At 43.7% G+C, this 144179-nt stretch overlaps 6 protein-coding genes and 1 pseudogene across 19 annotated transcripts; 5 read left to right on the forward strand and 2 right to left on the reverse strand.

Annotated features, from left to right (window-relative positions):
• Positions 1-1857: 1857 nt before the first annotated feature.
• Positions 1858-2826, reverse strand: LOC125079218 (olfactory receptor 52B2). The gene has a single exon (XM_047692684.1). It carries the CDS (start codon positions 2824-2826, stop codon positions 1858-1860), a length of 969 nt encoding a protein of 322 aa, XP_047548640.1.
• A 9044-nt stretch (positions 2827-11870) lies between these two features.
• On the forward strand, positions 11871-11956 carry LOC125080190 (uncharacterized; annotated as a pseudogene).
• Positions 11957-30840: 18884 nt separating this feature from the next.
• On the forward strand, positions 30841-31806 carry LOC125110338 (olfactory receptor 52W1). Its single transcript, XM_047747516.1, has one exon. It carries the CDS (start codon positions 30844-30846, stop codon positions 31804-31806), a length of 963 nt encoding a protein of 320 aa, XP_047603472.1. The 5' UTR covers positions 30841-30843.
• A 1607-nt stretch (positions 31807-33413) lies between these two features.
• On the reverse strand, positions 33414-65562 carry FHIP1B (FHF complex subunit HOOK interacting protein 1B). 13 transcript variants are annotated; one of them, XM_047691024.1, is made up of 12 exons: positions 65468-65562; positions 54595-54923; positions 53824-54483; positions 53297-53455; positions 53021-53107; positions 52613-52813; positions 49081-49160; positions 48683-48888; positions 47506-48285; positions 44900-45078; positions 44580-44742; positions 33414-42148 (listed from the first exon to the last, which is right to left on the reverse strand). In XM_047691024.1, exons 2-12 carry the CDS (start codon positions 54730-54732, stop codon positions 41787-41789), a joined length of 3015 nt encoding a protein of 1004 aa, XP_047546980.1. In that variant the 5' UTR covers positions 54733-54923; positions 65468-65562; the 3' UTR covers positions 33414-41786. The 13 variants fall into 13 exon arrangements, with proteins under 13 accessions (XP_047546980.1, XP_047546987.1, XP_047546991.1 ...); XM_047691031.1 differs by having other exon boundaries at positions 48725-48888; positions 52646-52813; positions 53824-54462; positions 65453-65562; XM_047691035.1 differs by having other exon boundaries at positions 48088-48285; positions 52646-52813; positions 53824-54462; positions 65453-65562.
• C10H11orf42 (chromosome 10 C11orf42 homolog) lies at positions 36696-41307 on the forward strand. Its single transcript, XM_047691036.1, has 3 exons — positions 36696-36776; positions 40105-40903; positions 41177-41307. Exons 1-3 carry the CDS (start codon positions 36705-36707, stop codon positions 41305-41307), a joined length of 1002 nt encoding a protein of 333 aa, XP_047546992.1. The 5' UTR covers positions 36696-36704.
• A 4608-nt stretch (positions 65563-70170) lies between the features above and the next one.
• Positions 70171-75021, forward strand: CNGA4 (cyclic nucleotide gated channel subunit alpha 4). The gene is made up of 6 exons (XM_047693444.1): positions 70171-70232; positions 70374-70475; positions 70686-70792; positions 71107-71752; positions 72502-72851; positions 74573-75021. The coding sequence occupies exons 1-6, from the start codon at positions 70171-70173 to the stop codon at positions 75019-75021; spliced, it is 1716 nt and encodes a 571-aa protein (XP_047549400.1).
• Positions 75022-89261: 14240 nt separating this feature from the next.
• Positions 89262-100536, forward strand: CCKBR (cholecystokinin B receptor). 2 transcript variants are annotated; one of them, XM_047691293.1, is made up of 5 exons: positions 89265-89648; positions 98109-98360; positions 98505-98757; positions 99028-99200; positions 99407-100536. In XM_047691293.1, exons 1-5 carry the CDS (start codon positions 89498-89500, stop codon positions 99943-99945), a joined length of 1368 nt encoding a protein of 455 aa, XP_047547249.1. In that variant the 5' UTR covers positions 89265-89497; the 3' UTR covers positions 99946-100536. The 2 variants fall into 2 exon arrangements, with proteins under 2 accessions (XP_047547250.1, XP_047547249.1); XM_047691294.1 differs by lacking the exon at positions 98109-98360 and having other exon boundaries at positions 89262-89648.
• Positions 100537-144179: the final 43643 nt, after the last annotated feature.

Here is a 144179-nt window from a genome sequence, read left to right on the forward strand (position 1 = left end):
AATAACCCTATGAGGTATTACTGCTATCCCCATTTTATAGATGAAAAAAAATGAGGACTAAAAATATTATATATGTTTCATACATTCACACAGCTAGAAAATAATAGTGTAGTGATGCTTTAATCCTGACAGCACTGCAAATATTAGCCACATAATTATTTAGTGGTACAATTGGTATTGGTAATAATCATTAACTTCTTGAGGAACAGGACAGAGAGGAAGAAGATGAGAAACTCCCGAGGGTTTCCAGCTCAGTGAAGCTGATTGAATCATCATAATCTAGGTCCTAAGAAAAGGGCTGGAATAGGAAGAAAAGCTAGCCTTAATGGGAGCTCTACATCCTGGAGGAGAAGGTATATTTATGCATCTAAAACTCAAAAAAGATTTCTAGGGTGGAGAAAGGAATGTCGGACTCATTTGTGTCAATGGTGGTTGAAGAAATGAGTGTATATGATCTCTTCTGAAAAAGCATGAAAGAATGAGGGGCAAGACTTTAAACTCCAAAAGACTACCCCAAACTGCTAACCTGGCCAGGAACAATGTGCTATAATTCCTAACACTGAGAAGGGTCGGGGACCAGGTTAGAAGAGAAAATCAAGAGAGCCCTGTTTCTTCCTACTCTAGTCTATTCCCTGGTTTCTGTGTTGCAGCAAAAGTGTAAGAAGTAAGAAGCTCTGCACTCTACAGCTTCTTTGCCTCCCTGACGCCAAGCTGCCTTTGTGAGGAACTGGTTTACTCATCACTGGTTTGTGGACTAAATTAGCTGATCATTTGAGTGCATAATAGAAATGAATGCTCTAACATCAGGAGGTGATTGTGCTCTCATTCATTTTTCAAACATTTGTTAAGTGCCTGGCATTTTATAATGCACTGGAGTACAAATATGAATGACACACATTCTTCTGATTTCAAGGAGTTTAAAGTTAATTCAGATACAAATAAAGAAACAACCCATTACAATTCACTAAATACATTTTGAGATTTGTACAAGATACAATCAATATACAAAGATAGCTGTCTTGGATTGCTTGGAAAAGTGAGGGAAGAGTTTTCAGAAAAGGTAGTTCTTTATCTGAAATTTGAAGAATGATTTATAGATGGCTGAAGGGCATGCATGACTGTTTTTCATAAACACCTTCCAGGAGCACCTGGGTGACTCAGTCATTAGGCAGCTGTCTTTGTCTCGCATCATGATCCCAGGATCCTGGGATCGAGCCCCACATCAGGCTCTCTGCTTAGTGGTGAGCTTGCTTCTCCTTCTCCCACTCCCCCTGTTTGTGTTCCCTGTCTCACTGTCTCTCTACCTCTCTGTCAAATACATAAATAAAAATCTTAAAAAAATAAAAATAAATAAATTTTAGAATAGATAAATAAATAATACCTGCTACTGTAAAAATTAGGAGACAGAGCTTCTTGAGTCTGTACAAACAATCAGTGCACATTTGGAGACTAAAAAAAAAAAAACCTGGAACCCCTTCAGATGTTAAATATAAAATTATTTTCATCCATGTGCTTATAACCCACTTCATGTTGTGTTCAATTCTCTGTGTTTCTGGAGTATGTCTGGTCTACTGAAGATACCAAATGTTCACATGAGAGTCGTGTACATTTAGTTATTATCTCTGGGATGTGGAGAAGGGATATGAGAAGAGAAGATAAAGCAAACAAAGAAACAGGAGAGGAGGCAAAGATGAAGAACCAGAAGAGAAAAAAAAAGAAAAGTTGGAAGGGACTGATGACAACAAAAAAGAAAGAGAAAGCGGAAGAGAAGTAAAAGCCCTCTTAGTCCAAAAAAATCTCTGTATTTTATGCTTAGTTTCCTTGATAGAACTTGGAGTGCAGATTCATGGGGAGCCATTAGCCCAGAGGGGAAGCATAGCACCAAGTCTTGATGTCAAAGAACCGGTGGGCTACACCCTCCCAGATTTGCTTAGTCTTCACACCATAGACGATGGGGTTGAGCATTGGTGGCACCACCACATAAAGATTGGCCAGCAGGATATGGACATGTCGAGGAATGTTATGTCCAAAGCGGTGGGTCAATAATGTAAAGAAGGATGGAACATAAAACATGAGGATGACACAGAGGTGAGAGCCACAAGTGCTGAGGGCCTTGTGCCGGGCATCCTGGGAGGGCAAACGAAACACCGCTCGGAGGATCAGTGAGTAAGACACAGCAATGAGGATCACATCCAAGATGACCATGACAATGGGCACTGAGAAGCCATACCAGATGTTAATGGTGATGTCAGCACAAGCCAAGCGAGCCACTCCAATATGCTCACAGTAGGAATGGGGGACGATGTTGGTCCGGCAGAAGGGCAGCCGCTTCAATAAGAAGATCACTGGAAAGATGATGCAGAAGCTTCGGGTGACAATGGCCAGAGCAATCCTTCCCACAACATGCCATGTTAGCACTGTTGTATAATGCAAGGGGGCACAGATGGCCACAAAGCGATCAAAGGCCATGGCTAATAGAATGGCTGACTCCCCCACAAACATCACATGGACAAAAAAAACTTGGGTGACACAGGCATCAAAGGCAATGTCATGGGCATGGAGCCAAAAGATGGCTAGAGCTTTGGGTACAGTAGTGGTGGATAGCAGGATGTCTGTGATGGCCAACATAGAGAGGAAGAAGTACATGGGCTCATGAAGATTACGTTCTGTGATGATGACCACTATCAGGATGGTGTTCCCCAGGACAGCAGTGATATACATGAGGCAGAGGGGTACTGATAGCCAAATGTGGTAAGCCTCCCACCCAGGGATGCCCAGTAGGACAAAAACTGCAGGATGGAAGATGGTAAAGTTGGTGTGAGTCATGATGCACTTTAGGGTCCTCTCTGTAACACCCCAGAAGCCGAAGAGTCTGCTGAAAGTGACAGGAACAGAAAGGACCCCTGAGTGTGTGCAGATACAATAAAAGATAGCACTGGGTTCTAAACTGTGGGACTCTCTAGACAAGTTCTCCCAGAGAATGCTCATTTGGGTGTAGGAATGACTTCTGATCCATGGTGCCTCATTAGCATGAACAGCTTCTATGTCAATCATGCTTCAAGAACTAACAGAGGTTTCCCCTGCCTCCAGTCACCCTACTCCCAAAGTTTGGCCCCCCTATCCTTTTCTGACCTCATTCTACCATTTCTACACAAGTGGCATTTGCACCCTTAACTGTTTTATACTTATCCCTCCCCCCAAGATTTTGCTCCTTCTCTGTTTATTTAAATTTCCCTTCCCTTCCTCTTCTACTTACACAAATTTTAACCTTAAAATACGTCCTTAAAATATACCAATTTGTAGTGGTCTATGTTCATAGCAATGTATCTCCTTCCTGAAGACCTATTAGCTAAACTATATTCAAACCTGATTATATTTAATCACATTAAATTTATCTGGCTATTACTTTGAACATTTCACATGATATTAGCCTAATACCTTGGCACTTGTGCCTTCCTGTGCATGAAAACAGAGCATCAAGCAGATATCCAGAAGGAGCCTAAAGCATGTATTTCTCCACTCTGGCCCAAATTCAAATCTTCCCTAAAGGCAGGAAGGAATGGAGCAACCAATGAAACTGAGAGGGACCATATTCATTGCCTGCTCCTCGTGACTTCTCATGCTCCTCCCCAAACGGTTCCATAAATGTGTGTCTAGCCTAGATCACCTTATCCTTAAGAGCCTCATCCTGCCCCCAGAAAAGGAAAACTATTCTGAGTACAAGGAATCAATACACTTCCCTGTGGCTCCTTCAATATAGCCCTCCTCCTGCCCCACTTGTTTCTTACCTTCAGAAAGATTCAGATCTCCCTTCTGCTAAGAAGGGCTAAGCATAAAGTCCTCTCTCTTTAGCTTTTCCCAACCCTCAGGTATGACTGGTTTCTTACTGAAGCTCTGGACCACCTGTTAGCTATCAGGACTGGAGAAAATATGATTGAATCTCTGAAAGGGAACATGGACAAAGGGGATCATAGAAAGACTAAGGAGAGAATCAGGAGTATAAAATTACCAAATAAATACTAGATGTATCTACTGATAAACAGAGGGCCCCAGGGAGGAGGGCATCCAAAGGAATGAAAGCCCCCATTTATAAGTCTATCCCCCTGGCCCCTATGCAGATGCACTTGCTCAGAGCATGAAGGGCTGTGTGGAGGGAGCAATGGGACTACAGGTGGGTACCGAAAAGGGAACAGGGCCAGATTCAAAGAAGCATGGTCCCCAGGGAGGCTAATAATATGATGTCTTTCAAGGCAGTATATTTTAAATATCCCTTCAACTTCTATTTAGAGGAAAAGCTGAGCTTTGCTGGGATAAGCACAGAGAAAGACCACTGATAGCATTGCTCTGCCTCTATTCGAAAACAGGCCCCAAATTTATATAAACAAAAGACCCACCAGAAAACAAATTTACTGAAAATTTTCCTCATCACTTCTCTCAATCCCTTTAGTTATTAATTAGTTATTAATGCATCCCTTCTCAATGAAAAGTACCTGATATAAGTCCTCAGAAAAATAACTCTGGCTCTCTGTTATAATTCTAATGATGTTTTAAAACCTCAAGAGTGAGGCAGCAAAAGCAGAGCAGGGAGAAGGACAGTGAGACCTGAATGGCTATTAATGAGGTTCCAGAAAGGAGGTTACTGTGTGTGAAGAAGGATTTTCATTTCATTCAATGGCTTCTGAGTGCCCCATCTTAGCCCTGCTGAAGGTTCTCAGCAGGAAGGTTCTAGGTTCATTTAGGAAGTGGTATGAGGAGAGAGGAAAGTCACAGCACAAGGAGGCACATCCAAAGTTTCACAGAAATTACCTCCCAGAACTCCAAGAGAATATCTAGACGAGTGAGAAAAAAGGATTCAGAATGGTAAGGAAGGGGCAGGGAGACATACTGAGTGGGAAGGAACGGGTATAGTAGGTGAGGACAACAAGGTCTACAGCCAGACTTCCCAGTTAATTTCCCAGTTCTCCCCTGACTAGCTGCATAATCCTGGGCAAGTTACTTTACTACTCTACACCTCCATTTTCTCATTTATAACGTGCGTAACGATGAACTTCAAGAGATAATCGGGAGGATTAAATGAGTTAGTTCAGATAAAGTGCTCCAAAAACAAGGTTATTATTCTGTTATTAGTATTTATAAGTCTCTTTGGCTATCATCCCATTGTCTTTTTTCAACAGGCAAAACACCTTAATGTATATTCAGGAATATTAAAGTCTTATTCTTCACCCAAATACCAGAGGAAATTCCTTTTCCAGGAAAAAGAAGAGTGAAAAGGATGAGAAAAGTGCCCCAGGAGAAGAAAACTGCCTGAGATCAGATCTGTCAGAAGGACCTGGTGTCTCAGAACCAAGACTGGAAGGCTGGGTGGTGCACTGAGCAGGCCCACCACTGACGGACTTAGCTGCGGTCACAGCTACCTGGCAGGCTTCCCTTGAGTGCTTTGAAAAACACCCATCTGTCTCAGCAGATACAGACTGTCTCCATCATTTATAGAATGCTGGGGGCAAGGCAGAGTGATGGAGTCAGAGCTCCAGCTCCAGAACCAAGGAGAGCCAGGAGAGAGCATCGGGGGAAGATCCAATTCAGGCTAAGGAAAAATGGAGCCATTTTTTCCTTGCAGTCCCTGAGCAGACTTTGCTGTCTCCTTTTCTCCCAGGGTCTTCTTTTCTTCCCGTGAGTCCCAACCAGCTCTATTTTTTGGTTATGCCCCTTCTCTGTTTAGAGGGTTATGTAAAAGCCTTTTATATCTTCATGTAGTCTTAACATTGGAAGACTCCCCTGACGTAAGAACAACGTATTAAAATGCATACTCACAAACTGCATTAAGTACAATTGTTAGACAACTATATAGCAGTGGAGCCCATTACTTTTTTGCCTAGTTGTATTATGTAGATATTTATTTATTTAAACAAATAGTAATTTTATATTGCCATTTTCTTTGTACACAGGCTTCAGAACGGAAATGTTTTTCACCACTCTTAGGTTCTTTAAAAAGTACCAGATCTCCACACTGAAGCCATGTCCCTAATGGATAAAACAGCTTGCCCCTCACCCAAGGTTATAAGGGTTGCCTCTGTTTGCAGCACAATATATTGGAAAGACTAGTTATGAGATATGTCACAAGGAATTCTTTTCAATACAGAAGGTATAAAAACTTGTGAATGTTTATCTTTTTAATAAATTGGAGCAAATGCAGCTTTGTATCTCCAATAACCTCACTCTTGCTCACATGTACTTAAAGCCAGCATGTAAAATATTTTCATAATCTAAAGCCAGTGTTGTCTATACTGCAGAGGGACTGATATGCCCTTAATTCACTGACATAGTAACTCACGCTTTTAAATAAATAAACATCTCAAGAAAAATTTCCACCTACCCATTTGTTTCACTCCTAATAAGGATTTTGAAGATTTTGTAAAACTCCAAGTAAGCATATGGTGGTGTATCATGTATAAACATCATCCACCATATTCTTATGTTGTGATGGCATAAACATAGAGAACCCAGCTCCAAGGCGCAATCTCTGGTCCCAATCTCTGTACCTGTTCTTCAAAGGACAAGACTTTCCTGGTTTATGCACACCTGACACCCAGATTACCAAGAAAACTTTCCTCAAGAGTCCTCCTCAGTTTGGGACAGGGAGTTCACAGCACTACGCAGAGTCTGGCACATCATCGGTACTTAGGAAATATGTGAAGAAATGAACCACGGAATTAGTGATTAATCTTTCACCTGTAGCTTTCCCTGTCTCACCAATGTATTGATCAAAATCTGAGCCATTTTCTTGAATAGCCCCCACTGATAAACCCTGTCTTGGCATAGTCTGGTTCTGACAGCTCTGTGAACTGCCCCTGAGCTTATCAGGGTCACCTGACTGGCTCAGTGGGTAAAGCATGTGACCTGACCCCAGAGTTGTGAGTTTTTAAAAATTAAAAACTTTTAAAAATCTGCTGAAAATAATGCTCCCTGTGCCTTTATCCCAGTGAAAATGAAAACTTGGGTTCACAAAGAAAACTTTGAGACAGACATTAATGTTCACTGTACTCGTAAGAGCAAAAACCTGGAAACAACTGACATATCCTCCAAGGGGTGAATGGTTAATCAGTGGACTACCAGTTAGGAATAAAAATTAAGAAACTATTGTGTGTACAACAATTTAGATGAATCTCCATAGAATTATGCTGAGTGAAGAAAAAGCTAGTATCAAAGTGATACATACGATATGATTTCACTTACATACTATTCTTGAAATTAAAGGAAAATAGAAATGGGGAATGGATCAGTGTGATTAGCAGTTGCCAGAGGTGAAGGATGGGAGAAGAGAGGATTGTGTGGCTAGTAAAGGATAAAAGGAGGCTTCCTGTGGTGATGGAGTTGTTTTGTATCCTGATTTCATCAAATCAGTATCCTGGTAAATATTATATTATAATATTGTAAGATGTTACCACTTGAGGAACTGGATAAAGGGTAAATGAATCTCTGCATTATTTCTTACAATGGCATGTGACTCTATCTATCCATCATCTATCTATTTTTAATTCAATTAAAAATATGTGTAGTTAGAAAAAAAATTTTTTTAATTAAAAAAATTTTTAATCAAGGAAAGTCTCTTTCCCCACATACTCCAGTGCTTTTCCTGGCCCCATTCTGCATTCCCATTCCTAACCAGGGCCACCTCCTTATCAAATGGACATATCCCCCTGTGCCCACCCACCCACCCTGTGCTCTGCCAGCACCCTGTGCAATCCCTCTCTCATCCTTTCTCTCATTCCCACATCTCTACTTTCTCTCTCCCAGCTCTAGTCTCTCCTTTACAGATACTCCTAAGTACACAAACACTCACCCTCCTGCCAATCCCTCCCCCTACCACCCTCGATGCTCTTAAACTCACCTACTGTATCACAGTATCAGCTGAAGGACCGAGAAAGTGGGAGAGCAGAGCTCAAAACATTGCTTGTTCTGAGAGAAGAGGAATGAGAAGAAAAGAGAAAGATGGAGACTGATCATGTTGGCCTGAGGGGTTGTCACTATCCCTGCTCTGTTCGGGGTGCTTATATTTTGAGTAAAAAGACACATGCTTCCTTCTGGAGGCAGGTGTCACAGTCACCCCTGGGATCATAAGCATGGGGCCAATGAACTAAAGGAGAGAACAAAACTCTGGCCCTAATACCAACAGGGAACACTAACTCTAGGGATAATTACTCATCCAGACAGAATGCACAGAAAATACTTGAAGACACAGCATAAGAGCAGTGACAGAAATCCCAGCAATAAAATAATAACATAATAACAGTTAACATCTGATGAGCCCTTACTATATCCTTGTCACTGTGTTAGGGCCAAACACAAATAATCTTACTTAATTCTCAAAGAAATCCAATAAGATAAGGACTATTATTATATCCATTTGGCAGATAAAATGATAGAGGTTTAGAGAGACCAAGTAGCTGATAAGAAGAGAAAACAAAAGCCCCAGGTGAGCATGTCCAAGTGTTCAGACTCAATCCAGAAACTCTGATTGAGAGAGCTAAGAGATAGGTGCCTGGGTGGCTCAGTGGGTTAAAGCCTCTGCCTTGGGCTCAGGACATGATCCCAGGGTCCTGGGATGGAGCCACGCATCGGTCTCTCTGCTCAGCGGGGAGCCTGCTTCCCCCTTTCTCTGTGCCTGTCTCTCTGCCTACTTGTGATCTCTGCCTGTCAAATAAATAAATAAAATCTTTTAAAAAAGAAAAAGAAAAAAGCTAAGAGAGGGGTGCCTGGGTGGCTCAGTGGGTTAAGCTTCTGCCTTCAGCTCAGGTCATGATCTCAGGGTCCTAGGATCAAGCCCTGCATTGGGCTCTCTGCTTGGTGGGGAGCCTGCTTTCCCCTCTCTGTCTCTTCCTGCTGCTCTGCCTACTTGTGATCTCTATCTCTCTGTTAAATAAATAAATAAAATCTTTAAAAAAGAGAGAGAGGGTGGTGGGGTTATGGACATTGGGGAGGGTATGGGCTATGGTGAGTGCTGTGAAGTGTAAACCTGGCGATTCACAGACCTGTACCCCTGGGGCTAATAACACATTATATGTTTATTTAAAAAATTTAAAAATAATAAATAAATAAAACTAAAAAAAGAGAGAGAGAGAGAGCTAAGAGAGATAATTTTGAAGCTACCCTACAAGATCAATCACTCAAGGTAAATTCAAGAAAAAAGAAACAGAATAAATTAAAGATTGATTAAATGTTTATACCACTAAAAGTAAAATTTATTTTGTGTGAGTACTTAATTAAAGTTGGGAGGAGAGTAATTCTTCCCAACTCATCTTGTAACTTTTGGAGCAAAAAGTTGCTAGGAACCAGTGAGGAAAAAAGAAAATGACATCGACCCAGCAATCCCACTTTCAGGTATTTACCCAAGAGAAATAAATCATAAGCCCACAAAAGCCTTATAAATGTTCATAGCAGTTTTATTCGTAACAGCCAAAAATTAGAAACAACTCAAATGTCCATCAACAGAAGAATGGATAAACAAATTGTGATATATTTATACAATGGAATCTGTTCAGCAATTAAATGAACAAACTACTAAAACAAGCATCAACACAAATTAAACTCAAGATCATTATGTTGAGTGAAAGAAGCCAGAGGTTCTACAATAGACAACAACTAATCTGTGGTGACCTATCAGAATGATTGCCTCTGGCGTAGGAGGAAGTAGAGGGAGTTTCTTTGATGAAAATATGCTACATATGGAAACGTGTGAGTTTCATGTGTGTCTGTATTTGTCAAAAGAAGGATTTTTTGAAGCATCAGAAACAACTAACGGTGAAAGGAGCGGAAATATGGATAAATTCTTCTTCTCATGAGTTTTTCATTTCACATACAACGGTTAAAACAAAAATTATAATACCAGCTGATACTCAAGATAATGACATCTAAAAGTGGAAAGAGCAAAGGGACAGCTAAATGGCATTGGTTTTCACATTGTACTAAAAGTGGTAAAAAGTTGATACCAGTGGACTATGAGTCACATATATACATTTTAATGAAACAACCCCAGAGAAAACCATGCAAAACCACACACTCAAAACCCTCTAAATAAAGAAGGAATTCTAAAAATGTTCAAATAATCCACAGAATGACAAGGAAACAGAAACAGAAGAAAGAGACATAGAAGAAACAAACAGAAAACAGTGAGAGGGCAGACATAGCCCTTAACATATTAACGTCATCTTAACTGTAAATAGTTTCAATATACCAATTAAAAAACAGAGACTGAACTAAAAAACACACACACACAAATCAACTACATGCCAAAAATAAAAGGATAGAAAAATATATATCATGTAAACATCAAAAAAAGTAGGAGTAGCTATATTAATATCAGATAAAATGGACTTCAAAGCAAAGAAAATTAATAGTACCAAAGAGACACATTACATAGTGATAGAAGGATCAATTCACCAGGAAGATAAATTGATCCTAAATATTTACACACCACACATCAGGCCCTCAAAATACATGAAGCAAAACCAGATAGAACTGAACAGAAAAATAAACAACTCACCATTATAATTTAGAACTTCAACAGCCTTCTCAGTGTTAGGGTCTGTCTCAGCAATTGATGGAACTACTAGACAGAATATCAACAAGGAGAAAGGAAACTGACCAACACAATCCATCAGGATCTGATAAATATATAGAACACTCCACCCAACAATAATTGAACAAGCATTTTTTAAGTACCCCTGGACTTTTATTAAGATAGACCTTATCCCGAGCCATAAAACTAACCTCAGCAAATTTTTTTGAGTCAGATATGTAATATATCTAATATATTGGGTCAGATGTCTAATATTTATCATTATCATTCATCATACATTTATCATTTCAGATATGTATATAATTATATATATATAAGGTTAGGACAAATGCTGGGAAAAAAAAAACCAAAGTGTATAGTTTATACACATATATATATACATATATATATATTTGTTTATACCAAAGTGTATAGTTTATACATATTTTATATATATATATTTATGTATATATACATATACATATATTTATACATATATAAAATATACATATATAAAATATATGTATAAATATATGTATATGTATATGTATGTATACATATATGTATATGTATGTATACATATATGTATATGTATATATACATAGTTTATAAAAAACCAAAGTGTATAGTTTTTACATATATATACATATATATTTGACATATATGTATACCAAATATTAACAATGAGTAAGTGCTTTAAAAGGTAACATTAGGAGTGCTGGTTTTTTTTAAGATTTTATTTATTTATATGACAGACAGAGATCACAAGTAGGCAGAGGCAAGCAGAGAAAGAAGGGGAGAAGCAGGCTTCTTGCCGAGCAGAGAGCCTGATGTGGGGCTCAATCCCAGGACCCTGAGATCATGACCTGAGCCGAAGGCAGAGGCTTAACCCACTGAGCCACCCAGGCACCCCTATTTTGCTTTTTTGCTTATTCTTACATTCTAATTTTTCTACAAGAGTACCTGAATTGCATTATAAAAATTTTGAAGTTTATTATTTTAGAAACATATGTATATTCAACTGAATTTTAGTGTTAATCCAGGCAATTTTTTAAAAGTTCTCTTTAGTGTGTGATAAGCCATTTGTTAAGTCAAAGAATGTGTGACAGCACTGTAATATTGACTACTGACTTGTTCGCATTACTTGAGTTGTTTCCATCACTCATTTGGTTAAGTATCTGCCTTTTCTGCTTGAGTCCTGAGTTGGAGTTCTACATTCCATCAGGCTCCCTGAGCAGGGAACCTTCTTGTGCTCTCTCTCACCTTCTCCGACAGATAAATAAATAAAATCTTTTAAAAATGAAAAATAAAATAAAGCTTTGCGCAGTGGCAGTATCATAGCCAATGAGGTTTATCCGAGGTGCGATTATTGCTAATTGAAAAATGAAAAATAGAAAAATAAAGGATATCTACAAAAACTGACAACTAACATCATATCAGTGATAAAAGACTGAACGCTTGTCCTGTAGGTCAGGAATATGGCAAAGATATCCACACTCACCAATTTTATTTACCCTATACTTGAAGTTCCAGCCACTGTAATAAAACCAAAATAATAATAATAATAATAATAATAACAACAACAACAACAACAATAATAATAATCCAGATGAGAAAGGAAGAAATAAAACCATCCCTATTTGCAGATGGCATTTATTGTACACATACAAAATCCCAAGGAATCTGCAAAAATATGTAAACTCCTAGAAGAATAAGTGAATTCAACAAAGTTTTAAAATACAGTATCAACACACAAAAATCAATCACATTATCCTAACAAAAAACATGTGAAAACCAAAATTAAAGATACAGTACCACTGAGATGCTAGAATAGCAGATTTCAACCCTCAAACCCCCATAGAAACACCAATTTTAACATCCACCCATAGATAAAAATACCTTTGTGGGAGTCCAGGAATCCAGCTGAAAGGTTCCAGTACCCTGCTGGAGAAAAACAAAAAGAGAAAGAATAAAGCCATTAAAGACGGTAAGAAGAGGGGCGCCTGGGTGGCTCAGTGGGTTAGAGCCTCTGCCTTCAGCTCAGGTCGTGATCCCAGGGTCCTGGGATCGAGCCCCATGTCGGGCTTTCTGCTCTGCAGAGAGCCTGCTTCCTCCTCTCTCTGCCTGCCTCCCTGCCTACTTGTGATCTCTGTCAAATAAATAAATAAAATCTTTAAAAAAAAAGAGGGTAAGAAGAATAGTTTCACTTTAACTACATCACTCCTTCCCCCAGACAGTACAGCTCAGTGCCAAGAGAGACCCCCTCAGTTCACAATCTCTCCCACAAGAAAAGAGAGAGTTGAGGTCAGCATCCAGTTTCCCTAGCCTGGTAGGACACTGCCCAAGAGGTCCACTTCTGCCTTGCTCCACCCAGAACATAAGGATGAATAGTCTGGGGACAGCTATGAGCAGGGGAAAGGGAAAGGGACTCTTTTAATCACCAATCCAAAAATCCCAGCCAAAATTCCTACTAACCAGCTTGCAGTCTCTACCGATAGCCCATCCATGAACGCTAAAGGACATGTCACCTGTGGACACCCCTACGGTAGCCAGTGTATGCCCCAGCATTTCACGAGTCCCCCCATTGCCAACGCCCTGTGCTCTTCTGCAGATGGTATGTATGAGCCTCCACAGACAGCACACAGATATAAGCAGTCAACAGATTCTCCTGGCATGGAAGAAGGTACACAATACTTCAGGGTACCACCCTAAGAAAAGTAAATAGGAGACTCTCAGCAGCCAGCCTGGCTTGGCAGGATCAAAAGAAGACACACAACCCTAAGGATCTTTCCTCAAGAGAAAACAAGAAAAATGGAACAGACACATCCTTAGAAAAGTTCTTAGAGAGCTTTAAAATCTCCAGCCAGGCCTACTGGTGAAGATTTTCTCTCCTGGCAGCCAGTCAGAAGCCAAGCAGCAAAGACTAAAGGAGGTGACTGCTTCTTCAATATGAAGACAGAAACTCAAGGCATAGGACAAATTAGATGAAAACACAACATAGCAATCTTTATGGGATGCAGCAAGAAGAGTTCAAAGAGGGAATTTTATAGGAATAAATCCCTACATCAAGAAAAAAATCTCAACCTAAATTTATACCTCAAAGAACTAGAAAAAGAACTAAGTCCAAAGTTAGCAGAAATAATAAAGATTAGAGCAAAAATTAATGAAATAAAGACCAGAAAACCTATAAAAAAAGATCAACAAAACCAAAAGTTTATCTTCTGAAAAGATGAACAAAACTGACAAACCCTTAGGTACATTAAGAAAAAAAAAAAAAAAGAACAAGGGGAGATGGAAAGGAGAAGGGAGTTGAGGGAAATTGGAAGTGGAGGTGAACCATGAAAGACTATGGACTCTGAAAAACAATCTGAGGGTTTTGAAGGGGTGGGGGGTGGGAGGTTGGGGGAACCAGGTGGTGGGTATTAGAGAGGGCACGGATTGCATGGAGGACTGGGTGTGGTGCAAAAACAATGAATACTGTTACACTGACAAGAAATTAAAAAAAAAAAGAGGGAAAACTCAATAATAAAATCATAAATGAAAGAGGAACCTACAAAATAAGGAAAAGAAGAGGATCTATTACAACTGATACCACAGAAATACAAAGGGTGATGAATATTATATGAATATTACATGAATATTACAACAAATTGGATAATCTATAAGAAATGGATAAATTCCTACAAACACTCAACCTAGCAAGATTGAATCATGAAGAAATAGAAAATCTGAACAGACCAATGATGATTAAAGAGGTTAAAATAGTAATCAAAAACTTCCTAACAAAGAAAAGCCCAGGATTGGATAGCTTCACAGGTGAATTCTACCAAACATTTATAGAAGAATACCAATCTTCTCAAATTCTTCCAAAAAACTGAAGAGAATGGAATACTTCCAAACTCATGAAAATGAGTTTATAAAGCCTAGCATTATACTTACACCAAAACCACATAAGGACATTATAAGAAAAAAGTACAGGCCAATATCCTTGATGAAGATAGATACCAAAACTCCTCAACAAAGTACTAGCAAACTGAATTCAACAGCACATTAAAAGAATGATACACTATGATGAAGTGGGATCTATTGCTAGGATGCAAGGATGTTTCAACATATGCAAATCAATAAATGTGATATACCACATGAACAGAATGAAGGATAAAAATCATGATCATCTCAATAAATGCAGAAAAACCATTTGACAAAATTCAACATCCATTCATGATTTCTTAAAACGTCTCAATAAATTACACATATAGATAGAATGTATCTCAACATAATAAAAGCCATATATGTTGGGCACAGGTAACATCATGATCAACAGTGAAAAGCTGAAACAGGAAAAAGACAAGGTGAACACTGTGATCACTTCTAACCAACATAGTACTGAAAATCCTCATGGGAGCAATCAGGCAGGAAAGATTAAAAGGCATCCAAATCAGAAAGGAAGAAGTAAAATGATCTGTTTGCAGAAGACATGATATTACAGATAAAAATTTTAAAGACTCCACCAAAAAAATGATTAAAATGATATGATATGATAAAAATGATAAAAATAATAAAGGGATTCAGTAAAGTTTCAGGATACAAAATTGACATAAAAAATCAGTTGCATTTGTATGTACTAATAGTGAACTATGCAGAAAAGAAACTAAGAAAAAAATACTATTTTATAGTTGCATCAAAAAGAATTAACTACTTAATAGTAAATTTAACTAAGGAGGTAAAAAGATCTATATACTAAAAACCAGTAAACACGGATTTTAAAAAATGAAGAAGATAAATAAATGGAAAGATATCCCATCTTCATGGATTGGAAGAATTAATATTTTAAAATACCCATACTACCATAAAGAGCCAAAGCAATCCTGAGAAGAACAATGCTGGAGGTATTCCAATTGCTTCAAATTATATTACAAAGCTATTATAATCAAAAAGTATGGTACTGACATAAAAACAGACCCATATACCAATGGAACAGAATAGAGACCCTAGAAATAAACCCATACTTATACAGTCAACTAATCTACCACAAGGATGCCAAGAATCCAAATTGAGAAAAGAACTTCAGTGACTGGTATTGGGAAAACTGGATAGCCAGATGCAAAGAATGAACTTGGATTTTTATCTTACATAATACACAAAATCAAGTCAATGCAGATTAAAGATTTAAATGTAAGACTTGAAACCACAAGCTCCTAGAAGAAAACATAGGGAAATATCTCCTTGGTATTGGTCTTAGAAATGATTTTTTGTATATGACACCAAAAACACAGTCAATAAATGCAAAAAATAATAAATTGAATTACATCAAACTTAAAAGCTTCTGTACAGCAAAGGAAACAATCAAAACAATGAAAAAGCAATCTATGGAATGGGAGAAAATATTTGCAAACCATATAACTGATAAAAGGTTATATATACTCAAAATATATAAGGAACGCGTACAGTCGACAGCAAGAAAAGAATCAGCTTAAATAACAAATGGGCAATGGACCTGAATAGACATGTCTCTAAAAAAGACACACACAGAGGAACCTGGGTGGCTCTGTCGGTTGAGCATCTGCCTTTAGCTCAGGCCACAATCTCCGGATTTTGGAATAGAGCCCCGCATCAGACTCCTTGCTCAGCAGGGCATCTGCTTCTCCGTCTTCCCTGCCCCTCCCCTGCACTCCTGATTTCCCTCTCTCTCTCTCTTTCTCTCTCTCTCTCTCAGATAAATAAATAATAAAATCTTTAAAAAAGAAAGACACACACATATACACAAAGCACAAAAGAAGACACATAAATAGCCAACAGGTATGTGAAAAGGTTTTCAACATCACTAATCATCAGAGAAATGCAAATCAAAATCACACTGAGATATTACTTCACACCTGTTAAGAAGGACAGCATTTAAAAAACAATAGATAACTAGTATGGCAATAATGTGAAGAGAATCATGGTATACCGTTGGTCAGAATATAAGTTGGTGTAACCAATATGAGAACTATATGAAGGCTCCAAATAAAATAAAAAATAGAACTACCACGTAATCCAGCAATCCCACTTCTAGATACTTATCCAAACCAGAATCTTGAAGAGATAGCTATACTCCCATATTTATTACAATATTATTCACAATAGCCAAGATGTGGATATAACCTAAATGTTCATCCATGGATAAATGGATAAAGAAAATATAGTATAAATATACAGTAGAATACTATTCAGCCTTAAAAAGGAAGGAAATCCTGCTGTTGCAACAACATGAATGGACATTATACTGTGTGAAATAAGCCAGATACAGAAAGACAAACACTGTACACTGTCACTTATATGTGGAATCTAGAGTAGTCAAACTCATAGATTCAGTGTATAAAATGGTGGTTGCGAAAGCTGGGGTGGGGGAAATGGGGAGGTAATGGTCAAAGAGTACAAAGTTTCAGTCATGCAGATAAATAATTTCTACATATCTACTGTTCGGCATAGTGCCTATAGCTAATAATCCTGTCCTATATACCTCAAATTTGCTAAGAGTGTAAATCTTATGTTAAGTATTATTACCACACACACACACACACACACACAAATAATAATAATAAAAGGGACAAGAGAACACTATGGAAGGAAACTGATATGTCTATAATCTTGATGGTGGTGACAGCTTCATGGGTGTATACTTATACCCAAACTCATCAGGTTGTATACATTAAATATGTACCACTTTTTATATGTCAACCATACCTCAAAAAAACGGTTTAAAAAATACAGGGGCACTTGGGTGGCTCAGTGGGTTAAGCCTCTGCCTTCGGCTCAGGTCATGATCCCAGGGTCCTAGGATCGAGCCCCACATCAGGCTCTCTGCTCAGCAGGGAGCCTGCTTCTTCCTTTCTCTGCCTGCCTCTCTGCCTACTTGTAATCTCTGTCTGTCAAAGTAAATAAAAGATTTTAAATAAATAAATAAATAATAAATAAAATAAAAAATACAATTTACAATCACTCCAAAGAAAATGAAATAGGTAAACTTAAAGCATGTGTAAGATCTATATGCAGAATATTACAAAATACTTTTAAAAAAAGAAGAAAATGTAAATAAATGGAGATACATACTGTGTTCATGGATTGGAAAATACATTAAAGCTGACAATTCTCCCCAAATTGGTCTATAAATTTTAATGAAATTCCTATCAAAATCTTATCCAGGATTTCTTTGTAGACATAAAAAATTATTCTAAATTTACACAGAAAGATACAGAATCTAGAATAGTTAAAACAGTCTTGGCAAAAAGGAGAAATAAAGTAGGAAAAATTACTCTAGCCATTATTAAGTTCTACTATAATATAGTAGTAATCAAACAGGGTGGTAACTGGCAGAGGAATAGACACATAGATCAAAAGACCAGAAGAATGAACCCAGAAACAGACCCACACAAATATGCCCAACTGTGTTTTCACAAAAGTGAAAAAGCAATTCAATACAATAGCCTTTTCACCAAATGATGCTGAAGCAAATATATATCCATATGCAAAAAAAAAAGTAACTCCACCTAAATTTCATACCTTATACAAAATTTAACTCAAAATGAATCATAGGCAAGTAAAAAAACATTAAAAAATATAACAACTTCTAGGGGAAAATATGGGGGGAAATCTTAGGGATCTAGATCAAAGCAGAGTTCTTAGAGTTGACATCAAAAGCTCAGTCCATAAAGGGGAAAAAGTAAGTTGGCCTTGTCAAAAATTTAAAATTTGCTCTTCAAAAGACCATATGAAAAGACAAGCTACAGACTGGGAGAAAAATATCTGCAACCACATGTTTAACAAAAGACTGGTATCTAGAATATATGAAGAACTCTCAAAACTCAACATTAAAAATAACAATCCAATTCAAAATTGGCAAAAGACAGGAAGAGACATTTCACTGAAAAGGATATACAGATGGCACACAAGCACAAAAAACGTGTCTAACATCAGTAGCCATAAAGGAAATACAATTTAAGACCATGATGAGATATTCAATACCCACCTCTTAGAACAGCTAAAAATACAAAATAGTGACAACACCAAATGCTGACAAAAATGAGAAAAACTGAATCACTCATGTATCGTTGGTAGGAATATAAATGGAACATCCTCGCTGGGAAACAGTCTGGCAGTTTCTTATAGAATTATCCAGTTACCATATGACCCAGCAATTGAACTCTTGGGCATTATCCCAGACAAATAAAAATTTATGTTTACACAAAAACTCATACATGATTATCATAGAAACCTTATCAGTAATGGCCAAAAACTGGAAACATCCCAGATGTCCTTCAACAATGATTGGTTCAACAAACATTGGTACATCCATACCATGAAATATCATTCAGCAAAAAACAGGAATGGACTACTGATTCATACAACAATATCAAGGGAATTATGCTAAGTCAAAAATCAATCCCAAAAGGTTATATATTGTAGGATGCCATTTATATAACGTTGTTTAGATGACAAAGCATAGAAATGGAGATGAGGTAATCAGTTGCTAGGAGTTATAGAAGGGGATGTAGGAAGGAGGGAAGGAAGTAGGTGTGATTGTAAAAGGGCAAAAAAAGGGATCTTAGTGGTAATGAAATTGTTACGTATCTTGACTATATTATTGTCAACTTCCTTATTGTGATATTGCATTATAGTTTTGCAATTTTGTTGCTACTGAGGGAAACTGAATAAATGTTACACAGGATTTCTCAGTATAGTTTCTTACACCTGCTTATGAATGCATAATTATCTGAAAATTTAAAAATGTGTTCTGTGTTTGTCTGTGCATATACAGCTATTTAAAAGGATACATTAGTGCTATACATATTGACCTGAAAAACATACAATATTTTACTAGTAATAATAACATAGTAATAATAATAATATATTACTATTAATAGTACCTAAAGATAGTACTTGATAGAAGTAAATGTTCCAACAAACATCTGTCAAATGAACAAAAGAAAATTATACAAAATATACATATTTGTGTATTATAAAAAATACAATAAACAAAACATACATAAAATATACTATTTGATCTGAAAACTATAAAAATTAAAAACTAAAAATCTAAAAGTTTATTTAAGTACCTATGAGCATGGAGAAAACTATAAAAGAATGCAGGATGTTTACAAAAATTATTTAGGAGTAGATCAGGGGTTGCAAAGAGGATAAGATGAAGAGAGATTGTTTAATTTTTTTCTTTATACATCTTTATAATTCTGATTAGAGTAAGCACCTGTGAAATTTGAGGATTTAAGAAAGAGGCAATTAAGAAAAGATATTTTTAAAATATTTTTAGATTTTTGGAAAAAGGCAAACCCAATACAATGAAAGTCAAAGATATGAATGTATAAATATGACTGTAGGATGCTTTTAGCTCACTGATATTCAAATGGTAAGTTTGCAAAATGAGACAAATGCACCTCTTATGTGCAAGGAAGTGGTAGCAAGATCCAAAGGTGAGAAGAAAGCCGGGGGTTCAGTGATGACAGACTAAGCACAAGAAGCAATGAGAATGAGGAAGAGAACTCTGTGACAACATATTCACCAGACTCAAGAGACAGTCCATACGCAGACTCACTAGACTACAAGACAAGTCTATGGCATTTCTCCCTCCACACAGAAAGGGAGAAAGATGGGCTAGGAACACAAACACAAAATGACTGTCAAATACAGAAAGTGGTACTAGTACTGTTCACACAGAGGAGGCAGATTTGAGTGATGTGAAAACTGAGACAAAACTGACATTTGCAATGAATCCTCAGCCCAGACCAGTGACACACTTCCAGTGTAGCAACTTCTACGGGGTGTTTTACATGCTTTCAGTGCACAAGAGAAGGAAGACAAGAAGGGATGCTGGCCAGGGAGTTAGGGAACATTGATTGCGTCTTTAGGGAAGCTGGAGGGTCCAGCCACAGAAATTTGGGGAAAGAGCTGTGTGACATAAAATGCACAATGGCAACAACTACAGAGGAGGGGCAGAAAGAGCATGCACGGAAGCTGTAATGAAGAAAAGAGGGCACTGATTTGGGTGGATGCAAGAAGATTCAAGTAAACTTAAAGGTTAGGAGAAAAGCTCTCTTCTTTACCTACAGATTTTAGGCAAACCAAGGTAGCTGGTCCTTCAACTTGAACTGGTGCATTGGTCTAGGCAAGGAAGGAGAAATGCAGGCTAAGGAGAAATGAAATTACCTATTATAAAAAGATGGAAGCCAGACTGATGTAGTTGTATGAAGCCAACATAACCCTGATACTATATACTCACTAAAGGAATCCATTTTGGACTCACACTGAGCTGGATCCAAATCCAGACTCGTTTGATGTTTTGTGATCAGAAGTCAACTATCCACGTCTCAGTTAGTTCATTTGTTAAATGGAAGTAATGATAGTACCTACCTCAAAGGTACATTATATTGAGTGAGATGATACATGCAGAGTACTCAGCCCAGTGCCTGACTCACACTGAGTGTTCAATAAGTCACAACCTGGGAGACAATACCAAAAGTTGGCAAGGGTGTAGAATAACCAGAAATCTCGTACAAGCTTGTTGGGAGTGCAAAATGGTACAACTACTTTGGAAAATCATTTCTTAGCTTCTTATAAAGTTAAACATACACTTATCACATGATGAATCAATACCATTCCTAAGGGTTTATCCAAGAGAAATGAAAATATGTCTACACAAAGATTTGTAGGCAAATGTTCACTATATTATATTGTTATTATCATTTTATCATTATATCAATAACAGTTAAAAATGAAGACAATTGAAATGTCTGTCAAAGTAATAATGGATAAATAATTGCGGAATATTCATAGAACTATTCACCTATAAAAGGAATTCACCTATTCACCTATAAAAAGGAATGAGCTAATGATAACTGCAACAAAATGGATGACTCCCAAAAACATGTTAAGTGACAGGAACCACAAAAAAAGTATTAAATAGTATATACTATATAATTCCATTTATATAAAATTCTATTAAAAGTAAAATTAAATTATAAGAACAGAAAGTTAGCTGCCTGAGGCTGGGGCCGGGACCAGGTGTATAGGGAATCAACTGCAAAGAGTAGCAAGGGAACATTTGAGGATGATAAAACTGTTATATTTCTTGATTGGGATGGTGCTTATATGAGTGTATACATTTGTCTAAACTCATCAAATTAAACACTTAATATGGGGCATTTACCCCAATAAATTGGTTTTTAAAACTATAAGAAACAGAATAGATGTTCAAATAATGCATTATTATAATGGAGAAATCTTTAAATTTTATTGAATAAAATACAAGGAGATTTGAATAAATGATAAGATATAATATATTATGAATGAAAATATTCCATATTAGAAGGATATTAATGCTCCTAAATTAATCTATAAACTAAATTCATTCCCAATTAAGATCCCATAGGATTTTTCATGGAACTCAGGAAAGTTATTCTAATAATCATGTAAAAGAATAAAGGCACAAAAAAAGCCAAGATGTTTCTGGAAACACACACACAGAGAAAAACAAGAAAGAGTGACTTGCCTGACAGATATAAAGATAATTACAGTAGTTAATATTGGTGAGGAATTAGCAAATAACATTAATGGAATAAAGACCTAGCCTAGATCAAATCTATTATACATAGGAATTTAGTGTGTAATAATTGTATATCATTGCAGAAAAGTATTGGAAGAACCAAGTTTCCTTTTAAGAAAAACAAAGAAATAAAACTAGATCCTGGTCTCATGTCATACACACAAAAATAAATTTCAGATGGATTAAAAGAACTAAACATTAAAAAATCTAAACACCATAAAATTTATAATATCTTTATAATCTCAGGGTAGGAAAGAACTTACTAAATAATACACAAAAGTATATGGCCTATATGTGCTTTTTATTAAAATTAAAATTTGGGGTGCCTGGGTGGCTCAGTGGGTTGGGCCTCTGCCTTCAGCTCTGGTCATGATCTCGGGGTCCTGGGAGCAAGCCCTGCATTGGGCTCTCTGCTTGGCGGGGAGCCTGCTTCCCTCCCCTGCTGCCTGCCTCTCTGCCTACTTGTGATCTTTCTCTGTCAAAAAGTTTAAAAAGAAAAAATCTTAAAAAAAAAAATTCAGGGGCACCTGAGTGGCTCAATGGGTTAAGCCTCTGCCTTCTGCCCAGGTCATGATCTCAGGGTCCTGGAATTGAGCCCCACATCAAGCTCTCTGCTCAGCAGGGAGCCTGCTCTCCCCCCACCACCGCCTGCCGCTCTGCCTACCTGTGATCTCTTTCTCTCTGTCCAATGAATAAATAAAATCTTTAAAAAAAATAAAATAAAATAATTCAAATTTTCTGTACAGAGAAGTGACACCATAAACAAAATTAAAAGTTAATTAACAGACTAGAAGGCTATATTTCCAATGTAAAACAAAGGATTAATATCTAGACTATACAGAGAAAGTATACAAAATAATATAGGGGGAGAGACAACTGAAGAGAAAAATGGGCAAAAGAAATAATCAGACAATTTATAGAAGAAGAAATACAAATGACCAATAAATATATTAAAAATATAAACTAAAATGATGAGCTAAGATTTCTAATTAGCCAGATTCACAAAAAGGTTAAGAGTCTGATAATATAAAATGTCAAGGATGTTAAAAAACAGGACCTTTCATAAACTGCTAGTGGGAATACAAGTTGGAACAACTATTTTGAAGAACAATTTGATAAAATCTGCTAAAGAGGAAAATATGCATATCTCGTGACCCAGAAATTCCACTTCTAGATGTATAGTCTAGAGAAATTTTTATACATGTGAAAGAGGAGGCATGTACAAAAATATTAAATAGCAGTATACATAGCAAAATAGCCGGAAACAGTAAGTCCACCAGTAAATAAATATTTGGCATAATCACAAGCTGTAAAACTATGTATAAATATAAAGGAATGATAAAGATCTAGATAGCTGCACAAACAGAACTCAAAACATAATTTCCTCTATACAGTAGGAAATAATTTTTGTCAAGGTCTAAAAGCACCAACTAGCAAAAGCAGTAAAAATTGAATTAGAAAAATACACAAAATTCATGGTAATTACTGCCTCTAAGGTAGAATGAAACACTATAGGAGATAAAAGAGACTCTAATTTTATCTTTAACTTCTATTGTCTTGATTTAAAAAAAAAGAAAAAAAAAGAATATTCTCAAGTAGCCAATAAACATTTGAAAAAAAAAAAAAAAACAGGCTCAGTAGGTTAAAGCCTCTGCCTTCAGCTCAGGATGTGATCCCAGGGTCCTAGAATCGAGCCCCACATCAGGCTCTCTACTCATCAGAGAGTCTGCTTCCCTTCTTCCTCTCTCTCTGCCTACCTGTGATCATTGTCAAATAAATAAATAAAATCTTTAAAAAAAAAAAAAAAGGAACTGAAAGCAAGTGGGACAAAATGGTGATAATGATCAGTTCTGGATGTCTTGATAACATGTGCATTTGTTATTCTTTGTACTTGTATATATATTACCCACTTTTCAAATAAAAGTGTAACGAAAAAAAGAAAACACAATGAAGTTTCTTAGAAACAAGTGCATCTGTTGTGAGACTGCTGCAATATTCTAGGATAAGTTTGTGGGGTATACAGTGGGACATAAGCCAGTTAGGATGAAAGGAAACAGATACATAAGCTCTCAAGGAAGTGGGCCTCTGTGGCTGTGTGAACGTAATGATAAGAGAGGCTGTTTCCCCATTCACAATACTGTGTTTGGCATGTAATGAGTTCTTAATAATGTTTGCTGGATTGCATGGATGACATTAGTACTTTCTTGGTTGTAAGAGTTTCAGCCATGCAATATGAGCTTAGAGGAAATGAGGTAATGGTGGAAAAGATAAAGGTGCTACCTATTACCTCAGAATTGAACTTTAGGGAATTAATTTCTTGAACGATGGCCCCAACAAACACAGTCAGTTCCAAAGTCCCCTTCTAAATGCTAGAGAATCTTTAAAGGGAACTACTCATCTTCTGTGAGGAAAGTCTTTGGAAGAATACCCAGCACTGGTCTCCTTAACCAATACTGGTCAGAGAGACTTTAAAAATGTCTCTTCCATGCCTCATATTGAAGGAAAAGAATGACTGGACAAATTAAAGCATGGGGTAGGGGGTGTTCAGCATCATAACCCAATTTTCCTGTCTTACAGTGTCACCTGGGAGACAAGGACAGGAACTGTGACCTCAGCATGCAAGAGAACACTAGAGTCACCACTATCTATGGTCAAAGATAGAGTTAATCCAAAGGACTGACCCCACTGCAGAGGAAGGGAAAATGGATAAGGACAGCAGACAATATTACAGGACAATTGATAAAAACTAGATCTGAGCTATTACATACCCCTACCAGAACCTGATTTCTACCAGATCCATTATAATAGGGAGAACAGTTCCCTTCACAAGTTTACAACCTTAGTGCCAGAATATCCACTATCCTAGGTATTGGGGTCCCCAAGTACCCCCAGAGCTTCATGGATTATCAAAGATATTCTCATGGAAGGACTGGATGAAGGAAGGAAGTGAAGCTAGAAGATCTAGAAAACAGAGTGGTGTGGTGGTTTCATGTCATCCACATCTCCACAGATATGGAGTGCCAGCATCTTACCTTGGGCTTATAGAGTCTATCTCTCCAGAAACTGAGGGAAAGTGAAGCCTGCACTATTGTGGTACTAGTGGTCAGAGAGGGGTCTCATATTCACCAGGGAATTGAGACTTGACCAACTGAGAGTTTGCCTTAAGAGGTTTCTAGAAGAGGATCCAGTGTTGAGTGGCATCACTAGGCCCCAAGATTTTCTGATCTGTAACCTATTGTATAAATGGGTAACTTACTGCTACATGTTGTTGCTCACTGGTCAATCGTAAGCAGAAAATCAGAACAGGCCTACACAAGCTGATCTCAAAACCCTATTCTATAGTAAATGTTGGTGGTAGCTGCATTCATTAGTCAAAGAAGTAAATTCAGGAACAATTCCCAGAGCCCTTTTATCCTCTTATACCAGTCAACTGAGAGGCCCAATGAGCCACTCTTCCTCCTCCCACTCTATCATTACCCCCCTACAGGGCTGGCATCCACCCCTGGGGAGCAGACTCTGGCATACAGCCCCATAAGGTCACAGGTATAATGTCAGATCCACTCCTCCAATGGCCAACGTCTCAGGGAAAGACCAGCCAGGTGACCCCAAATGTAATCAGAAAGCTGCTCTAATGTTGGACTGAGGCCTAAGGGATCAACAAAGGAACTTTTCTAGAGACAAAATCAACAATATGCCCCAATACATCCTGGATTAATAGCTAGTGAGCAACACAGAATATAGAAAATTTGTGGGAACTTAACGACTTCAATTGTGTTGGGCTTAAAGGATCTGTGATTTATCTTATGAACAATCTTTTGTACAGTTAGTGCCCAGGACAGGCATAAGTCCCATTAGCGTTCTCTTGAGGCTGTTTGAATGTAATGTCACTCAAGGGCATTATCCCCTTCACGGTTCTCCACCCACTGCCCTCAGCTCCAAGTGCTCCTTTCCTTCTTCAACAATCCTAGGACAACCTGAACTTCTCTTACCAGGTACAGATCCTTCTGGCCCAAATACCCTAGAAAACTCCTATTCGTGTGCTAAATCTCAGCAGAAATGTTTAAAGCAGTGGCTAAGAGCAAGCATGCTAGGGCCAGATCCACTTAGTATCTAACTGCTATTTACTATCTGACCTTGGACAAGTTTGTGCCTTAGTTCTTTATCTGTAAAATGGGAGAAATCATTGTACCTACTGAAATTCATGTGGTAAGAACAGGACTTAGAGCAGTACCTGCATATGTAGCCATTACTACAATTCAGAGAATTCCCTAAAACCCCAAGAAGAGGGAAACCTCCTTTCTCTGTGCTCCCTCCATATTGGTACTAACCTGAATTAATGCAATTACTTAAGTAGCTTTCCAATAACTGTTTGCATCACTGTGTCCACTAGACAGTGAGCTCCTTGAGGGCAGCTTGTTGTTGCCATTGTATCTGCACCATATGGTACAGGGCCAGGTACAACCAAGATTCAATTAGATCGCTATAAAGTTGGTTTTGAAAGGCCAAATTTGTTCCAACGAATTGACACACTGGAGTACTGAGTATAATGAGAATTTCATGTTCTCTTATGTACGATTCCCTCTGCCAGGAATTAGGTGAATGCACAAAAGAGCATTCAAAACTGCTGAACACAGCAGCAAAGGATAATCCAGCATGCATACACACCTGAAACATCTATCACCACACTTAGGTTATAAACCACATCATCCATATCTGGTTTACAAGATTCCTCCCAACTTCAGATTACAGTAGTCCCCTGCTGTCTCCAAGTTATACATTCCAAGACCCCAGTGGATGACTGAAACCTCGGATAGTACCAAACCCTAAGTACACAACCACATCTCAGAGATACTGCTGATTCAGTTCCGGACCACTGCAATAATGCAAATAGAGCAATAAAGCAAGTCAAGTGAATTTTTGTTTCCCAGTGCATGTCAAGGTTATGCTTATACAATACTGTAGCCTATTAAGTGTGCAATGCCATTATGTCTAAAAAAGACATGTGAGTACTGTAATTTAAAAACTATTGCTAGTGGGGTGCCTGGGTGGCTCAGTCAGTTAAGCGACTGCCTTTGGCTCAGGTCATGATCCCAGGATCCTCGGATTGAGCCCCGAATTTGGCTCTCTGCTCTGCAGAGAACCTGCTTTTCCCTCTTCCTCTGCCTGCTGTTCTGCCTACTTGTGCTATCTGTCAAATAAATAAATAAAATCTTTAAAAAATACATAAACAATGAATCTTGGAACACTGAAAAAATAAAATTAAATTTAAAAAAAAAGAAAGAAAGAAAAGTAGCTCAGCATTTCCTCAAAGGAACATAAAGTTTAACATACGACCGAGCAGTTCTATTCCTAAGTACATACTCACAAGAACTGAAAACGAATGTCCACATAAAAACTTCTACATGAATGTTTAGCAATATTATTTTTAATGGTCAAAAGAATGAAAACCATCCAAATGTCTATCAAATGATGAATGGATAAATCGAAGGTGGTATACCCATAAAGTGGAAGGGTATCCCACAGTAAAAAGTAATGAAGTACTGAGACATGCCACATCATGGATGAACCTGAAAACACTATGCTAAGTGAAAGAGACACAAAAGGTCATATGTTGTATTATTCCATTTATATGAAGTGTATAAATGTAAATTTATACATAGAGGTAAATTTATAGAGAGAGAAAGTAGCTTAGTATCTTCCAGGGGCTGGGAGAAAGGGAGTGACTGCTGATAAATACAGGGCTTTATTTTGGACAGAGGGAGAGAGGGTTGAAGTAATAGAAATGTTCTAAAATTAGGACATGGTGATGGTTGTTCAACTCTATGGATATGCTAAAAACGCTGATTTGTATACATTGCCCAGGTGAAATTTGTGGTGTGTGAATTACATCTCAATAAATACATTATAAATAAAAAATACACAAATTCAATTTAATTAAGATAATAAAAATAAATAAATAAAAATTATTGCTAGGGATGCCTGGGTGCCTCAGTCAGTTATGCATCTGACTCTTGATTTGGGCTCAGGTCATGATCTCGGGGTCACAAGATCGAGCCCCCATGTCCAGCTCTGCGCCCAGCAGGGAGTCTGCTTGAGATTCTCTCCCTCTCCCCCCCAATCCCTCCCCAGGCTCAAGCCGTCTCTCTCTAAAATAAATAAATCAATCTTTGAAAATCTGATTGCTAATGCTAACCATCACCTGAGCTTTCAGTGAGTTGTAATCACTGATCACAGAGCAACATAACAAATATAATAACAATGAGAAAGTTTTAATTACGGCGAGATTTACCGAAATGGGACACAGACATGAAGTGAACAAGTGCTGTTGGGAAAATGGCAGCAATGGGCTTGGTAGAAGCAGGATTGCCACAAATCTTCAATTTGTAAAAAACGCATGATCTGTGAAACGCAATCAAAAGAGGTATGCCCATACTGTGTCTTCCTATACAGACATGCCTATGATAAAGTATAATATATTAATTGGGCATAGCAAGAGCCTAACCGTAACTGGTAATAAGAATAATTGTAACAATACGCTGTAATAAAAGTTATGTGAACACGGTCTCTCTCTCAAAATACCTTACCGCATTGTACTCACCCTGCTTCCTGGGACGATATGAGAGGGTAAAATGCCTACATGAGGACGCAGAGGGGAATGACGCAGCATTGTGATGTAGCATTAGGCTACGATTGACCTCCTGACGATTCGTCAGAAAGAGGATCATCTGCTTCCCCACAGTAGTTGAGGGCAGCAGGCAATTGGAACTGCAGAAGGGAAATTGCAGATAAGAGGGGACAGCCGTGGTCTCCCCTTCTACCGCTTCTCAATTATTCACCAGCTGCCTTTAACGCTTCCACAAGGAAAACTCCAAGTCTTTTTCAAGGTAACGTGTCATATTTATTGGTGTATTTATGCACTATCTGACCAGTTAACGTATAAAACAGTGCCACCATTTTTATTGGGGTGCTATCCTTTTTTTTAAGTGTGTCACTGATGAAGTTTTTTAATGTCGCCTACTGCCACCTTTCCCACAAGCCCCGTTTTTTTGCATTATCTTGCATGCTGTGGTGATTTTTAGGGTATGTATCATTAGAGCAGAATCGTACCCAGTGGACTTGTGGTTGATGGTGAATAACTTTCTTTCTCATCTCCACAGATACCTAAGGCTCCTAAAACTGTTGGAGCCTCTATTAGTCAGCAAATGCTATCTGGCCGGCAGTACTGTCACATAATTAAAACCAGTAAGTAGTTACTCATAGACAAATACATGCCTTGCACTGTGATGAGCAGTGGAGATACTGGCTATAAGAAGCACTGCTAGAGGTGGGGAGAGAGAGCAACGGAGAAAGAGAAGAGAGAGAAGTAATTACAATAGAGGGAACCGATGCTATTCAAGAGTATAGCAAGGTCTTCTCTCCAGACTTCAGGGAGTCAGCAAAGACCCCCCAGAGGAAGTGTTCCTCTTTCCCAGATCTCTTCACTCTCATCCTACTCTCCTTGTCCCCCTCTCTGCCTCCTTACTCTACTTCCTGAGTTACCATGCTATCACACTGGGCAAGGAGGCAGCACAGGGAAGAGTTAATGTGGCACAGGTGGGAGGTGTATGGGCCCTGAGGGAAGCAGGTAGAACAGCCTCATAAAGGGCCCCATAGGCATTCATCGAAGTGAAGAAAAGCTGCCAACACACAGCACTCAGGATCTTTCTCCAGTCAAGTCTTCTGCTGGTGCTTTCCTCATTCATTTATCCATTTAATGTTTATTTATCTTCTGCTGTGAGCGAGATTCTGGGTAGAATCGGTTCTACTCACCCTACCTCCTCCAACATTAGAGATGTTTCTTCCACATATGGCTGCTACTCTGGGTTGCAAACCCTTTCCTCCCCCTCTGGCAACTCCATTCCCTCTGGCACCCCAGTATTAAGACTTTGGTGGGACTCCTTTCTGGATCATGAAGAAGGAAGGGAGACAGAGAAGTTCCCTTTTTTGCTGCCATCTCTCTTTCTCTGTTTCTTCGCAGGCCCAACTTCAACTCTCCACCCGGTGTTCAAAACCCAGCAAGTTTTCTCCTGTCACATCAGGCTTCCAGCTTCACTTCAGGTCCAGTCTTCCTCTTCCTGTTTCTCTTTTTCTCTCTACTCATCTTCTCTGAGGGTTGATGCCCGGAATGTTAAAGCTGGACAATACTACAATCATGTGTCCACCCCCAGTGTGGAGCTGAGGAAGCTGAGGCCCAGGAGCTCTGCCTAAGTATACACATTTGAGGACAGTGTAGCCTGGGCCTGATCCCCAACAGCTCTGGCTTTCCCCCACCTTACAGAGACTGAGACGGACTCTACTTTGGATCCTGAGAAAGAAAAACATGCATCTCAACCCCAGCTCTCAGGTAACCTCCAGCTATAGCAGCCCCTGCAACAGGGAGGCTCTCCTTTCTCAATACCAGTGTCTCCCCATTTCTCCCCCTACAACACTCATGGGCTTTCAGGCATGAAGGATTCTCCCATTCAAGCTGGGATAGTGACCTTGATTATCCATCCAAAAACCTTAACCACAGGTTATAACCCCCAACCCTGCACTACCCCTACACGTACCCCATGGATGGGTCTGTGCCACTGTGACTCCCTCCAAAATCTCTCCAGCTCTTCCCTATCAGGAGTCATGCCCCCATAAGCCCTAAAGCCTTGCCCCCCACAGGATGGCAGAAGGTCCACATCCCAACTCCACCTTCCCACGCCCAACCTTCTTCATACTGACCGGCATTCCAGGACTAGGGGGTGCCCAGGTCTGGTTGACACTGGTCTTTGGGCCCATGTATTTGCTGGCCCTACTGGGCAATGGAACACTCCTGGCATTGGTGCAGATAGATTCCACACTGCAGCAGCCCATGTTTCTACTCCTGGCCACACTGGCAGCTACAGACCTGGGCTTAGCTACATCTATAGCCCCGGGGTTGCTTGCTGTGCTGTGGTTTGGGCCCCGGCCTGTGCCATACGGTGCCTGCCTGGCCCAGATGTTCTTTGTCCACGCACTGACTGCTGTGGAATCTGGTGTGCTCTTGGCCATGGCCTATGATCGTGCTGTGGCAGTAGGGCGTCCACTGCATTATCCTCTCCTAGTCACCAAAACCCGTGTAGGCTATGCAGCACTGGCACTGGCACTGAAAGCTGTGGCTATTGTTGTGCCTTTCCCTCTGCTTGTGGCACGATTTGAGCACTTCCGAGCTAAGACCATTGGCCATGCGTACTGTGCACACATGGCAGTGGTAGAGCTGGTGGTGGGCGACACGCGGGCCAACAATTTGTATGGGCTGGCACTTTCACTGGCCGTGTCAGGTATAGATATCCTGGGCATCACTGCCTCTTACGGGCTCATTGCCCACGCTGTACTGCGGCTGCCTACCCGGGAGGCCCGGGCTAAGGCCTTTGGCACGTGTAGTTCCCACATCTGTGTCATTCTGGCCTTCTATGTACCTGGTCTCTTCTCTTACCTCACACATCGCTTTGGTCGTCACACTGTCCCAAAGCCTGTGCACATTCTTCTCTCTAACATCTATTTGCTGCTGCCACCTGCCTTCAACCCACTCATCTACGGGGTCCGCACCAAGCAAATCAGAGACCAGCTCCTGGAAATCTTCACCATCAGAAAAAGCCAGTTGTAAGAGAAAACAGTGGAGTCTGCTGGTGGAGAGGGGACATACAGAAGAGAGTCTAGGGCCTGGAGGTGTGAATTATGTCAGCTTTGTCCCACTGTCTACATATGACTGTGATAACCACTGAACAAATATTTGCTATGAAGTCTCTACTATACATAATCACTAGCATATGCAGGCTTTGGCCTATCCATGTATCTTGCTCGGGAGGCGGAGGCAGGGGGCTACCTGTTACTATGCAGGAAAATAAGATCAGGAATTACCATGGTTCATAGTACACAAGATTTAACTTAATGAAAACTCTCCTCTCCCCACTGCCATCATTTTTACCTAAGTCTCCCCATGTTTCCACACAAAAGCTCCTCTACAGATGCTAGACCTAGGGGTCTGGGAAGAGTGATGCTGCCTCAGGAGGCTAGTGTTTGGGTCCTTGCCTGGGATCACAGCCCTCTCCACTTCTGGATCCAGATTCTATTTTCAGCCTCTCCTTAGGGAACGTTACAGGCTTATTCCCCACATTCTGAGAATCTGGATAATGTGCCCAGATGGGGGTCCCAAATTTGGCCAGCATATTGATCTTTACCATTCCCAGTCCAGAGAATCCTCTTGGTCTCGTGTAATTACTACCCCCACTCTCCTGTCAATATCTCAAGAATTAATTGCTAAAACTTCTCATCCTGGGCCTACAGCCATAGGGATCAGAGGTCCAACTGAAAGAAATTTTGATATCCTGGGAAATGAGCACTTCACCTGCTTGTCTGAAGTCCAGTTACTGTGGTCTCTTACCAGTTTGCTCTTCTCTGCATCCTCAGTCAAGAACATTGAATTCCCAAATAAAATCCACATTAGCACCCCCATTTGTGCTGGTCAACATCATTAGATGTACATGATGTTGGTGCAACATGATTAAATAGGAGTATTTTGTACCGCTGTGGCTAGCAGAGAATAGAGGTATTACACAGGAAGTGTCATGGTATTGCCCAACAGGTGACTGACTTTCAGTTAAGACTCTGCACTAGAAGGGACACTGCACAAAAGATCTTTCACACCAGCCAAGAATGAATATAATCTCAGGCAAAAGGCAGGGATTCACCATTATAAGGTTGGAGAAAGCTACAGGCTGCACAGGCAGACCCAAGCTCTCTGGGAAAACTATCATAACCGCAGGTACTGGAGTCAGCCATGAAGACCTAAAGGCAAGTGCAGGGCTGACCACTCAGCAGACAGTGCACCAAACATCATGGAATACCACACAGCAGAGGAGGCTGCAGATCTGAAAAAGTAGGTGATATCCTCTCCAGGGCCACATGATGTCTTACCAGGTCCTCATTAACAAGGAGCTGAAGAGATGGTGCAGAAGTTCTGCATGATTTTCAGAGGTGTTGTCACACTGAGGAGATCTACAGTTGTCCTTGAGGGTGGGCTCACTCATTCTCAAGACTAACCTTTTTCATGAGGTTGAGTTAAAAAAAAACTCCTCAGGCAACGATTTTGTGGATAATTGTGACAAAATCCCAATCCTAATTGGTCACGAGTCTTTAAGATGTCCATATTCTCTTAGAGATGCCTCTTTAATAAATCTATCCTAACAAAATAATTAGAGATATAAACAAAGATGTATGCAGTAAGATATTTATTACAACATTATTATAAAGAAATGTGTATGTGACGTCCTGTGTCACACATACACACGCACACATTTTTTGCCTTTCCCCTCTAGTACATGAAAAGGGAACTCCTATGCAGTCAATGTTCATAAGCAATGAATTCCGTCACCTTCCCACCACAGGAAACCTCTTGTCTAAGGCACCTTCATTCCCTGGTTGTGCACAGCTCCCCAAGGCAGCTGATTTCCAAAGTTGTGCATTGCCCATTGCAAGAACCTTCTTTCTTCAAGCCAAATTCCACCCTCTTGGACATTAGTTATTTTGTTTTAGATTGAGATCACACACCTACCATGTGATGTGTTTAGAAGACTACCAGCACTCCCTTACTCCTCACAACAACCTGAGAGTAATCCTATAATCAATCCCTTACCCACAGTTCCAAAATAAAAAAAAATCTCTGAAGAAACAATATTTTTTGTTATAACTTTGGTCCAAAACCTAACCTGAAACATCACAATGGTATTTACAGTATTTATTTATCTCACTTGGTGTGAATATTCATACATTTAGGTTCAGAAATATTGATGTGTTCGATTATAGGGCACTGCCCTAAACCTCTCTGGGGTACTCCTTTATATAGGATAAAGGCACTATATTCCCTTTCTAAAATTCTGACATCCAAAACACATCTATCCCTAAAGGTTTCAAATAAGGAATTAGGGCCTTGTACAGTTATCCCTGTAGCCTAAGAGAAGTGAAGAGACTTGTTAGGGCTCTTTATCCCTCCAAAAGTTCTATCAACACTATTCTATAGTACCCTGGAGGTTCTTGCAGAGAACCCCATGTTCCCTAAATAACAGCCCCTGCCTATTTTGTTCTTCTCATGTTCTTTAGTCCAGTCACCACTCAAATATGTTGCAGATGATCTGTCCACGGAAACCCCGGAATGTGCCACACTGGAGGCAGCCCAATGAGCAAGCTATGGCCCAAACAGCCCAGCCCTTAGGCTCATCAACTCCATCCAGAACTCAGTTGTCATCTGTTTTCCTTCAGCAACTTTCAATCCTCGGACTCTATGAGCCAAAGGGAAAGAGTCTCACTTAATGTCAGGGTAGGGCAATGTGGAATGCAGGGAGCTTAAAGAATCATGATCATCAGCAAAAGAGATGACAATATGGGCTTCTGCCTGAGAAGTTCATCTATACCCAATTTCTCTCTCTTAGCCTCCTCTATGAAAATCTGAAAGAGATCCTCTTCACATTTCACAAACAGCCCATCATCCCCGTCCCTACCCCATCCACCTCCTTCTCATTCTGGAATCCCCTTAGGATATGGATGTACATCATCCCCTGCCCATGTTTATCAGTAACTTTCATATCTGTACCTTTGCATTTCTGCCTCCTTGCACTGTCTGTTTGCCCCATGTCTGTGTCCCTTGTCCTGGTGTCTGTCTCTCTGCTGTCTACCTCATTTAGGATTCCTTTCTGGAGGGAACAGAAGTGCCAACCATACTACACCACATGACCTCTCCTGGTGTAGGGCTAGGAGGACACTAGAGAAAGAAATTTGGTTTTGCCTGCCCTGACAAGAACCTTGGGGTTTCTGGTTTGGCTATTGCAGTTCTCTTATCCTACCTGCTTCCTTTTCACTAAATGACTTTGCACATCCACTGAGCAGGCGCCCTCCCACCATACACTCAGGAGAACAGAAGGGATACAGCAATTTCTTCCTTTACCAAAAAGAACTACCATTCAAACTTTAGTTTAAAAAAGCTGGAATCAGGCCGACTTGGATTTGAATCCCAGACTGCCATTAACTCACTGTATCCCTTGCACTAATCTACTTAACCTCTCTGAGCCTGTTAATTCACTTGTAAAATGAGGAAATAATAAGTACCTACTTCAAGAAGTTACTAAAAGGATTAACTAGGATAATGGATTCAAAGTGTTTGGCACAGCCCCCAGCACACAGGACTTCAACAAATATCTGATTTCAGTTCCTCTCCTGGAGCAATCCCATGCCCACTGTCAAATCTTTGCTTAAACACCTAGCACCCATACCATTAGCTCTGTCTAGAGAGACTTACCCTCCCCTGAGGCCAGTTACATCATGTAGGACCATTCCTTGTGCCACCTCAACCAGCTCAGACTATGGCCAACTTCATGGGACAGCCCTACATGCTGGGCCAGGATAGGAAAGGATGCTCCCCATACAGAAGTGGTCTTCCTAGGAACACAGGAGACTCTCCAGAGGGACTCAAGAGAACTCTTTAGACAGATAAGAGGCAGAGTGGAAGCTACTAGAAAGGCTCCACAGAGTGGTTCTTCCCCAAGGAAAAAACACTGTTCTCCAGCAAACACCAGGTTGAGATCTCTGAACAGAGACACAAAGGGAAATCACACATAGATTAGGGCTGCAGCAGGAGAGAGCCAGCTACACACAGATCAGCCTAGGTCAGGGAGTGGTACATGAAAAAAAATTTCCTCAAATTTACCTGGGTAATTCTGGCTTCCTAAAAGTCCTCTCCAGTTACTAAGGCAACATTACCCAATTAGATTCTTATCCTCCACACTGCCACCACTCATAAGGCATCCTCCTACACACACACCTGGTTTTCATTGCAATTGTAACCCACTCATTAATAATGTGTTTCAAGTTAGGCTGCACATCAGAACTGCCTGAGGAGCTTTTAGAAATCCTGATGCCTAGGCATACTCCAGACCAATTAAATCAGAATCCCTGGGGGTAGGATGCAGGTATCTATAGTTTTAAAAGCTCCCAGGTAATTCCAAAGTATGACCAATGTTGAGAATTACTGCTTGTTTCTCAGTCTAAGTCCTGTTTTATACTTCTCCCATGTCCTTCAGGACCCTTACCTAACCTCACAAAGAAGTCATCAGCAGCTGATAATACAGCACAGCAAATTGCTTCAGGAGACTGCTGAAGGGGGAAGCCTGATTCTGCTTCCTTAAAGAACTCAGACCAAGAAATACAAGCATACACACACACACATGCACTCACACAAGCACACACATATACAAATCCACCCAAACACACCTGCATTCTTCTCCCCTAAGGAAGAGAATGGGTAAGTCACTCGAGAGCCTGGACTCAGGCTGTGGGCATAGTGAGGCTAGTAGAGTGACTGTCCTCTCCCCACCCAAGGCCCCATTATCTACAGGACCTCTATGACCTCATGTTGTAGTAGGTCAAAGCCTAAGGCCTGGGTCCTCACCTCCCTGGGCAGCTTGGGGTTCCTGCAGCAGCCACTGCCCTGCCTAACCCCTCTCACACCCCACCATGTTGGTTGGTACCCCCCACCTGCTGACACTGGATGAAGCTGATGCCACCTGGACCCTCATCAAGGATAAAGTAAGAGGGCTAAAAAGAAAGTAAGAAAGTGTGACCTAGATGGGTCTGAGCAATTTATGAGTAGAAAGACAATTCCTTGAAAGGCAACAGGAATCAATGAGAACAGTAACAAGTGCTAAGTCAGGGCAGGACTTAGGAGGTCAGGAAGGCCTCCTGGAGAGAGTGACATTCTAGCTAGGCAAGTAGATATTATTCTCATGTAGAGGGAAAAGGAATGCTTGACTCATAAATGGTGCTTAATAAACACCTAAATGAGTTAATGAGCAGGAGGATGGGTGGGTAAGTGAACAGTGTCCTAATTAAAGGTACAGCATACACAAAAGCCAAGAGGAAAAAGAAAAATGCATATTTGCAAACTGCAAATAGTCCTTTAGAGCAGAATTCAAATGAGTAGTAGTGAAAATGAGGTCAAAGACGTCCAGGGGCCGATCACGAAGGGCCCTTTAAACTTTCTAAAGGAACTTCAATCTCTTCACAGATACCTCCTTCACCTTTAGCTTCTACAGAATGGGAAATTTGGGTTTTGAGCAAAATAGGTAGATATTCAAGAGCAGGCAGAGCTGTATCTAGCTGCAGGTACACAACAAATCTCATCAAATCCAGATGGCTACAATTGCTGAATTTGGAGAATTTGGGGATCAGGTTCCAGTTATGTTATCTGAAGGACAGTGAATTTCAAGCGCTCGTAGAAGGCAGCCCACCAATTTTAAAACAACCATCTTAAAGTAGCGCCTGCCAGACTCAAAGCAGCCTTAATAGCATGGGGCTCCCATCTGAAATGGAGCAGCAGCTCACCACAGAGGTCAGCCTCCCAGGGAAGTAGAAATAGGAGAGTCGAGGCCTCCCAAAGTACCTGGCTTCAGCAATGTAAAAGGTTGGTCTGGACAAGATCAAGCATTTTATTAGAATGAAAGTAAATATGATCATCAACTAGTGGAAAGCTACACTATCTCTCAGCATCAGAAAATTTCCCTATTCAAATGGAAAATTGTCAGGAAAGGCAAGGTAATGATTCAAGATAAATCACCAGTGGTACGTGGCAAATTCAAGGAGCAGGACACCTCTGAGTGACCCGGTGTCCTCTCTCCAGAACTGCTGAGAGTTTATTGAGTACTTTTAATACACAGAGCTAACCAAAACATGGCTCAAAAGCTCCTCATTCAGCTCAAACCACCCAAGGTACATCCAGGAAGAGTCTTCCACCCTCACTTTCCCAAGCTGCCCCTGGGAGATCTAAATTTGCAGGGGTCTATATTCCACAGAACTTTTACCCAGAAACAAAACTGCAATGGGAACAACAGGTAGTGGTCTAAAATGGTGACTCTACCAAGAATAGTCACCCTAGCATGGAAATTTTATTTTCCCTACCTTAGGATAACTACTGGGGGCCTGAAGGGTAAGAAAGAGGGCCTGATAACCCACCCACCCCAGGGCAAATTCATGTCTATATTCTGGGAAAAAGCCTCCAGATACATTAGTGAGTCACCTCTTAGCAGACACGTGGACCATAAGAACCAGGTATTTGTCAAAATCCCATTAGAGAGTTACCTCCTGGGGACACTCCTATTTGCCTTATTTGTATAGGAACCTAGGGAACAAAGGAGCAACGAGGGTAGGATTCTGAAGTTATACTTGGTGACTATGCTTTCTTCTTCATCATGGGACAGAGCATTCTATACAAAATGCCAACCCACCAGTGCTCTGCTGTCACCCCTGGGAAATCCAAAGGGACCTTCTTAGAGCCCTGTTCTTCAGCATGATTCCCCCACCAGAAGGAAAGTATTCCATGTCTCAATGAAACACAGGAGAGGAAGATGGGAAATTCTTCCATGCACATTAAGAAAGAGCGCCATTTATTTCCTTGGCTAGGTGACAAGAGACAGTAGTCTTCAAGCTACTTCAGCTTGTTTTAAGTGCAGACACAACTCCATCAGTTAACTACCTTCCTCTTATGCTATGCAGTCACACTTCTAAAACAGCTCTATGTAGCAAAAAAAAACCAGACTGGCCTTAAGGGATCACTGATGAATTCTATCAGAAGGCCAGCAAGGTGGGCAATGCCAGCAGCAGGGAGACAGATGTGTGGGAATTGAGGGCTGAGGAAGAGGAGTAGAACAAACAGGAAAGGGACCCAAAAAGGGAATTTTACGTACTCCCTAGCAGAACACAGAGCCAGAAGTCTCAGCCAGCAATATCTTTGAGGAGTCGAGATCATTCCTACATACAGTTATTAGAGAGGATTTTACAAGGTTTCCCAGGTAGTCATGAAGTTAAACTTCCCAGAACTGGATGGCCAAGCCAAAAAAGGCAAGACAAGAAGAACAAAACCAAGAGGAATTAGAATCCCTAAAGGCGCACTGGGACCTGCATTACAAAGATGAGGCCTCAAATCCCAAAAAGAAGTACTCCCTGTAGCCAGGGCAGAAGATGTTGAAGAATGGTCATTCCAAACCTATCTCTGTGTGCCCATTGTAGTGAATGACATCAACCACCTAACCAATCATCTTAAGACTAATCCTACACGACTCCTTTTCCCACACTCCTTAACTAAGTTCTACTAATTCTATAACCTAAAGATCTTCCCCAATTATTTTAGTTCCCTCATTTATTTAGTTTAGAAAGCCTCACCATGTTTTGCCTGCAGTAATACAATACTCTTAACTGATATTTCTCTCTCCTTATTTTGTCTTGCTGTTCAAAATTAACTTTCTAAAGCACCTCTCTGATCCTGTCCCTCTCACCCAGAGCCCTTCACATGGCTTTCCATTGCCCTCAGGATCAAATTTCTGTTACTTAGCACACTCAAGATCTTTCATAGTCTAGTTCCTATGTGTCTGTCCCTCTTCAGACCTTATGTTTAAGTAGTGTGAAATAGTGTGTTCCTGAATGTGCCCTTCTTAGTTTCTAAGTTCCAGTTTTTTTAAATGGCTGTATCCTCCTACCTAGCTAATTCCTTCAAAATTCAAGTATTACCACCTAGAAACTAGAAATCCTCTGATCCCCTTCTATCAAAGACAAAAGCTGTTAAGTCACTTCTGGTCTCCTCCACACCTGGCTCTCTATTATTTTACTTAGCTGACTACTGTCTATATCTTCGTCTCCTCCATTAGACTCAGCTATGATAAGATGAGGTGGAAGTTTTATGCTTTTATGTACTCCCAGTATCCAGCAGGGTCTGGCAAATAGTAGACAGAACTAGAAAATAAGCAGGAAGCACGTTGTGGAGATGTAACTGCACAGTGAACAATGGGAGGGTCAATCTAGAGTAGGCTACCAGGTAACTCCTGACCCTAACTCAGTCACTGACCTGTAAACTGGCCATCTGCAGGTTATCGAGGAGCGCTTTGGGCCCAATGTAGTGGCAGTACCTTTCCTGTCGGATGCGGCCTGCTATGACCTACTGGGTGTGCTAGTGAAGCAGTCCCGCCCAGCCCACACCCGCCTGGCTTTACCGGGTCGGCAGGGTCGGCGGGCACTACAACCAGTGGGGCCACTACCAAACCTCCTGGAGCAGGCAGGGTCCGAGGGTGCCTTTGCCCACTGCACTCGGGAATACTCACCAAATGGCCGAGCAGAGATAACCTATGAAGAAATGCGACTTTTGGAAGGGCACCCCTGCCGGATCCGCCTGCACATGGGTGGCCTGCGCAAGAAGGTGGCCTTCCTGCTGCTGCCACCAGGGCAGGTGAGCCTACAGCAAAATCTTCCCTGGCTCCGAAGCACCCACAGCATCTATGTCATCTACCAGGTCTTCTCCTGTTCCTGGCTGCAGCTGGGGCTAGTACCTACAGCCCGTGAGCCCCAGCTGCTCCGGTTACAACGGTCACTGCCTGTCGCCTTCTCCTGCCTCAAGTTTTCACTGCAGCCCAAAGGAGTGCTGGGACCACAGAAGCCTCTGACCAAAGATCCACTGCCCCATGGTGCCAACTGGGTCAGACCCAACCTCGGCATCATGCCACCTCTGGCCCTCACATCAGTCGCTGCCAATACCCCTGAAGCTGCTGATGTGCCCCCACCTGTCCCAGGCCCACCTACACCACCTCCTCAGGAAGGGCCGGAGGGCAGACCCACCAGATTCTCCTACAAGGGCCGAAACCCCTTCCGCAGGGGGCCCCAGATGTTGTCAGGTACTGCTAGGTGTTATGAAGCTGAAAGGGATGGGATTGGGTAAAGGGGGGAGGGCATGGGGAATACAGGAGTGTATGCCCAGCAATGTGTGGGGAACCCCTAACTCCACACTGGATCCCGGTGACAGGGGATGGAGTGAGGGAGCCAGGGGCAATGAGGTGGAAGCATGGTCCTGGTGAGGGGGTGGGCACAGCATAGAGGGCCAGGGAGGGACCAGGGAGGCAGAAAAACCAGGGCATGAGTCAAGCTGTGACTATCCCCAACCCTGGCAGAGAACTGGCTCTTCAGCCCCCGCAGCCCCCCACCAGGAGTCCAGGGTGGGGGCCCCGGGGACCCCGACCGGCACTCCATGTCCCTGCCCCTGCTGCAGGGTCTGTCCTCAGAGTTCGACAGCGACGCATGAAGCTGAAGCGAGAAATGCAGGGGGCGAGGCCCCCAAGATCTGGCATAGGGATACTGGTCCCCAATAAACATCAGCTGCTGCTGCCCAAAACCATCCTGGGCCCATGCTGCTTCTTCCTTTTGCGGGCCGGAGTAGAGTCCCTACTTTTTCCCCTAGGCTCCATGACCCCCTCACCCATTAAGGGCATAAGAAGCACCCTGAAACCTTGGCACCAATGTCCTCACAAGAGACAAAGTACCCCTGACCTCCCCATTTATGTACAACCTTCCTGGGGCCACAGCCCAGAAAAAAGGGTGGGAAAGAAGAATGAGCACAGAATAGAGATTTCCCTTTTATACATATTGCAACAAGTTCTCCATAAAACATTCATTGGAAATAAATTAAAAAGTCCTCTTGCCACTGCCTCCAAACATAAAAAGGAGCCTATAACCCGGCCCCAGCCCAGGCCATGTGAGGCCCTGATTGTCCATGGAAGAAAGTTAAGGATTGAGGGGCCCGAAGCCTGAGACAGGAGGGCCAGATCCCTCCTCTGAAGTATCCAACAAGAAAGGCGAGGTGACAGCATGGGCTTGGGAGATGGCAGCCAATTCCTTGAGAAACTCAGGGAAAATGACTGCACAGTAGACCGCATTCTTGACTCGCAGAGCCTCACCTTGGCGCTCTGGGGCCCCACCCCGAGGGGGCAGAACTGGAGTTGAAGCCCCAGGGGAGCCCCCACCTAGGCCAAGTCCTGCGCCGTCTCTCCCAGGCTGAAGAACCAACTGTGCCGCCTGCCGGGCCCTGGTTGGACTGTGTGCATGCCGCAGGAGCAACTCCCCCAAGGACGGCCTCCGGCTCTTCACTGGGAATAAATGGGTATTGGGGATTGTGAAGGTGCTGGGGTCAGGCACACTCTCTCGGTCTGAGAGAGATGCCCCCCCCCGGGTTCACGAACATCTCAACTATGACTCTAAAACCAAAATGCTGCCTGCCCAGCCTTCTTCCCTCTATCCAGCCTCCCCACCCAGTCAACCATCACCCTCAGCCTTCTCAGTCAGTCAACACTTCAGCTACTTCATTCCCATCCAAGACCTTCTCCATGCCCTCTCACCCTGAGGGACTCTCTTACTACTCCTCCCTTTCCAACTGTTATTCTACTACCACTAAGCTGTCTCCTCAGTCCCTAACACACCCTTACATTATGCTCCTACACTGGAGCCAACCACTTCCACCTTCCCTCTGCCTGTCTGTAACACATGACCCACATCCCTTGCTCCTTCCACACCCACAGGGCCATATATGCAACAACAATTCATGGGCTTTACCACATGTCCCATACCCTACTACCCTTCCAAAATCTGTTCTCCTGTGCCACCACTCCGCCTACCACCAGTCCCTCTCTTATATCCACCAAAGCCATCCTTTACTTCACATCAGCTTAGACAACTTCACATGGCCAGAAAACTTTACCTCAGCTTAGACTCAAATGAACCATTTAAAATATTGCCTTCTCTCTTCTAATTTTCTTCCTCGATTACTGGTTCTGGATCTTTGCACAATATGTAGGGCCTAGACTCTAGGGATCTAGAGTCTATATCATGCTATGGTTCTCATTCTCTGTCTCAAACACTGGCTACAGAAATATGCTACACAGATTTACTAAATATGGCATTCAGAACTCTTCACAACCAGGCTCACATGCCCCTTCCAACCCTTTCTCCAAACTCTTTACACCCTCCCCTGCTTTTGTACCCACACTTATCTGTTCTTCCTGAAAACTTCAACCCTCTTTTCATGCTTCTGTAGCCCTCTATGCCTTAATTTTACTCTCCCCACTGTTTTCATTAGCCCCGTGGCCTAATCTCATTATCCCCACCCCCTGAGAAACCTCCTCTGATTTGCCCCCCACTGACTTCCCATTTCGCCACCTTTATCACACTGTATTGTAATAACTTGTGCACATGTCTTCCATCTCATAGAGGAATCTATGAGCTCAAGGGCTCAATCCCTTATTTACCTCCACAGTGAACCAGGACCACAACTATGGAAATAAGACACAGTCACAGTGCTGTACCATGAGGAAATCATGCTAAGGAACATCAGCTGTAAAATAACCATTATGGTACTGTCTTCCCAACTCCTATCTCTCAAGATCTTCCATCTCACCCTGCTCTCTTGCTTTTAACACATTATTTTGCCTCCTACTTTGATTAGCAAATAAAGGACTTCAATTCCTGACCTTCCCCTCTACACCTTACAAATCCATGGATACAATCACTTCCTCCTACCATAACTCCAGGATGAGTATCATTTGCCTTCAGGGGGCAGGGAACCTTTTCCCATCTGAAGTTAATTCTGACCTGGTACACTACATTCACCACCTTTGGACTTTGCTTTTTCAGTAATGACACTTCTATATTCACTCTCTAGACTGACTATCAGCTCTTAGAAAGCAGTGGTCTCATCTTGTAACTCCCTGAGTCTCCTGTACCAAAGACAATGGCCAACACACAGAGCAAGTACACAGACACTAATGGAAGTTCTAATTTAAAGCTGCATGGTCATATTTAACTCTACCTTCTTCCCTGCACCCCACAACCATTCACCAAACTCTGCCAATACTTCCTTCCCATTTCTACCTTATCCAATTCCTCCTTTCTTTTTCCACTATTCTAATTCAAGCCTTGCTGGTCATAGCTACACTCCATTTTCTCCTGGCTCCAATTCACCTAGCACATGAACTAACATGCTTATCTCTCCGCTCTCATATCTAAGAACACCCAAAGGGTTCTCACTGCCTGAAAGATCACAACTTCTACCCAGCCCAACTTCTCATCTGAGCACCTATGGCTCTGGCCAAATCTTTCCAGCCTTATTAACAAACAATTTCACCACCTTCTAAATCCCCTAATCCAACTTAATAGTTCGTGTGGTCCCCTAGACAAAAGAATAAAGCCATCCCACTCCTTGGCCTACGCAAGGACCACATCAAATATCTCTCAAGGACTATGTCAAATACCATGTCCTTTCCCAATACCTCAACCTAGAGACTACTCTGTCCCCTTGCCTATCCTCAACTCCTAGAATAATTTTTGCTGGTGCTGCTGATTTGGCTCTGAGTGGACGTAACTGTATTTTATCCTCTGACTAGAGCCAGACAACAAACACTGAGACTCAATTTTCTGCAACTTCATGGCACAAGACTCCACCCTTAATAAGAGCTCAATTAACCTGGACTAATTAGCTGTCTAGGGAATATAGGGAAAGGGGTGGAGTGGTGGGGTAGTCCTCACCTAAGGGATCAGAGCGGCGGGGGGCAGGTCCTGCTGCAGGGCCTTCAGCCCAGTCCAACTTGCCACGGGCAATGAGGTACTTCTTGGCTTTGGATAGCAGTGCTGGGAAGTCCTCCTGGGAGGCCGCAAAGCTCTCAATTTTATTCTTCACAGAACCCAGCACCTATGAAGCACAACTTCATGATATTTCTGTGTGGCTCTAGACTGAGAGTCCTTCCTAGTCCCACTGGGCCTGTTCCCAGCCCCCCCAGGGCCACTCCAGCTGCGGGCCTGGCCCACCACGGAGCCTGGACGCACCCATGCATGCATGCATCGCACACCTGCAGCAGGGACTTGACACTGGGCTGGAAGACCATGTTGGTGTTGAGCAGGAAAGAGCGGAGCAGGGGCTGGGGGTGACAGGCCAGCTGGGCCACCAGCCCCGTCAGCAGGAAGTTGACATAGACGGAGTTCTGCAGCATGTTCTCGAGTTTGGCAAAGAGCACAGCCATGAAGGGGCCTGGGAGGGGTGGGTACAAGGATACAAGGCCTGAACACAATGCACATCGCACTCATTCCTCCCAAAACCAAGAGACACACCCCCCACCATGCCACTAGGTGAAAATTCTTTGTATGTCAATCTCCGGGTATATGTTTAAGCATCCTGTGATCACCTACTCTGGAGGAGATGAAATGGCAGACACCAGATGGACCCACAGGAGTCCAGATGCCAGCTTTACACACACTTAAGATGAAGAGCCAGATCATAGATTCTGGAGTCAGACAGACCTGGTTTTAAATTCCAGCTTTATCTTTTACTAGTTAAGTATTGGATGAACCAAAATTCTCCAAGCATAGTTTCCTACTTGGCAAAATAAAATATACCCACCTCATAGGATTATTAAAAGGATCAAAAAGATACTATTATAAAGCAGTCAGCCAAAGATCAAACAAATTATAAGTATTCAGTAATAACTATAAGCTACATAACATCTCTTGGTTTTTTAAAAAGCTTCACCCAGGAGATACAAAAAAGAACAAGCAAGAAGGTGATTGGAACCAAAAGAAGAATCAGGTTACACACAAAACAGAGGATAACACTACACCGGGGTCAGAAGAAACCAAGAATGAACTGTAGCAAAGACAAAGGTGCCTACACAGGCCAACTTCAAGATAGGAGAGAAATCTCTGGAAGCCAAAGAAGAAATCAGCTCTGTTCAGGAACCAGGAACCAAGAAGGCAGAAGAGAATTTACAGAAAAAAGAGATTAGTTCAGAGCCAGAGAAAATTGATTGAGGGCAGACGCTTTGCTGGGTGAGAGGATAACAGAAAGGATGAAAACAATCTACCAGGAGAACTGGTCTCAACTGAGCCAGATCACCAAGCATGAGGACTCTAGAACCACCACAGTCTATCTGACCAGGGGTCTATGAGGGAAACGGATTATACCTAAGAACTGCACTATGAACTAAGGAGAACAATGAAAGCAAAGAGGCAGTGAATTCTGAAAAACATTCTCCACTCCAGATGCACATGAGTAGCCTTAGCTCCATAAACCCTAGTTTAACAGGGTCCCTAAGATACCACATAACTTTGTCCTACTGTTTCTCTTATTTCCTGAGACTCTCTTGCAAGAGAAAATTCAAAAATCTCAGATGAGTTTACAAAGAAGAAAAGGGATACAGCTTCAATTAATGCTTCAAGAATGTGGTAAAACTGCATACCACCTTCTAGTGGTATTGAGCAGGAAGGACAAAGCCTAAACAAATGGAAAGCCATTTTCTGTAGTCTGCAAGTGGGAGCTATCAGGACTCTAGAGCAGAAGCCTTGGTGCTGTGCAAGCAGCATATCCCAGGCCAGTAAGGACATGGACTGATCAAGGCACGTAACTTGACTGTGAACAACCAAAAGATGGATAGATACCTTGGTCAACTTTTATCTGCCATGCACTCAAGAGATGATGATCCTAGTAAAAAGCTACAATGTGCTGAGTTCTCCCAATGCAGCAGCATCACAGTAAGTGGTTTAAATGCATCAGTGACATGAACAGACACTATTTCAAGGTGTGTCCAGTCCAAAGCACTACACTGCTTCTCAGAGGTGGTTTTTTGCTCCCTACAAGAAGGGGAGTAAGGATAAGAACCAGGATTGGTAGAGCTGGCTCTCAAACAAAAACCAAAGAGGACTTAACTGGTCAGGTCAGGTCTAGCTCCAGGGTCTTTAGAAAGACCAAAGAACTCAACTGGAGCACTCAGGCCACACTTTTGTCATTTGCCCTCCAAGACATATTTCACGCTATCTGTTTTAGTCCTTACTACTAACTGTAAGACTAGAAGAAAGTCTTAGTGGGTAGTCATAGCAACCAACAAGGCCCAAGGAGAGAGAACAAGAAAATCCTGAAATTGAGTCCTCCTCTGAGGAGACTGGGAGAAGAAAGAAGGCCAGGGTAGAGTAAGGGAAGAACACCAGAAGGGCTGATCCTGGGCTACAGAAAAGTTGACAAGAGACCCAACACCCAGACAAATATACAGGTGGGAACAGCATGGCTTACAGGTGCCTCACATAGAGGATAGCAGGTATGTCCTCCATATGTATTGTTCAGATATATTGCTGTGATTCACCAGGAAACACCAAACACAGAACACCCTGATCACAATCCCAGGAAAAGGCCAGACTAGGGAAAAGGAGGAACATGCACATAAGACACACATACAAGGCTCAGACATAAATCAATACTCAAATCAGCACAAGCATGGAAGATGTACAGACAGACACAGAGACATTAAGTACAACATGATATGTGTCTGGAAGGGACCCAAGCAAAATGGATGAGGAGCTGGGCAAGTACACAGAAATGACATGGCCAAGAAATCTCAGATATTAGCACAAACATGTCAAGTACATGCAAAGAGTGTAAAAAGGAGAAGGCCTAGGCTAAGTAGCTTACCAGTGAAGGGCTGGCTTGGCAGCTGGTTGAGAGTCCGCAAAGGGCTGCTGAGGAAGGGGCCAGGGGGCTCAGGGGGACAGGTGAAGCTCTCATAGGCCTCCTCCTCCTCAAGAGGTAGTGGAGGCTCTAGCAGGGGTTCTGAGCCAGCCCCCCCATTGCTCAATGCCACTTCCAGTTCCCGGAGCTCCTGCCCAAAGCCCTCTAGTCCTGCCATGCCCTCGGAGGTGCCCTCTGGCAGTTCCCCAGCTCCCTCCTCAGGTACCCGACGAACCTTCTTGGCCCCCTCAGGCCATGGTCCTGGCACCCCATTGACCTGGGGAGGGGGCAGGAGGCCAGGGCCCTCCCCTGAACCCCCAGCAAGCCCCCCACTCCCCAGCTCTTCATCCTCCCCTTCCCCCACAGTGTCCCTGTCCTCCTCAGGCAGTAGGCTGCGTTTCTTAGTCCGGGAGCCAACAGGACTGGGCTCAGGAGGGGGCCGCTCGCCATCATACGGGGCAGACCAGGTACGGCAGGCTCGGACACACCGGTCCACACCACGGCGTGCCTCACGCAGATACTCCAGGTAATTGTCTTCCAGCTCACCAGGCTCCTCCACAGGGCTAGGCCTTCGGCCAGGGCTGGAGGCTGGGGATGCAGCAAGCCCTGGTGAGCGAGGGGCTGGAACTGGGGATTCCGAGCCACCCAGACTCTGCTGTCGCAAGAACAGGGCCAGACGAGATGGTGTGGAGGGCCGGGGCACTGTCACCACAGAAGAGGAGTCAACACTTGGGCTTCCAGGGCCTACAGAGGGAAAAAACAAAAGAGGGATCAAAGAGACAAAGGGCTAAGAGGAAGGATAAGACACCTTCGGAGACTGATAAAGAAGACAATGAAGCAATAAAGACATGTGATCTATTCAGGCAGCTGATTCTCCACCCTCCTAATTAAGCTTTTCAGCATCCACCACCTCCTCTCACCACCCATAACACCAAAGAAACAATGGAAAATAGAAACAATACAGGACTGGAATGAAGAAGAGCAACTTTGCTCAGAAGCTACATTTCTTTGGTGGAGTTAAGGATCCACCCTGCAAGACCCCTCATCGACCACCACATAGACGGAATGCCACTCATGGCCACCCTTCTCCGCACACCCTAGCCCCACCTTCTTGCTAGGCTTTTCAGAACCCAGGCCATACCCGTGGTGTCCTCCCTTCTCCCTGCCTCTCTGCTAGGCCCACCTCGTGCCCATGAGGCATGCTCTGGACGGGGTGGGCTAGGGGCATGATGCCGACAACAGCGGGGGATTAGGGAGAGAAACTTGTCTGCCGCTCGTCCATATAGGTCCACATCACGTACAGCTGGCTTCTGGCTCAGCATCACATGGTTACATGGGACAAGATACCTGGGAAAGACAGCAGAAAAAGGACACAGGATAGATCAGGAAGGACAGGACCTGGGAGAACATCAAGCCAATGAAACTATATGACTAAGCCAGGAAACACATGAGCAACCCCAATACAACCCAATGCCCAGCAGTGCACAAGGCCTGGAGGGTTCAGGATCAGCCATCCCTCAGCCCTGTCCCCACAGGTACCTGAGAACCAGCTGCAGCAGGACATCCTCACAACTGAGGTTCAGTAGGGTCCTGAAGAGACTCAGAGAGACCATGCAGAGCTGGGGAGGTGGGGGAGGAGGGAGGGAGTCACCATAAGAGCTCTCTACCCTCCAAGATGTTTACCAAATGGGAACCCCCCAGCCCCAGGCCCAACCAACCACTCCTAGAGTAACAATGTGCACAGGGCCTGGCATATAATAATCATTCAATTATTAAATAAATGCTCATATGATCTTTATAGGCAAGACTTCACTGTTCACAGATAGGAATGAACCATATGTCAGATTCTGTATTTCTACAGACCACACACATGTCAGCAGACTCTCTGGCTATGGAATGAGTACCCATGAAGAGAGACCCCAAGAAATACTGGGACTGAGTGAATGACTACCAGGAGCCAACAGCAATATGATAACTGAGTAAATGCCTATCAGTAGAGACCACAGCCGAGGCCAAGCAGAAGCCAAAGGGAACCTGGAAGAATCCCAGCTGCAAAGTAGGTGGGGCTGTGAACAAGGAATCTGAGTCACCTCTCCAATACTGGTGTATCTCTCAGAAGGTAGAAGAAAGAGAAACTCAAGCACAGCTGACAGGTAAAGGAAAAAATAGGTGGGTCCAGAAAAGAGGGAACCATTTGTTTTAGAAAATAAGAAAGTGGTTCTTCTCTGGCTAGGTGAAGAGAGGGGAAGAGTATAGATGTGTGTAAGCACTCCCTCAAAATCCTCCTCCAAATCCCCACAGCACTTTCTCTCTACTTCCCTCATGGCAAGTATACCTGTAGCTCCCTGAAGACCAACTACTGGGTCTTAGGCCAGGACACCACTGCACAGTCTGGTGCTCATCAGTTACTAAATGACTATGGGAGCATTAAAAGTCAACTGTAGCAGGAAAGAGATGAGAGAGCAGTTCACATTTTGGACAGTGAAAACGTTCAGATTTACCCTGACCATTTTAACTAGCAAAGGAAACATTCACACTAATGGTAGGTAGAAAAATGGCCCCCCGAAGATGCCCAGGTCCTAATCAGAATCTGTATTTTTACCTTACATGACAAAAGGTACTTTGTAGATATGATTATGGTTATGGAATCTGAGATGGGAAGAATAGCCTGGATTATCCAGGTGGGCCCAATCAAATCACATGAGTCCTTAAAAACAGAGAACCTTTTCCAGCTGGGTCAGAAAGAAGGAGGAAAAGAAATCTGAAGCATGAGAGAAACCTGATTCATCATTGATGGCTTTGAGGATGGAAGGGAGCCATGAAACAAGGAATTTGGTTGGCCTCAGAATCTGGGAATGGTCCTCTGCTGACAGCTAACAAGAAAACAGGAATCTCAGTCCTACAACTCCAAGGAAACAAATTTTACTAACAACCCTACCGAGCAAATAAACAGATCTACTCCTAGAGCCTCCAGAAAGGAACACAAGCCCACCAAACATTTTGATTTTAGCCTGATGAGATCCGTGTCATAGTATGATGTACAGAACTGCAAGATAATAAATCCATGTTGTTTTAAGCACTACGTTTGTGGTAATTTGCTATGACAGTAATAGGAAATTAAAACAGATAGCCAAGGTACACGGACTGATAAGCTAGCATGATTCACTTTAAGCCACAAAAGACAAGCTTAAAGAAGTTCAAAGTCAGGGCAACTGATTCACGCCTAAAAAGGCCAAGCAACGGAAAGGAAAGCAATTACACATTTAACACAGACATCCTGAAATCAGAAACATTCTGGTTCCTCCAAGAAGCAGGAACCAGGAAGAAATAGCCCAAGAATCTGAAGGCCCTTGAGACCAGAGGACCAAATGCAAGACTAATAGAAACAAATGCTAAAGACGAAAGAATATGAGAGAGAATCAAAGAAGTGAGGATAATACTAAGATGAAAGGAAGACAGAGCCTCGCATGGGGAAAAAAAAAAATCAACCTCAAGAAGGAAATCAATGGTCCCAAAACACGAACAGGACATCCCATTAGGTTAAAGATATAAGACCATGGTTTAACTTTAGCATAACGAGAAATAAACGTTTTTTGGTATCTTTATAAAATTAAAGTTTTGACTCCTATCCCTTATTGATTTTTACCAGTAATACTTAATCCATGCATGTATCATAATTACTTGATTCATATGCCCTATGTATTATAATTCAAGAAAGCTAAGGCAGAGCCTAGTTCACCTGGTTCAGAAACACTGGTCTCATCAGTCAGTGTGAAATATCTCATCCATACCCTTAATTATTCAGATACCCTTCAGAATAACCCTTAGTTATTCTATACCCTTCAGTTATTCATAGCTCTTCCGAAACCTCACCTACCACAAGGCTGACTACAGATATCTCAAGGTATCTCAATTATCTTGAACAAGTTTTCCATAACATTTAGTAATCCAAGAACTTCTTTTTTAAACATATGGACCTAGGGAACTTCAATTATTTATAACAAGGAAACAAAAATGGTTGCGGAGCCAAATAAATGCCATAAAATCCATGACTAAACAAATAGCTTTATTCCCCTAGAAAGACTTTGGGTCTTTATTACATAGAAACTACTTACTCCTATTTCATATATTGGTTAAAATCCAAACTTCTTACCATGGTCTACAAGGCCATGCATGATCTGAATCTTACCTACCTCTCAATTTTCATCTCATCTCCTTCTCCCTCTTGCTCACATCACCTCCATTCATACTGGTCTTTCATTTCCTCAAATACATTCAGCTCACCCCCATCTCATATCCTTTGCATGTTGTTCCCTCTGCCCAGACTCTTCTTCCACTTGTTCTTCAATAGGCAAACTCCCTCATGACGTTTAGGTCTCAGCTCAATGTCACCTCCTCAGCGAGGTTTCTGACCACCCTATTATTTCCTAAGCCCGCTGTTTAGTTTTTTCATAACAATGACCACAATTTTCAATTATTCTATTAATGGGTTTGTGTGTCTACAAAGGAAGCTCCATGAAGTCAGCAACCATGTCTATCCTGTTTACCATTTATCCTTAGTACGAGAAAACAGTAAGGCATGTAGTGAACATTCAGTATAAATGTTCAGGAAAAAGGAATGTTTAAGTCGGTAGGTGGACAGAATAAATGCTCTGAGTTATAGCAGTTCAAATGCAGCAAATCCAAAGGGGAGAAAAACTAAGCATACCAGTAGCAGCAGGATCATCTATCAAAGCAGACACAAAACATGGAGAAGTGATCTCGAGTTACCCACAGCAGGCCACAGAACAACACACAGCTAAAGAGAACCTCACGCCAAAGCTACAAGTATAGCACAATGGCAAAACCTCTAGTCATGACGAGCAGCCAGTTATCCAGAAAAAGTAACCATGTTCTAGATTCATATATTACAAAAGCAAGGCAGTAGATTAAAATCTATACCCAATATGATAAAAAGTTTAATATTGGAAAGTAAATGCCACCTAACTTTGAAGTGACTGCTGGAGACAAAGGCCAAAGAAGGGCAGGCACACCCTCCCAGAACAAAGGTCAGAGAGAGAAGATGGCTCACCCAGGTAAGCCAGGACAGAGGTAGGGGCCATACCCGGGAGTTGCTGCCGATACGGGCAACGAGGGTGTCAAGGATGGTGTGGGTGTCATGCCGGTGTAACAGCAGGAATCGCAGGAAGGTACGGAGCAAAGCAGGCTCTGAGATACTCCGCAGGAAAAGTTCCAGATAGGCGGTACTGGCAATCATCTCCTCCACAGAGGTCTGGACGAAGGGAAGGGAAAATTTGGAAATTTAGTGCTTCCCTGTACATATATTGAGTTATTTTCCCTGAGTTCTAAGGAAGAAGCAGGAACAGACATGGAAAAAGGGAGGAGTACCCTGCCCACCACCTCCCCTATTAGTTCTGGCATTTAGGTCACCACCCCTCAGCCTAATACCCTGATGTGCCTTGCCACCCATAACTCTCACCTTGTGCAAGGCAGGGCCCATGACAGGCACTAGAAACCCATTATGGATATAATCAACTAGCTGCTTCTGCACCAAAGGGTGAGCCACCTGTAGGGGTGCAAGAGAGAGAGGGAGGAGCAATGTGAGGTGGCCACTGTATGGAAGGGAATAGAATGGTACAAAAAGGTATCCCACCCCCAAGATGGCAGAAGAGCAGAATTCTAGGGAATATGCCCCCTTCCCCCTTATCTCCCCAGAATGACCAAAGACCAGACCTCCTGGGAACCCCAGTCCCACCTGAATGACTGCATTGCAGAATTCTAGGGAACTCATGAACAGCGCAAGGGCTGGCACGCCCAGCCAGTCTTCCCGTCGCAGGCAGTGCCAATCATCCCCCGGAACCTCAATCTTTCGGGGCAGTGAGGAGTACAGGGCACTCAGCCCTGTGGCCAGCACCTGGGGGCCATCCCCAAGGACAGGTTACCAAAAGTTCAGATAATATAAAAAAAGGGGAGGAGGGGAGTAAGTAACCCAGAGTTTTGACAGGAATAGGGGAAAGAGCTATTCCCAAATCAGATATTTAGTTACCAAATGTGCCAGGACATCACCTGGGAACAATGGCCCATGAAGAGCCTTAGTACTGGTGCTATCCACCTAAGCCCATGTTTCATTCCCACCCCAACTCCAGGTACTTCTTTCAAACCTAGGGGCTACTACCTAAAGGAGAAGGACCCCATTCATAGCCCCTCCACATCTTCTGGATAGCAAAATGCTATCCAACGTCTACAAACCATAGCCCACCCCCCATTCCAGGAGGTGCTGACCGGGCAGAAATAAGAGTGATCTGCAATGTAGCAGCCCACAGTGGGACTCCCAGCCGACAGAGCCATCAGCAGGAGTAGGGAGTCACGAGCCTGCTGGCCCAGCGTGCCCTCTCGATGGACGAAAGGAACGAGGCGAGAAAAGAGGAGAAGACGGGGGGCAGCTCCAGGCTCAGGAGGTGGCTGTAGGAAGAACTCGAGCAATGAAGGCTCCCGGGCCAGACACACACACAGCTGGCTGAGAAGTAGCACCAGGCCTTCATCCAGTGCTGGGCTACTGGGCACAGGACGGCCACAGGCATCCAGCAAGGTCAGCAGAGCCTCACGAACTGGACCATGTCGCAACAGTGGCTGGCGAGCTTCACTCACTAGCATCTCAAACAGCTTCAGTTGCTCAGCTCGCCGTTCCTCAACCCCATCCCCAAGCTCATCCCACAGAAGCTGCCACGCCAACACACGGGTTAGCAGGTCCTCACGCAGAGCAAACTCCAGCAAGGGCCCAGGGGCCGTAGGGGCTGAGGGGACGGCACGATCTTCTACCAGCAGTGTCAACATCTGGTACGTGTGGTTGCGCACAGCACTGAGATCATCCGCACCCCCAGGAGCTGCCCGAGGGCCTTGCCGCTCCAAGATACGCACCACCTGAAGAAACAGAAAAAAAGACTGCAGGAATCTTAGATGAAATAATGACTAAATGGGATGGTGAGAGTACACAGTAGGTTGGAAGAACTCAGGCAGCCAGTAAATCAGGCCACTTGGCATAGAATCTCCTACCTGGGACCAGTGATTTTTGAAGACCATGAGGCAGGTCTCAGGATCAGCCACAACAGGGGTCTGCATACTGGCCCCCTGAGGTACACGGTGCCCAGGGCCCCGGGAGGCCAGTCTGCTCAGCCAGTTCATCCTCTCCATGAGGCAGGCTGGGCAGGGCCAGCGGCCAGAGGGCCACTCTCCAAGAATCTGCCAGCTGGAGGCTTTCTCCACTTGTGTCTCTAGTCTGCTTCATCCGGTCTGCAGGAGCCAGTAGCTGGCCATAGAGCCAAAAGATACACCAGGCTGGAGCAGTGAGTTCAGAGATCACTGCCTAGTCCCGACCAGCAAATCTAATTCAAAGATAGAGAAGGAAGAGATCAACAGGAGTTTGCTTCTCCCCCTTTCCCAAAAGAACCCAGAGCCACCAATCCACTGAAAATTCCATGCACACACGCACACCATAGCATCTTAAATGTAATGTGTTTAAAAGAGAACTCATTACTACTATCAAACCTATTCCTCCTCCAGCCTTCTCCATCTCAAGAAATGATAACAACATTCACCTACATGCTCAGACCAAAAACTTGGGCATCATCCTTACTTATTTTCGTTAATTCTAACATCCAATTCATCAGCAAACCCTATCACCTCTACCCTCAAACATGTCTTACTATTGTAATAACTTCCAGTCTGGTCTCCATGCTTCAGTCTTGCCTCCCGCCCTCCTCCCCTGACAGGTATTTCGTTTTATTTTATTTTAGTTTAGTTTAGTTTAGTTAGTTAGTAGGCTCCATGAGCAGTGTGGAGCCCAATGTGGGGCTTGAACTCAAAATCCTGAGATCAAGACCTGAGGTGAGATCAAGAGTCAATGCTTAACTGACTGAGCTGAGTCACAGAGTATTTGTAAAACCCTAATTATGTTACATCTCACCTCTGCTGAATACCTTTCAAAGATTTCCCATCACACTAGCAATAATCCAAATCCCTTACCTTGGCCTCTAGGGCACTACATGATCTAATCTGCATTAACATCCTACCATCCTTGTCCTCACGATTGATTTACTCGTACAGGTCTTCCTAAATAATCTCTATTCCCTCTGCCTGGAGTAATCTTCCCCTGATCTTCACTTTCTTCCCATCACTCCATTCTTTTTGAATGCCATCTCCTCAGAGAAACCTTACTTAATTATATCTTAAAAGCGCATCTTCCCACCTTCACTCTCTAGCTTCCTAATCTTACTTTCTTCTTAGCAGGCTTCAGCACCTAAAGATATTTATTTACTTATTTGTCTAGCTTTCCCACCAGAATGCAACCTCACTGAGGACTAGGTTTATCTATTTTATTTACTGCTGTATCCCTAGTACCAGAGCATTACCTAGGAATTCAGTAAATATCTGCTGAATGTATGAATGCTTAAGTGAATGAATGAATGAACAAATGAATGAATAAACAAACAAACGAATGAATGATCAAGAAACCCAGTCTTGAGGTGCCTGGGTGGCTAGGTCAGTGAAGCATCTGCCCTTGGCTCAGGTCATGATTGGGGTCCTAAGATTGAGCCCCACACTGGGTTCCCTAATCTTCGGGGAATCTGCTTCTCCCCCACCTTTCACTTCTCTTCCTCTCCCACTGCACCTTTCTCTCAGTGTGTGCTCTCTCTCGCTCAAATAAATAAATAAAATCTTTAAAGAAAGAAAGAAAAGAAAAGAAACCCAGTCTTGGGGTGCCTGACTGGCTCAGTCAGTAGAGCATGGAACTCTTCCATCCACACTGTCCACATTGGGAGGTTCACACTGGGTGTAGAGATTACTTTGAAAAAATAAAATCTTAGAAAAAAAAAAAAAAAGGAAAAAGAAAAGAAGGAAAGAAAAGAAACCAGGTCTCAATCTGACTCCAGACACCTGGGACTACTGAGGAAGAAATTTTTTTTCTACCAATCACCGGCCCTCCCTAGAAGCCCACCCAATAGGAAATAATCCAACAGACCCTTAACTACCTGAATACACACATAAGAGGTGGAAATTCAGAGCAAACCAAAAGAGCAGAACAATTTTCATTCCAGCAAAGAACATAGGGACACATTCCCATATACACACATATACCCCAATCCTGCCAGATTTTTACAACACTCACTCCTGGGGACATGACATGACACCCTCAGTAAAGAAAGGGGAAAAGTACTAAAACAGCTGTTGGCCTAGACCATAGCTCACAGCTCCTTCTCTATCGTACCCCTCACCCCTCAGCAGTATTATCTCTGACAAGTAAAAAAATTTCAGAGGAAAGGTGTGGTTCAGTTGTCCTTCCTCTTTTAAGTTCAACAAAGGCTGAAGGAACCCAGAGACCTGGCACCAGCCCCACACTTTGCCCTCGGGTTACATTAACATCTTTCCCTTCCACCCAGATACTCTCTCTCACCATTAACAACTCACAACTAAAGGAAGGTAGCAACTAGGCTTAAGGAAACCTAGAGAACAGAAGAGACAGTCTTATAAAAAAGGGCATGGCCAATACTGAACATCAGGCTGGGCTCACTCACTGATTAACTCAAATACTGATAAAGTACTAAGTACTCTGCTAAGTAATCAATGGAAATATGAAGACAGAAAAAAACATTTGGGTGGGGAGCGTAAATAAAAACTCCAATGAATATTATAAACAGAGGTACTTACAAAAGAGTTACAGAGACATGAAAGAAAGCAACTAATTCTGCCTGAGAGATTATAACAGGATTCCAGAAAAGAGGTGATGTCTGACTTAAGTCTTTAGCAATGAGATACTGGCCACAAAGAGAGTAGAGGGAATGGCCTTCGCATTAAAAACAGTATGTACAAAAATATGGCACTGTGAAAAAAACATGACAAATTTGAAAATCAGTTCCAAGTTTGGGGTGGCCTAATCACAGACTACTTAGAGAAGAAAGAAACATTATTGAGTTGGAGGGTAAATATGGATGAAGAGTATCATTATCACTGAGTATCATGCTAACAAGTTTAGGTTTTGTCTATTGACACCCTGGAAACAAAGGAGGTTTTTAGACAAGAAAATGACAAGATCAAATTTGCTTTTAAAAAAGATGTCAGATAAATTATCATATGATGTCTCTGATATGAGGAATTTGGAGGGATTGGGAAGGAAAAAATGAACAAGATGGGATCGGGAGGGAGACAAACCATAAGAGACTCTTAATCTCACAGAACAAACTGAGGGTTGTTGCTGGGGGCTGGGGGGGTTGGGATAGGATGGCTGGGTTAGGGACATTGGGGAGGGTATGTGCTATGGTGAGTGCCGTGAAATGTGTAAGCTTGATGATTCACAGATCTGTACCCCTGGGGCAAATAATACATTATATGTTAATTAAAAAAAAAAAAAGAGAGAGATGTCAGATAGCAGTGTAAGGTGGAGCAGAGAGAGGCAGACGATAGACAAAGTAAGGTGGTAAGAGCAAAATTAGAAAAGATAAATCTGAGATTCACCTTCATCTTAGCATGTCCCAGGTGATAATGAAATTATTTACAGCTATAATATCTCTGCCAATAATAGCAAGCTATTTCAAAAGGGACCATATCATTCATTCTTCTTTGCAATTACAGTGCCAACACAGTGCCTGGCTTTCAAAAATGCTTGTGGAACTGAATGCTAAATTTAAAATAATTATAGCTAACATGTATTAAGCACTTACTACATGCCAGACTCTACTCTAAGTACTATATGTAGTAGCTCATTCAAACCTCATAAAAACCCTAGATGTACTAGTATCTCCATTTTACACATGAAAAAATCAAAACCTACAAAGGCTAAATATACTGTCAAAGTTAACCAGCTGGTAAGTAGCAAGACTGGGATGCAAATGCAAATAATCTGCATCCACTTAACTTGAAGTAACAAGACCTGACAAATGGATGGAGGATAATTGAAGACTCCACCACATATAGGAGATTCAGTAAAAGATAATGCCATTAATAGGTGAGAAACGCCTAACAAAGGTGTTTTAGAAAAGAGGATGAATAAACTTTGTTGAGCTTTGAGGTATGTTAAGCTTTGAGACATCTATAGGATATCAGAAAGCAAAGAGAAACATTATACTTGAGCTCAAGAGTGAAATCAAGACTAGAGATATATATATCCAGGAATCAACAATTTATAGGTGGTAGATGAAGCTATGGAGATGGATGAAATCTCCAAAGAGAACAGCAGATCTTGAAAGGAGCTGAGAGTGACATCCTGGGGAAAACCAGAAATTAGGAAAGCAAGGAAGTATCTTTGAGGACTGTGAAGGGAGCCAGAAATGGAATTAAAAAACAAGAAATAATGATAATCTAGAAATCAAGGAAAGGAAGTTTCAAGAAAGTGGAGATCGCCAAAATATATAGTTTACAGACAGACTAAGTAGAATGAATGTTAAAAATGATCAGTCGGTTTTAGCAATCAAGTTTTAGATAAACTTAGGGACGTAAGTAGTTAAAGAATAAGAGCTAAAGTAGTGTAAGATGCAATACAGGAAAGTCAGTGACAAAGGGAAGGATGAAAATAGGGCAACAGCTTAAAGAAGCTAGGAGGGGTGGGAGGTGAGGAGTCAAGAGAAAGAGTTTTTATCCTTTGGTGTTTTATTTTAGGACGGAGAGCCACAAGTATGTCTGTCAAATGAGGAAAAGTATGAAGAAAGTAACAGGCTGTGGACAAATAAGATGGGGATAACTGACAGACAAATCAGATATAGGACCACTCTGAGAAACTGAGGTATTCCACTTTCTCTGAGAAAGGAGGAAACAGTAACAAAGGATGGGTGCCGGTTCAGGAAAATCTGAAATCTGAGGGGCACTTGGGTGGCTCAGTGGGTTTAAGCCTCTGCCTTTGGCTCAGGTCATGATCCTAGTTCTTGGGATTAAGCCCCGCATCCAGTTCTCTGCTCAGCAGGGAGCCTGCTTCCTCCTCCTCCTCTCTCTCTCTCTCTCTCTCTCTCTCTGCCTGCCTCTCTGCCTACTTGTGATCTGTCTGTCAAACAAATAAATAATAATAATAAAAAATCTTTAAGAAAAAAAAAATCTGGGGCGCCTGGGTGGCTCAGTGGGTTAAAGCCTCTGCTTTCGGCTCAGGTCATGATTCCGGGGTCCTGGAATCGAGCCCCACATCGGGCTCTCTGCTCCGCAGGGAGCCTACTTCCTCCTCTCTCTCTGCCTGCCTCTCTGCCTACTTGTGATCTTTGTCTGTCAAATAAATAAATAAAATCTTTAAAAAAAAAAAATCCGAAATCTGAAATGGGGAAGCTAGTATCCATCACCACCCACCAACCACCTAATCCTCCCACACTCACTAGCCCAAGAGAATGGGGGTGGTGAAGAAGAGAAGAAGTGAGAGGGGGTAGAGCCACAGAACGGATGCTCAGTCTTTCACAAAATGTTTCCTATAAACCATCAGATAGTCCTACACCCTAGTAGCTACCAGCAGCAGGGACGCACTGAAAAAGGTACTTCTCTGTCTGCCCAAGTCCTTAAGCATGGGCTGTGGAAAGCAAAGCCAACAGTCAAGAATACTGGTAAGAAAGGTCCCATTTTATGAGCTCTCTCACTGCTAGAAGCCCTGGGAGACTCTAGCCCCCTTGTTTCCTTAAACTCTGCCCATGCCTTTGTAAATAATCCCTTTATAAGATTCTTCCCAAACTAAATGTGTGCAATATGCCCTCTGTAAGGACCCTAACTGGTACAAGAGCATTACTGGTTACAGAATGCTTTCTCAATCATATTTCATTTGAGGACTGAAAATAAACAGAGGCCCTAAGGTCAAGAGTGACACAAAATAGTAAGTAAAACAGGAGCTCTGGTTTGAATCTCAGTCCACCAATTTCCAGCTGTGTGACCTTAAATAAATCACTTCATACGTGGGAGCCTCAGTGTCCTTATCTATAAATTCCTGATGAAATAAGTATTGTTACTGTTTTAAAAATTAAATAAAATAATCTGCATAGCATGCCAGGCATACAAAGCAGTCTCTCCGTAAATAACATTTTCCTTTCTCCCTTCCTTCTTCTGATCTTATCTGACCAAGATATCCTTACCTCTGAGAAGAGATCTAACCTGCTCTGACACATCCATCCCTACCACCCCACATTCATCATCTAGTGAGCTGAGGAAGGGCAAAGCATCCAGTCTCAGCAAAATAAAACCTTACTTAACATGTCCAAAACTGAACTCCCTTCAGCTCTTAGAACTCAATTTCAAAGATTAACAACCAACTCCTACCTTGACTGCAACTGGGGTGCCCACTTCTGCTTCCCTACTTGACCAACAAAGGGCACTTCTCTCAGACCCAAGAAGGATAGCCTCCAGGACCTTTCTTCATTCCCTCATCTTCAACTCTTCTCAAAGACCTCAAAGAGAAGAACCACGCTGAAATCAGGGTCTCAGAAGACAAAAGCTAACACTTAACCTGGGCCCCCTTCACATATGGCAAAAACAAAAGAAGACCATAGCTTGTTGTTCCTGTCACCTACTTAAGACTCTCTCATTCCCTCTTAACTGAGCAAAGTTCAAAACAAGACAAAGAGAATAACAAGACAAAGAGAATGGAATCACCACCTTATTACTGCGCCCTTTTGTCTCACTGCAAAGTCTAGAAAAAAGAGTAGACCTCTCTTCCTAGATGTAAGCTCAGCCACAGGGGAAAAGAGGGAAGGAAGAGCTGATCTTTCAGACCCACAAACAGCCAAGGTCAGTCACTCACCTTATAGCACAAAATATAGCCTTATAGGCACATTCAGCAAGGGTGTCCACCAACCTCAGAATAGCAGGCACAGGGCAGGAAGTGGCTCAGCCTCCCTTATGAACCTTTGCCCTGGGAGAGGCAAGACAGGGAAGGAGCTGAGAGCAGGGATACACCTACAATATCCACAGCAGATAGGGAGAGACCAAAATGACCTTTCAAGAACAGGTCAGAAAAGTCCTAAGGTTTCTCTCCCTACAATGGCTCTTCCTAGGCAAGAAGACTGATTGCTGACATAGAAGGCATGAATGAGCCATTACCCTAAATACCGAAAGTAGAAAGATCTGATTAAAACCTCATAGCAGTACAAAAGGCAAGCGGGGTGGGGGGGGGAATCACAGGAGCCTACTAAACTAGAGCTCAGCTTACACATATCCTCCCTGCTTGTCCATCCCTCAGCCCACATGTATAAGAAAAATGGGCTATCAATGCATGATCCCAACTCACTCCCTACCCTCTCCCCCAAGAACTTCTGCTTCTTGCAGGGAAGCTCGCCTGACTTCAGCACAGCCTTTACATAACCTCTATCACGTTGATTCCCCTTTATAGCAGTGAATCTCATGTCACACATAGTTCTTTCTCCACCCCTCTTGGGTGATGATGACAAAGAAGATGTCAAAAAGAAGAGGAGAGAATGAACTATCCTAAAGAACAAGGGAAGTTCACTGGGCAGAGAAGAAAAAGTATTCTTAGCAAGGGAGACAGCTATTACAAAGATCTCAAGGCTCAAAAAAGTAACATGTTTATTAGGGAACTGTGAACAATTTATTCAAGCTAGAACACAAAGTAAGGAGTGGCAGGCGATGAGGCTGGAGAGGTGAGTTGAGGCCAAATGATGCCATATTAAGGAATTTGGATGTTGTCCTACAGAACACAAAGAGCCAAAAGTTTTTAAGCAGAGAGGAGCTCCATGATTACATTTGTATTTTTAGGAAGATCATTCTAGGGACAGAATAGAAAAGAGCAAGTCTGAAGGCAGGAGACTGTTGGGGGTGGGGGGAATCCAGATAAGAGATTAGAAGAAGTAAACTAAAACTTTAACAGTTAAGAAGTAGCCATGGAGATGGAGAGGAAAATACTTTAGAGGGAAATATATTAAGATTTTAGTGAGTGATTAAATGCAGGGGATGAAGAAGCAGAAAGAATGAAGAGGACAGTGAAGTCCTTGCCGGAACTGAGACAGGGCATGTGATACAAGGGCATGCTCTCAGAGCAAAGGCACTGAGTGCTGTTTTGGATATATAAATCTGTAATACCTGCGCAGATATATGGTAGACCACAGAACATGTATGACACAGGGAGAGACTATATCCCCATGATATGCTTTTGTATTCCACACTCTCTCTCTAAACTAAAATTATCTTTTCATGTATCTACCTCTCCCAACCTGACTGAGAATTCCTTGAGGCCTCAGAGGACCATGTCTTGTTTACTTTGTTATCTCATAAAATGTAAGCCTCACAAGGACAGACTACATACTGAAAAAGCATGAGCTGAATGAATAAATGAATTAATATATGAATGAATGAACTTGCTCTCCCAGCACTGAGCAGAGTGCCTGGTGCATAGCAGATGCAGAATAAACAGTTACACACAGCACTCCAAACATGTTTCTACCTCTACATCACCACCCTCATTTAGGTTACTTCTTCTCAGATCTATCACTGGGCTATATGTCTAAGTCAAAATCCATTTTACTCACTGCACTATTTCAACAGAGTTCAATATAGCTTACCAAATCCAGTGCTTTCTCCAGAACACCTGAGAATCTGGACAGTCCCTAAGAACACTGATGACTTGACTCATCCGACCACTAACACAATGTGATCCAGGTATTATGTATACCTGTTCCCATGTCATTGCCACAATATTAAACAGAACCCTCATCTCTATGTCATCCTCTAAGTCCCTTTAATCTCTTTTGGAACCACACTAATTGCAAATCATAAAAAATGCTTTTTGCCAGTATAATGTCCTCTGAATCATCACAACTTTTCCCATACCTAACATGCCTTTTAGTCAACATGGCTTTCACTCTGCTACAAACCTTCTTCCTCCAAGTCACCCACTCTCAGGAAACCAGATTGGGTTCAGCTTTGCCACTTTACCATACGTGACCTCTGGTTCATAAGTTTGAATCATCTTCTATAACATAAGAATTCCTGCCCGTGCCTACTTCACAAAGTATGTAAACCCAGGGAAAAGTGAGATTGAATGAATGCTGTTCAAATTTCAGAAATTATCTAGAATTAGGCCTTCTCAACCATAATAACAACAACCACCCATCATCACTCTAAATTTCTCCATTTTGGGAACCAGTAAAAATAATTTCTAAAGAATTTTAAAAATAGGCTTGTTACGTCTTATTTTGGCAAATAAGACCATTTCTTTAAAACCCACCATCTACTGTCATTGTTTCATCAGTCAGCACTTTAACACTAAAAGAGTAATCTAAGAATGAACTTATCTTTATGAAAAATTCATGTTTTATATGTTCTCCTTCTCGCCCTCCTCCTTGGACGGATGAAATCTTTATCATGGACTGGCACTATCCTTGGCCCAGTGTTTAGGAATCACTGCTCTAAACCCTGTTATGACACGTGTCGGTTATACAGGGTTCTGCTCATCAGGGTAGGTGCAAGGAAGGGTTCCATCAGCATGAAAATGTATGGCCTCCAGAGCAAAGCAATGAAAACATAACATAGGTCAGAACAGTTGGTCCCGAGGCTGAGACTTTAGAACAGAATGGCAACCTGCACTTGGACTGCCCCTAATTCTCAAGAAAACAGTCTGGATAGGAAAGGCTTAAATCTCCCTGAGGCTGGGGAAGGTATCTGGGCCCTGTGATCGACAGTCACTAGAGAGGAAAATTTAGTGGTGGGAAAGTGAAGTGTCCACCACTAGATCAGCTGTCTAGAACTTTTAAAATGTTCATGTAGTATAGGTTGGCAGGGAGAAAGGGATCTGTAAAATACTAATGAAGTGAACACAAAAATGTGTCATGGACGGAGGAATGAGTGCAAAGGGATAGGAGTGCAAAGGGGGCAGTAGAATGTTCAGTATCTTGAAAGTGGTGATGGCTTCACAGATGTAAACATATGGCAACACTCATGCACATTTTAAATATGAGCAGTTTATTGTATATAAACTTACCTCAAAAAGGTAGGATTTTTTTTTTAACTGAAAGAAACTGAGAGCAAAGCCATTCTGTTTGAGCCTAAATATAGTGTTGTATGTAACAAACCATGTGACTTTCATGAAAGTAGAATTAGCAACTGAAAATGGTTAGTCCAATTTAGATGACAACCATCAGAGCCCCACAGCTAAACAAAGTGAGGAGCAGCAGAGGAGTAAGGTTGCCCAGAAGCAGGTGGAGAGAAAACAAACATAGGCTGTCGTGGCCAAAAAACCCTACGTGAGAAAGGCCATCTCCAAGTTTGGAGCCCCAAAGAGGAACCTGAGAAACCACAGGTTCAGTGATTACTCTGGTTAAAAACTAAGCCTCAAAAATGATTTTCATTATCATAGTTATTACTGCCCATGACGCCTTCGTTTTTCTGTTCTCCTAAAGCCAAGTGCACAACACTTTCACCCAAGCTGTCCTACTCGGCCCGAGACTAGGCAGGACACTGGGCAGGACAGTCCATCGAAGTAGGCTCCAGAACCAACCTCAACCTTATCCAAGCTTCACAATCCTCATTCCTTCCCTCATGCCCTAGCTTCAACTTCTTCACCCATTTCCCACCAGCCTGCATGATCCCGCCTTTGCCCTTTACTCTCCCCTCCTCGCAAAGGCCGTACCCCCTCACTCTGGTCTCAGGGTTGCCCTCACCCCTGCCCACAGGTGCCTCAGCCCCTCACTAAACTGTGTTCACAAGTCCCTTTCCTTCGGCCCCTCGAAAAGCATCCCTAGCCCTTCTTCTTGACCAGCTCCTCACTTGCCCGTTCACCCTTAGGCTCTTACGCTACTCCCCTACCTTAGCCACTCACACTCGGCCCCTCACCACATGCCGGCCCCTCACGCTGTCCCCTCTCAACCAGCAGAGTCACCAAATCCGGTGCCGTTATTTCCCAGTCCCTAAGCCCCTCACACGCCTCTCCGGGCCCTGCGACTCATACTTGCCGTTCACTCACAGAACCCCGACCCTGACCAGGCCCGATCGCCGCAGCCGTGCTAGGTGAGCTCAGGCAGCCGCCATCGCTCCTCAGGCGCACCAGCCGCGCCCCGCCCCGCGCCACACGCAACCCGCGCCCCCGCGCACCCCACGTAACCGCCCAGCGACGCACCGCTGGGCAGTGGCGTGCCAGCTCATTGGCTGGACCCGGCCAGAGCCGGAGCGTCGTGCTTGTTTCCTGGCAACGACCGAGCGCCGGGGTGGGGTCGCGGACAGTATTTCGAGCGAGGAGTACCGCCTCTTCTCCGGGTCCCGCCTCTTCGCCCTGTAAACCCCGCCCCTCTGAAGGACTCCAGCGTGTCATAGGGAAAGACTTCTGGGGAGGCGGAGGACCGTAGGGCGGGGGCGGAGCGTGAGGAGAAAAGGTCGAACCAGAGGGCAGAAGGCGGGACCTAAGGAGGGACGGGACTTTAAGAGGCAGGGAAAGGCCCGGAGCGGGGCTTCGGAAAGAGAGCCAAGAGGGAGGAGACTAGCGTGGAGGGGCGGGGCCGATGGTCCCGGGAGGTGGTTAGGGTGGGAGAGTGATCTGGACGAGGCGGAGCTAGCACGAAGGGTAGGTCTGGGGGGAGGAGTCGTAGGTACGAGGGGCCTGTGGAGAAGCTGAGCCTAAGAGAAGGCTGACTGCAAACAGACTAGGTCATTTTGCCCCATCTGCGCGCATGGCTTAGACTGTACTCGGCCGATGACCGCCCCTTCCTAGTTACCCCACCACCTGCTGCCCCGTATTCCTCCTTGGACACGTCTTGTTCAGTCACTCAAGGAACATGGAACAAGAACCTCCACACCGGGCAGGATTCCAGCCAAATCAATTAGAACCCATATCTGCCCTGCAAGACCTCAGCCCTTAAGCCAGACAATTGCAATATAGTGTAATCATTGCCATCGAGGAGGAGCACTTAGCATGGCTTGTGAGATGAACGGAAAGAAGGGCAAAGGGGCTTAGGGAAGTCTTCAGGAGTAAATGATGTCTGAGCAGAGAAACAAGCAAGGGTATAGTAAACTAAGAGAAATGAACGTTTCAGACCAGGTCTGTGGCTTAGTTCAAAGCATTGTACCAATGTTAATTCCCAATGTTAATCATCGTACTCTGGTTATGTAAGATGATAACAAGGGAACATGGCTAAGAAGTTTCCTATACATTTTCCGCAACTTTCTGTAAGCCTGAAATTCATTTAAAATAAAAAGTATTTAAAAAGAAAAAGAAATTGGGGCACCTGGGTGGCTCAGTCGTTAAGCATCTGCCTTCAGCTCAAGTCGTGATCCCAAAGTGCTGGGATGAAGCCCCACCTCAGGCTCCCTGCTCAGCCGGAAGCCTGACTCTTCCTCTCCCACTCCTCCTGTTTGTGTTCCCTCTCTTGCTGTATCTCTCTCTCTCTCTCTCTCTCTCTCAAATAAATAAATAAATCTTTAAAAAGATTTCAGAAGAAACACTGAGCAATGAGGCTGAAGACATGAACAGAGGTCAGGAACTGGGGATTTGTATGCCAAGTGAAGGACTTTAGATTTTATCCTTGGGATAACAGAGAACTATGAAGAATTTTATACATGGTCAAATTAGTAAGGCCCAAACTAAAGTAGTAAAGTTACAGAGAAATGGTCATGTGGACATGAAGGTAGGGCACCAGGACTTGATGACAAGATGCATACGAAAGGAAAATAAAAGGATTAAAAACTGATGCTTAGTTTATATAAGTTCATTCACAGGCAAAATTCACTATGGTATTGGAAGTCAGGCTAGTGATTACACCTGGAAAAGCAATGACTGGAAGGGGGCAGAGTGAGTGCTGGTTCATGTGAGTGCTGGTTACATGGATGTGTTCACTTTATGAAATTCATCAAGCTGTATACTTAGGAAATGTGCACTTTTATATATATATGTTTGTTCTGGGTACTATGCTGCATAACACATCATCCCAAACTTAGTAGTGTAAAAAAATGACCATTTCTTTATGCTCACAGATTCTGGAAATTCAACCAACACATAGCAAGAATGGTGTATCTCTAGTCCACGATGCCTGGGGCCTCATATAAGACACCTGAATACCTGGGGGTCACTTGAGGGTGGTGGCTAGCATCACCTGAGGCTTCTTCACTCTTCTTCATATGTCTGATGCCTGGGCTGGTATAACTCAAAGGCTAAGCTCAGCTGGGACTGTCAAACACAGTACAGGGACATGAATATTCTTTGTGGCTTGCATTTCTCACAATGTGGCAGCTAGTTTCCAAGAGGAAGTATCGTGATGGGGAGCTTCCAGACAATGAGCATGCCCAAGAGAACCAGAAGGAAGCTGCATGGCCTTTTATGATCCAGCCTCAGAAGTTACTCCTGCTATATTCTGTTGGTTGAAACAGTCACAAGGAAGGAGTGTCAAAGAATTTGTGACCATTTTTAAAAACTGCCACAATGTCATACAATAGTAATAATGACAGTAATAATAATAATAATAAATACTGATGCTAGATATCTGGGCTAAAAGACCAGAAAGAGGGATTACAAGAGAAGAGAAGAAGGGAGATAATGAGCTCAATTATAGACCCAATGGGCTAAAGGTGACTGGGATATCCAGGTAAGGACATCCAGCGAGCAGTTAGTGGTATATATAAGTCTGCAGCTCAGAGTTCCTGGGAGTCAGTAGATGGGAAAGGAGATCCTGTGGGTGACCAAGATCAGCCAGAGAGAGCCAGGAGCACGGAAGGAGAGGAAGGCCTAGGTCAGAGTCTTAAAAAAAAGGATAGACAGACAAGTTTATGAAAAGACTAAGAAGAAATAAACAGAAAACCAAGAAATTATGGTGTCACAGAAGCCATGGGAAAAGAGGATTTCAAAAAAATAAAATGTTGAGGACTACAGACATTTCTTCCATGAAACTTTTCAAAAACACTTATCTGATCATAGCACTTAACTACGCAAAACACTTTGCAGGTTCTCCACTGCTTTAAAATAAAACCCAGCTGGGCACCTGGGTGGCTCAGTTGGTTAAGCAACTGCTTTCAGCTCAGGTCATGATCCCAGCATCCTGGGATCGAGTCCCGCATCAGGCCCCTGCTCAGTGGGGAGCCTTCTTCTCCCTCCACTGCTCCCCCTGCTTATATTCTCCCTCTCTGTCAAATAAATAAAATCTTAAAAAAAATAAAACCCAGCTTTATAAAATGGCTGAGAAAGCTGTCCCTGGGCTGTCCTCTGTCCTCCATTCAGCTTCATCTTGCACCCCTAGACCCTCACATTCTCTACAGAAACCAGTTGATGTCTGGTTTTTTAGTCTCTATGCCTTTGCACACTCTATCCACTTTGCCTCTACTGCTCTTCATTCTCCCATCTCTAGAGCTAACTCCTATCCATCCTACAGAGCCCAGGCTCAGTTGGGACCCTTCTTATAATGTAACAAACCTATGTATATCCACCTAACAGAGTACCATCAAACTGATATGTAACTGCCTATCTACCTGACTGTTTCCCTACCAAAATGAGTTTCATGAGGGCAGGAAATGTGTTTTATTCATCTTTTATCCCCAATATTGAGCATAATATTGGCTTGGCTCATAGCAGGTCTTCTGATTATGATCTGTTGACTGAGAAAAGATCATAGGAGTGAAAGGGACTTCAGGTTGAGGGAGAATTTTCAGGGGTTGGTTTGTTTGTTTTGATATGGGAGAGACTTAAGCATGTTCATAGAAAGGGAAAACTGAAGGAGGTTGGCGATCTAGATAACACATGGAATAGCTGATGGGATCGGGTACTAGAGGTAACAGGAAAGAATGGGGCAAAACTCCCAAAGAATGGCCCCCATCACACTCATCACTCAAGAATGGGTAAGGTTGGGGTGCCTGGGTGATCCAGTCAAGTAAGCAGTCCGACTCTTGTTTTCAGCTAAGGTCATGACCTCGGGGTTATGAGATCAAGCCCTGATCCAGCTTCATGCTCAGAGAAGAGTATGCTTGGGATTCTCTCTCCTGCCCACGATGGCGCGCACGCACACACAACCACACACACACACACACACACACACACACACACACACACTCCCTCTTTCTCTCTCCCTCTCTTTCAAATAAAATTTTTTTTTAAAAAATGAGGTAAAGTGGGCATAAATGTAGATAAAGGTGCAGATAATGAAAACAGAGCTCACTTTTGATGTGACAAGCATTGTTTGTCCCTAGAGACTAATTCAGCACCTGACACAAATGAGCCATTCAGTAAATAGTTGTGAAATGAATAAATGATGAGACCTAAACAGAGAACTTGTACAAAGTAAAAAAGAATGACTATCTGAGCCTATACTGGCACCCCCATCTCCTGACTTAAAGGACCCCTAAGTTGTTCAGCTTGCCAGGGTTGGGGAAGAAACAAGGCCCAGCCTTACCTCTGAGGTATGCACCCCCACCTTCTCCAGGGATCTCATTAGAGATGTTTAGTTGGGCAGGTGTAGGCCCAGGCCCTGGGAGACAGGGCGGGGTGCTGGAGCCACACTGCCTCTGCCCCTTCAGTAGGGGCTGGCCCTGGTTGTGTTGCTAAGAGCTTCAGAAGTCAGAGGCAGAGGAGTTGTAGCTGGAGGCCAAGGGCAGCCTCTTCCAGACAGGGAGGCAATCAGACACTAGCCCCCACCTCCTGAGGCCGCTATAGGCAGAGGCACTGAATATCCCACATCCAGGCATCACGGAAACATGAGCCAGGACAGCAAAGTGAAGACAACGGAGTCCAGCCCCTCTGCCCCATCCAAGGCCAGGTGAGAGATCCTGGTCCCCTGTGTCCAATCTGTCCATCTAACTGGATGGAGCCTGATTCTTCTTGATGCCCCCAGTGACAAATTCAACAACGAATGTCTGGTGAAGAAAATGGGACACTACTTCTCCTCTTCCTTCCACAGGGCATCACTGCCTGTCCTAGACCCATCTGGGGATTACTACTACTGGTGGCTGAACACGATGGTCTTCCCAGTCATGTATAACCTCATCATCATCGTGTGCAGGTTTGGCAGGGCAATGAAAGAAGGGCTTTAAGCAGAGATAAGGGCTCAGGAGTCAGGCAACAGAAAGGGGCAGGGCCTTGGGCAGGGCTGGAAGGAGGGGCAGCACAGAAGAGAGGGTGCAGGGCAGAGTGCTGAGTGCTGAGTGTCTTGGGGAGATTCCCTTACACAGAGGGTGCTCTTGAGCCAATCTCTTCTGTCCCCGCCACACAGAGCCTGCTTTCCTGACTTGCAACACAGTTATCTGGTGGCCTGGTTGGTGCTGGACTACACAAGTGACCTGCTATACCTACTGGACATCGTGGTGCGCTTCCACACAGGTCAGTGAGCCCAAGGCGGAGCCTTTGTTCCAGGTTACCTTCCTAAAGAGGACCTCTGAGTCACAAGGAAGTGAGCCCCTCCCCGAGAGCACATTCACATGCCTCCAGGCTTCACAACATCCCTGTGCCCATCCCAGAAACCCTGGAGCAAGGTTATGCCCACCCCCACCCTGTCCCCATGTCTTTCTCCCTGTCCTACCCTGGCCTGCCCACCCTCACCCTGATTCCTGGAGCAGGCAGGTGCCCTGACTCCGCCCCATACCTGAGCCCATCTCCTGGCTGACCCCAGCCTGCCTCCACCTCCCAATCCCCAGGATTCCTGGACCAGGGCATCCTGGTGGTGGACAAGGGCAGGATTTCAAGTCGCTACATTCGCACCTGGAGCTTCTTCTTGGACCTGGTTTCCCTGATGCCCACAGATGTGGCCTATGTGCGGCTGGGCCCACACACCCCCATGCTGAGGCTGAACCGCTTTCTGCGTGTGCCCCGCCTCTTTGAGGCCTTTGACCGCACAGAGACCCGCACAGCTTACCCAAACGCCTTTCGCATCACCAAGCTGATGCTCTACATTTTTGTTGTTATCCACTGGAACAGCTGTCTATACTTTGCCCTGTCCCGGTACCTGGGCTTCGGGCGTGACGCCTGGGTGTACCCGGACCCCGCACAGCCTGGCTTTGAGCGTCTGCGGCGCCAGTACCTCTATAGCTTCTACTTCTCCACGCTGATCCTGACCACTGTGGGCGACACGCCGCTGCCCGCTCGGGAGGAGGAGTACCTCTTCATGGTGGGCGACTTCCTGCTGGCTGTCATGGGTTTTGCCACCATCATGGGGAGCATGAGCTCGGTCATCTACAACATGAACACTGCAGATGCTGCTTTCTACCCAGACCACGCACTGGTGAAAAAGTACATGAAGCAGCAGCATGTGAACTGCCGGCTGGAGCGACGGGTTATTGACTGGTGAGTGAGGATGTCCCAGACCAGGACACGTAGAGGTGCTCTGGATAAAGCCCGAGGAAAGTGTTTGGGTCCTTATTGCCTGGCGGGCCAGGCAGGGCACCTGAGGCATGGGGAGAGGGGTCCACTGGATGGGGCTTAGAATAGAATGTCTTCTACTAGTTGCATCTGGCTTTAGGGGGCTGGGTCAGATAAGAGATTCATAGGGAGAGGAACTCATACACATGGAAAGATAACCTGCCATTATCTGGTAGGGCTCAGGAGACGCTGGAAGGGGTGAAGGGAGAAGAGCAGTATGTCCCAGGAGATGGCCAACAAGATGGCTGACTATGTTATAGTCGTCCCTACTATGTGATGAACAAAAGGAAATGTCAGCAAGTCGGGGTGCTAAAGCAGAGGGCTGCTAGATACAGGGCTCGGTGACTGAAGTAGGTATCAGTGGAATGGTACCAGGCATCGTTAAATGGTGGGTGGAGTAAAACGTCACAGTAGGTAAAGGGTGTCTTATTCATTGTCAACTGGTGGAGGCTTTCAGGCCCTGGGTGAGGCAGAAGCGGTCAAAACATATCCTGAAGTGAAGTGATCCTGGAGTGAAGATATTCATCAGCCAATGATCCAGTATTCCCATGACCCCTGTGAGATCTCAGTGTGACTGGGTCCTTGGCCAAAGCTTAGCTGAATCCTGATGGAAGGAATAGAGGCAGGTGGGGGGGGGGGGGGCTGGGGAGGAATGTTGCTGCCCTTGCCCCCAGGTACCAGCACCTGCAGATCAACAAGAAGATGACCAACGAGATAGCCATCTTACAGCACTTGCCTGAGCGGTTGCGGGCGGAAGTGGCCGTGTCCGTACACCTGTCTACTCTGAGCCGGGTGCAGATATTCCAGAACTGTGAGGCTAGCCTGCTGGAGGAGCTGGTGCTGAAGCTGCAGCCCCAGACCTATTCACCAGGCGAATACGTCTGCCGCAAGGGGGACATTGGCCGGGAGATGTACATCATCCGTGAGGGGCAGTTGGCCGTGGTGGCAGATGATGGCATCACACAATATGCCGTGCTTGGTGCGGGGCTCTACTTTGGGGAGATCAGCATCATCAACATCAAAGGTGGGCCCCTCAGCTTCCGTTCCGGGACAGGGCTGGGGGAGGCGGTGGGGTCAGCAGAACCCTCTACTGAGACTAAATGGTACTTCAGGGCCTACGGATTAAGGAAACCTGGCCTTAACCTGAGTCACTAAAGGGCTCACAAGAGAAGCAGGACACGGAGGGCCCATCCCTTGAGAAAAAGCCGAGCCAAGGTTAGTGTACAAAGTGGATCCTTGGGAAGAGGAAGTAGATCTGCTCTGTCGGTGTCAACCCGAGGCACCAACAGACCAGTGGAAAGTGACAGAGATGATAAGAATAGGAATAGCTAGTATCTATTGCACACTCACTACCTGCCACCTTCAAAGTGCTTCACATGTACCAGCTCACTCAATTCTCACCATAGCTCAGGTAGGTACTATTATCTGTACTTTCACAATAAGGAAATTGGGATACAGAGATGTTTGGGAAACTGTCCAAAGTCGTCGAGGTAATAAGTACACACACTTGGAGTCAGTACAAGGAACTTTCTCACAGCCAAATGGAAAGGAGGTTAGAAGGAAGGCATTGCCATTCACTCCACCAACTCCAGGCCAGGCCAGGTGCTGTACACTGGCTCACTGACATTTTTTTACTGCCTGTGCATTAAGCGTTGCTGGTACGCCCAATCACAAGTAAAGGCACTGAGGCCCCAGGGGATGGGAGAACATGGCAAGGGGTGAGCACACGGTCACTGACTGAAGCCACACAGCTGTCAGCCTGGGGATCTCACTCTCTAGTTATTCCAAAGGCCTCATATCTGTCCTCCAAGGGCCCCTCAAGCTCCATGTCCTGGATGCAGTCAGCTACTGTCCACATGATTTTGGACAAGTCATTTCCATGTTTTAGGCTTCAGTTAAATATTAAATATTCAGTTAAAATTAAATATTAAAAACCCATAGAGTTATTTGTGAGGATCAGATGAGTTGTATGGGTAAGGCATCATGGCAGTGGCTGGTGCATAGCACGTGTTCACAGAGGGTAGTTCCTATGCCCCTTCTGAGTCCTTCTAGCTCTGAGCTTTGCAGCATTCAGCCTAATCAACCTTGCTCACAATCCCTCACCAATATCTTCCTAAAATGTGACTGACACCATTCAGTTCCCTTGCTTAAAATATTTTAGTACTTTCCCACTGTCCTCAGCATAAGGTCTGAACTCCCTGTCCTGGCTTACCACACCCAGCATGCCGTGCTCTCCCCTCCTCTTCCCATTCTCCCCCCACCCTGTACTTCCACCACTCTGGACTGCTTACAATTTGCTGCAGCACCTAACTGGCTCCTACTCACATCCCTCTACTAGTACTCCTCCCTCTGCCTAGATGCCCCCCTTCTGACCTCCTGCCCCTGCCCTTCCCCTCTCACCTCCTGCTCAGTTAGGCATCACTTCCTCCAAGCTTTGGAGGCTCTTTTTTGTTAGGGCCTCTTAACCTATCTTCCCACAGCACTGGATGCACATGTCTACACTGCACTTGCTATACTGTTTTATAACTATCACATTAAATGCCTATTGCCTGTAGACTATGAATTCTGGCAAGCAGATCACTGTGACCCACCCAGTCACATTACTACTGAATGAAATAATTAATGAAGCTGAAAGAGAGGCTCAAAAGCACAGATGTGGAGGTGGGGGGTCCTTTCAGGAGTGAAAAACCCCCTCACACCTCTCCTGACTAACTGTCCTCCCATGTGTCTGCCCGTGGGCCACAGGAAACATGTCTGGGAACCGCCGCACAGCCAACATCAAGAGTCTAGGGTACTCAGACCTGTTTTGCCTGAGCAAGGAGGACCTGCGGGAAGTCCTGAGCGAGTATCCCCAGGCCCAGGTCGTCATGGAGGAAAAGGGCCGTGAGATCCTGCTCAAAATGAATAAGTTGGACGTAAATGCTGAGGCAGCTGAGATTGCCCTCCAGGAAGCCACAGAGTCCCGGCTACGAGGCCTTGACCAGCAACTCGATGATCTACAGACCAAGTTTGCTCGCCTTCTGGCCGAGCTAGAGTCCAGCGCACTCAAGATCGCTTACCGCATCGAACGGCTGGAGTGGCAGACGCGAGAGTGGCCAATGCCCGAGGAACTGGCTGAAGCTGATGATGAGGGCGAGCCTGGGGAGGGAGCTTCTCAGGGCAGAGAGGGCAGGACTGCCCAGGAGGGACCCTGAGACCCAGAGTGACCCAATCCTAGCCCTAGGATTCCTCCAAGAGAATCCAGAGTTGTAGGAAAGCCTGCCCGCAGAAACTCTGCCATCCTGTCTGCTAGGTACAGAGAAGGGAATGAACTGGGGGCGTAGATGCTCACCTAAAGGTATAGGAATATAGCACCCATTCATCCCCATTCCCCAGCACACGTGCACACACATACACACATACACACACACACAGTTGCATATATACACACTGCACCCAAGGTTGCATTCCATATAAAATACTCTGCAGTTTCCATTTTCAGGACACATGCTTTCTCACAAACATAGGTATGTCTTAAACCCACATAATATGTATACATTCACTCATGCACCTCATAGACTCATATACTGAGGCTCACACACCATAGACATACAGATGCCCTCCACAGATGTGCACACACTTGTGAATGCACAGAAACACACCCAGAGCCCTTCCAAGATATCCTTTAAGTGCCTCCCATATGGCAAGTTCACAAATGTAGCCTGCAAGTTGCACCTCAATAAAATGTTTGCCTCCTCACTAAGCATTCATGGGAGTGACAGGAAAAGGAGAAGCCAGTGGTGGGCCAGGATGAATTCTGTCTGAATGCTGACTCACGGGATGAGGAGCATGGACTGTGTAGTAGCTGGTAAGCTTGATTCAAAGGGACTGCGGAGCATGATGAGGATCAGTGCTCATCATGATAACCCAGCCAAGGCAAGGCTGGGTTATCAGTTAACATCACACTGCTATAAGTACGCACACGCTTTCATAGATATATTCACATATATACACTGACCATTATATTTCATTCCAGAGTGTGTATCCTTAACTATGTGAACTCTGAGTGACTTGACCTAGTTTAGTGGGCCAGAGCAGATCCTTCTGCTCCTTCCTTCTTCCTCTGGCCCAGCCCTAGAGTCTGGGGCTAGCACTACCCCATGTTCCAGACTGATTACAAGGAGAGAAGAGTTCACAGGGCCACTCACCTGGCCCTGCTCTACCCGGTTGGTTGTTACAGCTGACTTTGGTGCTGCCAGAAATCCAGCCCTCCCTCTTTATGGTATTTCAAAATACAGAGTGGCAGCGGATAGAGACAAGGTAGAAGGGAACATCCTGGTTGGGAACAATGGGAGATTTGTGTTTGGGGAGTTTTTCAGTAACTTTGGCATATTTGGAGGAAGTTCTGCAGGCTTGGGCAGAGAAAGTGTTTTGGGGGTCTCTGGGGAGGATTCTGTTATCATCTCCGAATCATATTCACCCTGCTCACAACTTTGGCTCCTCCAGGGCCTGGCCAGTCTTTGGTCTAGGCTGTTCCAGGTGGCATTTTTAAATATACCTTGGATTTAATTGATCAATATGACTGACTGAGTGATGACACATAGAGGTCAATGTCATTGAAAGAATTTATTATTGTCCCCAAGAGGAAGGGATACACCCCCATGCAGGGCCACACAGGAAAGGACCAGGGCAGTGAGGAAGGAGTAGGAGCAAGAGGAAAACATGGGCAAAAGAGCTCTTTTTACGCTAGTGCCAAAAAGGTTTGAGGTGGGGACATCCCCTACTGGGCAGGTAGCAAAGATATAGGAGCTTGTGGTTGGACAGCTCATAATTTGATTTTCAAGAACCCATGAAAGCAAGACCACAGAGGACAACTCTGGTGATCAGGCTGGCCCATGATTTCAAGATGCCAAATCATCAATTACTGAATATCAAGAATGATGATTACAGGTAGTGCAAGAGAAGGAAGGGTCGGGCCCTCGGTGCTGTCAGGCAGGATGTGTGGGAGCATCTGCTGGTGTGTAGTCATGGAGAGAGTCCCCCAGAACTGTTGGTGTCCTCAAAACTGAGGACATATCCTTTTGGATATTGTGGATGCAGGGGACATAGATGCACGCAGACATGAAAGACTGGGAAAGGAACTGCGGCTATGGCTGGGATACAGACATCAGGAGGTACTACGAGGATCACTATACATTAATTCATTTAAAAAGATGTGGTTACTTGCAATCTCTTCCTCACAAAATATGAGGGCTGGCATTCAGTCTCTCTTGTTCATCTCTGTCTCCTCAGGGCCAAAACTGTGCCTGACACAGTGTATGTCCTACAATAGATATTTGGCAACCAGAGAGATGGGAGTTGAAACAGATATAGGTCCAATGTTGGAGAAAGATGTGTGTTGATTTCGTAAGACTTCCCTACTATTTCTGCCCTCCAATTGTGTTGACTTAGAATGGGAGGGTGTGTTATACAGGCCATTTTTGTGGTACCTGCTGGATTTAGGGAGGTGAGAATAAGCTTTCCATTGACACATTACAATATGCACACCTGTCCCAAGAGAAGGCTCTCTCAGAACAGGAGGCTCCTGCTACCCCCAGAGAATCCTGGTCTACAACACAAGGCCATCTCCCCTGCCCTGGATGCAGAAACAAAACTCTTCTGGGACCAGAGGTGCATCTAGCTCTGCCTCTGCAGTTCCAGGATGAGGAGGATTCCTCATGGAAATCCTCATGGATTCCTGCATGCCAGAAGACATCTTGAATATCAGCAACTCCATGCCGGGGGCCTCTAGTGCTGGAGTGCTTTCCACCACTGCATGACAGACATCGTTTTGACAATATGGGATCAAACTGGATAGAGTTAGGTCAGGGCAGGCAGAATGGGCAGAGTATAAATAGTAATAGTAGTTACTGTGTATTAAATACTAGGCTAAGTACTTACATATATGGCAAGAAACTTTATTGAATTTACTTTATTGAAATATTCATTTAGGGTTTTTTTTTTCAAGATTTTATTTATTTATTTGACAGACAGAGATCACAAGTAGGCAGAGAGGCAGGCAAGGTGGGGGCTCCCTGCTGAGCAGAGAGCCTGATGTGGGGCTGGATCCCAGGACCCTGGGATCATGACCTGAGCCAAAGGCAGAGGCTTTAACCCACTGAGCCACCCAGGCACCCCCTCATTTAGGTTTTGTTCATTTCATCCCTCCCCCCATCATAAGAAAGTACCTAAATCTTTGTATCTCCTAGACTCAGAGCTTTTTTTTTTTTTTTTTTTTTTTTTTTTTTTTTTTTTTTAAGTAGGCCCCATGCCCAGCATGGAGCCCAATGCAGAACTTGACTCACAACCCTGAGATCAAGACCTGAGCTCAGATCAGGAGTCTGACGCTTAGCCAACTGAGCCACAGAGCTTTTTGAATTACAGAGTTGAAAATAGAAATTTTCAGAAACTCTCTACCCTAACTTTTGTTTATGACAACCAGGGGTTCTAGGTGAATTGTCTGTGAGGGCTTAGAGTTGAGGAAGCAGGAGTTTCTGAACCCGGGGAGAGGAGATTCTCTAAGACTAAGAAAAGGAATGGGATTCTTGAGTATTGTATTAGTTTTCTCTTGCTGCTGTAACATGTTTCATATAAACATGAGTTTAACAGCTTAAAACAGAAACCGTTTATAATTTCACAATTCTATGAGTCAGAAATTCTGGCCTAGTGCGCCCAACGGGGCCCTCTGTTCAGGGCCTCCAAGGCCAAAATCAAGGTTTTGAGTAAGCTGTCCTCTTTTCTGGAGCCTCTGAGAAAAAACCTGCTCCCAGGATCATTGAGGTTATTAGAAGAATACAATTCCTTTTGGTCATAAAACTGAGGTCCCTCTATCTTCAAGCCAACAAAGTTGCTGTGAAATCTCATTCTTCAAATCTCTCAGTTCCCCTTCTATAACAAGGCTGAGAAAGATCTCTGCCTTTTAGAGCTCCTGTGGTTAGATTAGGTTCACCTATACAATCCAGGATAATCTCTCTTCTTTAAGGTCAGCTGTTTTTGTTTTTTTTTTTTAAGATTTTTATTTATTTATTTGACAGAGCAAGAGAGCACAAGCAGGCAGAGCAGCAGAGGGAGAGGGAAAAGCAGGCTCCCCACTGAGCAGGGATCCCGATGTAGGGTTTGATTCCAGGACCCTGGGATCGTGACCTGAGCCAAAAGCAGATGCTTAACCAACTGAGCCACCCAGGCGCCCCAAGGTCAGCTGATTTTTAATCTTATTTACATCCACAAAGTGGGTGGATTTGTTTGTTTGCCACAATCACCCGAATAATACCAGAGGCAAGGTAATAGGAGCCAAAATTCTACCTATCACAGTGCTTGTGAGGAGGAAAACAGCCTGGACCCCACTTTCATAGGAGGCCCAGGATAGGGACCACTATGAACCGAGTCTTTGGAAAGGGGGGAATGAGTACCCTGGCTCAACTGGCACTGGAGTCTCAGAGCAGCGCCACCTAGGGGTAGCACAGCCTTGAGCTGGGTGCATATCCCCATAACCAAGCCTGATCTCCATATATCCTGTTCAACATAAAACTCACGGAGACTTTTTGCAAGATGCTAAATTGTGGGGAAAAAGAGTGAAAGAAAGCCAGCAAACACAAAATGAGATTAAATTTTCCGTAATGTGAGCAGTTAAAAGCTTCTATGACAATTGTCTGATTTAGGGAACCAAGAGAATGTCCCTTTTTTTTTTTTTTTTTTTTACATACTGTTAGGGAATCATTGATAACTGTTATCTCATACATTACCTCATTATCCTTTATAACAACGTTAGGAAGCCTCAATTGTTATTATGCTGATTTTTCCAAATCAGAAACTGAAGTCCATAGAGCAACTAAAAATATTAGATATGACTCCTTGAGGAGCTATTTAATGTCAGGTCCTGGGTTACATGCATTGTCTCAATCAATCCTCACAAGTACATGAGAAAGATGCTACTACCGCCCCCATTTTAAAGTGAGGAAACCAAGGAAGGCTCTGGGAGACTAGATAATTTGCCCAGTTACCACAGGGGTCCCAAGTCACATGGAATAAAACCTAGGTCTGCCTTAACTGTTTCTTTCAGGGAGATAAGTAAAGGGACCCCTTAGCTGTGGCTGAGGCCAGGCAAGCTCCGACCTCTCTTAAGAACAAGTGTTGCGAGCAGTATCGGGGGTGGCCAGGGAGGAAGAAACCCATAGTGCAGAGCAAAGCTCAGGAATCACCAGCAAGCCTGCCCAAAGTGCTGAAATCCTAATCTCAGGGCTGCGGCCAAAGACAAAGGACCACCCAGTGCTCTGGAGCAGAGCGGCCAGAAGCAGGTCTCCCATCTGCACCCATGCAGCTATGGGAGGAGGGCAGAAGCTTTGGAGGGGCTGCTAGATTCCTACAGGGGTGAGCTGTAATTCTCCTACAAGAGCTGTCCTAGGGCCCTGCTGCTGAGAGCCCAGCTACTTCTAGCTTAGCTCTTCTCCCTCTCACAGGACCTAGGGCCTCACCCATGTCTCTCCTGAGATCACTAACCTCAGGACACCTCAGCCTGGCTAAGATTTGAGATATACACTCCTCCTCAATGTTCCCAGTTAGCTACACCCATCCACCGCCACCACCCTCCACACACACACACATACAGAGGCTTCTTCGGCCTCCCTACTTCATCTTTTTTCATTCTGGGAGTTTGGCTGCTTGCCCAAGAGACAGATGGAAATTAAGTATCAAGCTTGGGAGGAAATCAGATTCATAGGGAGAAGGGCCATCCAACCCAAGGAAAGATCCAGGGCAAACACTAGGTGCCAGGAGCAGGAGGCAAGGTGGGTGGATTCTAGCTTGAGGCTGAAGCTAGTGTTTGCCTTAAGGCTCAGATCAGAGAAGAATGGTTAAGCCAGGTTAGAGATGGGGTCAGAGTCGAGACCCAAGTCAGGGGAAGTATGAGGCCGGCCTAAAAGCACAACAGATGGAAAAGAGCTTGGAGTCAATCCAAGTCAGATTTTAGCTCTGAAATATCACTTACTAGCTGGGGGACTCTCAAGCCTCCTACACAATCTTTCAGGGTTGTTGAAAGAAATGCTTGAAGAATTAAAATGTAAATGAGATAATGACTGTAAACTGCCTGCCAATGCCTGACAAGTAGCAACTGCTTGACAATGAATGGTAGCTATACCCGTTTTTCCTACCCCTCTAGCCAAGGTTGCACCTTTGAGGCAGTGAGGCACAGGTGGTCTGGCCCTGCCCAGCAACCCTGGGCCTTGCCTGTCCTGGCAATGCTGGGTCTGGCCAGCAGAGGGCGCAGGGCTCCATTCCCTCCTCTCCTACCGCCCGCCCAGGCTTTGTAAAGCTGGGAGAACTAGAATCTTAGGGACAAGGAGAAATGGAATCTTAGGGACAGAACAGTGGTCTGGCTTGTAAAAACTCTTGATTTTTTTAGCAAAGACTAAAATCCATTGGTGATGACGCCGAAAGCTGTTACAGAGGAAGTTGTGCCAAATCAGGGCCTGAGGCAGCCCTGGTGCGAGCAGCACTACCGGATAGCCAAGAGCATTCAGAACTGCCCTCCCCGGCAGCTTGAAAAAATCCTTGTGCTCTTGGGCGAACACTCATGGGCCCTCTCTGTGTCTGGCACTGCCTTTCCAGTTTCAGTATCTTGGCTGGTTGTCCTCAACCTTGCTATTCTCCAACAGGTGCCACAGGGCCCTGCAAGCTTGTAGCTGGAAGCCCTCCCTCTGGTGACTTCCTGAGTGAGGCTTCCTGTGGCTTTTTTAGCTTTCAAGTGAGACCCTGACCTGGGAGATCCAGGCCCCTCTTGGCCTACTCCTGAGAGCCCATGTCTGAACCCAAACGCAGCCATCAGTGAGAGCCAGCCCCTATGTGTGTGTGCTCGGCTCTCCCCAGCACAAAGCCCCAGGCTCTGGAAGGGGGTCTTTCCCTCGCTGCTTTCCTCTGACCAGCATCCCTGCCTGCTCTGGCTCCAGCCTGTCTGTCTTCAGAGCCTGTGCCCTCTTTGCTTATTCCAAGAGAAGAGCCTCCAGCGTGGGCAGGGAGTGTGTGGGCAGGAGCTCAGCAAAGAAACAGAGCTGCACATCACAGAAAGGCAGACAAGAGAAGGCCTTGAAAGATGTAGAGAGAAGGCAGCAGTGAGCCCCAGAGGGAGGGGCTGAGCCGGTGGGCGAGTGGGGACCCCAACGACTACACTGTTACTATCTCCTCTTCTAACACTGGATCCGAGCTGTGCATATGGGTCAGAGCCAGAGGTGCTGGAGGAAGAGCCCATCCACGACCTTCACACCAGTGTGTGTGTGTGTGTGTGTGTGTGTGTGAGAGAGAGTACTGGGTTTTCCAGGTAAAGCACTGATATTTGGCGAAGCTGCAAGACCCCTAGAAGAAACAGTCCCTCATAAAGCAGGTTATCTGATGGACATTAGGCACTGTATTCTCCCCTCTCTAGTTGTTTCCCCAGAACATTTACTGAAGTGTTGTTTAAACGTTCCCCTCTTATCTCAGTGGTGATAGAGAATATTGAAAGAAGGATCATGTGCCCACACTTGAGCCGCTGTGGCAGTAGCTAGGTGATTGAGACTTCCCCCAAGGGAAAGGTAAATTATTCTAGATATAAGAGTCAAGCGAGGTGGGCTAGCACTCCCTTTCACACACACACACACACACACACACACACACACACACACACACAGTGAGAGAGAGAAACCAAAAAACGTGACAACCTTGGCAGGTCAAGGCTAGAATCAAAAAAGCAGCTTCCCTCAGAACTGAGCTTGGCCCTCTGCCAGGACATCCTGCCCTTGCTTCCTTGACCTCTTAGGTTTCTGACTTGTTCTGGGACGAGGGTCAAGGTCTCTTTCCTCTGGTCACCCATACTGACTTTGCAGTTCCCTCCTTGCTTTGATCCAAGGTCCCCTGTTTCCTGTTCCTGAGCAATCCCATTTTCCCTAAAGGCTGAGTTAATCCCTGGCATCGATGGAATTTCCTGATTTTGAGAAACAATCTTCCACCTTCTCTTAACACCTCATTTTTACCCTCTTCTGCTCATAGTATTCCCTCATCTCCACTCTACCCCTTCCTTGGGTTTTTTTTCCTCTTATAAACCATCTTATTGAAACAATCTATATCCACCACCTCCTGGCCCTCATCTCCCCATCGCCCAGATGAATTTAGTTACAGGGGACAGTATGAGCAAGGTGCGAACGTGAGGAACAACATGGAATGCACCATAGTATAAGATGATATGGAAGTACATAGGAGAGGCACCTAACCCATGAAAGCTTCTCGGAGGAGTCTCCCCCTCTGTAACCCTTTTCCCAACATCAGCTTCTTTGAACCTTCTCACAACTCCCATGTTGACTAAAACCAGTAGGCCTGCAAGGATGGTACACCCTCTGCAGAAAGGAGTGGCTCCTTTTCATTCACAGCTCAGTGCACAGATTTGGGGTCCCCTGTGCACACCAATGCTGCTTCTTCACTCTCAGTACACCCCTCCTCCTTGACACTCCTCCATATGATCTTTGCACTACTCTCTTCCCTTTCTCACTGCTAACAGCTCCACTTCGGAAGCCCACTTATTACTCACTTTAGACTTTGTCACCTACCTCATGGTTGTCTTCTCTGTATCCGGTTGAGATTTCGTGGCCCATTATTTTGTCCTTGTCCCTTTGTTTTTCACTTCCACCCAACTGGCAAAACCTCAGCTTTGGATGAGCTGAGTATTCAACAGTCTCCGTGCTTGCATCCAACTCTCTGAGCTCTGCTGGAGAAACTGGTATCACTAGAAATTCATGGTCACCAACTCCTAAGTGGGTCCTTAACACTTTCCTAGTTGTCTTACTACATTTCTCTAGTGTCCACTTCCCCTTTCCCATTTTATACAGTTTTCTTAAACCATCCTGACTACTAAAATTTCAGTTGTGTACACACACACACACACACACACACACACACACACACACACCACTCACTGATAACCAGATCTCTAACTTCACAGAGAACATAGAAAATATAAGACAGCAGCTCCCATTAAATCTATGCACCTCCTATGTTAATTGAGATACAAACCAAGTAGCTAGGATAAGAGGAGCAGTTTCTTCTTCATACAGGAGAACCTGGGGTAATAAAACAGCTTGAGTGTAGAAGACCCTACTCCTACCATCTTATCATTCTGCCATCCCTAGTGAAATGACTGAAGATGGCTTACCTTCACATTCACATTCAACCTGCAGGAAAGGGCAAGGAGGCAGAAACAGTCCAGTCCTCTCCTATAACACTTCTACCCACAGCCACCGTCCAGAACACGGTCATTAAGCCACACTTAGCTGCCCAACGCGTCTAGGAAATAATAGTTGCTAGCTGGTCAGCCGTGACTTATTTTCATGTATAATTATTCTCTTCTAACTTCCTCTTACAATTGAGTATCTACTCCTATCAAAACCTAGAACCTTCCACACATGCTCTGGATTCCATACCTCCCTGCCTTCTCAGGAATCTTGCATTAGAAATTAATTAACTTCTCTCTCTCTGTGTCCCTCTCTCCTTTCTTTCCTCCTCTCTCTTTCTGCCTTTCCACCCCTTTCTCCTTTCTGTTCTGTTTTTCCTTTTTTTTTTTTTTTATGATGGCTTTCTCCCCTTGTTTTCCTCCCAGCTCTCTGTCTACTCCTCTTGGTCTCTTTCCCAGGCTGGCCTTTCTCTATCCAGCCTTTAAATATTAAATATCAGACTTTAAATATCCAGATTTCTGACCTGGTTCCTCATTTTTTATTTAACACACTCTCATTAATTGTATGGTTTTGCATTACTTCCTATGCAACCTGTATATCCAGCTTCCTACTGGAATTCCTACTTGGATGTCTAATAAGCATTTGAAACTTAACACGTCCAAAATGGAACAGATTCGCTGGTGGGAGTTACTGTCTGATGGTTACTATTTTCTCTATGAAGTGGGAGGCCGGGTTATTTATTGTGAGTGAAGGATGGTATGCGTGAGTGGTGTTGGCTGGGGGAGGGGTGGTGGAGATGACATGAGAGATTTTACAAGTCCAAAAACATTGGAAAAACTATTGTGTAAAAGAAGAGAAAGGTGATCAGAGAAATTTAATAAAACTTTTGCTCATTCTTGGAAGCATCATCGTATAAGCACCTGAATTCTAATGTCCAAAATCATTGGCATTGAATTGTAAATTTTTCACCCAGTAGTTTTGTGGCTTTGGGCAAGTTACTTAGACCCTCTCTCTCTGAGCCACAGTTTTTTCAGCTAAAATACTGACCAGTCATACTGGACTGAAATGTATAGTTCTTGGTGAGGATTAAAAGTAATGTGCTTTGGGGCGCCTGGGTGGCTCAGTGGGTTAAGCTGCTGCCTTCCGCTCAGGTCATGATCTCAGGGTCCTGGGATGGAGCCCCGCATCGGGCTCTTTGCTCAGCAGGGAGCCTGCTTCCTCCTCTCTCTCTGACTGCCTCTCTGCCTGCTTGTGATCTCTCTCTGTCAAATAAATAAATTTTAAAAAAAATCTTTGAAAAAAAAAATTAAAAAAAAAAAAGTAATGTGCTTTGAACAGAGTAGGTGTTCACCAAACAGTTCCTATCCAAGTACCAGAAACCGTATTCATCTTAATCTCATCCTTCATCCTCACTCTCCACATGCAAGCAACCTCTAAATTCTGTCTACCTCCTAAATAGCTCCAGGACCCATCTTCCCCACTGCCTCCAGGACTTTAACTCAAGCCTGAGTTAAGGTCACCTGAGTTATGTCATGGACTCCCAATGCCTCAAGATGCTCCAGCTGCTCTCCACACCAGCTGCCATAGCGGTTACTCCAAATCTTTCTAAATCTTAACCAATTTCCAGCACTTCTACTTCCTCGAATGGCTTGCAGGGGTCTGTATTTGCTACTTTCTGTGACTAGGAGGTGTGTTCATTTTCTATTGCTACTACAACAAATTACCATGAATTTGGAAGCTTAAAACAATATCCACTTAGTAGGTTGTGGGCACGTGGGCCAAAAGTCTGGTACAGTATGGCTGGGTCCTCTGCTCAGGGTGTCACCAGGCAGAGGTTAAGGTGTCAGCCAGATGAAATTCTGTTCTGGGTTCTTGGGGAGGGAAATACCCACTTCCAAGCTCATTCTTGTCATTGGTAGAATCTAGTTCCATGTGGGCAAAAGACTAATGTTGCTGTTTTCTGGCTGGCTGTCAGCCAGAAGCTGCTCTCAACTAGAGCCCACTCTCAGGTACCCATTCTGCACCCTGCTCCTTCCTCAAACCAGCCACAGGCCCTTGCATTTCTTACCACATGGCCCCGGCCCTCTTCAAGCCAACAACAGTGTGTCAAACCTTTCTTCAAATCTCTCTGATTTCCTTTTCTGCAGCCAAGCAGAGTAAATTCTTTTGACTCCGTTAGGACTCACTGAATAATCTATCTTGAGGTCAACTGATTAGTAACATTAATTACATAGGCAAAATCCCTTTTGTCATATAACAGGATCGTGAAGGTAGCAACTCATATTTCAGGTTCTACCCACGCTCTAGGGAAGGCGACTGTGCAAGACTGAGAATCCTTTGGTGCCATTTCATAATTCCGCCCACTACACAGGAGGGGAAACCAGGAAAAATGTCCCTGAGAAATGCTGATACCTCGAGCTGAGATGAGAAGGATGGCAGGAGTTAATTAGATAAGGAAGGAAAGTTTCCAGAGACCATGTGCAAAAGCCATGTAACTGGCAGAATATATCCAACAACAACAACAAAGATGGACTAAAGAAAGGCCAGTGTGTCTACAGGGAAGAGAACAAGAAGCACAGGGACTTGAAAGAAGCTAACCGGTTAGAGAGATCAGTAGGAGCCAGACCACACAGGCTTCAGAGACTCTGTGAAAAAGTTTTCTCTATCCCCAAAGCAAAGGTCTGAAGAGTGGCACAATCAGGTTTGTGTCCTGCACATATCACTCTGACTTTAAGGTGGAGGATGGATGAAAGGGCCATCAGTAAAAGGTGGTGGACCACAAGAAGCAGTGCAAGAGACAGTGGAAATGTCGGCGCAGATGTAAGCATACCGATTCGAGGAACACTCAGTGGCTAAAATCAACAGGCTTCATGATGGATTGACTATGGGAGGGAGGCAGTTCTGTTCCCCAGGAAGCAGAGTCTGAGACAGAGATTACTGGGGAGGATGTTTACTAAGGAGTTCTCCTGGCGTCAAGACCTGTGCAAGAGCAAGGATAAAGGAAGGACAGGGTGAAGGCAGAGGCAGGCCAGTGATTCCGTCCCCATAAAGGCCTTGGTCAACCCCGTGAGGAGCTGTGCACGTCTTTCAGAGCTGTCCTCTGTCAGAGTGAGGAGGCTGAGCATCTGTGCTGAGCTGGTCACTGGAAGCAGGATGCCTCAGGAAGGGAACAGGATCTTGCCTGAGCAGTCATTCCTTGGCTCAGCCGACTCCCCAAGGGGCTGGGCAGTTGAGGACTGACTTCTTTTTTTTTTTTTTTTTTTTTTTTTTAAGATTTTATTTATTTATTTGACAGAGAGAGATCACAAGCAGGCAGAGAGGCAGGCAGAGAGACAGGAGGAAGCAGGCTCCCCGCTGAGCAGAGAGCCCGATGCGGGACTCGATCCCAGGACTCCGAGATCACGACCCGAGCCGAAGGCAGCGGCTTAACCCGCTGAGCCACCCAGGCGCCCCGAGGACTGACTTCTCAAAGCTGCTTGGCAGCTGCAGAATAAATCCCTCGTACTTGGATAGGAGTCTGGGCTTTTGTCACAGCCTCTATTCCAGGTGAAGGTGCCTAAAGGAGTAAAGCAGCCAGGCTGATTTCTAAATTTCTGATTTGTGTATCATCGCAGATGCACATAATCGTTGGCTTACCTGTCACTTTCCCCCAGGAGAGTGGGAGCTACTCGGACACGGGATGTATCAGACAACTAATACACAGCCCTACAGCTGGCACATACTTTGCTGAATAAGTGCATGCCCGTCTACTCCTATTTCCACTCCCCTCTCTCTCCGACATTTCCTTTGCTTCCCTGTCCCCCAACCCTACCGTCATCCAATGTGGGAAAAGTCCAGCAGGTTATCTGAGATGCCACCTGTGCTGGAGCTGAACAAACAACAAATCAGGCTCTTCTAGTCCAGGGCACTCTGATGGGGAAAGCAGGCAGTGCCAGGTGGGGGCTGTGGGGGGAGACAGGTGACATCCCCACACACCTCAGGCTTAAATCCTCCTTCAGTGCCCCAGCCCCTATAAACTCAGTTCTTGCTGGAACAGGTCCTTTCCCAAGGACAAACTGGATAGGGGTCTCTGAATTCCCCATAAACTCAGACCTCATTCACAGTCTATCTGCTCTTTGACTGATGCCCCCATCTCCAGCAGATACTCCTGGGGGCCAGAGAGTGGAATTTTAAGGTCATGTTGGAGTTTCCTTGGAATAGAGAAGAATGGATAGCCAGCAGGGCTGAAATGTTAAGTGGAGGCAAGTCCTGCCCCAGGAACTGAACCCACCACTTTGGTCCACTGCATGCCCCCTTAAACTCGGCTGCACCCCAGTGATCTGGCCCCCTTTTGGTCCCCTCCCATGGGAACCTGACGCCCCACACAGGCTGCTCCACCTGCACAAAGAGCAAACAGTGAGCGTCAGTGTGTCGGTGTGGGTGGGCGCTGCCTGGAGACAGGAGAGCCAGCCCCCTCCTTTCCTCTTGTGCCAGTGCTGGGCAGACGCTGGAACCAAATCCCACCATCAGCCCAACCCTTCTCCGTTTATTCTAAGCAGTTCTCTCTGCTACCCAGGCTGCCTCACATCCAAGTCAGACTCTTCCTCCCCGCAGCCCTTTTGCGCGCCAAGACTCCCCAAGGACAAATGCTGCCCGCCACCACCAGCCTCCCCACCCCACCGTCCTTGCCCGCTCTGGAGGGTTCCTTGGGAGCTTTGGCTGGAAGCCTGGGTGTTGCGCCCTGAAGTGGGAGGTGGAGGGTGTGGGGGCAGATGGAGGGGCTACTCCAGCCCCTTGGCGAGGAGATATAGGGAACTCTGTAGCGATAGTGTCGCGGTCACTGGAGCCACTGCAGCATGGTACAGAAACCCGCGGCTGATGCCACTCCGTTAAAAAGGCCACCTCCAGGTCCCCGACCCACCAGGGAAAAACGCTAGATCCCACGGCAGCCGCGCCCCACCCAAACCCTCTCACCCTCCTCCCCTCAACCCCGCCACCTCCCACCCTGCCACCCCTCCATCCACCCGTAACCCCCACCGCTACCCTCGCCAACACACGCACACAGGCGCGATACACACACACAAATACACACACAGGCGCGCACACCCACTCCCAAGAATTCCTCCGAACCGGGACGGTGGTGAAGGGGAGTGGGCGGGAAGGAGATCTCTAGGAGAAGACCGGAGAGAGAGAGTAGGGAGGGGGCGAGCCTGAAGGACAGTCCCGGTGGGTGGGGGGAGTGCGGATGTCCTGAGCGTAGGAGGGGGGCGGAGAGTCACCTGGCGGGACCGAGGCAGACTAGCCTGGGAGCGAGGCGAGCCTAGGCGGGGCGAACGGAGGAGGAGCAGCGGGGCAGGGGCCAAGGTTGGGGGCGGGAACCAGGCGGGGCGGAAGCCTCCGCCCGAACCGCGGCGGGAGCAGGTGGAGCCGCAGCGGGAGTCCTCCCGGCCGAGCGGAGGGAGGCGGTGGCTGGGCCAGGGCCATGGAGCTGCTAAAGCTGAATCGGAGCGCGCAGGGGTCCGGAACCGGGCCGGGGGCTTCCCTGTGCCGCCCGGGGGGGGCCCTCCTCAACAGCAGCGGTGCGGGCAACCTCAGCTGCGAGCCCCCTCGCATCCGCGGAGCCGGGACACGAGGTGGGTGCCCCCCTAAACCCCCTCCACCAGCTCCTCCTTGCTGCACCCCACACTGATAGTGGCCCCCATTGCCTCCTTAAACGCCTACACCATCCCTTCACAGTACTCCCTCTCAGTCCCCAAACAGCTCCCCCGACACTTCTGCCCTCTCCCCTCGCCCCCACCCCCACCCCAAGGCTCAAAAAAACTCCATCACAGCTTCATACCACCTGATAAGATCCCCTTCACGCCCCGGTCTCCGGGCCGCACCCAGAGCTACTGGTCACCCCCAAACACATAACACAGAGACTCCATCTAGACACAGGACGGTCAGGAAGCAAGGACCTCCTCTTGCCTGTCCTCCAGGTCTCTCTTCCTTTTAAATCCAGTTCACAGAGCCACAATAGGGAAGGAAAGAAAGAAAAGAAGGCAAGACTGGGAAAAAAGAAGAGGGCTGGTTGAAAGAAGGAGCACTATGGAAGGCTTACATGGGAAGTTAGAGTTATAATCTCCAGTGTCCCCCACCCCAACCCCCAGCCTTCCCAAAAGAGATCTTCAAACCTGAGTTAGGCTGGACACCAGGGGCTGCTCCCTAGAGCTGCATGTCTCCATTTTACTCCTCCTCAAATCCTCCTGCCTCCCAAGGTAGGAATTCTAATCAAGGCACTGTCCCCTCTCTCTTTCTGTTTTCAAGTCCCTTCCAAGCCCCTTTTCCAACCTGCCTCTCCTGAGGTTTCTTCCTCTTAGAGCCTGACTTCGCCCTTTGTCTCCTATCCCTTGTGCCACCATCTCCCCCCCACCCCCACTGCTTCCACTTACTCAGTCCCCAAAATGACTTTCCCTCCTCCCACAGGCCAACAGCCGCATTTTCTTGATAACCCAGCTCACTATATATTTTTTCTCTTCCTGCACCTTTTCTTTCCTTAAATGTCTTCTGGACACCTACTGTTGTAGCTGGGCTAAATGCTGGGGACACAGGAATGAAAGAGACCCAGTCCAGACCCTCATCTGTCCATAGTCAAGTGCAAAGGGAAGACAAACCAGCGGGAAAATAATAGTCAGCATGAGAAGTCCCAGGAGAGCATCTGAATTGTGGGCACCCAAAGGAGATGGAATCCAAGAACTTCCTAGATGAGGGAGCCCAGGACCTGGGTCTTGAAGTAGGGAGTTCAGTAGGCAGAAAAGAAAGGAGGGGGATTCCAAGAGATGGAACAGTGCTGAGCATAAGGAAATTATTCCATGTTCAAGAAAGGAAAATGAGTATTTGAGTAAATATTTGAGTATTTACCCCCACAAAATAATGTATGTTTTCTCAGACTAGTTGTTACACACTCTCACTTAGATTCTTTCATTCAACAAATATTTATTGAACCAGAGTTAGTGCAAGGCACCAAAATGAACAGTTCCTATTTCATGGAGCTCACAGTTTAGTGGGAGAGACAGACAAGCAGGGAATTGCAGCACAAAGTGGGACTGTGCCTTAGGAAGGCTGTGGGAACAAAGAAAAGGAGTCCTAGCCTAGCCTAGCTTAGCCTTGGGAATCAAAGTTGGCCTCCTGAGGAATAACTGAATAAAAATAAAAAAGACGAGGGAGAGCCAGATACATGAAGGGGCCAGAATGGCCAAAAGCATTCTAAGCAGAGGAACAGTATGATTAAGCTCCCAAAGTTTAAATCGGTGGTACTTCCCTTCAGTGTGTCAGTTTCTGAGAGCCTGAAACACACACCATAAGAGAGGAAAAGGCAACACTCAGGATTAAGACCAGCCTAGAGGGTTTACGAAGAGCTTCACAGACCTGGCTAAGGAGTGTGGATTTTTTTCTAAGATTTTATTTATTTATTTGAGAAAGCAAGCACAAGCTGGGTGGAGGGGCAGAGACTCCCCACTGAGCAGGGAGCCCCATGACTCAGGGGCTGGATCTCAGGACCCTGAAATCATGACCTGAGCCAAACACAGACGCTTTACCCCAAAAGGGATAGAGCCACCCAGGCGCCCCAGGAGAGTAGATTTTTATCCTGAGGGCAATGGCAACTGCTGAAAGGCTCAGTAGTACAGCTTGAATAAGTTCTGTAGTAGAGAGGATAGATTGGAGTAGAAGACATGAAAGGTGGGGGTTGGGGAGACAGTTTAGAAGGCTATTATACTACTCTGGTGAAAGACGATGTGGGCTTAGACTAAGGTATTTGCAGTGGGGATGGAGAGAAGTGGGTGGATTTGAGAGACACTTCTGGAAGTGGAAACAACAGAACATGGTGATTCATTAGAAACGGAGATGGAGGAAGAGGTCAAGGGATGACATCTCGGTCTCTGGCTTGAACAATTGGATGGATGTTGGTGCTATATCATGAGAAAGAGAAGAAAGGGACAGAAACCAGGTTTGAAGGAGAAGATTATAAATTCAATTTGGAATCCACTGAGTTTAAATGCTGGTGATATACCGAGGTGGGATTGGCCAGTGAGCTGTCAAATCTTGTGGTCAGGAACTTAGGGGAGAGGTACCAGCTGGAAATATAGACCTGAAAGGTCTTTGCATATAGGAGGTAATGGAAGGCATGGGAACAGATAAAGTCATACAAAGACTGTGCAGGATGAAAAGAAAAGAGGGCCTAGGGCAGGATCCTGAAGAAGACCAATACTTAAAAACCAGTGAAGGAAGGAGAGAGCCCATGACAAAACCAACAGAGAAACAAGACAAGGAAAAGACTTCAAGCAAGATGGGATAAGTGATGTCAAATGCTGCTGATATAAGTCGAATAAGGACAGAACAGCATCCTTCAGATCCAGTAACAAGGACCTCCTATCAAAGAGGCTTTATGGGTGTTAAGGTCTGGCTACAGTAGGTTGAAGTTTGGGACAATGGGGGAGGGAATTCTGAAAAGTGAACCAGGGTGTGTAGACAAAACTTTCTGAAAGTTTGATAGGGAGAGAGAGGCAAAGAAAAAAATAGGATAGTGCTAGAAATAGCATGGGGTTGAGGAATGGTGTATGGGGTGGGGGAGTTGTCTTCGGGTGTGTGTCTGTACGCGCGTGCGTGCGCGTGCACGCGTGCACAGTAGAGGCAAGAGTCTTTTTTAAATGTTGATGCAGAATGGGCCAAGAGAGAAGAAGACTGAAGGTAGAGCTGAGAGCAGGGATAGTCAACAGTGCAGGGGACCCTGAGAAAGCATAACATGAAATGATTGAGAGCACAGGTGCAAGAATTGGCCTTGCTCATCTGGAGGTTGTTATCCACAGAGTTAGTTGGCTGTTGCCCAGGCAGTCAGAAGTTACCCACAGAGACCATTAGCCTCTCACTCAGATATTATCCCCACAGATGCCTGTTAGCCAGGCTCACTCCAGTGTTACCAGTAGAAATGTAGATTTTACCCACATTAGTCTTTCTTTTCTTTTTTTTTTTTTTTTTTTTTTTTTTGAGATATATTAGAGAGAAAGAGAGTACATAGGCACACAGAGGGAGAGGGGGAGGAAGAAGCAGACTCCCAGCTGAGCAAGGAGCCCGGTGCAGGACTCGATCCCTGGACCATGGGACCATGACCTGAGCGGAAGGCAGACCTTCAGCTGACTAAGTCACCCAGGCGCCCCACCCACATTAGTCTTACCTGTTACCCACACAGACCTGAGTGCTAATGCTCACTCGGGTGCTGCCCACTGAAAAAGAGATGTCACCCACAGTTACCTGAACATTGCCCACGTTATTTAGATGTCACTCATCCACCAAACACACTTGCTTTCGTTTTATCATCCACACATAGATATTGCCTGTGGTCCCCTAAACAACATTTTCCAGATACTACTCATAAAAATCACAGGCGTTACTCTCACGCATTCAGATATTATCCACAAAGACCCAAATGCTACCTGTGTTCGCTCAGGCGCTCAGTTACTGTACTCGGTCAGATTCTTATCTCAGCTAACATCTTAACGTGTTAACATCTCACATCCATACGCACTTAATTATTGCCCACACATACTTGGATATTACTTCTGCTTACTCAGCTGCTACCGTCATCACTTGGATACTCCCCCATTCACATTCAGACCTCTGGATGTAATCCATGTTTCCTGAAGTTGTTATCTACAAAACGAGATGTTATCCACAAACATATCTACAGATACTACTCTCGTTCACTCAAATGTGAGAACTGGCCTTGCTCTTGCTCTTGCTCACCACAGCAGCACCTACACTAACATTGGAACCAATGTTACGACACTTGCTCGGATATTATCTAAACCTACATGTATCCCCCACTCAATCAGGAATTACCTACAGACACCTAGCTGTTACCCTTCTCACACCTTGTCCACAAAAATAGGTATTACTCTCACCCACCCAGGTATTATCTCAAAAATTAAACTGTTACCCAATTTTCACTCTGATATTAACTGCACATCCTTCCACATTATTTCTGCTCCCTAAGTTAGTACCCCATATGCCCAGCTATTATCTACAATCAGATGCTATCCGTGCTCCCACAGACACATGGGTATTACCTTGATGTCTGTGTTCATGGGTGACCAGATCTAACATACCAGTGGAAGGCAGGATTTGAGGCATCAGCACCTTCAGTGTCATTTCTTATAAAGTCCTGATTTTTGTTTTACGGCACATTATCTGGATTTTTGTGCTTATACTTCTCTGCCATCATCTGGACAGAACAAATGCAGATTCCCTAGACCCCAGAAGCAGAAATGAGCTGTCACAGTCTTCTGAGTTCTCTGGCTCAGCAGGACGATGCCCACAGGTCATATCTATAATATTAGATAATAGGCATGATATCTGCCTCTCCCATTCTTTCACCACTACCTTAAGTTGCCAGTTGTTGAAGCCACTGTGATCACTCCTATTCCACCACACAAATGCATAGGGATGCATAAATACAGACAGAAATACACACACAAGTCTTCCTTCCAGTTGCTTTTTTGTCACTTTTGAGAAAACTATTAGACTTTTATTTATTTATGTATGTGTGTATTTAAGTAGGTTCCATGCCCAGCATAGAGCCTAGCACAGGGCTTGAACTCACCACACTGAGATCAAGACCTGAGGTAAAATCAAGAGTTGGATGCTTAACAGAATGAACCACCCAGGCATCCTACTAATAGACTATTTTTAACACAAGTTTCAAGTTTACAGGAAAACTGAATGGAAAGCACAAGGAGTTCTCTCTCTCTCTCTCTCTCTCTCTCTCACACACACACACACACACAATTTCCCCTATTTATAATATTTATATTAAGCCAATACATTTGTTATATTTGATAACCTAATATTGATATATTGGCAACTAAATTCCACAGTGTACATTAGGGGTTTACTCTTTTTGTTATATATTCTGTGGGTTGTTTTTTTAAATATTTTATTTATTTATTTGACAGAGAGAGATCACAAGTGGGCAGAGAGGCAGGCTGAGAGAGAGGGGGAAGCAGGCTCCCCACTGAGCAGAGAGCCGGATGCAGGGCTCAATCCCAGGACCTGGGATCATGACCTGAGCCAAAGGCAGAGGCTTTAACCCACTGAGCCACCCTTGCGCCCCTATTCTATGGGTTTCAACAAATGTGTAATAACATCTAGCTACCATAGTACCATGAAGAATAGTTTCACTGCTCTAAAAATCCTGTGCTCTACCTTTTCACCCCTCCTTCCCCCTCCTCAGACTCCTAGTTCTAAGATTTCTTTTTCACTTCTCCTAATGGTTCAATGGCAAAGACTTGGAGAGATAGCGGTGGCTGGAAGGTGATAGCTGGGAATGCCCAGCAAAACCGCAAAGTGCTGGGCAATTTTACTGGGACTCTAGTTTTCTGGAGAACCACGCAAATTGGGGCCTTCATAAGGGTGGGCATAGTCTCATTTTTCTGCTCCACCAAGTTCAAGGACACACATGGGACACATCAGTTGGATGAATGAATGAGAAAGGTGCTTTCTATACTTTAGAGTGCTATACCAACTTGATTGATTCAAGAATTAGGAGCTGAAGGAGTGTCTGGGTGGCTCATTCATTTAAACGCCCGGCTCTTGATGTCAGCTGAGGTCATGATCTCAGGGTCCTGGGATGAAGCGTGGGCTTTGGGCTCTCTGCTCAGTGGGGAGTCTGCTTAAGGATTCTCTCTCTCCCTCTCCTTCTGTCTCGCCCCCCTTCTTTCTCTCTCTTTCTCTCTCAAATAAATAAACAAATTCTAAAAAAAAAAAAAGAAGAAGAAGAAATAAAGAGAAGAAAGAAAAATAAAAAAGCGAGAACTATTTGAAAAGAGACATCCAGGGAAGAATCTGAGAAAGATGATAGAACTAGAGAGAGTAAGGAAAGGGGTGGGTTGGGGGAAGAAGAGTGCACTGAGAAGAGACACAAAAAGTACGGGATAGACTACCAGCTCTTTTTCTGGGTCCAAGGACCTCTCTGACAGAGCTCTCCCTCATAAATGTTCTTTATTTACACACACACACCCTTCAGATTTGCTACACATAAGCCTTCCTTGCAGAGAGGGTGACATGCGTCTCCCGAGAAACAGAGACAGAGAGAAGAGGGCATGCTGGAGCTTTAGAGGCACAGAGGTGAAGCATGAATGGAGAAAGACAAAGCAGGTGCATTTGTGTGTAAAGTGACAGTTTCATTCAAAATCCATTAGCCAGCATGTGTGAACACCTCCCATATGCAGAAAATATTACTCTAAGTGTCAAGGGTAGGCTGAAGAACAAGATGGGCCCTGCCCCCGTCCTCAAGAAGCTCAGAGTCCAGTGAGGGAGAGTTAAACATAATACAGTGAGCAATGCCACACTGGAGTACAGAGAGGGAGGAAGAGGCACTGAGATTGAGATTTGATTGGGAGGAGGCAGCATTATGAATGACAGAGGGGTGAGGAATTAGTAGGAGGCAGAGCATTTTAGAGATCTGGAGACTCAGCTGCCATTCTAATTCAGCATCTTACTTACCTCTGTGATCTGAGCAAGTAATGTCACTGCTGGGTTCTGTTCAAGGATCTCTTGTAAACAGTGTGCACTGGATGCCTGAAACCATTTCTGAGTAAGTTGGTTATTGTTATGAAAACAGTTTAATTCAGAGCCTATGGCAAGAGTCAATGTATGGGGTTGCAGAAAGGGAGGCTACCCCTCTGGGCCCTTCCTTCCCCACAACCTGAAAGGCTCTGTCTCTGCCCTCTCTCCCTTCCAGCTCTAGTCTCCCTCATGCTGAGGCCATGGGTTTGAATGACTGAGTCCAGTTTAATTCAATTAAATTTCATTTGGGTCTGCTTGGCTGTGATGAATCCATCCCCCAATAGACAATGACACAAATGAATGGGGTCAGCCCTCTGTCTAGCCCAACAACACTAGTGTCACCCCTGTGAGCTCCCACAGCACTTTTTATATTCTTCAACGTCACTCCTTATCACACAGTGTGGCACTTAAATCTGTCTATATATCCAAGTTTCCCTCTAGATCATGGGCTTGCACATGGCAGGGAATTTGTCATGTTCATCTCTTTGTCCCTAGTGCCTAGCATAACGGGAGTCCTCTGTACATGTTTGTTGAGTGAAAATGAATGTTTGGAGATAATTAAAATACAAGGCAGAAAAGAAAAAGCATTCTAATAGATACCTAAGGAACATGAATGGGTTAGAGGAAGGAGAGATTAGCTCCAAATGAGGCATCTAGAAAGGCCTTACAGAAGAGGGGGCCTTTCATCCGAGTCTTGAAGGGCAAGAGCAAATAGGAATTTACCAGATACAGAAAATGAGTTTGTGATGGGGGCTGGTGAAAGAACATTCCAGGCTGAGATCCATGTTAGCGAGGGAGGAAGTCATGAGTGTGCATGAAGCCTTCAAAAAACTGAGTCATCGGGTGGCTTAAGTGGGTGCTTTGCAAGAGGAGACGAGCGGGAGGAAGAGGACAGTTCTCAGAGGATCTGGAAGACGTGCCAGAGGAATGCAGACAGTACAGAGCAGGTGAAGGGGTTTGATTTTTTTGTGTGTTTTTTGTTTGTTTCATTTTTAGACAATAAGGACATGACCTGACCTGTGTTTCAAAAGGTGGTGGGTGGTCAACAGTGCCAAATGCTACAGGGAGATCAAGTAAAATAAGCTGAGAAGAGACCTTTGGATTTGGCAGTTAAATCTTCATGATCTTGGGAAGAAGTGTCCAAATGGTCATGGAGGAGACAGATGGGGCACTGGACTGTACTGGACTGAGGGGTGAATGAGGAGATCCAGATAATCCTTTCAAGAAATTGAGCTGTAAAGAGAAGGGAGATTTTGGAGCAAAGCTTGAGAAGTGACAAACTTTCTCAAGGAGGAGTCAAGCCAATTTCACTAACCCTCAAGGGGTTAGAAGCCTGGAGGATTCAAGTTCACCACCCACCGTGTGGGAGGAGGTGTTCCTGGGAGGCAGAGGGATCTAGATGGGTAGCCCAGGTGGGGATTAAGTGGGCTTGGAGGGTCTGGCTGAGTGAAAGCCAGACTCCCTACTGCCACTTCTCCCTTTTCCTAATCCAGAATTGGAGCTGGCCATTAGGGTCACCCTTTATGCAGTGATCTTTCTGATGAGTGTTGGAGGAAATGTGCTCATCATCGTGGTCTTGGGACTGAGCCGCCGCCTGAGGACTGTCACCAACGCCTTCCTGCTCTCACTGGCAGTCAGCGACCTCCTGCTGGCTGTGGCTTGCATGCCCTTCACCCTCCTGCCCAATCTCATGGGCACGTTCATCTTTGGCACAGTCGTCTGTAAGGCGGTTTCCTACCTCATGGGTAGGTGAGACAACCCCCTGCCCCTCCCTTTCCTAAAGTCCTTGCCATACATAAGGGTCTTTCCCTGTGGGGGCTGAGAAAATCGCACTGGTTGAGTGTGTGACACAAGTTTCCTAAGTGACCCCTTCCTCTTCCCTTGTTTAGGGGTGTCTGTGAGTGTGTCCACACTGAGCCTCGTGGCCATCGCCCTGGAGCGATACAGTGCCATCTGCCGACCACTGCAGGCACGCGTGTGGCAGACGCGTTCCCACGCAGCTCGTGTGATTATAGCCACATGGATGCTCTCTGGACTGCTCATGGTGCCCTACCCAGTGTACACCGCGGTGCAGCCAGCAGGAGCGTCCCGTGTGTTGCAGTGCGTGCATCGCTGGCCCAATGCACGTGTCCGTCAAACCTGGTGAGGGTGCTCATTACCTATTCCTAGGAATTCCCTTCTCCGTCTCCATCAGCTGCTTACTACCAGTCCCCAGAATCCTCCTCAAATACTCCAATTACCTTTCCGCTCCCACCACCCTGATTCCCATTTGGCGCCGCTCTCCAGTTCTCTAGCCCTTCCCAGCAGCACCCCCAAATCTTAGTTCTACCCCAGCCCTAGAATCAATCCCTGGCTCTTCCTCCATCGCTGATTCCAGGTGGACAGATACTGTGTGATGTTCTCTGTCTCCAGGTCGGTACTGCTGCTCCTGCTTCTGTTCTTCGTCCCGGGTGTGGTTATGGCTGTGGCCTACGGACTCATCTCCCGCGAGCTCTACTTAGGGCTTCGCTTTGATGAAGACAGTGACAACGAGAGCCAGAGCCGAGTCCGAAGCCAAGAAGGGCTGCGGAATGGGGCGGGACCAGGTGCGTGAAATCCAGCCACCCACCCCCACCCCCACCCCGTCCCTGTCCTTGGGAAGCAGCGGCGGGGCCTAGACGGGGTGGAGCAGAAAGGAGCCGGAGTAGGCAAAGAGGCTGGAACTAGGGGTCTGGTGGGGGAGGGGCTGGGGCTGGGGCTGGAGGTTGAGAGAACTCAGCCCGAGGCTCTGACCACCATCCTCTGTGCCCAGGTCCCGCCCACCCGACTGGGCGTTGCCGGTCGGGGAATGGGCTGGCTGGCGAGGACGGTGACGGCTGCTACGTGCAGCTTCCGCGCTCCCGGCAGACCCTGGAGCTGTCCGCGCTGACCGCGCCCACTCCAGGGCCAGGATACGGCCCCCGGCCCTACCAGGCCAAGCTGTTGGCTAAGAAGCGCGTGGTGCGGATGTTGCTGGTGATTGTTGTGCTTTTTTTCCTGTGTTGGTTGCCACTGTACAGCGCCAACACGTGGCGTGCCTTCGACAGCTCTGGCGCACACCGCGCACTTTCAGGGGCACCGATCTCTTTCATCCACTTGCTCAGCTACGCCTCAGCCTGTGTCAACCCCCTGGTCTACTGCTTCATGCACCGTCGCTTTCGCCAGGCCTGCCTTGAGACGTGTGCCCGCTGCTGCCCCAGGCCTCCACGCGCCCGCCCCAGGCCTCTTCCCGATGAGGACCCTCCCACCCCTTCCATTGCTTCACTGTCCAGACTGAGCTACACCACCATCAGCACACTAGGGCCTGGCTGAGGCGCAGAGGAGCAGAGGCTGAGGCGGGACACCCCCATTCCTACAAGCAGGGACCCATCCAGACACACAAGAGACACACACCCACTGACACCCAAAAGCATGGACTAATCCCAGTGCGCGTGCACACGCACACACACGCACAGTTGGCTTACCTGACACAAACTAAACTCCCACACAGGAAATTAGGCACACTCTTGATATGGGACTGAGCCTGGCGCACACAAACATGGCACTGACCTTAGACATACACACACACAGCATCCCTAGCAATGGACTATCCGTACTTAGCGGAAACGTAGGGAGACTGGCCTGCCTCTCGTATACACACAGTAATGGCACTGATTCTTTAAGGCTCTGGAGCCGGGCACAGTACCAAGTCCTGAGATGCTCCAGGCTACCCCCAGTTTGACCTCACAGTGCCCTTCCCCATTTCAGCACTGAAAATACCACCCAGCCTAATCTCACACCTCCCTGACCCAACAGATTGTTCTGCACTGAAAAGTCCCTTCATTCCTTTCCAGTTCCATACTATGGCCCTGCCCCTCTTCCCTCACCCAAACTCTTTGAGAAATAAAAATGACTTGGCTTCCTCTTGAACTTCCTTTCTGGACTTTTTCTGGGGGGCAGATGAGGGGCACAGGGTTTTGTAGAATACTCCCTGTCAGGTCCCTCTTCCTGCTGCTCGCTCCTGTGCATGACCACCTGCCAAGAAGCCCATGGTCTGAGGCTCAAGGGGGATGTGGGTATTTTCTCTGGGTCGTCATCCTGGACTCACCTAAACGCCAGTGTCATACACGGTAGCTGGGCGTAGGGGTTGCAGTAGGATATCCATGATATATGATATATATCCTAGCATATTCTCCTGAAGCTGTGCCACTGCGAAGATACTGTATTAATAGATACTTACTCAAATTTAATTGACATGGTATGAGGAAACACTGTATAATAAGCTTTGGTTTATTTGATGTGTGTTTGCAACACCAGCGTTCAGATCATGATAGGTGTACAGAGGTTAAAGAGTGGGACATTTTTTATGCACTCTTCTCTGCGTCAGAATCTGGCTAAGCTTCTGCCTGTGGAAGCACCTTTACTGGCCAGCAACAAAGCGGGGAGGCGGATACTGGATCCAAACAGGAGGAATCCCAGAGCCTGGCCCCCTTTTGATTGTAAGACTGATCCAGCCCCAGAAAGAGGCAAGAGACAGCAACATCATCCCTCCACACACACACACAATGACAGGGAAGAACAGATGCCCTCACCAGAGAACATACATGATAATCAGAAATATGATATGTTAGGAGGCTTTCTTGACACTTCGTCTTGTGACAGATGGGGAAACTGAGACTCAGAGCAGGAAAGAAAGCTGTTCAAGATCATACAATAAATGAGAACAAGGCAGAAAAAATCGTACTGAAGTAGACACTGAGCTAGAGATGGGAAAGAAACCATCAGGAGGCAGACCTAAGTTTTGTGAGGCCTGGCGCTTATAAAACTGGGTGTCTTCCTTTCTTTTTTTTTTTTTTTTATGAAAAAGAATAGAAAATGCTAGGACACTGACCAGGCCTTGGAAGGTGCCTGTGCAGTGAGGAGCCCTGAGATTCAAGGCTCACTGACCTCACAGACAGTACCACCTCCAACTCCTCCCACTAACTAAGCTGGACAAAGGCCCGGTGGAGTGAAGGACAGTGAGAAAGGAGAGTGGTCTTCTGTTTACCAGTGCTGAGGCTGCTCCCATCCATCCTTTCTACAGGGCCCTGGGCTGTAAGAGGCAGGACGCAGGAAGAAAAGGAGGGAGAAAGCGTTCCAAGCTGTCAACGACAACAGTGCTGGTTAAAAATAGAATCCCAGCTGGTCTGACTTGCTGAAGGCAAGATATTGGGCCTTTCTCTCTCATGCCAACTTTTCCAGAGGGTGGAAATAGGGTTGCTCATAGGCTTTGCCACACTCTCAAGGAGATTGCCTTGATGATACTGCTCTACTGTCAGCCCCTCCAGCTGGGGCCTGGGCTCCTGATGACCACCAGATGGCAGTGGGAAGCTCCATGGGGTAGGGCTCCAAGTCCAGCCTCAGCCTGGAGTGTGAGCTGAAGTCCTGTGGCCCAGGGCTAGCCTAGAACCTAGCACAAAAGCACGGCCTGAATAACATGATTTCACACAGTGTGGTGAATAACATGATTTCACACACAGTGTGGCCCTTTGGTCTACAGAATACTTACACATCCATCACCTCCACCCCCCCACCCCCACCCCAGGCCCTGTCTAGTGACCTGATGTGGAATCTCAGGGACTTCCCTTCCATTTTCTATCTCTTGAAATCTGTCAAACATTTCAGATCAATTTAGTATCTGTGTCTCTACAAAGTCCTTTTTGGTCATCCTCACAAAGCTTATCTGTTCCTATAGTACTTACTGTTTTCTCTCTTAAATCATTCATTCGTGTTCCTGCCTGGTTTCTGATACTGGGCTGGGAACAGCGTGATGTGGTGGGAAGATGACAGAGCCTGGGCTGGAAGGTGGGGGTGACAGAGGGGGAGGGTGGGAAATCTAGCACTTCTCGGGGCCATGTGACAGGCATCTTACATACACCAATTCACTTCATTCTCAGACCTCTCCTACAGAATATTTCTCTTAGACAGAAGAGGAGGGTGAAGCTGAGAAAGCTTAGTGGAGTTACATGAGGTCCTGCGCTTGGAATGTGGGCAACACTGAGCTCAGGTGGTGCCTACCTCCAAAACCTTTGCTCTTCCCAGCCATGCTGTGTTGTCTTTGAAGCCTTAAAGACCTGGGTTCCAATGGGCCTGACCTGCCTTTTAAAAGTTGGGTGATTTTGTACAAGTTCTCTCAGTGGCTCAGTCTCAGCTATTAACCAGGGATGATTACATTAACTTCTGTGATATGTGACTTACAGTAAGAAATATACATTCAGTCTTCATCCCCTTTCCTGGCACAGAGCTCCTAAAACCCATGGAATTTCCTAAGTGATGAGAGCCAAAAAGCGCCTGTTGACAAATTAATGTGCTGACTTTCCCAAAGGCCACTTTAAGAATGGGCTGGTTGGGGGCACCTGGGTGGCTCAGTGGGCTAAGCCTCTGCCTTCGGCTCAGGTCATGATCCCAGGGTCCTGGGATCAAGTCCTACATCGGGCTCTCTGCTCAGCAGGGAGCCTGCTTCCCCCTCTCTCTCTGCCTGCCTCTCTGCCTACTCTCTGTCAAATAAATAAATAAAAACTTAAAAAAAAAAAAAAAGAATGGGCTGGTTGCAGTGACATATCTGATATAGGGTTAGTCTCCAAAATCTATAAATCTATAAAGAACTTACGAAACTCAACACCCCAAAAATAAATAATCCAGTTAAGAAATAGGCAGAACGTAGTATCCAAAATCTATAAAGAACTTATCAAACTCAACACCCAAAGAACAAATAATTCAATCAAGAAATGGGCAGAGGACATGAACAGACATTTCTGCAGAGAAGACATCCAAATGGCCAACAGACACATGAAAAAAATGCTCAGCATCACTAGGCATCAAGGAAATACAAATCAAAACCAAAATGAGTTACCACCTCACACCGGTCAGAATGGCTAAAATTAAGAAGTCAGGAAACAACAGGTGTTGGCAAAGTGCGGAGAAAGAGGCATGCTCCTACACTGTTGACGGGAATGCAAGCTAATGCAGCCACTCTGGAAAACAGTATGGAGGTTCCTCAAAAAGTTGAAAATAGAACTACCTATGACCCAGCAATTGCACTACTGGGTATTTACCCTAAAGATACAAACGTAGTGATCTGAGAGGGTACGTGCATGCACCCCAATGTTTATAGCAGCAATGTCCACAATAACCAAACTGTGGAAAGAGCCATGATTTCCATCAACAGATGAATGGATAAAGAAGATATGGTACATATATACAATAGAATATTATGCAGCCATTAAAAAAAACCCACAAAATCATTCCATTTGCAACGACATGGATGGAACTAGAGGCTATTATGTTAAGTATGGAGGTTCCTCAAAAAGTTAAAAATAGAACTACCCTATGATCCAGCAATGCATTACTAGGTATTTATCCAAAGGATACAAAATTCTGATTTGAAGGGGCAGACGCACCCTGATGTTTATAGCAGTATTATCAACAATAGTTAAATTATAGAAAAAGCCCAAATGTCCATCAACTGATGAATGGATAAAGAAGTGGTATACACACACACACTATATATATATATACATATATATGTATACATATATATACATACGCATACACACACATATACACGTATGTATACTTATGTGTATATATACATATGTGTATATATGTGTATGTATATATCTGTAACAGAATATTACTCAGCCACCAAAAAGAATAAAATCTTGCCATTGTAATGATGTAGATAGAACTAGAGGGTATTATGCTAAGTGAAATCAGTCAGATAAAGACAAACCATATGATCTCATTCATATGTGGAATTTAAGAAACAAAACAGATGAACATAGGGAAGGAGAAAAAAAAGAGAGAGAGGGAAGCAAACCACAGGAGACTCTTTTTTTTTTTTAAAGATTTTACTTATTTATTTGACAGAGAGAGATCACAAGGAGGCAGAGAGGCAGGCGGAGAGAGAGGGGGAAGCAGGTTCTCCACTGAGCAGAGAACCCTATGTGGGGCTCCATCCCAGGACGCTGAGATCATGACCTGAGCCGAAGGCAGAGGCTTAACCCACTGAGCCACCCAGGCGCCCCCCCACAGGAGACTCTTAACTAGAAAACAAACAGAACCGATCAGAGGGAAGTGGGTGGGCTAAATGGGTGAGGAGCATTAAGGAGGGCACTTGTGCTGAGCACTGGGTGTATGTAAGTGATGAATATGTAAGTGATGAATCACTAAATTCTACACCTAAAACCAATTTTATCATGTATGTTAACTAACTAGAAGTTAAACATGGGGGGAAAAATAAAGATTGGACTGGTTGCCAAAAGAACCAATCAGGTGATTGGGGGTTAGAATTTTCAGCCCTACTCTCTAAGCCTCAGGGAGAGGAGGTAGGCTGGAAATTCAGTTCCAGCACCAATGGCCAATGGATTAATCAATTATGCCTACATAATGAGGTCTCCGTAGAAACCAAAGGACAAGCTTTGGACAGCTTCCAGGTTGGTGAACACATGGAGATTGGGGATGGTGGCATGGAAGACTTGGAGAGGACATGGAAGTTCTGTGCTCTTTGCCCAGACCTTTCCCTATGCATCTCTTTCATCTGGCTATTCCTGGGTTATATTGTTTTATAATAAGCTGGTAATCTAGTAAGTAAAATGTCTCTCTTGAGTTCTGTGAATGCTCTGGCAAATTAATTGAATCCAAGGAAGGGATTCTGGAACCTCCAATCTATAGCCAGTTAGTCAGAAGCACAGGTGACAAGTTGGACTTAAAATTGGCATCTGAAGTAAGGGGACCACTGCATGACTAAGCCCTTAATCTGTGGGATCTGACACTATCTCTAGGTAGATAATGTCAGGATTGAGTTAAGTTGTAAGGACATCTAGCTGGTATCAGAGTATTGCTTATTGGTGTGGGGAAAAAAATACAAGGTAATTAGTGTCAGAATCATAACTCACACTGCCATTTACATAATTACATTTATGCCAGTTACATAAAACAATGCTCAAAGTGCTTATCATTGTAGCAGGCATATAGCATAAGAAGGGATAGACTCAAGATTGCTTTAAGACCAACATGCAGGAGTAGCACCAGGAAATAAGTTCCTCTACAGAGGACACCCCCAACTCAGGGGAGCAGAATGCTGCATCCAATAAGCTTGGGACCTGCTAAGAGATGGTATTAGAATGTGATAGACTCAGAATTAGAATCCTGATCTGCCTGACCCCAAAGCCCATGCTCTTTTCACTACACATCCTGACTCTGATCTCCCAGAGAGATCATTCAGGGCTGGAGAACTGGGAGCAATTGGGAGTCACTCTGGATTCTTCTCAGGGTTCAAAGTAGAAAAACAGGTAAGTCTATAATTCTGCAGACCTGGATCCTTCAGCAAGCCCCACTTCTGGAATTACCATTTCTGGAGGATAGCCCCTGAAGATTCACTTCCCCAAAACAAGAGGGGCAACTGTTCTGAAAATCTTACCCCCCTCAAACCTTCCAAGAAAGCAGGTTTCCTGGCTAAGTCTCAGATATGGGGTCTAACCAGAGAAGAGGAAGCATCGCAGTGAACATGAACAAAGGAGGACGTTAGGCCAAAAGCTGACCCCTTTCATAGTCAACTCAAGCCAGGGTCTTGGTTAGTCAGGTCTGACTTGTGAGAAGCAAGAGATGTTTTATGGAAAGACTTTGTTCCTTCAAGTTATTTCTGGGAGAGGACAAATGAGAAGGTAGGAAAGCAAGTAAAAAGTTGAGGAAGAAAGTGGGTCCCAGCTGGGGTCAAAACTTTGTTGCTGGGATATAATACCTAAAAGAGAGAACTTCTGGGAATGGTACCTCTTATTGTAGATTATAGCAGTGTTCCTTTAGCTGTGTACTGTTCTCTGAGGCTTATTCCCTATCTGTCAACCTAAGGAGGCACTTGGTCAGCCAGATTCTTTGTCCATTGTTAGCACCATACACAAAGATCAACACCTTCCGCTTGGTAGGGCCCTGTCTTTTGGAAACAGAATCTAGCCCAGCCATGTAGCCACAATTTGAGGGAAGGACATAGTTTACCAACTAGGCCCACTGGAGGAGTACTTTGTCTTAACCAAACAGTTTTGAACCTAGGCATATAAACAATAGATAAGACATGGAAGGGCTCTTGAGAAATAGACATTTGAACGATAAGGCTGGCTTGAGTGATAAGGCTGTCCAATTTCCCAGCATGAAACAAGCTCTGAGCAACATAAGAAAGGCAGAAACACAAGATTCCCAGTCAGATACAAAATCACATCTAGGTTTCAAGAAACAGGACCACAACATCATGTGTGGGCAGGGAGAGGCAGGCGCAAAGACCCCACCTGGACAAGGGTAGAGCCTTCAAGGTGGGACTCAGTTGGTGGACAGGGGGTAAATCCCTTTTCTCGAACCAGAAGCAACTCCCTAATCCCTCCAAATTTAGCAGTATTGGTCATCCCTGGAGTAATGAGCAACACTCCCCCAGGCTGCCTAGATGTGTGGACCTCTAGTTCAGCCCAGAAAAGGCAAGAGCAAGAGCGATGGGGGGTGGGGGTTGCGGCAGAAAAGTCTGGTTTTAAGCATGGAATGTTTAGTTATGGCAGCTGGAGAGATGGAGGGACCTCCACACATGTCAAGGAGGAGCTGCACCCACCAACTTGGAATGGTGATGCAGACCCAACCAGAACTAGACAGCAAAAGTGGGGATCTGGTCAAAGGAGACCAAAAAGCAGCTACAGTGTAGGGAGCTAATGCCAGTTTCCTTGTGAAAACTGATCTCCCTGGAAGGATCTAGTACCCTGTCTACTTCAATGCCCCTTACTAACTACAGAAAGATTAGTGTTGACTGGTTACTTTCCCTTTCTGAGCCTCAGTTTCCCTCATCTGCCAGTATCCTTGACCTGAGGGTATTTCATGTCTTGCTATGTAGTTGTGAGGGTCACATGAGATGGAGCAGCTACCTACCCTGGAAAATGTACAAGCCCAGGAGGATTGTTAGAGGCCCTGAGGCACTGAGACAACTGTAGCACCCACTTCATCTAACCTAAAGTAAGAATAATACTGAATCGTAACATCATGTGATAAAGTCCAATAAACCTCTGCCTTCCCCATGATGAGAACTTCAGAGACTGTTAAGTGTCAAACCCTGATTTACCTATAATTTTTTATTAGTAATATATGTAACACTAGTTCTACAACATTATGATAAATAGCAGTCCCCTGCCCCCTGCCCTTGACCCTCTCCCCCTGCCCTTGACCCTCTCCATTTTTCCTTCTCCAGAAGGAATCATTCTCAAATCTTTTAGCTATTTTTTTTTTAGTATTTATCCGTATCTTTTAATAAAATACTACCATTACTTCTCGGTTCTCCTCTTTGGCAGTATTATCTACTGACTATCCACCAGGGAAAATAAGAGTTTAATTCCCATTTCTACTACCAGCCCACCTGACATACATACTCCTATACCCCCCTTTCCACCCAATAAAATCATAACTGTTGTTATCATGATAACTAGCCTCCAGAGTGATCTCCAATGATGCTCACCTCCTTGTGTTCATGTCCCTATGTAGTCCTGTCCCACATAAAATAGGGTTGACTTGTATAACCAACAAAATATCAAAATGTTTAATAAAGACAGGATACATACCTGCATTTGTGTGACTTGGCCTCACTCCCCTCACCATAATCCCAGCCCTGTTGGGTCCTATCTTTATTTTATATTCTTGATATTTCATTCATCATGGATTTATTTTTGCATTCATTGTTTTCGTAATATTGCATTAAAATATTCCTTATCCTAATCACTAAATTTTCTGGCGCCTCTTTAAATTTTGCACCCAAGGCAAAAAAAAAGTACCTCGCTCACTTTACCTTAGTCCCAGCCATAATATATTGTAATAGCTTCTAGGGAAACAATGCATGGAAGGCAAATTTATTTTTATTTATTTTTTTAATTTTTTTTCAGTGATCCAGAATTAATTGTTTATGCACCAAACCCAGTGCTCCATGCAATATGTGCCTTCCACAATAACCACCACCAGGCTCACCCAACCCTCCATCCTCCTCCCCTCCAAAACCCTCAGTTAGCTCCTCAGAGTCCACATTCTCTCATGGTTCATCTCCCCCTCCGATTTCCCCTAACTCCCTTCTCCTCTCCATCTCCCCATGTCAGAAAGTAAATTCTTGAAAACTTGCTTGTCTATATATGCCTAATTCTACCTCACGCTGGATTTATAGTTTGGTAGGGATTTTTTAAAAGATTTTGTTCATTTATTTATTTATTTAGTTATCAGAGAGAGCACAAGCAGGGGGAGCAGCAGACAGAGGGAGAAGTAGGCTCCTTGCTGAGCAAGGATCCTGATGTGGGACTCAATCCCAGGACACTGGCATCATGACCTGAGCCAAAGGCAGAAGCGTAACAGACTGAGCCACCCAGGCACTCTTAGGTCAGGATATTTTTACCAACATTTTGAAGATGGTGTTCTTTTTTTTTTTTTTTAATTATTTTTATTTACATATAATTGTTACTTTCCCCAGGGGCACAGGTCTGTGGATCATCAGGCTTACACATTTCACAGCACTCACCATAGCACATAACCTCCCCAATGTCTATAACCTAACCACCCGAAGATGGTGTTTTTATGAAGCTCAAAGTCATTTGACTTCTGATCTTTTGCTTTACATAGTGGCTGTCAGTTTTGGAATTTTGTTGGCTATACAGGTCAGTCTGATTCACAGAAGCATAAGATTTAATTTAATAGTGGAGGACTAATAGCCAATGGTAAATTATGAGCAGTGGATGGAGCTTGGCAAGCTGGAGCTACATTGTAGAGTGATTTGCTTGGACTGAGAATCCAGATGCTGGGATCTGTAAGTCTTTCTTTTGGGGCTGATCAGATCTCCTAGAGAAAACTTTTCCTATTTCCTGGATAGAGAATAAAGGCATGGATCCCCTCACCTGGGGAGCCAGTAGGAGAAGACCGCAGGGTGCAGTGGTGTGGGCTACTAGGCTTTTAGTAAACCTAAGTGTCCCTGTCCTTCAACTGTGCCTGAAGGATCTTCAGTTTTATCTTCTCCAGACGGATCTCCTGCTTCTGTCTGGTAAAAAGAGCAGTACCATCTTCTCAATAGCTTTCAACCAATCTTCTTTTATTTTCCCTCTATTCCATTTCCAGAGATAACTTGAACATCAATTCCTAGGCCTTTTGAGAGTTCTATCATTTCGTTGTGGCATTTTTTTGCTTACCCTCTACAGTTACAGGTTCTATTAAGTCATTAGACACCTGTCCACCTATTTTTCAGGTTCCAAAATGTCACCTCCTCTTTTTCTTACCATCTCTGAGAATTTATGCCTTTAAAAATCCCTTTAAAGTCAGTTAAAGGATCAGGACAATGCTCAGCATGGTACCAAAGGGCAGCAGAGCATAGGAGATGGGGATGTGTTCTACATCTTGGCCTAGGATAGATGAGGGAATCCTGTTTCCTAGCTTGCTCTCACTTTCATTCATATTGCAAATAATGCATTAGGAGAAAAAAAAATCCCTTTACAGTAGTTTTAGTGGGCTTTAAAAAGGAGAGTAAAATTGTATGTCTGTGTTCAATGTGTAATCTTCCCTGGGAGGTACCGAGGCCTCGATTAGTTTGTCTATGGAATTACGCAGCTTGAATGGACTGCTTCTGGAGGTGAATTTGGGCCTCCAAAGGAGCAAATACTGCTGGTGCTTATAGAGGTACAATTTCATTATCAGCATATTTAGTGTGTTCCTCAAATAATCACTTTAATTTTAACATTTATGATTTAACAGTCAGGAAAGCAACGACCAAATCTGATATTTTATCCGGCCCCCATGGATGGGTACTGGGTGCCACTGGTCTGGTCTTCGCCTCCCAGTAAGGCTATCTCAAGGGCAGGCCCTGAAGGACAGACTGACCCAAGCCAGTTCGGGAGGAACCGCAGAGATACTCAGGGGAAGTGATTCGGTGCCAGGCCCTGCCACACACCTTCGGGTTCCCGTTGGTACCGACCGGCGGGTCACCTGCCCTTGGCCAGCCCTACGGATAAGGCTTTACGCGCGTTTCCCGGCCGCGGCCGCCCCGCCCCCTGGGCCCCCACCCATCCGCGGGCGCCTGAAAGCGTTGAACTTCCAACGTCTGGTGGTGAGAACCCGAACCACGCGCGGGGAAACGGCTGAGGTCAGGACGGTTGAAACGAGAGGGAGAGAGGCTGATGCACAGAAGGGTCGCTGGCTGAAATGGGCGTTCGGGACAGGGAAGCGGAAGAGAGGGGAGGAGGGTGAGCTCCTGGGAGGCTCGGAAGCGCTGGGATCCCAGGAGGGGAAGGGAGAGGAACGGGGAGGAAAGGGAGAAGGCAGTTTGAGTGAGTGATCCACAGGAAAGAGGGACAGATGGGCAAGCACAAGAGGAATGGAAAGTTCTCCTGCGGGGGGGCCGGGGGGAGCGGGTTTTGGGGTAAGAAGGGGGATTTAGGAGAAGAGCCAGCGTGCTCACTTAAGCCAGCGGGGGGGGGGGGGGGGGGGGTGCGGGGGGGGGCTCACCAGGGACAGGAAAAACACATGTTGCTGTGGAGTCCAGAAGTAGCTGCCTGGGTAAGCCTTGATTCTAACATGTTTTGATGACTGGCAGGCCTCTCACTCAGCAGGACTTGGAAGACACTGGTGTAACTATTGGGTTAGGTTGTGATTGTGAGCTGACAAAATGCAGATAGCTGTGATCATAATCCTACCTCCTAAGCACATTATGTCTCATTAACCCTTTCAAAGTGCTTTCCCCTATTCTAATCCCCTCCCTGCAACAATCCTGGTAATGTCAGGAGATGGTTTTGCCTTATCCCCTTTTTTACAAAGAAGTTGATAGGTGAAATGATTTGCCCAGAGTCTTAGATCAAAGACTGAGTACAAACAACGGATTGGTTGAGATTTTAGTGATGCCAGAATTGGCCAGTCTGGAATAAAGATAATTATGGCAGGATCTGATTCCATGACAAAAGGTCACAGAGGTGATGGCTTGATGAGCCTACAAAATAAAGTCTCCAGACTCAAAAATTATTCCCTCCTCATTGGTAAAGTCCAGGAGCAGATGCTCTTCACCCTGGGCCTGAAGTCTCTAGGTCTTTCTATGGCATCCCGGACACCTCTCTGCGGGCCCTGCCTTGGCTCAGACTAATAGTCAATTTAGAAATTGGGAGCCTCACTCTGGACTGCTCTACTAGAATATGGTAGACTGGGTGGCTTATATAAACAACAGAAATTTATTTCCTACAGTTCTGGAGGCTGGGAAGTCCAAGACCAAGGTGCTAGCAGGTTTAGTAACTGGTGAGAGCCTTCTTCCTCGATGACCATCTTTTTCTGTAATGTCACACGTTGGAAGGGGCAAGGGAGCTTCCTCCGGCTTCTTTTAAGGGGCACTGCCCTTTTATGAGGGGTCTGCCCAAATTATCTAATCACCCCCAAAGACTTGTATCTCTTAATACCATCACCTTGGGGGTTAGGTTTCAGCTTATGAATTTTGGGAAATACAACATTAAGACCACAGCAGAGTTAGAAAGGACTTGCTTTGCTCAGTGGAATCAAATATGCACAGGTAAAATGGTCACATTGTTTTCAGGAGCGAGGCAGTGCCTTCTAGTGTCTTAGACTGGCTTGCCTGCCCTCCCTGTTGTTTCATAACGTGCTTAACCTTTCCTCTGATTGGTGTGCAGGATCTACATAACTCCGGTGTTCATTTAATCTGTGGATGCTGAACCCAAGAGAGGATTCAGGGACTTTGGGGTGGTGGGTAGGAGTCAGTTACAGGAAGGTTTAGAGAACTTTCCAGGCAGACTGAATAGAGAGGGAAAAGCTCTAGGGCAGAATGACTTTGGTGAGTTCAGGAAACAGAGGCCCCAGGGAGCTGGAACACAATAACCAGCGGAGAAAGTGTCATGAAATGAAGTCAGGGAGTAAAGCAGGGATCCAACTGCGGGTTTAGGGAAGGGAACTGGGGATCTAGGGTATTAAATCTGGGCAAGGGTGGGCTCCTGGAAGAGATAGGAATGTCCCCCCCCAAGGCTGTTATTAAATACTGCAGAACAGCAGAGGGGGTGAAACAAGGAAACCCAGGCCAACCTGCCTGAGCCTCCTAAATGAAGGTGATGTGGAGTGAACGGAAGGAAACACGAAGACCAGTAGTTTGCGACACAGTGCCAGTGACCTATAGAACCATATTAAGAACAACACCAACTTCTCAAACCTAGAAAATGAAGGGTGAGAGGATGTTTAGGCCACAAACCCAATTCAAAGCAGCAGACTGTCTTAAGTGACTTCTCCCTGGAGAGGACTCTGTGAGACATCCACCTCTGAGGCTGGAGAGCTACCTCCCCACTGTACTCCCTATAGAAAAATGGAAACCCTTTTATATTGTTGCTGCAGTGCATGGAAGTTTATTACACTAGCTCAGGGATTAACCTCTAAAAATTTATAGGTAGACTCTACAGAGAGAGTTTTAAACTGGCTGTCTGATGGTAGGTATGGTTGCAGGGGAGCTGAAGGGTAAACAAATACTGAAACATAACACCACCCGGTAGAGTCCAGAGTCCTAATGAGCTTCTATACAGCCCTTGCCTTAACTGTTACACTTGAGAGAAAATGAAGACATAACCCCCTTAAATATTTTTAAATGTTTGTGTTATCCTTCTTCCTGTCGTCACCTTATACCAAGACACCATCATCTCATCTGGATTTCTAAAATAACTACTTTATCTTTCTGCTTCCACACTTGTATCCTTACAGACTACTCCTCAAACGGCAGTCTGAATGGATCTGCTAAACACTAAATCAGGACTTCTTTTTCCCAGTAATGGTGGGTTAGGTTATTTGGATCAACCCTCTGGCTGAAAACAACACGAGAGAGAAAAGCTGGACAAAATATAAGACACATTTTCTTAAGATCAATGAAGAGATGACAAAACAATAAGGAATTATCATGCCCAAAAGTGAAGGGAAGACTTAACAGCCCTAAGAAGGCATGGGAGCTGCTTTTGCCCTGAAGGCACTTGCACAGTCCCCAATTTAAAATGTTTTGACTGCATTGCAAGTCCCGATGTACAAAAATCCAAAGCAGGGAGCCTAATAATAGACTGTGGGGAACAGTCTCTAAGACTTTCTTCCACGCCACCCCCAAGCGTAGGGGAAGGGACTTCCGACTTTAATCTTTACAAGAGAATATGGCAAAGTGAAGCAAAGTCATTTCCATGATTGTTATGAAAGTCTCAGTCTTGTTAGTAGACACATGGCAGAGAACTTAGGGCAGCTTCTAGCAAAGAAACTAAAGCCACAGATTTAAAAACAAAACAAAACAAAACAACCTGTGAATCCCAACAAATACAAAGGGAATCAACAACGAGTGTCATCACAATCAAACTAGGAAACCAAAGAAAAAGAGAAAAGCTTAAAAGACGCTAGAAAAAAGGACAGATTATATTCAAAAAAGGTGCCTTGAACATGGGATCCAGTAAGTAGTTGTTAAATGAGTACACAATCACACAATTTGGGAGCTTTTATGCTTACTAGTTGTGTGATTTTATGTCATTTGACCTCTTTGAAACTCAGTCTCCTAACCAGCAAAACATAGATAAAACCTACTTTATAAGGACAACTGTGAGGATTACATTTCTGGTATAATTAGGTACTCCTGTTCTGCTCAAACTCTCTCCCAGATTGGGTTTCTGGTCTAATCTGTACAAATTTACTCTCTAATCTAGGTTTCCAGTCCGGGCTCCTTTCCCAGTTCCAAATATCCATCTTGAAACACTTCTATATCTAAAACATATTTCCTTCCTTCCTTTTTAAAGGGCTGGAGGCTTCAGAAAAACAAGTCCTATTGTGACAACATCTGTTCAGCTACACGGGAGTGGCGGGGGGTGGGAAGGGGAGTGAACAAACATTTAGCTTAGGGTGCACCTGATAATTCTCTGACCTAAATAATACTCAGTAGCATTTTCCCAAATTCTGTCATGACAAGAACAACCTGAGGCAGTTGTTGGTAATATAATTTTTGGTTCTCTTGCCCCTGAACAATATAACTCTTTTAGGTTTAGGGTAGAATCCAGAATCTGATTTTTTAACAAGCACCCAGGTGACTCTCACCCTCAGAAAGTAGTGGGAATATAGCAAGGATGTGGGGGTTTAAAAATTGGCCAAGCTACTGATTAATCTGAGTGAACAAATACTTCCTGCTGTAGGAAAGGAGAGAAGAAAGCACAAACAAGGCTGGGCCTACGAAGGTATGGATATAATACGGCTCATGTCTGGACAGGCTCACTAACTTCTGGAAGACCTAGGTGTGCATAAAATGTTGTAAAGCAAACAGACTATGCTACCATGGGACGGGCAGTAATGGACAACATAGGAGTTCTGATTGTAGGGACCTGGGAAAGCTTTGTGAAGGAAGTAGAAGTGCACTGTGAACTAGACTACTGCCTAGACTTCCAGAATTTTTCCAGGTGAATATATATATATATATGAAATGGAATTTCAGGAAAGAAAAATAATTTTCAGTAAAGGAATAGGCAGAAAATGCCCAAGCTGGTTCTAGTAAAGGCAAGAAACCTGAGCTATTCCTTCCAGATGTACATGGGCAATGCCTGGATGGGGAGGCAGAAAAGGGCCAGGTGGGAAATGAACAGATAGTTTGAAAACCCAGTGCAGAAGGTCTGCCAGATTAAGGGTGAGAGAGTGGGTGAGAAGAGGGAGCAGAAACCTGAAGAATCTACCACGAGACTAGGAGCCTCTGAGACAGAGAAAGCCCAAGATAGTTCCTACCTCAGCACCTCTGATCGTCGCACCTTCAGAGACCACTTTCTGACCCACTTTCTGACTGGCAAATCCTGAAACTTTAGCCCCCAAATGCCAAAACTCTCACTAATCTACCCCAGTAGTGGGTAGAGACCCTGTGATCCCCTCCTGAGACTTTAAACATGTCCCTACCTATTCCACTCCCTACCCACCTGCCCCGCATCTTTGCTTTGTTGAAAGTTCTTGGGATACTTGATTTCACCAGCAATTTCCTCTGCCCAAAATGTTTTCCCTCACTTCATTTGACTAACTTACTCCTGTGTCAGGTGTCTGTTTAGTCACTTCTTACTCAGAGAAGCCTTTCCTACTCCCTTGGTCTAAACCGTCCTCCATCCCTTATCTTTAGTAGACACCCTTCGAATTTTTCTTCATAGTTCACACAAATATTGAAGATGACATTGTTATTTGTGTTTAAGGCTCTCTTCCTTCACACAATAAGCTCTGTGCCCCCCCCCCATTTCCCTCAGCACTCTCTGCCGAGTTGCTACCCTAGGTCAATCTCCCACCTTTAATATTTGTTTTAAAGAGCGGGGGAAGGGGATTGCGGCCTTTTCCAAGATCCTCTGCATTCTCAAGACCCTAATATCTTTCCTGCTTCCTTCTCCAGAGCTTAGTGCCTGGGTTCAGATCCTGATGTCAGTATTCAGCTGGGGTACACTGCACAAGTGGTCTACACTGCTTAAATCTCAGTTTCCTTTTCCTGTAAATTTGAAATGATGATGGTTTCTACCTCACTGGGTCATAAGGCGCATACGAGCTTCCATGTAAAATATCTGAAAGAGTACCTGGAAAATAGTGGTTGATAAAGGTTAGCTGCTATCATTGTTGTTGATAACAACTAATTGCCTCTAAGATTCAAGCTATCAGGCTTTTTTCCACAAGAAAGTTCTCGTTTTATTAATATGCTTAAAGAGATCTTATAAATCAAGAAAATGCAATAGAAAAGTGGGTTCTAAGGATGAAAATTCACAGAAAGCTGTTTAAAATCTTTTTAAAAAATATATTAATAGAGAGGAGGAGAGAAAGGGGCACAGTCTGAGTCTCAGGTATTCCCACATCTTAAAAGTTCTTCCCTCTAGTGTTGGGGAAGAAGGAAAAGCAAACAGGCAAGTGCCTCCTTCTTTGGGGGAGGAGGGAGTTGCGGTTGGGGGAGGTGAGGCTGGGCCCCCTTCTCTGTGGAAGGTTTCTGCTTCTCTGGCCAACAGTCTGCCCTGCTGCCCTCTTAAATACTAGCCCTTACAGAGCACACTTGTGGTTCTTTGGAGGTCACAAATTTCTCTCTCTCTCTCATTATGCCCCTTACAAGCCCCCTCACCAGAAATTTATTTCTGGTTCTTGACAGTGATGCCTCATGCAGGGAATCCATGAATTCTTCTGTGGCTCCTGCCATTGTTTCCTCCACTCCTTGGAGTACTTATGCTGTCCTAGGACACTGCTGTCGCTGCTGCTAGGGTTTCGCCACCTGGGAGCCATGAAAATTTCCTTCAACTGTAGGGAGAACACCCTACTCCCAACTCCATGCCACACAGATCCAAGATAAGTAAGGAGGTACTGTTCCCACGCAGGGATTCAGCAATGGGGTCCTCCAAGGAGATTTAGCTGCGGAAGAATCTAAAGGGCCTCCCCTCCCCCTCAAAGGGGTCTCAGAGCATGCCCAGGGGTGAGTTTGGGCTTAGGATCCTCTATTCCACTGTCATTCCATTTTTCCTCTTCTCTGTCTCTTCAATTTATTCCCTTCTCAAGGTGTCAGCATCCCCTGGAAAGTTGTTAGAAATGAAGACTCTGAGGCTCATCCCCAGACCTTCTAAGTCAGAACCTGCATTTTTAACAAAATCCCCAGTCAATCACTCTACACACTAAAGTTTGAGAAATGCTGATACATAGGACACAATTTTTGAATTCTCCCTCTCTAGTTATTCAGATCCAAGTTCCTCTTTAGCCAAAGGAGCTGCATCTCCCCCTTCCCCTAGCAAAGGAGCTGCATCTCCCCCTTGCACAGGCATTTCTTGGCTGAGGAACTGGTCAGCCCATAGAGTCTGCCACAGTCATTCTACAGGGATTCCACATAAGCAGCCCCACATCTGTTCTTTAGAGATAACCTAGCAATTAAAAACCTCACCCAGCCCAATACAACAGGTTATCATATACAGGTAAATGATAGATCCTAAAGGAATGTTGAGATCATCAGCACCTATAACTCCATAATACCTTCTTCTTCACATATGTTTTTAACATACTTCAACATATTACGGAGGGGAAAATTATTGTAATGCACCTATTTTGTTAGTAAATGCACACATTCACTGTGCTTAGAAATAAACAGCACAGCTTACACTGAAATTGTACATGCATATGATCCTTCCTCAGCCCATAATTTGTATCAGAGATTGGTTTGAAGACATTACTGCTCTCAGGAGGGAGGTTGAAAAGGTTAGTGGGTGTCCACTGCCACTCCAAGGTGCAGTGTTTCTAGAATTCACCCAAAGATTCTTTGGCATGCTTCCTAGGATACGAGTCTCACAAAATACAAAGAACTGCCTCATGAATGAGTTCTTACAATCTGTTGCATCTTCTGGTTTGAATTCTCCATGGTTCTAACTGGATGAGCCAGCATTGTTGTTGTTTTTCCTCCTCTGATAAACCTAGCTCTAGAACTTTCTGTCTGAGGAATCTCATAGAATATTCAAAACAAGAAGACTCCACAAAAGATATGAAATCATGCTATTATTTTCCTGCCTGCCTCCTGTATCCTATGTGGTTGACCAGTTTCTTACAGCCTACACGTCTTTTTCTGGTTTGGATATGCTGGGGATGGAAATCATTTTGAAGTCCTGTGGGACTGTTTTAGGGCGATAGTGGTTGGCTTACGAGAGGTTGGGAAAGAGGCTGTCTTCTTTGGAGCAAACTGCTATAGCCATTATGTTAAGAAGGATAGCCTTGATAGGATGTGATCATAAAGCAACTTCATTTTTGTCCCTGCTCCCTCTACTCAGAGGCCGGTTTCTCAGGAGGGTTCCTGTAGTTTTTCTAGACACACTTAGAAAAAAAGTCCTCCAGTCAATTTTAGTCATAAAGCAGTCTCATTTTAGTCGAAAATGTCCAGCCCCATGTAATAGTTAAAACTCTGAATTTCATTTAAGGCAAATATTTCTCCTTTCTCCACTTCCCCACTCCTGGTTGATTTGGCTGGAAGCCTGACATGAGGGCAAGGGAGGTGGGGGCCAGAGGAGCAGGATGACACAGCTGGCTTCTTTGCTTTCCCACCTAATGCTTCTCCTGCTCCTCCCTCTCCCTCTAGGGTATGAGTCTTACAGGGCTTGGGATGGAGGCAGAAGGAGGAAGGAGAGGGAGGAGGAAGAGCCTTCCTTTAGGGGAACTGAAGCACTTGGAGGAGGTGGTGTTCCAGGACCTTGGTGGATGTTCACTATGGACTCCTCCTCTTATGTGGCACTTAGCTAGGGGTGGGGGGCTTAGGGATGGCTCCACTAAAACAGCACATCCTGGGCAGGCCACTTGCTCCACTGGCTTCTGCATTTGATTCCAGCCCCCTGTTGCCTAGCAGCCTCTGGCGGGAAGCCCACTTGTGCAGGCACTCCTTCACAACAACCCTCCCGCTCGTTTTCTCCCTTCCCCCCATGTGACCCACAGGGTGCATGCTGTTTTCTGTTCTGCATTTAGTGGTGTACACGGTGGTCCTCATACCCTGACTCCAGCCGTGGCCTTTTGCTTTTAATTTTCTCTGGCATGTGTCCAATACCAGTCGCTTTGGGCCTCTCAATTCTAAGGGCACGGTTTTCCAACTAATCTCTGACAGCCCCTTCTGAGACTTGAGCCAAAGAGGAGCTCAACCTCCCCAAGGGGAAGAGACAGGAGGGGAAAGCCAGGGTGCTTCAACTATTTCTCCCAAAGTCTCTCTTCAAATTCCTCAAACCTCAGACCTTGGGGGGTTGAGGAATGGTGGTAATCTCAGGTCACAAGATTATCTTCAGCTAGCTCCTTAGCAGGCCCTTGTGGGTGGTCTCACAACCCATCTAGAAGTAAGGGGAACTGTCACTGTTTTCTCCTTTTCCTCTGGGCCTCGGCTGCATCCAAGACATCTCTCATTCTAACGTGCTTTCTAGAAAGCTCCATGCTGCGCCCATGGGATTTCATTTTACAGCCTCTGGAGAAGGAAGCATCTCTTTTTTGAGCATTATTTTAAACATGAATGGCAGGTTGCCTTCTTTTTTTGTCTATCTGTCCTTACTAACAGTTTATTACAGTATATTTTTGTGAATATTCCTTTTTTTTTTTTTTTAGCCATTTAGAAATGAGATTGGACAATTTCATCATGACTCTGAATTGGGCTTCAGAAAAGTAAAGGAATCCTTCTGTTTAGGTTGAAACATGGGAGAAAAGTTTATTTTTCCCCCCTATAGGTGGTCAGGCTGGGGATAATGTGGATGCTGGGTGGGAGGGCCTGGCCTAATTGGATTAAAGCTTCCTGGGCTTGCCGGGGGAGGCTGGTAAACATATTCCTGGAGCCATGAAGCAGGCCAACGGGGGTGGCTGAATTATAGGCAGGTCCAGTAGGACCATATCTTTCTATCACAAGGAGTGGCATCAGAATCTCAACCTTAATGATGACCTTACATAGGAAAAAATTTGAGCTTCAATAATACTATGTATTGTCTATAATACACCCTTCCCATTATCTGATTCTGATTCTATTGGAGCTATTTTACAGCTCAGAGTTGGGAGGTAAGAGCAATGCAAAACACCTGACTCTGACACCACTCCTCACTACCCTGCCCACACACACAACAAATCAATTTAGGCTCCATAATGCATGTGCATTTCAGTATACCTAATCCATAAATGTGTCTGTTCTTTGGATTCCCCTTTAAATTGGTTATAATACCTCATCGGCTTCCTCAATGAGTTAAATCTTTAATATGTATTTATACGTGCAGGAGAGTCACACTCTTTTCTTATTTTGAAAACGACCTTTTTACAGTTTTGGAGTTCTTTCCCCAAGACTTACCCAGTGGATTCATCTGACAAAGCCAGGTAAATTTTGCCACCAGAAAAGTGTACCCCCTGTGGACTGCTTAAGCCTGGGCACAGCTCTTTGCAGCTCCTCAAGGGGAATCCAAAGTGACAAGGCATCTTTGCTATTCTTCTAATTTTAATTTTCCTCTCTGCTAATTTCATGTTTTGGTTTTGGTTCATTTATAGCCAGTACTCATTAGTCGCAGCGATGATGGAGAATTTGGTTTTATGGCCTGACCATTTGGTGATCTTTAGGAATGGATTGATAGATTATAGAGATCTACTCTCTGTTGGGTGAGAAACAACAGAGAATCTGGATTGTTAGTCCTTTTTGTTTGTCTGTTTTGAGTTCTGTCCCCATTGGGAAGGCAACTTTCATACAAGGACTGGTAGAATTTGGAATTTCTGGACTTACTCTTGACTGAAATTTCAGAATTGAAGCTATAAGCTTTTTTTATCTCTCTGCATGTCTATTTGCCTGTAGTTTAGAAAGGCTTTCGTATCTTCATTGTGTGACTAGATAATATTTTCCTACTACCAGAGGCTATTAATATATTTGATTACAAAGAATTATTTTCTGATTAGCTGATAGGGATAAATAAGTGCTTATATAAAGCAAATATTCCTAAAGTTCCCAGAAAGCAGTGAAATTGAACTTCTAATACTTTAAATGAGCTATATTTTAAAAAAATATTCTTATAGAAATTTCTTATAAGAAAATATTCTTATAGAAACTCAATATTTTTAGACTTCAAGTACATAAATTTCAATACATCTTCAGAAAATATGACTAGTTTAATATTTGGGGTTTAATAATAACAGCTATGTTTTCTCTGAGTTACTAGTGTTAAGTATAATTCCTAATAATATTCTACTTGGACATTCTTTTTTTTACAGATTTTTACTGATCAAAATAAGTTAGCATTACTCATTATGTTTAAGATAAAACATTAAACATGAAAAAAGTGGAAATTGTGCTTACTAAATTAAAAACTTTTTCTTTCAATGGTAATTTTATTTTATACGATGTCAGCTTAAAAGATAATTTCCAAGAGCTTTAGGTAACTTAAAACTTTGGTGTATGTGTATATTGGGAAAAGCGGGGTGGAGTGGGGGTCTTAACTATCACATTTACCAATTAGAAACTGAAATTGAAATTGAGAAATGTTTATGGTTCTTATTTATTGCATCACTTGAAGATAGCAACAGTGAATGCACTGCAAATTAATAACATCTTAAGAATACTGGACAACTAGTTCTGATGTTGCAGATGCCCCGAGATGTGTCTTAATTAAAATAACATCTGAGTTCATTTCATTATCTACAGTGAAGGACAAAACTTGGAAATAATTTGTCGTTTGAACGTATACAGTTCAGTAGCATTAAGTATACTCCTGTTGTGGTGCTACCATCACTACCGTCCAGCCCCAGAGAGTTTGATCCTCCCAAGCTGAAACTCTGTACCCATTAAACAGTAACTCCCCAATCCTCCCATCCCCTAAGACCCTAGTAGCCACCATTCCACTTTCTGTCTGGAAATACATTTTATTTGCCTTGGTTTATAAATAAGCCTGAGTCTGAAAAACTATGAAACGTGTTAAGGTCTTTGCAAAGTTTGCTCAGTTTTGATGGTCTCGTTTCCTTGGCTTACTGTTAATGCTTTCTCCTGTAATATGAAGTTCCTTCTTCTGTGTACACTGCCAAGATTACAAAATATCATTTTGCCAGAATAATTTTCTCTGCTTTATGTTAACTTTATTATGTTCTTATTTTTCAAAAGCAAACAATGTTTCTTACAAAAGAACTAAGGTTCTTTGCATTCATGCCTATTTTTAGAGGTTTTCTTGTCACTTTAAAATTGAGCCAACCATTGTTTAAGTACCCATGATACTATCTTAACCATTCAAATTTCTTGACGACTTTTGGGTTTTGCCTCCCTAAAATCCAAAGATTTGTTCTTTTACCCTATAAAAGAGAGGTGTTAAAACAAATTAGGTTTCATTTATTATGTTACTATTGATGAGTTTCATGGAAAGAGTCATTCAAATCAGAAAAGATACTCAGCCTTCCCTAGGTTAAATTTATATAGGTAAAATATTATTAGTGTGAATATTTTAGAGCCTAAATGCTTTATGGGAAGTCCCTGAAGATTTTTCAGTGTTTCTATCAGTGTCCTGATGTGCTTTGCCTCATGTTAGCAACAAGAATGCGATGTGACCAATCATATTAAATGTTTACTTGTTTGGAACCTTACTTCTTTCATTTGGACCATACATCTCCTAGAACACTGGTTTTCATCTGGGGATAAACATCAGACTTTTTTGTAGGGTTTTATTAAAATACTGATGTTTAAGACCTACTCTGAATCTCTTTACTTGATATTGTTGATATGTTTTTGGTATATTCTTAGTGTATTGCATATATGTTATGCCTTGGGAATTTTGTATATCTCAAGAATATTTCCTCTGTAAAAAGGGTGCTCATCCATTATTACAAATCAGATACCATATTCACTATCTTCTTTGAAAATGGAAGAAGAGTTGATTATTATATGTATAGACACGTTGACTAAAGCTTCATTTTTTTTTTTGAATCACCTTTGTTTTGCATGACACAGAAATAGCCAAAATTCTCTGTCAGTTGCATCAGTCTTGTTATGAACACTCTTCAGTAATTGCCACAGTCATTTTAAGTCTCTGGCATCTACAGACAGTGTTGGTATTACTCGGATGGTTCCCCAAAGGCTCTGCAATCTACTGCGGGCCAGAGTTCACATCCTCAACAAAGAAGCATGATCTCAGAGCCCATGGGAAAGGACTCCCATCAGGTCATTTAAACTTAATAGACTTGGGTACAGGCTTCTGAGGTCACTGCCTAAACAACTTTTAAGACTGTACAGTGGGCTAAGTCAAGATTTCCAGGACTTTTTTTAAATCAAGAAGCCAGTGGGTTCATGATACTGCCAACCTAGGATCCAGCAAACAAGCTCGATTACACAGAACTGAATGCACTGATGAGAGATGACTGTAGCTATTTGTTTGGAATGTTGCTGACGTTATTTTAATGTTCTATTTTCTGGGTATTAAAAGAAAGCCCTTTCTTGTTCTTATTGAGGTATCTATAACCCATAACAATTTAGTGGATTCTGATTATGTGAACTGAAATGGAATATTCTTTTTTTTTTTAAGATTTTATTCACTTATTTGACAGAGATCACAATTAAGCAGAGAAGCAGGCAGAGAGAGAGGAAGCAGGCTCCCCGCTCAGCAGAGAGCATGATACAGGGCCCCATCCCAGGACCCTGGGATCATGGCCTGAGCCGAAGGCAGAGGCTTTAACCCACTGAGCCACCCAGGTGCCCCTGAAATGGAATATTCTTAAGTGATATTCTCCCTACCTGACTCCCCATCCCAAATTCAGAAACTTTTATTACATATTTTTACTTCTAAATGCATAGGTTCAATAAGGATTTATCTATCTTTTTACTAGATATAATTGGAAAAATTGGTGTGCAACCAAGGCCTTGTCTGGAATGTCATACTTGAGAATGATGTTTACTTAATTGGGTACTACAGGCCACTATTTTTTTCCCAGGAGACTATTTTAAAACAATGCTTTCAACTGTTCAACCCGAATTATGGGTATGAACTAACCATTTATACTTTTACCTTTGTAAAATGTCTCTCCCTACAAAATATTTTTCTTAAGAATATTGTCAACAGGTTACTCATTTCTTGTACTTCAGACACAACATTCAAGATGTTTTCCATCTCTTGATTCTTTTGGATTTCCCCAACTTTTCTCCATGCATCTTACATAGGAAGCAAAAAAGAACTGTTAACAAAAATACTTTTTTACATTTCAATTAGTCTGTTATTTATGAAGATTAGCTTTCAAAGCAGTACTATTACTTCTGTCTCCTTTCTTAATATCCTTCATTATAAACACAAAGCCAATTTCTAAATAAAAATCCTTCCCCATCTCTGCAAATTACATTCCAGAATGGACAAGCTGGACCAAGTAGAGTAGTGATTTGTGATACAATATGAAGATCTAGACTATCAAGTATATGCCTGGCTTAAGACCATCATAACACCTGATAATGAAGAAACAGTTTGAAGAGACTGTCCTCAGAGAATACTTTAGATGTTCAAAATCTTGCTGTAATCTGCACAGAAAAAGGCCAACTAGCATGGCTTAATTCATGAAACTTCCAAATACAGTGAAGGCAACTGTCTCTTCCAAATTGAGAAAGGGCACTGCCTCAATGAAGGGCATCCCTTGGACATAACCAACATCAGGTATGTAACATAAATATACTAAGGTATTATATAAAACATCATGATTTGGACCATCTTTGTTAAAGGGTAGAGATGGAAATGCATAGGATATGTCTAGCTTAATTCCAGATGGATATTTGGATCATCAACAGATATACCTTCTATATCATGTTTACAGAGAATGTGTTTCACTGAAGCCTTTCCACTGTTCCTTTCTTCTGGAGAAAAATATTTCATAAAGTTCAGGGGCAATATCTGGGTCACTTCCTACAGCTAGACTCTGAGTTTTTAACCATGAAGAGTAGGGGGCAATTCTCATACCCAAACTCCCGAACTTTTCTATTACTATGCATTACTTCCCAACTGGTGCAGTATTTCACTGATCCAAACTACCCCTGGATTTGTAATATATTTTTTCTGCTTAAATTGTACTTTTTTCTTTTTTCCTAATGTACTACTTTAATTTCTCAATTTTGAGACTCAACCCAATAGTCTAACGTTTTTTTCAGTGAGGTAAACCTTCCTCTACAGATTTGACAAGAAGATTTTCCCAGGAGTATGCAAAAATTTCCTAAACAGGACACAAAAGCAATCCTCAATCACATAATGGCACATACTCAAGAATCAGAATGGTGGTAGAAAGTGGCTCAAATTCAAAATTCTCATATTCTAATGACTGAAGTGCAGTTTACAGGTCCTCCCTGTTCGTGTTTCATACTCCTGCTGAATGGTTTTTGGAAGTTTTCTAAAGATTCTCTTTGGGAGGGACTTTACCACATAATTTCCACGAAGAGCACTACGGACAACTGATCTGAGCTCCTTTTGTCCTTTTTGGAAAAAGTTTCAACCAGGGGCAGATGGAGGGGCGCTCTGTCTGGGGACCCTCCTCAGACCCTGGGGGGCCAACTTTTCACTGCTCCAAGTCTATGTTTTTATAGTGTCCGTAGCCACCAGGCAGCAGCTCTATGGAGGACAGGCTACCTATGCCATCAGCCACCCCATGGCCAAGCCTGTCCGGCTGGACATTGCTACAGGGACAAAGGACAAGATGCCCCCTGCTGACCTGAGGAAGTTGTTGCCTAGTCCTGACCAGTCACTTTTATGGAACTAAGGTTGACTTTATGGAAACTGGTTTACAAGTTCCAGCCTTAGAGCTTGGTAAGGAAAGTCACTTTCATGGCAGGCGAAGAGGCCGCAGATTCTTTGAGGACTTTAAGAGAAAGGAAGTCACCCAGAATGAATGGATACTGCAGATGTAATCTGGTGGTTAAATTTCTTGGACTCGGCCTCCTAGCCTCAGGATAGCAAGTGTTGGGGGCTTTTAGAAGTCCAAACTGAGATTCCTTATGGAAACCTCCAGCACAACAAAATGTAAAAACGCCTTTTGGTTAACATTCTTACTGCACCTATATAATCAGGCCAAGATTAATGAGGCCAGATTCACTCTGTGATCAAGAATCTTTGAGATTCTTTTTGATCAGAAGTGGGGAAACCATAGGGAAAAATTTGAGCTTAGATGGATAATTATGTGTTGTCATTCCAAAGTACACCTGGGTTGTTTGATTCTGAATCTGTAAACTGTAGAGAACGAACAGCAATGCTAAAGAATTCTTGTCCATAGACATGAAAACAATTCTGTTCAGGAAAGAACTATAAAATTTTGGCTCTGTTTGCACCTTACAATATTTCTGACCTATACCTATGTCTATTCTTGGGATTCTCCTTTGACCTGGTTATAACACATCACCAGTTTCTTCATGAATGAGTTGAATAAAATTTTCATGTTTTTTTTCCTTAACATCTGTATGAGAGTCATGATTTTACCTGCTTTTAAAAATTAACTTTTAATGTGTACTTGAAACTAAATCAACATTTAATTGTTGATCACATGTGCCTGAGTCTTTGCTTCAGCCACAAAGGGCCTAGAGACTTTCAGGGAAGTGTCAAGAGACTTTTGAGGCAACCCAGTTTGGTGACCTTGCAAGCACCTAGCACAGTAACTTTCTAAGAAGCTTTATGGTGGCAGTCCTATTCAGAAGCCATTTGCTGTTTTTTTCTGTACTACTAATTCAGGTGATCTGAGACTTCTTCGCAGTTATTGTCCTGGCCATTCAGCTCTTCTTCAAGGGTTGCTAACACTGAAGAGTATACCTCAGGGGGAAAATACAAATTAAAGATCCTCATATTCTAACTCTCAAAGACAAGAGCAAGATAGTGCTGAAGCAACTGCCACATGGGGATTTATAAGCTTGTTTAAATCAAAATCATGTGAAACTTCATTCTTGTGGTTGCCTAGGTGGCTCAGTTAAGTGTCTGCCTTTGGCTTGAGTCATGATCCCAGAGTCTCAGGATTGAGCCCCACATCAGGCTCCCTGCTCAGCAGGGAGTCCACTTCTCCCTCTGGCCCTCACCCCGTTCATGCTCTCTCTCTCTCTCTCTCTCTCTCAAAATCTTTTTTAAAAATAACTTCATTCTCGTGTCCAGATGGCAGATAGAAGTATGGTCATATTTTCCTCAAAGATGACTGATGTATTCTTTACTACTATTTGATGACAGAATTTCTGGTACCACTTCCCTGCACACTTTGTTAGACGCTGGCCAAAACTCCCCTGACCTAGGGTGCAGCAAAACTCAGCAGGGCCCCAGGAAACCCTCACCCATTTAGTTATCTCTTGATCATAAGTACAAATGTCATACTTTCCATTTTACTTTTTTTTTTTTTTTTTAAGAGAAAGAGAGTGGAAAGGAGCAGAGGGAGACAGAATCCCAAGCATCTCTACACTTAGCACGGAGCCCCATGCAAGGCTCTATCTCACAACCCTAGGATCATGACCTGAGCCAAAATCAAGAGTCGGACACTTAACTGAGCCAACCAGGCACAACTCCATTTTTTTTAAATCAACTCTCTCTAAAACACAAGCCTGGTGTATCAAAAGAGAAATATTTTCCTTCAGCAAGGCTCTGTCCATTACACACCCACTACTCATATGTTCACAACCCATAGGAATCAGTTCTTCCTATAATTTTCCATAGCCGTTTTCTAATTTGGACATTAGGTAAACTGCATTGTACTCCCTGAACGATGACTGCCAGAAGTGAACCCTTCCAAGTACAGTTTTATAAAGAAACTTTGAATTATTGAGATACTAGAAGGCCCAATAAATGACGTCTCTTTTCCCTGCCTGACTTCTGAAGTAGTAAGGCAAATAGAGGTGAAAAACCACTTTCACTAACAAAGCTTGGTTGGAAGTACATGGCTTATGTGTGGCAAAAGTAGACTTCCCAATCCCAAACTCTGGAATCAGATTTACCTAGTGACAGTCCATCCTGAAAATCATGGGGTTGGGATGTGGGTGGGAGATGAGCTAAATGGGTGATGGGTATTAAAGAGGTCACTTGTGATGAGCACTGGGTGTTGTATGAATTACTAAATCTTACTCCAGAAACCAATATTGCACTGTTAACTAAAATCAACAACAAAGCCCATGGAGTCAATTACAATCAGCAGGGCTCCTACTGTCTACCAACAGGCAGGTTAGGAAAAAATTCCTTCTTATGAATACCAGAGGCATGGGAAAGACATCTTCCCTGCACAACAATGTCTTTTCTCAATTTTCTGGAAATTTATTTTTCTACCATGAAACAACTTTGTCTCAAATTAGATGATCCGGAAACAAAGGACTCAGTCATGATAGGTTGTATGCCAAACTGTTAATGACATTCTTACAGTACAACTTCTCATTTTTTCCCCCACTTATTTTGACTCACCTATTAGAGAAGCCTTGTACAAAACACAGATGCTTCAGGGGGTTTCTGCCCTGTGCTGTAATTAAAGTCTTCCAAATTGTCAAAATTGTGCCAGCATGCCCTTAGTCTTGATGATGGACTTGCCAACTGCTGACCTGGGGCATTGTAACTATCCACCTTTACATGCTCCCAAGGTAGCACTCACTTCTGGGTTTGCTTGGTAATACCCTAATACTTAAGGACATATTAGGAGGACCCCAGAGAGTCCAACTCTCTACTGTTAGGAATGCATGTTTTGGTAATGACAATGGTCACACAGGTCCTGAAGATCCAGGAGGCACATACTGTAGTGAAATCAGTGTGTGAAGGTGCAGGTGGTCTGTACAGGTATTCCTTGCATTCTAACAAAAGCAATTATCACATCATCTATGAACTGACATAAGTCATTAGCCATCTTTAAAGGTGGAAGCTCACATTTCAGGGGTGGCTCGGGACAGCCTATTTTAATTTCTATTTTGCGAATGTGTTTATTAATGTAATAGAACGTTTTTATAATTTGTAAATATACAGATACTGAGGTCCCATGTCCAACATTTTTCTTTTTTTTTTTTTAATTTATGTATTTGACAGAGATCCAAGTAGGCAGAGAGGCAGGCAGAGAAGAGGTGCAGGCTCCCTGCTGAGGAGAGAGCCCAACGCAGGGCTTGATCCCAGAACCCCAGGATCATGACCCAAGCCAAAGGCAGAGGCTTTAACCCACTGAGCCACCCAGGCACCCCCCCCAACATTTTTCTTAATAGGATGCACAATCAAGCTTAGAAAATAGGGGCACCTTGGTGGCTCTGTGGGTTAAAGCCTCTGCCTTTGGCTCAGGTCATGATCTCCGGGCCCTGGGATCAAGCCCTGTGTCGGGCTCTCTGCTCAGCGGAGAGCCTGCTTCCCCCTCTCTCTCTGCCTGCCTCTCTGCCTACTTGTGATCTCTGTCAAATAAAATCTTAAAAAAGAGAGAAGATTAGAAAATAGTAGGATATATCATCAAAACATGACAACATCTTGCTAATGGGTTTCCCAGGCATCCTCACCAAACTGGTATTGGGAATGGTTGGCCATTATGTTCATTTATCCCATAATTCATTCAGAAAATGCATGCCAACCTGCCTCAGATTATATTCCTGAAAATTTGTTCTCTGAAAGGATTTTTTTCTGCTTTTTATTTCTAATACTCAGAAAAGTGCTTGGCACATAGTAGCTACTCAATATTTGTTGAATGAATTCAATAGCCTATTTTAAGCAATCATTGCTCACAAGATAGCCCTGCACAGTTTAGCCCTTCATGGGTTGCTGATGAACCTATTCACCTAGAGTTATATGGAAGTTTCTTTAAAATGCTAGCATATATATTATGGAATATTACTCAGCCATCAAAAAAGAATGAACTCTCGCCATTTGCAATAACATGGATGGAACTAGAGGGTATTATGCTAAGCAAAATAAGTCCAAGAAAGACATATGATTTCACTCATATGTGGAATTTAAGAAACAAAACATGAACATAGGGGAAGGGAAAGAAAAATAAGACAAAAACAGGGAGACAAACTTTAGAGACTCTTAACTGTAGGAAACTGAGGGTTGCTGGAGGAGAGGTGGGTGGGAGAATGGGGTAACTGGGTGATGGGCATTAAGGAGGGCACTTGATGGCATGAGCACTGTGTGTTTTTTGCAACTGATGAGTCACTAAATGTTACCTCTGAAACTAATAATACACTATGTGTTAAATTGAATTTAAATTTTGTTTTTTAAAAGATTTTATTTGACAGAGAGCACAAGCAGAGGGAGTGGCAGGCAGAGGTAGAAGCAGACACCCCACTGAGCAGGAAGCCCAATGCAGGACTTGATCCCAGGACCCTGGGAACATGACCTGAACCAAAGGCAGCTGTATAACTGACTGAGCCATCCAGGCACCCGAATTTAAATTTAAAAAGTTTAAAAAATACTAGACCTCATAAATCTCGTTAGTCCCATGCACTTTGACCAGAGCTGTGTTCAGTTCTGTTTGTTCAGGATGGTTAACCCAACTATCCTGATTTGCCTGATACTGAAGAGTTTCCTGGGTCAAGAATTTTAGTGTTAAAATAAGCACACTCTTGGGCAGACTGGCACTCCAGTTCCAGTGGACACAAAGCCTCTGTAAGGACTGCTACTTTTTCCATACAATAGACAAGACAGAAGCAGGAGCATGTGAATATCAGTTTTCTATGCATCCTAGAAAGCAGGTCAAGGCAAAAATAGCCCCAGAATTGGGGTATACTTACACTTTCCTCAATCCAAAATAATACTGCTTAAAATCAACACCATTAACCAATTTTTATGACCCGCTATCATCTTATTCACAGGGATACAGACTTGTGAAGACATGACTGTTTATCCTCTCCCCAAACTGTGAAACAAAGCATAGATTAAGGACATGTTTACAACAACCCTCCAACAAAAGAGCATCCCAAGGGTTCCTGAGGCAATGGGCAAACAGCATACCCAAAAAAGAACCGATGCAGGCATTGTCCCTTCTTGGTTATTTTTTTGTAACAGGTGACACCCAAATGAACAGTATACTAGAAACCTGAAGCTGTCTACATGGCAGACCTAACCAAAGGTCCATTGTGATGTTGCTCAAAGGTGATTTGTTTCAAGAGGTTGTGGTTTCCTACGGCCATAAGGGGCCAGGAGAGAACAACCACCACTGATTCCAAAGGCAACCTGGTTCCTGCAATCATGGCAAAGCCATCCAGGAAGTAGTGCCTAACAAGACCCTTGGCAGGCATGGCATGTTCAATAACTCCTCAACTGTGGGCCTAAAAAGCATAGTCTTTGGTGGAAGAGGAGTGGCAATGAGGGGGATGATAGAAGAGCTATTTTTCTGCTTTAAAAGCTTACATAGATCCATACATATATACATACCTCTACAAGGGTAGAGCAACATAACACAAAAAAAGGGCTATCTTGTGTTTATTCTCATTAGCTCAGTGCCCTCTTATTGAGAGCTGGCTCAGGATGCACATAATATTGACCCTAGCTGTGAGCCAAGCCCCCTTATTCACCTGAAAGGCATTGGCTTCTGCCACCTTCAGGGAAATTAGTCATATGCTCCAACAGCTTCCCACCCTGGGTCACATGGTAGCCACCCCTAACCCCCTACTCTGAACACAGGAGGCATTTGGTGTTCACCACCTGACCAGAAAAATGGTTTTATTTGTCCTCTGCTCACCCCATTCTTCCTAACAGTCCCCGCTAAGTCTGAGAACACAACTGTAGCAAGCCCTGAATTACTCTAACATGTCTGCAATCTGTGCTGGATAAGTTCCTACGTGTGACTCAGCTGCCATCCCCACCATAAGAACAATGATTTCTTTGACCGTCTCCAATCCACTGGAGCTGAATGTAATGTTCATGGCCTACTGACATGTGGGTTTGGTTTTAGCTCTACCCCTCTTGGCCATCTCCTGGGAAGTTAAACAGAAAAAAATCGTAGAAATATTCAGTAGATCCAATACAATCCATAAGCCTTTTCCAGTGCTTAATGCTTCCCAGAAATATATCTACCTCCAGAAATCACTCTTTGGAGCCCCAGGTACCAGCGAGCTTCCCTGATGCTCTTCCATACTCTCCCATCAGCAAAGCCCTCTCTGTTCCCTCCTCTGGGTCTTGGTTGAGCTGGACAATCCAGCAAACCATGCACTATGACAGTAAAGTGACTGCTTTTACACGACTATGGTTGAGAGATATATGTGAGAGGCACAAATCTCAAGTGAGCATGAGGCTCTGTCTTAAAATCCACCTTGTTACAGGGCGCTTGGGTGCCTCAGTCGGTTAAGCATCCAACTCTTGATTTCAGCTCAAGTCAAGATCTTGGGGGTCATGAAACTAAGCCCCACCTCGGGCTCCACACTTAGCAGGGAGTCTGCTTGAGATTCTCTCTCTCTCCCCTTCTGCCCCACCCCCCAATATATAAGTCTTAAAAAAAAAATCCTTGTTACATTCAGACACACCGCTGATAAGCCTGGTCACATACACTGGCCTTAATGCTCTTTTCCGCATCATTAAGCCCCTTTTAAATTCCTGCTGTGATGGTGACATTTATCTGCACTAGATTCACATTATGTCTCTTTCTTCTTACTACGTAATCACAAATCACAATAATAAAACATTTAAAAATACCTCTTAAATACCTCTGAAAATGCATACATATATACATACTCTTGTCCTTTATTTTCCTAAAAAAAAAAAAAATCACTTCTTGCAAATACTCTTACCTACTTTTGCTTGCTTTTATTTCACTTTGCCGATGGTTCTGATATTGTTTATTCATTGGTGCCTTTTGGTTGAGACAGCCCAGAACCCTGTAGCATTATAACAAAGACTCAAATAGGTGTCTTAATAAGGGGTACTAGCACTTCTGAAAAGAAAAGGAACAAAGTTCCCCAAATTCCTCTGAAAACACTTGCACACGCACCTGAATTTTGTTGTTGTTGTTGTTGTTTTTGCTGTTGTTGCTAATGCAATATCATTGATGGGGCAAAAGTTTACCCTAAATTAACTTTGCATCTTTTCCCATCATGCACCATAGGCAGAGGAATAGAAAATAGAGTCTTCACAACTGAAAGAGCTGGTTCCGTGTCATTGGATGCCAGACTGAGTAAGGGATTCATTATGACTGATAGTAAAGATTGTTTGGCTAATGCTTCAATGCAGTCTCCTATATTGAATGCTATAGAGAAAGAGCCATAAAATAAACAAACAAACAAACAAACAAAACTCTTTTTCTACAAAAGAGTATCTGAATTACGACTTATCTCATAATGTTTTGTGAATTCTAGGCAATGTCTTCTCACTGACTCAAGAATAAGTCAAACTTAAAACTCCCACATCTCACCGTCACCCACCAGGGAAATATTTTTCATCCAACTTTTTAAAAAGATTTTATTCATATCTTGGTGGGGGGAGTGGAAGAGGGAGAAGGAGAGAGAATCTCAAGCAGACTCCCTGCTGAGCAGGGAGCCCAACATGGGGCTTAGTGTCACAACCCTAAGATCACAACTGAAGCCAAAACCAAGAGTCAGACACTTAAACAACTGAGCCATTCAGATGTCCCTCATCCAACTTTTAATGGTACATATCCAAGTGAGGAACAGTTTGGGTAAGGCTCACTCACACAAGGGATTGATCAATTGTGAGGTTTATTGATCTCAGCTCTATTGACACTTTAGACAGGCTAATTCCTTATTGTAGGGGGTTGTCATGGGCATTGAAAGATGTTTAGCAGCATCCCTGACCTCTCTTTTCTAGATACCAGTTGTGACACTCAAAAGTGTCTCTGCACTTTGCCAAAGGTCCCCTGGGTCAAAATCACATCTAGTTGAGAACCATAGGTCTAAAGAAAGGACTGTGATTGACATAGCTTAGATGTAATGCTTAGTCCTAGGGCATTCAGCTATGACCTGGGGACAGAGGATCAGTAAATTAGAACCTAACTCTAGCTGGATCTATGTGGTTGCCCCTTTAAGGGGTGCTGGAAAGTGCAATCCCTCAGCACCTACCACACTACAGAGAGTCCCTCTAGGGTTTGGCTTTTGTAGCTTTGCTCTTTGCAGATGGTGTTAAGCTCTTTAATTTATCATTATACTTATGTTTTACTTTTATCTATAGGTATTGAGATGTCTTGTTTTGGAAGCTTTTCTTCTGTCTTCATGTATTTCTATTAGAGTTTTAGTATTCTGCCATCTTCAAATAAGCTTTAAGTTGACTTTTTTTTAATCTAGACCAGAGCTCCATTTTTCCTATTCAACTCCCTCTCATCAGTATAACTTGAAAAGTACTAGGCAAACATATGGGTCTTACTGTGTCTGTCCTCCAAGAAGAAAAAAAAGGGGGGGGGAGGGGAGAGAGGATGGTCATAACTAAATATCCTATACTTACTTGCTTATATACCTTGGAAGTCTAGGACTATATTAATGGCTAAAACCAAAGGCTTAGAAGAACATCCCCACACACACTATATTAATGTTTAGTATATTTAATGGTCTGAATAATAGGCTTGCAAATCAAAGAGCCATGAGGCTATTTGAGGTACTCTGTTAAGTCCTACAACTCAATGACCTGGAGAAAAGGTCAAGATCCCAGCCCTTCCCTTGAGAGAAAGGTTGCACTGAGTTTTTCATAGGACAGGAAAATCCTATAACATAGGACATTCCTTCTGAAATAAGGATATTTGAGGGGCACCTGGGTGGTGTCTGACTTCGGCTCAGGTCATGATCTTGTGGTCCTGGGCTTGAGCCTTGCATCGGTCTCCCCATCAGCGGGGAGTCTGCTTGTCCTTCTCCCCATACCCTCCCCCCACTTGTGTCTATGAGTGCACGTGTGCTCTCTCTCAAATAAATGAAGTCTTTATAAAGTGACAGAGTGAGCTTCCAGGAGCATGGTGAGACCACCCCCAACCATGGCTAGAGCAAGGACAGAGAGGTTCAACTCTATGGCAGAACACTGGTGCACTGACAATGGCAGAGTGGAAGAGAACATGAGGAAAAGAGATTCCTAGCAACAGAGCAAAGAGCTTCTAGGAAAGTAAGCAGAGCTTCCTTCATGGTGGTGAGTTTATAAGAGCAGTCAGTCCAGAACTACACGCAGTTAAGAACTTGGGTCTATCGAAGTGGAGGAGCAGAGTCTACTTCCTAAGCACCAATTCCCAAGAGAGATGGGGGTGCTAACACATACCAGCAAACAGGCAGTTATGGAAAAGGGATGATAACCTCAATATTTTGGATGGACTGCACATTAATGTACTGCCACCACTGATTGAAGATATAAGAGGAAACAGGGGCTCAGGAAGTAGGTTTTTGTTTGTTTGTTTGTTTAGAGAGGAAGCATTGGCCCATTTCTTTTATCTAAGGCATGATTTTAGAAGGAGCTTCTTGGAATTGAGGTATGAGAATATGGAAGCTAGGTTAATAATTATATACCAAGGGCCTACTACTGTATGAGACAAGCACTGTTATGACTTTAAAATACATGTAGCTGAGGGTTTTGAAGGGGTGGGGGTGGGAGGTTGGGGGATCCAGGTGGTGGGTATTGTAGAGGGCACGGATTGCATGGAGCACTGGGTGTGGTGCAAAAATAATGAATACTGTTATGCTGAAAAAATAAAAAATTTAAAAAAAAATACATGTAGCATTGTAAGGGACTGAAAGATAAATTCAATATATCCTTGCCCTCAAAATGTTTATGCTATAGTGGGGAATGAAACGATTATACAAACAGAATATAAAAAGTATCATACAAGAATGCAACTTTGGCTAAGAGAAAGAGATCACAAATTTTTGAGAAAATTAAGAATAGTATTTTGATCAACTGATTATATCACACAGATTTGAGTAGGGGCATTTAAGAGATGATTTCAAGAGCCCATGTGAAAAATAATAAGATTCTAAATGAGGATAATGGCAATGTAACAGAAATAAGGGACTTGATTTCTGAAATTCTGCATACCTAGTTCCTTCAAGATTTGTTGACTAACTGTATATAGGAGATGACTGCAGAGGAGACAAAATGTTTGAGCATTGGGAATTGGGACAGTGGAGCATATTAAAGTTTTTTAAAGATTTATTTATTTGAGGGGCGCCTGGGTGGCTCAGTGGGTTAAGCCTCAGCCTTCAGCTCAGGTCATGATCTCAGGGTCCTGGGATTGAGCCCCACATCAGGCTCTCTGCTGAGCAGGGAGCCTGCTCCCCACCCCCACTCTGCCTGCCTCTCTGCCTACTTGTGATCTCTTTCTGTCAAGTAAATAAATAAAATGTTTTTTTAAAAACATTTATTTATTTGAGAGAGAGAGGGAGAAAGAGTTGCGGGGTGGGGGCAGAGGGAGAGGAAGAGAATCTCCAGCAGAATCTGCATTGAGCTTGGAGCCCTAGGCAGAGCTGTACATGGTGCTCTCTCCAGGGCCTCACTCAGGGCTTAGACCCTGAGATTCTGACCTGAGCAGAAACCGAGTCCCGACACCCAACCAACTACACCACCCAGGTGCCCCAAGCATATTAAAGTTTTTAAGTTTACCTAAGCATTTATCCATTCCAACCGGATAGCACCAAATCGGAAGTGGTTAGGAGCACTCCATGACAGGAGCCAGGGCAACTACGTATATAGACAGAGTCTAGAAGCAAGATAACGAAATTATTGATTGGTTATTGCTTAAAGCCTAGCTGTCTGTTTGTGACTAGTTGTCCTTAGGTTTCAACTTTAAAACCTTGAGGAATTTATCGACTTAGAGTTTGGTTTGCTTAGGTGGGCCACCCCAGTATCAGAGCTACCTCAGTCTAGTGGCCTCCTTATTTACTTATTTTTTAAAAGATGTTAATAAGTTCCTTATATGAGAGAGAGAGGGAGTGAGCACAAGCAGGAGGAGCAGCTGAGGCAAAGGCGGAAGCAGGCTCCTTGCCTGATGTGGGGCTCGATCCCAGGACCCCAAAATCATGCCCTGACCCGAAGGCAGATGCCTAACTGACTGAGCCACCCAGGGGCCCCTTAAGGGCCTCCTTCTCTAACAGAAATAAGGGAGAAAAAAGGAAATGGAACGGATGATGACAACCTTACTTTTTGAGATGCGGCTTTAAATACAGCGTATATAAAAGACTGCTGATCATATAGGGTGTGGCCATCTTTTCTTGGTGTTCCCCAGAGAAGACTCCAGTCTTCCCATGCTGTCTGTTGAGTTACATTCCCAGTCTGTAGATACTCTGTGCACCATAAGTATTTATGTCTTGAAAGCCCTGCTTAGGATCCATGCCATCAACACCCACGTCCACCCTGTCGCCTCTTTATTTAGCTTTCGCTCCCTGTGAGTAACTCAGATGCCGACAGGTTTATTTTCTTCTACGTGCTAACAAGATGGAGAAGAGCCTGCTCAGCCCGACCGCGGGAGTAGTGTTCCACGACTGAAGCTCTGTCGGGAGAGAAACGGCCGCCTGCAGAGATTCTGGCTCTAACCACAGACCATATAGCCTCTGCATGTTTTTGGTTTCTCAGCACAATCTGAAAGTGCCTGATTTGGATGCTGGAAAAAGAAATGCACAGGATCCAGACACTCTTCTCTATAAACCAAATGAGGCCGTCTTACTAAATAGAGTCTCTTCAGCTCTTCGTACTCTCCATGTGTCCACACAGAACTGCCTCTCTCTTCCCATCCCTGCTTCACACTCACAAATTCCATTCTCATTTCTGACAGCTTTTACCTACCTGAAACTATATTTTACTTTTAACATTTTAAAAATATTTACTTGTTCCTATTGACAACACTAAGAGGTAGTCATTCAAACATAACTTGATTTGGAAACTAAGGAAAAAAGTATAAAGAAGAAAATATGTGACCTATCCTCTCATCACTGTTAACATTTTGGTCCTGTCTTCCTCTGCCTAGGCACATTTTAATTTTAAGAGGTAGCTGGGCTCATATGGCATAAGTGATTTGGTTTTCTCATATTTTAAATCATCGCATTTTGAAATTTTTCTGGTATTATTAAAATTATTTTAAGCCATCATCTCGATAGCTGCATGAAATTTCATTATTGTGAATGTTGTATTTCCCTTTGAGGTATTATATTCTATGCTGATTGCTTAACTCTTCACAGTGGAATTTTCCTGGGCTATGCACATTCTTATAGTTACAAGAGAAAAAGGAAAGAATAAAAGCCAAAATTTATATAAAGAAAAAAGTTACAGAATTCTTAATTCAAAATTTCTGTTCATACTTCTGCTGTGAAAGATATATACAGCTTGCTTAAGAAATACACGATTTTTTGACAGTGATTGTATGAAATATTTATATATACTTAAAAGTTAGAAAAACAGAGCTATTTTACTTATGGCCTAAGGACTTTTTTTTTTTTTTAAGAGAGGGGGTGGGCAGAGGGAGAGAGAGAAAATCTTAAGCAGGCTCCACACCCATCATGAGGCGCAATGCAAGGCTCAACATGGGGCTGGACCTCACAACCCTGAGGTCATGACCTGACCCCAAATCAAGAGTTGGACAGTTAACCAACACTAAGCTAACTAAGACAGTTAACCAACTAACTAAGCTACTCAGGCACCCTTAGCCTAAGGACTTCTGAATCGGGTAGAATTTTCCATTTTTTATTATCAAAATTCATACATATTCACAAATGCTAATAATTAGAGAAGAATAGAAAATAAAAAATACAAGCATATATTTCCCCATCCCACTGCCAAAAAGTAAATTGTTTTTGTTAAGATTTATTTATTTAAGAGAGAAAGAAAGAGAGAGCAATGCACCTGTGTGAACTGGACCAGGGGCAGAACGAGAGGGGACAAGCAGACTCTGCCTTGAGCACAGAGCCCAGTGCAGGGCTGGATCCCACAACCCTGACATCATGACCTGAGCTAAAACCAAGAGTCCGATGCTTAACCAACTGAGCCACCTGGGTGCCACAAAAAGTAAATCATTTGCAGTGACATATATATATTATATACATATATTTTTAATGGACTCACACAATTCATATTCTACATTTGCAAAGTTAACATTAATAACACCTTTTCACATTTAATACTTTTTTCTTATTACATAGGGTAGAACTCCCAGAATAATACTGAATCATAGTGGACATCTTTGTATAGATATGCAGAGGGTCCTTTCCATTAGTATGCACTACTAGCAGTTCATCTGTTCACTGAACTAACAGTAGGCTTCCTTGGTGGTAGGAAGCAGTTTCCACCCCCCTCTACAAATATATCTCATGCCTGCCACAGTTTTCACCATGGCCTCTGTTGAGTCCACATCATCATTTAGGGATCAGCAATTTCCTATTACCAAAGCTTGTTCTTGCATGAGATTGCCAGGTCTTTTACAGGCTTCCCTTAATGGATACTATTTAGGTTTCTTCCCTTTTGCCAATGCCTCTATCCTCTGATCCTCTTGCCTATCCCTAGGCACATCAAGTACTTGAAATCCACATAATGTTCTGCAAGTTTTAAAAGCAAATTCTACCAAATCAAGGAAGTAATAATCCCTACTTTATGTAAAATGCCCCCTACTTGTCAACTTTAAAATAGAAAGGAACTGTAAAAATGAAAAATTTTAACTTAGCAAAAGAAATTTGACAGAAGTCAAGGCTTTAAATATAGGGGGGATAACAGTGTAGGAATGTATAGTCTCCAAATTCATTGACCCTCTCTAAAGGAATGGCAAATAAGACTGGAAACAAGCTAAAACGTTGAAATTGTACTTATGAAAAGTACTTATGCCTGTGCTGATTGTAAATTGATGCTTTTAACTCTGACTTATTCTGTTTGGAATGTGTATATGTAACCTTTCTGTCCATGGGGGAAAGTAACAGGAGTAGGGAGCAAGAGAGGGTATTCTGATCTTGAAATTATGTGACAACATTTCCAAAATACATTTGCTTGAATAGATGTTTTCCAAACAAATGTTTAAAAATAGTTAATTTGGAACATTAAATTTCCATTCATAAATATGAGAAACTCCTTTCTGAAACTTATTTTTCGAAGAGTGTGTTTTTGACCAGAATGAATGTGTGATTTATATGTGTGAGAAGTTGAGAAATTGTAAGTCTTATCAGTTCTGGTTAAATGTGTGATTTGCCTGTGAAAACAATTTTTAAAACTGTTAGTTTTATGTATTCCAGAATGATCTATGGTTCTCAACTGTACTGAAGTAAGGAGGAGTCCATTTAAGGAGAGTAAAATGCCATCATGAGTTAAATCATTCCTAAAGTACTAACTTCTTTTTTTTTTTCAGAATTTTTCATGGATTTCTTCTTTCAGAAATAAGTATGATCTTGATAGACTGAATCAACCAACATATCAGGGAGCAAAATATAGATACTTAAAATATATCTAGACAATTATCAGAATGTTACTCTCATAAAGATTCTAGAAGGAGAAACATGGGTGTTGGGGGGGTGGTCTTTTGAGCCAGTTATTTCTACCTTAAGAGCTATTTCAGAATCAAGAAGGGAAGGGAATCTATCACAACTCCTGTTTTAGTAAAATTCCTTTGCACAGTTTCTTAAATTAACTTGCACAATTCCAATTTTGGTAACTTTTATTCTAAATGTTTTATCTTAACTCAAAAATACTGTGGCAAAAGTATATAATACAAAGAACTGAAAGGTATATTATCATTCAGTTTGGGTATTTATTTGATGTTGCTAATTAAAACAGAAAAATGTTTATTGGTAAGATATCTATGAACCTTAATTCTTAAAGATGGCCACATATGCTTTATCTCTGTCATAATTATGAAAATTACAGACAATGCATTTGGGGGATATGGAAAGGGTATATTTTAATCCATAAGATGAATCAGTTATTATTTATGGCAAACTGAAGGGCCTGAAATTTTTTGACTTAAGTTTTCTAAATGTTCTCTATTTTCTTTTATGTAAAAAAATTATAACATCTGGCTTGATACTTGGGAGAAATAAATGGAAATGATATCATGAGATAAAACCGAAATATCCTTTGTGAATTGATTTTGTGAAAATTAGCTGGACTTACAGACACTGTTTTTTGGTTTTTTGTTTTTCGTTTTTTTACTGTGTTCCTTATTTTTTTTATTGTTGATGTAAAATTCACATAACATAAAATTCACCATTTTAACCATTTTATTTTTTCTCATTATGCTATGTTAGTCACCATACAGTGCATCATTAGTTTTTGATGTAGTGTTCCATGATTCATTGTTTGCATATAACACCCAGTGCTCCAAGTAATACGTGCCATCCTTAATACCCATCACCGGGCTCACACATCCCCCTATCCCCCTTCCTTCTGAAACCCTCAGTTTGTTTCCCATAGTCCATAGTTTCTCATGGTTCATATCCCCCTCTGATTTCCCACCCTTCATTTTTCCCTTCCTTCTCCTAATGTCCTCCATGCTACACTGTGTATTTACCCCAAAGATACAGATGTAGTGAAAAGAAGGAGCACTTGCACCCCAATATTCACAGCAGCAATGTCCACAGTAGCCAAACTGTGGAAGGAGCCAAGATGCCCTTCAACTGATGAATGGATAAAGAAGATGTGGTCCATATACACAATGGAATACTACTCAGCCATCAGAAATGATAAATACCCACCATTTGCACTGACATGGATGGAACTGGAGGGATTATGCTAAGTGAAATGAGTCAAGCTGAGAAAGACAATTATCATATGGTTTCACTCACATGTGAAACGTAAGAAATAGCACGGAGGACATTTCAACCATTTTAAAGTGTACAGTTCAGTGGCTTTTAGGACATTCATGACATTGTGTCACCATCACAACTAATTCCAGAACATCTCCATCACCCCAAAAAAGCCCAATAGCCATTAAGTAAACACCACTTATTCTCCCCTCCTCCTTGCTCCTGGCAACCACACATCTGCTTTCTGTGGATTTGCCTTTTCTAGACCTTCATACAATGGAATCTCACAATATATGGCCTCTTCTGACTGGCATCTTTCACTTGGCGTAATGTCAAGGCTCATTCATGTTGTAGCATGCATCCACACTTCATTCCTTTTTAAGGCTGAATACTGTCCCTATGTGGGTAGACCACAATTTGCTTATCCACCCACCTGTCTGGTGGACATTTGCATTGTTCTTTACATTCATGTTTTTATTTCTGTCAATGTCTCATGGGTTTACAGACCAATAGTCAGTGGCACCGAGTCCTACAATAATGAAGGGCTGTCCTCTGCCCTCTCTCAAAGGGGCCACTCTCAGCCCATTTATCGGTTTCTTTTATTTCCCTCCGTGTAAAATGGTCATTTCTTGGTTTTAACTTTATTTTAAACTTGGTTTTACTTTATTTTACCTCTCTACAGTGGAAATGAGGATTTAGCTCTTACCACCACCATGCCTGTGCCTCTAACACCACCTTCATGACTCTGTTGCAGACACTGTTCCACACAATCATGCTTACTTAAGTTTTCAGGAATGTAATTTTATTTCTCTATTTTCAGTATTGATTTGGTTACATTTTAATGCTATATTAACTTAGTTATAACTTGCCATTCTTAACTGTTTCAGGAAATTTGTGAAATATAATAAAATTAAAGAAATATCAATGAAATATTTTCTGAGTTGGAAAATATATGCATGTTTGTATATGTGTGTATATATGTATATATATATGTGATATGTAAGTGTATTCTTACATACATATATGAGTATATATGTACATGGGTATATAGATAGGTTTTCAAATGTCTTCCAAGAAATTGAATTCAACTAAGGCAAACACTGAAATATTTTAAAATCTCTATGTAGGTATGTCTGTATGAGTGTATAAAAAAGTAAGCAGGTTTCGGGGTGCCTGGGTGGCTCAGTGGTTTAAAGCCTCTGTCTTTGGCTCAGGTCATGATCTCAGGGTCCTGGAATGGAGCTCTGCATCTGTCTCTCTGCTCAGCAGGGAGCCTGCTTCCTCCTCTCTCTCTCTTTGCCTGCCTCTCTAACTACTTGTGATCTCTGTCAAATAAATAAATAAAATCTTGGAAAAAAAAAAAAAGGCAAGCAGGTTCAAGTTATGACTCTAAGGAAAAACTAAGTCTATAATTTTAGCTAAAACTCCATCAATAAGTGTTTGTATATATTATCTATTAATTACTAGTCTATTAATTTTATGGGAATGCTGTATGAGAAATTAAGTACTCTAGTTTCCGGAGGAACTAGTAACTCTGGCTTTGTGTTCCCCAGTGTTTCCTGGATGAGGTTATAGTTTTCTTTAATTTTCAGAAATATTTGTGTTATGTTCAGATGACGCTAACACCCTCTTTGGACCTATATTCTATAAAATCAATGTTAAGTTTCTCAAACTGTTCGAGGAAAGGAAATGGTGTATACTTGTTATACCACCCCCCATATTTGCTCTACCTGTATATTTTTCTCATCATCTTATCATCTTGGAAAAAATCTTAAAGTAGGAAAGAGGAACATAAATGCAAACTCTGTCCACCTTTGATAAAACTAAGCGACATGAAACAGCCCAAACCACAAATAGGAAGTGCCGCCAAAGGCGGTGAAGATCAAAGCAAGGATGATCCCAACCGCAAATCATAGAAGACGCGCATGTGCAGAGCTGGCAGAACGTACTTCTCCAAGGTGAGTGGGGACATCCTTGTGCAGAAGACACAAAATTTAGTGTATAGCCATGAGAATAGAGTCTGTAGGCTGCTGGCCTGAGGAGCTTCCTTAAAACTAGGAGTTTCCTTTTGAAATAAGTCAATCGGAGAAAGACAACTATCATATGATCTCCCTGATATGAGGGAGAGGAGATGCAACATGGGGGGTTAAGGGGGTAGGGGAAGAGTAAATGAAACAAGATGGGATTGGGAGGGAGACAAACCATAAGTGACTCTTAATCTCACAAAACAAACTGAGGGTTGATGTGGGGAGAGGGGTTGGGGGGTGGGGTTATGGACATTGGGGAGGGTATGTGCTATGGTGAGTGCTGTGAAGTGTGTAAACCTGGCGATTCACAGACCTATACCGCTGGGAATAAAAATATATGTTTATAAAAAATAAAATAAAATAAAATAAACTAGGAGTTTCCTTCTAACAGGAGTAGAGCTTGCAGAGCTGAAGATGGAATCCGACAGACAATCATCTTACAG

Source organism: Lutra lutra, chromosome 10 (assembly GCF_902655055.1).
Source record: "Lutra lutra chromosome 10, mLutLut1.2, whole genome shotgun sequence".
In the NCBI taxonomy this organism is placed as follows: domain Eukaryota; kingdom Metazoa; phylum Chordata; class Mammalia; order Carnivora; family Mustelidae; genus Lutra; species Lutra lutra.

Excerpts from the sequence above, each read along its gene's own strand:
- LOC125079218 (XM_047692684.1), bottom strand. The coding sequence starts at position 2,826 with ATGACTCACACCAACTTTACCATCTTCCATCCTGCAGTTTTTGTCCTA.
- FHIP1B (XM_047691024.1), bottom strand. The coding sequence starts at position 54,732 with ATGGAGAGGATGAACTGGCTGAGCAGACTGGCCTCCCGGGGCCCTGGG. Across the intron at positions 52,814-53,020 it reads TGGGCCCTGCCTTGCACAAG|ACCTCTGTGGAGGAGATGAT; the intron begins GTGAGAGTTATG and ends CCCTTCGTCCAG. Across the intron at positions 44,743-44,899 it reads GTGTCAAGTCCCTGCTGCAG|GTGCTGGGTTCTGTGAAGAA; the intron begins GTGTGCGATGCA and ends TGTGCTTCATAG.
- LOC125110338 (XM_047747516.1), top strand. The coding sequence starts at position 30,844 with ATGGCAGAAGGTCCACATCCCAACTCCACCTTCCCACGCCCAACCTTC.
- C10H11orf42 (XM_047691036.1), top strand. The coding sequence starts at position 36,705 with ATGTTGGTTGGTACCCCCCACCTGCTGACACTGGATGAAGCTGATGCC. Across the intron at positions 36,777-40,104 it reads GGACCCTCATCAAGGATAAA|GTTATCGAGGAGCGCTTTGG; the intron begins GTAAGAGGGCTA and ends GGCCATCTGCAG. Across the intron at positions 40,904-41,176 it reads GGGGCCCCAGATGTTGTCAG|AGAACTGGCTCTTCAGCCCC; the intron begins GTACTGCTAGGT and ends CAACCCTGGCAG.
- CCKBR (XM_047691293.1), top strand. The coding sequence starts at position 89,498 with ATGGAGCTGCTAAAGCTGAATCGGAGCGCGCAGGGGTCCGGAACCGGG. Across the intron at positions 89,649-98,108 it reads CCGCGGAGCCGGGACACGAG|AATTGGAGCTGGCCATTAGG; the intron begins GTGGGTGCCCCC and ends TTCCTAATCCAG. Across the intron at positions 99,201-99,406 it reads GCGGAATGGGGCGGGACCAG|GTCCCGCCCACCCGACTGGG; the intron begins GTGCGTGAAATC and ends CTCTGTGCCCAG.
- CNGA4 (XM_047693444.1), top strand. The coding sequence starts at position 70,171 with ATGAGCCAGGACAGCAAAGTGAAGACAACGGAGTCCAGCCCCTCTGCC. Across the intron at positions 70,793-71,106 it reads CGTGGTGCGCTTCCACACAG|GATTCCTGGACCAGGGCATC; the intron begins GTCAGTGAGCCC and ends CCCAATCCCCAG. Across the intron at positions 72,852-74,572 it reads CAGCATCATCAACATCAAAG|GAAACATGTCTGGGAACCGC; the intron begins GTGGGCCCCTCA and ends CGTGGGCCACAG.